This window comes from Choloepus didactylus (assembly GCF_015220235.1).
Source record: "Choloepus didactylus isolate mChoDid1 chromosome 25 unlocalized genomic scaffold, mChoDid1.pri SUPER_25_unloc2, whole genome shotgun sequence".
Lineage (NCBI taxonomy): Eukaryota > Metazoa > Chordata > Mammalia > Pilosa > Megalonychidae > Choloepus > Choloepus didactylus.
Window position 1 is genome coordinate 4,216,593 of NW_023637607.1, and position 136,995 is coordinate 4,353,587.

A 136,995-nucleotide genomic window follows, 5' to 3' on the forward strand; every position below is an offset into this window, starting at 1 on the left:
TGATGCACATGTTGTGCAGTTCATGTTATCAGCCATTTTCCTGAGACCCTGATGAAAATTTTTCATTCTTATTTCCATATGTCCTTTTGTCTGTTCAAATTCAGATGCTCTGTCTTCCAGCTCACTGATCCTTTCTTCTGCCTCTTCAAATCTATTGTTGTTTGTCTCTAGTGTATTTGTTTTTATTTTTTTCTCAATTAAATTCAGTTTTACTGAGATATATTTACATACCATACAATCATCCATGGTGTAAAATCAACTGTTCACATTACCATCATATAGTTATGAATTCATCACCGCAATCTATTTTTGAACATTTTCCTTAACCAGAAGGAATCAGAATAAGAATAAAAAATAAAAATAAAAAGGACACCCAAATCATCCCCCCACCCCACCCTATTTTTCATTTGTTTTTTCTCCTCATTTTTTTCTCATCCATCCATACACTGGATAAAGGGATTGCAATCCACAAGATTTTCACAATCACACTGGCACCCCTTGTAAGCTACATTGTTATACAATCATCTTTGAGTCCAGGCTACTGGGTTGGAGTTTGATAGTTTCAGGTATTTACTTCTAGCTATTCCAATACATTAAAACCTAAAAAGTTTTATCTATGTAATGCACAAGAATGTCCACCAGAGTGACCTCTCAACTCCGTTTGAAATCTCTCAGCCACTGAAACTTTGTTTCATTTCATTTCACATACCCCTTTTGGTCAAGAAGATGTCCTCAATCCCCTGATTTCAGGTCCAGATTCATCCCTGGGAGTCATATCCTGCATTGCCAGGGAGATTTACACATCTGGGAGTCTGGTCCCATGTAGGGGGGAAGGTAGTGGGTTCACCTGCTGAGGTGGCTTAGCTAGAGAGAGAGGGCCACTCAGGAGGAGACTCTTAGGCACAATTACAAGCAGGTTTAGTCTCTCCTTTGCAGTAATGAGCTTCATAAGGACAAGTCCCATGATAGAGGGCTCAGCACATCAAGCTGCCAGAACTCAATGTTTCTGAGAACATCAGTAACAATCTAGGTGAGGAAGTCCAACACTTCTGCATTTTCCCCCAGATCCTCAGAGGGGCCTTGCATATGTATTTTTATTCTCTGCCCAAATCACTTTGGGATGTGTCACCATTTGACTCTAACCTATACAAACCTACCATATCTCACTTCCTATTCAGAGTTCCATGTAATTGTGGTATTTGAACAAACTGACAATAGAAGTTACACTGTTTAGAAAATATAGATCCTGCATCAAATGAACATCTCTTCCCTTGGTCTTATATGGAAGTTGAACTGTCAACACACAGTCAGTTTCAATCTTTACCATTTGGCCTGATTTGCCCTAGTCTTAACCAGATCTGCTTCATTCATATCTCTAACTGAAGTCTGGGCTTTTTTTCAGCTTCTTTTTTTCTAATAACAGTTGCTGTATGCACTAATACTGACATTCATATCTGCCAAGCTTTAGCTCTGAGTTTCAGGTGTCACATAGATACCCAATGTTCCAGAGGCAAATCAGTTTATACACAAAGGAATCAGCATCTCAGAGTTTGGAGATAGCCATTACAATTCAGGAATAGCTTTGACTGCTGTAAGAGCTCACAATCTGGGGACCATTACAATAATCATTCCCCTGTTAGGCTGTGCTCTAAGATTCAATTCAGAGTTTACAAATTGTAGTTAGTCCATATCAATGAAGCATTATAGTGTTTGTCTTTGTTTCTGGTGTACTTCAAATGCTGTCTAAAGGATCCATTCACCTCATTGTGTGTCTCACAGCTTCACTCCTTCTCACAGTTGCTCAGTATTCCATTGCATGCATACACCACAGTTCACCAATCTGTTTCTCAGTCAATATACCCTGAGGCCACCTCCACCCATTGCAAATCATGAATACTGCTTCCATAAGCACCAGTGTACAAAGGTCCATTCATGTTTCTGCTCCCAGATCTTCCAAGTACATACCCCATAATGAAGTTGCAGGACTTTATGGCCCCCACATACTTAGCTTCTTGTGGAAACACCACACTGACCTCCAGAAAGGCTACACCATTTTGCCTCCTCATCAAAAGCAGATTGGTACATCCCTCCCTCCATGCTTTCTCCAGCACTTTTGCCCCATTTATATTTTTCCTACAATATTATATATTCACATACCATACATTTATCTACAGTGTACAGTCAGTTATTAATGGTATCATCATAAAGTTGTACATTTATCACCACAAAAATTGACATATTGATTACTATAAAAAAATGTGTTTTTTAGTGAATAATAAAAAAAGATAACATAAAGAAAAATGAAATGTCATAAATACAATATAATAGTAAGGACAGAAAATAACACCACATCCAAGAATACCATATCCCTCCCTTATATCCCCCTCATACACATTTAGCTTTGGTATATTGCCTTTGTTACATTTAGTGGAAGCATGTTATAATGTTACTGTTGAACATAGACTCCAATTTGCTTTAATTGTGTTTTTTTTCCAAATACCATCCCTTTTTCAACACTCTGCATGGTTGACATTAATTTGTTCCCCCACATGTAAAAACATTTTTATATTCGTACATTTAGTAACAGTCATTGGCCACTCCAGTTTTTGCCAAGTTATACAGTCCCAGTCTTTATCATCTATCTTTACTTCTGGTGTCATACATTCCCCATACCACCTTTCAGCTTTATTCACAGACATCTTTGTTCAGTGTACTTACAATATTGTGCTACAATTACACAGTATTATGCTCTTTTTCTGGATCTATACAGCCAATCCTGATGAATATTCTGTAGTCCTTCCACATCAAATGCCTGATCTCTACACTCTTTCTATCTCATGGTAGCCTGTGTTATCAGCTTTTAACTCTCAAAGTTTGTTCATTAATTTTAGTTCATATTAGTAGAACCATACAGTATTTGTCCTTTTGTTTCTGGCTAACTTCACTCAACATAATTTCCTCAAGGTTCATCCATTTTATTATATGTTCCATGTCTTTGTTCTATCTTACAGCTGCATAATATTCCACCATGTTTATATACCACAGTTTGCTTATCCACTCATCCACTGATGGACTTTTGAGCTGTTTCCATCTCTTGGCAATTGTGAATAATGCCATAATAAACATCAGTTTACAAATGTCCATTTGTGTCTTAACTTTCAGTTCCTCTGAGTATATACCTAACAATGGAATAGCTGGGTCATATGGCAAATCTCAACTTAGTTTCCTGTGGTATCTCTACACTGTCTTCCAGAGTGGTAGCATCATTCTACATTCCCAAGAACAATGAATAAGTGTGCTTCTTTCTCCACATCTTCTCCAGAACTTGTAATTTTCTGTTTTTTTTTGGATAATGGCCATTCTGGTAGGTGTGAGATACCTCATTGTGGTTTTGATTTGCATTTCCCTAACAGCCAGTGAAGCTGAGCATTTTTTCATATGTTTTTGAGCCATTTGTATTTCCTCTTCAGAAAAGTGTCTGTCCAGGTCTTTTGCCCATTTTAAAATTGGATTGTTTGTCTTTATGTTGTTGAGTTCTAGGATCCCTTTATATATTTGGGGTATTAAACCCTTATATGTGGTTTCCAAAATCATCTCCCATTACCTACGCTGCCTTTTTACTTTTCTGACAAAATCCTTTCATGTGCAAAGGTGTTTACTTTTGAGGTGATCCCAATTTTCTATTTGTTCTTTCATTGCTCATGCCTTGAGTGTGAGGTCCAGGAAACCACCTCCTAACAAAAGATCCTTAAGATATTTCCCTACATTTTCTCCTAAGAGTCTTATGGTCTTAACACTAATGTTTAGGTCTTTGATCCGTTTCGAGTTAATTTTTGTATAAGGTGTGACATAGGAGTCCTCTTTCATTCTTTTTGAAATGGATATTCTGTTCTCTCAACACCATTTATTGAAGAGGCTGCTCTGTCCCAGTTGTTCAAAGATCAATTGTCCATAGATGCAAGGGTCTATTTCTGAACACTCAATTTGAGTCCATTGGTTGGTATATCTATCCTTATGCCAGTACCATGCTGTTTTGACCACTGTAACTTTGTAATATGTTTCAAAGTCAGGTAGTGTGAGACCTCCCATTTCATTCCTCTTTCTGAAGATATTTTTGGCTATTTGGGGCACCTTGCACTTCCAAATAAATTGGGTTATTGGTTTTTCTGTTTCTGCAAAGTAAGTTGTCAGGATTTTAATTGGTATTGCATTGAATCTATAAATTGATTTATGCAAAATTGCCATCTTAACTATATTTAGTCTTCCAGTCCATGAACATGGTATGCTTTTCCATTTTTTTAGGTCTTGTTTGTTTCTTTTAGCAGTTTCTTGTAGTTTTCTGTGTAAAAGTCTTTCATGTCATTGGTTAAGTTTATTCCTAAATACTTAATTCTTTTGGCTGCTATCATAAATGGATTTTTTTTCTTGATAGCCTCCTCTTGTTGCACATTCCTTGTGTATAGGAACCCTACAGATTTTTGTGCATTGATCTTGTAATCTGCCACTTTGCTGTATTCATTGACTAATTCTAGTAGCTTTGCTGTAGATTTTCCTGAATTTTCTACATATTGAATCGTGTCATCTGCAAACAGTGGAAGTTTTACCTCTTCCTCTCCAGTTTGGATGCCTTTATTTCTTTTTATTGCCTAATTTCTCTAGCTAGCACTTCCAGCACAATGTTGAATAACAGTGGTGACAGTGGGCCTCCCTGTCTTTTTCCTGATCTTGGAGGGAAGGCTTTTAGTCTTTCCCCATTGAATATGATGTTAGTTGTGGGTTTTTCATATATTGCCTTTATCATGTTAAAAAAGTTACCTTCTATTCCTAACCCTTGAAGTGTTTTCATCAAGAAAGATGTTGAATATTGTCAAATGCCTTTTCTGAATTGATTGGGATGATCATGTGGTTCTTCCACTTTGATTTATTAATGTGGTGTATCAAATTAATTGATTTTCTTGTTTTGAACCACCCTTGCATACCTGGAATAAATCCTACCTGGTCGTGGTGTATAATTCTTTAATATGCTGCTGGATTTGATTCATGAGTATTTTGTTGAGGATTTTTGCATTTATATTCATTAAAGAGATTGGTCTATAATTTTTTTGTAGTATCTTTGTCTGATTTTGTTATTAGGGTGAAGTTGGCTTCATAGAATGAGTTGAGTAGCTTTCCCTCTTCTTCAATTTTTTTGAAGAGTTTGAGCAGGATTGGTACTAATTCTTTCTTTATTGCTTGGTAGAATTCACATGTGAAGCCATCTGGTCCTGGGCTTTTCCTTTTTGGGAGCTTTTGGATGATTAACTCAATCTCTTTTTTTATGATTGATTTGTTGAGGTCATCTATGTCTTCTTGAGTCAATGTTGGTTGTTTACTCTTTTCTAGGAAGTTGTCCATTTCATCTAAGTTTTCTAGTTTATTAGCATACAGTTGCTCATAGTATTTTCTCATTATCTCCTTTATTTCTGCAGGGTCAGTAGCTATGTCAACTTTCCCATTTCTGATTTTATTTATTTGCATCCACTCCCTCTTTTTTTTTGTTAGCTTAGCTAGTGGTCCATCAATTTTATTGGTTTTCTCAAAGAACCAACTTCTGGTTTTGTTGATTCTCTCTGTTGCTTTCCTGTCCTCAATTTCATTTATTTCTGCTCTAATAATTGTTATTTATTCCCTTCTGTTTGCTTTGGGGTTAGTTTGCTGTTCTTTCTCTTATTCCTCCAGGTGAACCATTAATTCCTCAATTTTTGCTCTCTCTTCTCTTTTAATATAGGCATTTAGGGCAATAAATTTTCTCCTCGGCACTGCCTTTGCTGCATCCCATAAGTTTTGATATGTTGTGTTTTCATTGTCATTTGCTTCAAGGTATTTACTAATTTCACTTGTAATTTCTTCCTTTACCCACTGGTTTTCTAAGAGGGTGTTGTTTAGCCTCCATATATTTGTGAATTTTACAACTTTCTGCCTGTTATTTATTTCCAACTTCATTCCACTGTGATCCAAGAAAGTGCTTTGTATAATATCAATATTTTAAAATTTGGGGAGAACCCTAAGAGGGTGGCTAGGAGAGACAGGGCAAAATAAAAACCTCTGTGAAAAATACTAGATAAAAACCAGAGAGTGACCCAGAATACCAGTTCCAGTGATACAACAGCTGGACAAGTTCTGCTAAATCCACAGGGACTGTGCACTTGGTGAAACTGGGAGTCTGCATTCTGAAATGAGTGCATGAACCTGCTGAGTGTCTGGAAGCTGCACTGTAGTGTGGGGAAACCATGGGTTGGCATTTGGAGGTAGACTAGATCTTTTATAAAAATATCCAAAATCAGCTGCAGATATGGCAGCAAGATCCACACAGAGAAACATGGTGGGAATGGGCTGTGTGAACACCTCATTATCTGGTGTGGAAGATAGCCTTTCATGGACCCACTGCTAATTGTCTCAGAGCGAGGAAGGCAAAGGCGAGCCAAAAGGAGAAAAAAACCATGCCCCTTGCAGTCATCTTCCCAGTGGGCTGGGAACACTCTTGTCCAGCATCCAAGCCACAGCCCAGAGCCACACCAAAGGACCCAGTGTGATGGGAAGTGTTTCCTGCAACACCAGGCACATGCCACAATATTGGGCATGGACAGTGGCCTTTCATGTGCCCACAGCTGGTTGTTCCAGAGCTGGGAAGGTGGATCTGTGCAAAAAGGGGGAGGTTAACATGCCCCATTCAGCCATCTTTACAGCAGGCTGAGAACACCCCTGCAAAGCCTGGTGGCCCAGGGTTTCCCTTGGGGGATAGTGCACACTTGTGACATAGCATGGCCTTCCCCCAGCTGAGGCCCTGGAAGGGCATTGCTGGGAAAAAGGATCCATTCAGAAATCCCAGTGACCCTATGCCAATACCAAGGACCTGTGGGTCAGTGGCAGAGACAATCTGTGGCAAGACTGAAATGAAGGTTTAGACTCTTGCAACAGCCTTAAATCTCCAGAAACACCTGGGAGGTTTGATTGTTAAAGCTGCCCTGCCTCCCTAAACACTCAGACACATGCCCCACATTCAGGGTGGACAGCACCAACAACACACCCAAACTTTGTGCATCAATTGGACCCCACAAGAACCAGACCCCCACACACCACAAAGACAAAGTTGGAGAGAACTGACTTGAGGGGAATAGGTGACTCGTGGATGCCATCTTCAGGCTAAAGTGTACACTCCAAGCTATAGATATGACAAATTAGAGATTGGGGTTTGAATAATCCATCATATCCTAAAAGAACACTATCAAGTAAAGCAAATGCCAAGAGCCCAAAAACAACAAACCAAATGAAAAAACCAAATGATATGGGTAACCCAAACCAAAACACCCAAATCAGAAGATCAGAGGAGATACAGTACTTGGAGCAATTAATCAAAGAACTAAAGACAAACAATGAGAGCATGGTACAGGATATAAAGGACATGAAGAAGACCCTAGAAGAGCATAAAGAAGAAATTGCAAGAGTAAATAAAAAAAATAGATGATCTTATGGAAATAAAAGAAACTGTTGACCAAATTAAAAAGATTCTAGATACTCATAGTACAAGACTAGAGGAAGCTGTGTTACTGCAAAGGAGAGGCTAAACTTGCATATAATGGTGCCTAAGAGTCTCCCCCTGAGTACCTCTTTGTTGCTCAGATGTGGCCCTCTCTCTCTCTAACTGAGCCACCTCAACAGGTGAACTTGCTGCCCTCCCCTCTATGTGGGACTCGACTCCCAGGGTTGTAAATCTCCCTGGTAATGCAGAATATCACTCCCGGGGATGAATTTGGACCCAGCATCATGGGACTGAGAGTATCTTCTTGACCAAAAGGGGGATGCAAAATGAGATGAAATCGTTTCAGTGGCTGAGAGATTTCAAATGGAGTTGAGAGGTCACTCTGGTGGACATTCTTATGCACTATATAGATAACACCTCTTAGGTTTTAATGTATTGGAATAGCTACAAGTAAATACCTGAAACTACCAAACTCCAACCAAGCAGTCTGGACTCCTGAAGACAATTATATAATAACATAGATTACAAGGGGTGACAGTGTGATTGTGAAGACCTTGTGGATCATACTCCCTTTATCTAGTGTATGGATGAGTAGAAAAATGGGGATAAAAACTAAAGGACAAATGGGGTGGGATGGCAGAATGATTTGGGTGTTCTTTTTTCACTTTTACTTTTTATTCTTGTTCTGGTTCTTTCTGATGTAAGGAAAATATTAAAAGACTAGAGGAAGCTGAACAATGGCTCAGTGACCTTGAGAATCACAGAACAGGAAATAAAAGAACAAAAGAAAGAATGGGGAAAATATTGAAAAAATCAAAATGGATTTCAGGGATATGATAGATAAAATAAAACTCCAAATATAAGGCTCATTGGTGTCCCAGAAGGGGAAGAGAAAGGTAAAGATCTAGAGAGTATTCAAAGAAATTGTTGGGGAAAGCTTCCCAGACCTTCTACACAATATAGATACATAAAACATAAATGCCCAGTGAACTCCAAATAGAATAAATCCAAATAAACACACTCCAAGACATATTCTGATCAGACTGTCAAATAATGAAGAGAAGGGGCAATTTCTGAAAGCAGCAAGAGAAAAGCAATTCACCACATACAAAGGAAACAACATAAGGCTATGTAGTGACTACTCAGTGGCCACCATGGAGTTGAGAAGGCAGGGGCATGACATATTTAAAATTCTGAGGGAGAAAAATTTCCAACCAAGAATACTTTATGCAGCAAAACTCTCCTCCAAATTTGAGGGAGAGCTTAAATTTTTCACAGAGAAACAAATGCTGAGAGATTTTGCTAATAAAAGACCTGCTCTACTTCAGATACTAAAGGGAGCCCTACTGACAGAGAAACAAAGAAAGGAGAGAGAGATATAGAGAAAATTAACAGACATATGTAGAACATTACATCCCAAATCACCAGGATACACGTATTCTTCTGTAGTGTTCATGGAACTTTCTCCAGAATAGACCATAGGCTGGGACATAAAACAAGCCTCAATAATTTTTTTAAAAAACTGAAATTATTCAAAGCACATTCTCTGACTACAATGGAATACAAATAGTAGTCAATAACCATCAGAGACAGAAAATTCACAAACACCTGGAGGTTAAAAATGAGGGGGAGCCCCACTTGGGACCCGACTCCCAGGTTTGTGGATCTCCCTGGCAACGCAGAGTATGACTCCCGGGGATGAGTGTGGACCCAGCATCGTGGGACTGAGAGTATCTTCTTGACCAAAAGGGGGATGCAAAATGAGACGAAATCGTTTCAGTGGCTGAGAGATTCCAAATGGAGTCGAGAGGTCACTCTGGTGGACATTCTTATGCACTATATAGATAACACCTCTTAGGCTTTAATGTATTGGAATAGCTAGAAGTAAATACCTGAAACTACCAAACTCCAACCCAAAAGTCTGGACTCCTGAAGACAATTATATAATAATGTAGATTACAAGGGGTGACAGTGTGATTGTGAAGACCTTGTGGATCACACCCCCTTTATCTAGTGTATGGATGAGTGGAGGAATGGGGATAAAAACTAAAGGACAAATGGAGTGGGATGAGGGGATGATTTGGGTGTTCTTTTTTCACTTTTATTTTTTATTCTTGTTCTGGTTCTTTCTGATGTAAGGAAAATGTTCAGAGATAGACTGTGGTGATGAACGCATAACTATGTTATCATACTGTGGACAGTGGATTGTATATCATGGATGATTGTATGGTGTGTGAATGTATTTCAATAAAACTGAATTTAATAAAAAAAAATGAGGAGGAGATGAAAACATTCCCAGATAATCAAAAGCTGAGGGAATACATCACCAGTAGATCAGTCCTGTAAGAAATGCTAAAGGGAATTGTGCAGGCTTAAAGGAAGGGACACTAAACAAATGACTGAAACAACATGAAGAAATAAAGATTTCCAGTAAAGATCACATGGTAAATATAAATACCAATACTACTGTATTTTTTATTTGTAACTCCACTATTTACTTCCTACAGGATCTAAAATACATAAACTGTAATGATAAGTCAGTGGTTTTGGACTCAATGTAAAAAATGTAATTTTTGACAAGAACTACATAAAGGAGGGGGAGTGGAGGAGTATAGGGACATAGTTTATGTGTCCTATTGGAGTTAAGTTGGTATCAAAGAAAACAAGACTGTTATAGACTTAGGATGTTAAATATAAGTCCTATGGTAAACACAAAGAAAGTATCAGAGAATATGGTCATAGAGATGAAAAGTAGAGTATGGGTTATGAGAAGTGGGGGAAGGGGCAATGGGGAATTAATAAGAAATGAGTGTAGGGTTTCTGATTGGGGTGAAGGGAAATTCCTAGTAATGGATGGTGGGAAGGTGATGGCAATGCAACATCATGAATGTAATTAATCCCACTAAATGGAATGCTTGGGAGGGGTTGGAATGGGAAGATTTATGCTGTAGATATGTTTCCACAATTGAAAAAAAAAAACAGTCTAAATGGATAATGACAATTAAATGCCATAGATGATCGTGGATGAGATGCAAGAATAGAGGAGAAAAGGCTCAAAAGGACCAAATTGGTAAAGAATGTACAACTACGTAATGGTACTGTGAACAATCAAATGTACGATTTGTTTTGTATGACTGTGTGGTATGTGAATATATCTCAATAAAATGAATAATTAAAAAAATTAAAAAAAGATTAAAGAGGAAAGACTACTTTAAATTATTAACCAAATTTCTACATTTTCTTGTTCAAAAATATTTCCTATTTTAAACAGAAACCATCACTTTAATTTTGAAATATTATGTTGAGATATTTAACAATTTAGGACATTAAATTTGTGAATGGAATAATAATAAAAAAAGGACCCAATTGGGATATAAGGAAAAAATGAAATATTGAATGTAAGCTTTATATCAACATTAAATTTCTTGAACTTCTTAACTACACAATGTTATTACATAAATGAATATTCTTGTTCATAGGAAATGTATATGTGAATTATATTATTTGTTCAAGGATGTGTGCGACTTGCTCTCATATGTCCAGAAGACAGAGCATTAGATGATGGATGATAGATAGGGAGAAAGGAAGGGAAGGAAAGAAATGGTAAAGTGACAAAATATTAAAGTTGGTAGTCAGGGTATCAGTGGAAGGGGGTTGGGGTATGCTGGAGTTCCATGTATGGGGTTTGTATTATTTTTGCAACTGTTCCTGGAAGTTTGGTTTTATTTCAAAATAAAAATAAATAAATAAATAATTTAAAAAATTAAAAATAAATATTTTAAAATTTATTGAGACTTGCTTTGTGACCCAACGTGTGGTCTGTCCTAGAGAATGTTCCATGAGCACTTGAGAAAAAAGTGTATCCTGCTGTTGTGGGGTGTAGTGTTCTATAAATGTCTGTAAAGTTTAGTTCATTTATCATACAATTCAATATCTCTATTTCTTTGTCGATCCTCTGTCTAGATGTTCTATCCACTGATGAGAGTGGTGTATTGAAATCTCCAGCTATTATTGTATAGGTATCTTCTTCTCCTTTCGGTGTTCTCAGTGTTTGCCTCATGAATTTTGGGGCACTCTGGCTTGGTGCATAAATATTTATGATTGTTATGTTTTGTTGATGAATTGACCCTTTTATTAATATATAGTGTCCTTCTTTGTCTCTTTTAATTGCTTTACTTCTGAAGTCTAATTTGTCTGATATTAATAGCTACTCCCACTTTTTTCTGGTTGTTGTTTGCGTGAAATATCTTTTTCCAACCTTTCACTTTCAGTTTATTTTTGTCCTTGTGTCTAAAGTGAGTTTCTAGCCAGCTGGCAAGTTCTAAACATAAGTTTTTTGACCATAAAAAAGTAAAATAAAGTGAGTTTCTTGTAGACAGCATATAGATAGGTCCTGTTTTTTAATCCATTCTGCCAGTCTATGTCTTTTTATTGGGGAGTTTAATCCATTAACATTTAGTGTTATTACTGTAAGGGCAGTACTTTCTTGTACCATTTTTTCTTTTGGATTTTAAGTGGCATATCTTATTTTTTCCTCTCTCTCCTTTTACCTTTCCTGATAATCTTCATTTCTGCATTCTTTTCTAACTCTCTCTCCTGTCTTTTCCTATCAGCCTGTAGCACTCCCTTTAGTGTTTCTTGTAGTGCTGCTCTCGTATTCACAAACTCTCTCAGTGTCTTTTTGTCTGAGAATATTTTAATCTCTCCTTCATTTTTGAAGGACAGTTTTGTTAGAGAGAGAATTCTTGGTTGGCAGCTTTTCTCTTTCTGTATCTTAAATATATCATGCCACTGTCTTCTCACCTCCATGGTTTCTGTGGAGAAATCTGTACATAGTCTTATGGAGCTTCCCTTGTATGTGATGGATTACTTTTCTCTTTCTGCTTTCAGAATTCTCTCTTTGTCTTTGACATTGGACAATCTGATTAGTAAGTGTCTTGGAGTAGGTCTATTGGGATCTATTCTGTTTGAAGTACACTGTACTTCTTCAATCTGTAATTTTTTGTCTTTCATAAGAGTCAGGAAATTTTCAGTGAATATTTCTTCTATTATTCTTTCTCTCCCTTTTCCCCTCTCTTCTCTTTCCAGGATACCCATAGCACATATATTCATGTGTTTCATATTGCCACTCAGCTTCCTAAGACCCTCCTTGTATTTTTCCATTTTTTTTCACCATCTGTTCTTTTGTGTATATGAACTCAAATGTCTTGTCTTCCAGTTCACTTATCCTTTCTTCTGCCTGTTCAAATCTACTGTTGTGTCCCTCCATTGTGTTTTCCCTCTCCTCCATTGTGCCCTTCATTCCCATAAGTTCTGCCATTTGTTTTTTCAATTTTACACATTCTTCTTTATGGTCATCCAGTGTCTTCTTTATGTCCTTCATCTATTTTGCCATACCTTCCCTCAGTTCATAGAATGGATTTAGCATTAGTTGCCTCAACTCCTGTGTGTTGGTTGAACTATTAGCTTGTTCCTTTGGCTGATCCATATTTTCATGTTTCCTAGTATGGCTCATTATCTTAAGTTGTCTAGGCATCTGATTTTCTTGATTAGTTTATTCTGGAGCTCATTTTCACTCTTTTACTTAGGGTTTTCTTGGTTGGCTTTGTTCTCTAACCTTTGCTGTTCAGTTCAACTTATTCTACAACTGTGACTTAGATTCTATTTAGTTGATCAGAATTTTTCACCTCTTGAGTTTCTGTTTCTTGCCCTGCCTCTATGTAGATTTTTTGTGAGATGGTCTCCTCAGATATGGTCAACCCCAGTCATGTTTTCCCAGTCTAGAGAGGCCCAGGTCTCATGAGGAGGATATGGAGTTTCCCTGAGTATGAGACCCTCCTGTGAGACCCTCTAGAATCAGTGCTTTTCATATTCTGTCCAGCAGGTAGTGCCTGCCAGCCCGCAGTTCACCCACCCAGTGTAAGGAGGTGAAATCCCTTTAATCTTCTGCAGAGTCTGAGCCTGTCAGGGGTGTGGCTGACTGGAGCTGGAATCTGAATTCCAGCCCCTGGGGTCTGAGTTCCCAGAAGAAGGGCTGCCAATTGAGCTGGACCTCCCTCCACTCTCCCAATCCTAGGAAATCCAGCTGTCTCCTAGGGGCACTATTCCCTTCTCCCCTCTCCTTTTTGGGGCAACTCCAGCTTAATTCCTTAGTCAGCCTAAGTTGCCAATTAAAGACTGGGGTGGATTCCTTCTTCAGAAATGAATCTGAAATTCAAAGAAGTTCTGGGTACTCTGTCTCTCCCTAAAACCAGCCTAGACCTTCAACCTGGGTTGTCTGATAGAAAATAACCATATATGTTGCTTTTAAATTTTTAAAAAAAAAAGAAAAGAGAAGAAAAGAAAAAAAAAAGAAGTCTCTTTTAAAAGTCTTTCCCCAGCCTGGAAGTTTTATCAATGTCAGAATATAGCATTTAAAGATGCACTTTGGGCTAGTGTCTGATAATTACTCTCCAACAGCTTCAAATCCGTCCCTGCCAGGGGCTATTGAAATGCAAAAGGATAAGGAGTCAGTGAGAAAGGAGAAGGGACAAAATGTAGGGGGAAAAAAAGCTTTTATGGAGCCAGAGAATGGGTGCCTTCTTTTGTGTGCCCCCCTTCTTGGAGCCCAGCCCTTCTTTAGCACCCCCAGCTCCAAAAATTAATTAATTTGTTTATTATTTCTGCAGCTGAGCCTGGGTTGAGTCCCCCATGTTGTCTTCAGCATATCATTGTTTATTTTCCTTTCAGGGAGACAGCTACCAGACAGACTGTTGGGTCTGGGTGGGGAGGGGCACCAGAGCCCTGGTCAGGGGAATTTACAAAGTTCATTGCTATCTCAGCTTTTCCTCAGGTTCCAAACTTGTGGATGATGTGTGACTAGTCACTGGAGACCCCAAAAACACTGTTTCATGCATTCCCTGGGTAATTACCAGCTGCCTTAGAGGAGAGACTAAATTCCACACCTCACCACTCCACCATCTTGCCCCACCACTCTAGTGTATTTTTAATTTCATTTCCATAGATCTATTATTTTTCTTCTTTATGCTCACCCATTGTTTTCTTAATATCCTTTATCTCTTTAGCCATCTCCTTGAATTGATTAAGGAGATTTGTTTGAACATCTTTGATTAGTTGTTCCAAAATTTTGTATCTCCTCTGACTTTTTAATTTGTTCCTTTGACTGGGTCATATCTTCCCATGTTTCAGTATGAATTGTGATTGCTGATATCTGGTCATCAGGTTACCTTGATGGGTTTATTCTGAAGGTTTGTTTCTCTCTCTTGTCTATGATTTTGTTGCTTCTTGGGTTTGTATTAAGGCTTTTCTTTGACAGTTGGATCATCCATATTTCAAAGCCAAAACAGGGCCAGGTAACCATGCAAGGGGCATAGATCAGATCCAATGGGCCTGGTAGAGAGACTGGAAATATTCTAAAAAGCTGCCCCTCCCTCTTTTTCCATTTCTCATCACCAGGCTGCACTTTCCGGCCTGCCCAGAAGATGGTACTCTTAGGCTACCTATTCACCTCAGTTCTATGAAGGCAAGTCATTATGGCTTTTTGCCAGATCCATTTCTGAGGCAGTCAAAACAGTAGCACTGTGTGGTATTTGACTATGAGGGGCTGAAACTTAGGTACCCCCTGTTCTCACTTTGCCAGCCAATATGTGACTCAGTGTTGGGCTGTGTCCCCACCTGTATTTGGAGCAGAGGACCACCGCAGCCATCTTAGTCCATAGCCAACTGTCAGACAAGGATCTGACCACCAGGTGCTGCTTCCCTTGAGGGAGTGGGATGGGCTCCAGAAGCCACAAATAGAATTAAGGAATTTTTAATATATTCTGCAACAAGTCCTTTATCATAAATGTATTTTGAAAATATTTTCTACCATTCTGTGGTTTGTATTTGCATTTTCTTAACAATACCTTTCAAAGGGCAAAAGTTTAAATTTTGATGAAGTTCAATTCACCATTTTAAAATGATTCAGGTTTATTTGTGCCCTAGCTAAGAAATATTTGTTTTAACCTAGAACACAGAGATTTTATCTTACATTCTTCTCTAAAGCTTTAGAGATTTTGCTTCTAGCTTTAGGTCTATGACCCACTTTCAGTTAGTTTTTTTTTTTATTTTAATCATATTTTTTCTTGTGGACTATAACATATATACATAGAAATTATAACTTTCCAAGTGCAATTGAACAAGTAGTTAGAAAGCAAATTTCAAAGAATGCTATGGGTTACAGTTCCACAGTTTCAGTTATTTCCCTATTATGAAATATAACATATATGCAAAAATGATAACTTTCAAAGTATGATTTAGCAAGTAGTTATACAGAAAATTTCCAAAAATGTTATGAGTTACAGCACCATAGTTTCAGCTATTTCCTTATTGTGAAATATAACATAGATAAAAAAAGGTGATAACTTTCAAATTACAATTTAACAAGTAGCTTTACAGCAAATTTCAAAGAATGAGTTACAGTTCCACCATTTCAATTCTTTCCTTCTAGCTCTTCTATTACCCTAGCAAGTAAGAAAAAGAAAATTATATAGAGTTTCAGTATTCATAATCCTTTGTTAAATTTCATCTTGTCTTTCTACCCCTTCCTCTAGCTTAATTACTTTCCCAATCTTCAGGGATGTCTAGGCAGTGCCCACTCTAACTTGTTCATATTGAAAAGGGGTGCTGGCATTATGGGGGAAAAGGACACTTCTGATTGATGTTCTTGAAGAGGCTGTTGCCTCTGGGATTTGGGACTTGACTGGCATAGGAATTCTCTGGAGGATTTAAGTTTCTGAAGAATAAACTTATTGAATGATATTTTATAGAAACTCAGATAGGGATCTGGGTATTCTTTAGGGTTTTCAGGATTACTATTGACTTGGGCTTATCGTACTGGGATATCTAGCTGAAGCTTACATAGGAGTAACATCCCTGACAGCCTCTCAACTCTATTTCAATTCTCTTAGCCACTGAAAGCTTATTTGTTTTTGCCTTTCTTTCCCCCTTTTTGTTCAAAAAGGCATTCTCATCCTCTCAATGCCAGGGTCAGGTTCATTCTTGGAATCCATGTCCCATGTCACCAGGGAGGCTCATTTACCTGGGAGGTCCTGTCCACATTGTGGGAAGAAAGATGAATTTATTTGCAGAGTTGGGCTTAGAGAGAGAAAATGCACATTTGAGCAACAAAAGAGGTTCTCTGGAGGTGACTCCTAGGCATAATTATCTGTGGACTTTGCCTCCCATTTACAGCCATAAGTTTTTCAGGAGCAAGCCTCAAGATCAAGGGCTTGAATGACAAAGTAGGGGTTCCTAAATTCACATAGCATATGTTATGTCCATTATAATCCATCCACATCTCACATTATAATCACTTAGTTGTACAATCATCATCATTCTCCATTTTAAACAATTTTCATGACCCAAAACACCCCATAGCTTTTTCAGCCCTTAATTATTTGTCCCTAGTATTTTTGTGATACTAGTAAGATATTCCTATTAATTATAGTCCCTAGTATGAAATAGGTAAATTTTTCCCATATACCATTCTGGTGTCAATTCTCTGTACTAGTGTCATACTTTAGAAATATATCATGCAAACACTTATCTATATTTGTAGTGCTGATCTATGGGATATATGCCTTTAAACAATCCCTTTCAATCCTATTCACCTTCATGAGTTAGTTTTTTATATAGTATGAGGAAAGGTTTGAGGTTCATTTTTTACATAGGGATATAGAATTTTTTTGCATCACTTTTCAAAAAGACTATTTTCTCATTGATGCCTTTATCATAACCAATTGATTGTACATGTGATGGTCTATTTCTGGACTCATTAATCTATTCCATTGATATATATGTCTATCCTTATGCTTGTAATTTTATAGTATGTCTTCAGATTTGGCAGTGTAAATCCTTCAAATTTGTTCTTCTTCAAATTGTCTCGGCTATTCTAGGACCATATAATTTTTTTATTTCCATATAAAATTTGTCAATTTCTACAAAAAAGCCCACTGGGATTTTGACTAGAATTTTATTGAATCTATGGCTCATTTTGGGGGGAATTGACATTAACACTCTTGACTCCTCTAAGCCATGAACATTGTATACCTCTCTTCATTTTGGCTTTCTTTCCAATTGTTCATTAATAGCATGTAGAAATGCAATTCATTTGTATATATTGACTTTGAATCTTGCAACTTTGATAAATTCATTTATTAACTCTAGTACCCTTTTTGTACAGTCCTTAGTATTTTCTATGTAAATTATCACACTTTACTTCTTTTCTTTCTTTTTATCTATGTGGATTATCATTTTAAACCTTTCCCCCCAATCTTTGTCCTTTTATTTCTTTTCTTGTCTTACTGCATTGGTTAGTACCTCAAACACAGTGTTAAATAGAAGGCATAATAGCAGACATCCTTGCTCTCACTCAGGGTAAAATATTCAGTATTTCACTAGTAAGTATGATATGAGCTGTAAGTTTTTCATAGATCCTTTGTATTAGGTGTCTTTGCTTCCTAGCTGCTAAAAAATACCGTAAAATGGGGTGGTTTAACAGCAGAAATTTATTGACTCATGGTTTTAGAAGCTAGAAGACTTACTTCCTCCTAGGGTTGGTGTCTTCTGGCTGGCAGCAGTCCTTGGGGTTCCTTGGCTTTTCTGTCTCATGGTGAGCCACACAGTGGTATCTTCTTTCTTTTCTGGGTTCCATTGACTTTCAGCTTCTGGCTGCTCTGTGACTTCTCCTTCCATGTCCAATTTCCTTTGCTTATCAGGACTTCAGCCATATTGGTTTCAGGTATACCCTCATTCAGTTTTGGCACACCTTAACTATATTGGTTTCAGGTATACCCTCATTCAGTTTTGGCACACCTTAACTAATAACATCTTCAAAGTGCCTATTTACAAATGGGTTCACACCCACAGGACCAGAAGTTGAGACCTGAACATGCCTTTTGTTGGGGACATAATTCAATCCCCAACATTGGGTAAAGGAAATTCCATTCTATTCCTACTGTGCTGAGAGGTTGCTGTTTTTTTTAATATCATGAGTGGGGGTCAATTTTTGTCAAATGTTTTTCTATATCTATTGAGATGAGAATTCTCATCTGGTTTCTATTTTTCTAATACCTTAATGTGGCAAATAACATTGACTGATTTTCAGATGATGAACCATGCTTGCATTCTTGAGACAAACCCACACGATCGTGCATACTGTGTTTTCCTTTTCACATACTGCTAGACTCTGTTTGTTAATATTGTGTCCATGTGTTCATGTGTTCATGAGGGCTGTTATTCTGTAGTTTTCTTTTCTTGTAGTGTTCTTATCTGGTGTTTGTATCAAGAACTTGCTACCCTCAAAATGAATTGGAAAGTGTACCAGACTCTTCTATTTTCTGGAAGAGTTTGTGAGTATTGGCATTATTTCTTTCTTACATTTCTGTGGGATTCACCAATGAAATCATCTGGGCATTTAGTATCTTTTTGGGAAAGTTTTTTTTTTTTTAATTAAATACAGTTTTCATTAAAATATATTCACATACCATACAATCATCCATGGTGTACAATCAATTGTTCACAGCACCATTATATAGTTGTGCATTCATCACCACAATCAAGTTTTGAACATTTTCATTACCATACACAAAAAAGAATAAGAATAAAAGTTAAAGTGAGGGGAATGACAATCTAATAAAAATTGGTAAGATATTGAGGGTAATCTTAATGATATGGGAATGCTCAGGAATGACTATGGCTTGTTAATTTTCTTGGGGTATAGTAGGAACATGTTGAAAGCAATGTTATTTTAGGTTATTTGTTTTTCTTATTCCTTTGTTTTGTTTGAAATGTTTTTTTTTAATTTTTTGATAAAATTTTTAAAAAGTAAATTTATACTTTTTAAAAAGCTAAAAGATTATTTAGAAATTTTCAGAACAGTTCAGTATATCCTTGCTATTTCCCACAAATTATTCCATCTGTCCTGCTCCAAATAATTATGTTACCTCTGATTTAGAATACTTTTCACAAAATGCTTATAAGGCTACAGAGGGATTTCATTCAGGGTGAGTGGTGTGTAGGTAGATTGACAATCCGAGTTCACATTATGTTCTATTTTTTTTACAAGCATGTTCATTTTATTAAAGCAAAACTCAGTTGACCATACAAATAATATAAATTATAAGTTTAGTGTCTAAAATAGATTGTATCCAAAATCTTAGTGCAAAAGACCCACAGATAGATAAAATGCAGTTTTCCTTTCAGCTAAGTTGTTCCCATGCTTAAAATGACTTTTTCATATACAATTGTTACTCTGCTGATTCTAGTATGAACAAATAAAATACTCACAATAATTTGGAAATTAAAAAAATTTGAAGTGAGAAAGATCACCCAAAATATCCCATTCCCCTCATCAATCCCTATTATTCATTTTCTTTTTGACCTTATTTTTCTACTCATCTGTCCACACCCTGAATAAAGAAAATGGGAGCTACAAAGTTTTCACAATCACACAATGTAAGTTATATTGTTATACAATCATCTTCAAGAATCAAGTCTACTGGGTTGCAGTTCAACAGTTTCAGGTATTTCCTTCTCACTATTCCAGTACACTAAAAACTAAAAAGGGATATCTACATAATGCATAAGAATAATCTCCAGAATGACCTCTCAACTCTGTTTGAGATCTCTTGGCCACTGAAACTTGATTTTGTTTCATTTAGCTTCCCCCTTTTGGTCCAAGAAGGCTTTCTCAGTCCCACAATGCCAGGGCCAAGCTCATCCCCACAAGTCATGTCCTATGTTGCCAGGAAGTTCCACACCCCTGGGATTCAAGTCCCACATAGCGGGGAGTCAGCCCAAACTCTTAAAACAGCTGTAAAGATGAAAACATCTCTTGACCTTTAATAAATTATATACATCCTTCAGAATACAGAAAAATGCCACCTCATTATAGAATTTCTACAATGTAAATTTTTGTAAGAACAATTATTTTAGTAACATATATACAACCTAAAATTTCCCCCTTTAACCTCATTCTGATATAAAATTCAGTGGTGTTTATTACATTCATAATGCTGCACTACCATCACCATCATTTTGGGAGGGTTTTAAATCACAAATTACATTTATTTAATAGACATGTGGCTATTTGGGTTAGCTATTTTTTCTCAAGTAAGCTTTGGGAGTTTTGCATTTCAAGAAATTTGTCATTTAGATTGTCAAATTTATTGACATAAAGTTGTTCATGAGATTCCCTCATTATCCTTCTAATATCTGTAGGATCTGTAGTAGTAGTCCCTCTTTTATTCCAGTGTGCAGTGCTTTTCAAGACTCTGCTTCTGTCACATCTGCTCTTGTCCCATTGACCAAAAAAAGTCACATGCCTGAATCAGTGTGGGAGGGCACTCCCCAGGGTGTAGCTACAGGCAGATGTGAACAAATTGGGAGCCATTATTTCTATAATCTACCACATGCAGTCCCTCCCTGTGGTAAGTTTCTGCCCCTAAGGGGCAAATTTTACATTAGTTGCTTAATGACTTATCTAGTTAATATCATTAACTCATGTTTTTAAATTTCTATTTTTAAAACACGGTTTTATTCACACATTCCATCCAAAGTTGACAACCAGTTGTTCTCTGTATAATCACAGAGTTGTGCATTCATTACCACAATCAATTTGAAAACATTTTCAGTGCTTCAGAAAGAAAAATCCCATACCTCTTTATACCCTCCTATTATTGACACTTAGCTTCGGTATAGTTAATTCATGTTTTGTGTGAACAGTTTATTTACATAAGTGTAACAAGGGTAGTGAACAGACATTAAGACCTCCCCATTGTATCATCTACTTGTCTAAACTTCACCTTCATCTCTTTCTCATGGAGCATGGTGGTTTGAAGCTATGTACCCCAGAAAAACATGTTCTGAAATTTAATCCATTCCCGTGGGTGTGAACACATTGTAAGTAGGACCTTTTGATGAGGTTGCTTCAGTTAGAATATGGCCTAACCCAATTAGGATGGGTCTTAATCCTATTACTGGAGTCTCTTATAAGCAGAATGAAATTCAGACAGAGAGAAAAGCATGAAAGCAAGAAGCTGAAGGTCAGTGGAACCTGGAAGAGAAGGCAAAGGCCTGGAGAGACCGCCATATGCATTGCTGGCAGCCAGCCCCCAAATGCCAGTCTTTGGGAAGAAAACATTGCCTTGATGATGTCTTGATTTGGACTTTTTCCTAGCCTCAAAACCATGAGCTAATCAGTTTCCATTGTTTAAGCCAACACATTGCATGGTATTTGCTTGAGCAGCCAAGGAAATGAAAACAAAACAGTCACCTCAATTGTAATTAAATTGCAATTCATAGTGCCTTTAGCTCTTCACTGTCTGTCTTCCCACTAGGACTTAAGCTCCATGAGGATAGAGACTGTTTGTCTTTGTCCAGGCTTTATCCCCAGCTCCTAACACGTACATGCTCTATTAACATGTGCTAAATTAAAACCTGTGTTTTCATAAGTCACTCCACACCTTGACAGGTATGCTCATGTCTAGGATACATAATTTGATAGAGAAGTTGAGAAATAAGGAGGGGAGTGGGGGGACATAAAACCACCAGGAGAGTAGGGAAACAGATTCCATCAACATGAATTAAGCGCCTACTATATGCATGACTGTGCTAAAGGAAGGACTTTGTGAACACCAGAGGTGGGAGGGCACTTCTCCTCTCAATAGTGAGCCCCCCACTCATAGAGAGAATCAAGGCTGGATGACAGGAGGCAGAGATGCTGTGGAGGGGGGTGGTTTGAGCTCTAAGTGAAGGGTTGAGCTAGCTGATGTTTAAAGTTCCTTTTCTCTCTAAAATTCTACAATTCTGCAGCAGGGATTGAGTTTGGAATGATAATGGGAGGTGGAAAAGGAACCAAAAAAGGGCCCCAGGATGTGGAAAGAGGAGATTGGAGGAGAGGACAGCTTCCAAGAGAAGTAGAGGAAAGCAGTGGAGGTGGCTGAAGGCACAGAGAGGTTTCACAGATTTTAGGTGAAATTTCCACTCCCTCCCATCTAGCTCCTTCGTGTCATCCGACACATATTCCACTGAAACTGCTTCCCCCAAGGTTACTTCTAAACTCTGTTTCCCTGTATCTAACGTGACAGCTAACTCCTTATCTTATGGACCCTCCAGCCCAGCCCTGAGCACTGGTGACCACTCCAGCCTTCTCGAAACCCTTGCTCCTCTGGTTTTACCTCCTCCCTCCTTGTAAGTCCAGATTCTCCCCTTTTACCTTGGTTCCTCTTTCAGGTCCTTAATGGCTTTGTCCTCACCTGTGTCTCACTGTTCATGGGACTTAAATTTCTTAGTCTCTCCCACATGAATCCTCAGCCCTGACCATGACTCTCAGCTCCAGTCCAGGGGCTTCCAAGCCATGGCTTCCTGACAGACTGGGGCATCGTGAGGCATTTTTTATATCTAGAAAACCCCCAAAGTTTGCATGTGATTCATTCTTTCCTGTGTGTCCTCCAACTGTGTCCACGGGGTTGGCAAGGGTCAATGGGTACAACAATAACCCCAGCAGGAATCAGTGATGAACAGAGAATGGTGCAAAACATACATTTGTGTCCCTCTTGGTTTTCACAGGGTTTACCAATGTCTAATGAGCTGACAGAGCCTTTTACTCTCTGCACTGCAGACTTCTCTTCTCTCAATCATCTTAGTCTTCAGTTTTGTCCCTCTACCAAGTCACTGCCTTGCTTCTGTCTGCCCAAAGACCTCCTCCCACTAGATAGAGGGAAGGGAAGAAAGGGATGAAGTAGAAACTCCCTTCCCAGCTGGGACATGTAAGTGACAGAGAGTAAATCGGAGATAAACTCTCTCCGTCAATATGGAAACGTGTGAGAACGCATTTGTGAATGTGTGTGTGTGTGTGCATGTGTGGATATTTGTTGTCATAGTATGATTGTGTGAATATTATGGGGTATATTGGTAAATAACCAAGCACTTATTTGTGGATATTAATTTAGCATTTGTTTGTGTGTCCATGTGTGTTCCTTAAAATTTTTTAAACTTTTTATTTTGAAATAATTTCCAACTTTCAGGTCAATTACGAAAATAATACAAATCCCATACAGAGAACTCCAGCATCCTCCCCAGCCCCCCAGATTCCCAGATCCACCAATTTTAACAGTTTGTCACCCATTCTGTTTTTTGTGTGAGAGAGGGAAAGGGGCCAAGATGTCCCTTTGGGAATTTTGTACATTGGTGAGGGAACATGGTGTCACTCTTTGTGACACATAAAAGATCATGAACTTTGGCCTCCTTGATGTTCTGCAAGAACCTGAAACTCAGCCAGTCCAAAATGAAACTCATCAGTCTTCCCTCCCTCACCCAGCCCAGCCCCTCGTCTTGTGTTCCCATTTCTGGTAATATCACCAGCATCTACCCGATTGTGAAAGGCAGCATCTTCCAATGCTCCTCCCTCCCTCTCTTTGCCTCCTCTCCCCAATCATTTGGCAGGACCTATCAATTCTAGCTCCTAAACATATTCTGAATCCCTGCAATTCTCTCTAGCTCCAAAACCAGTGTTCTAGGAAATAATTCCTCATTGGGGCCCCCACAGTCCACCTGGCACCTGTCAAATTGTCTTGGAGAGACCAGGTTCCCCAAGGCAGGGTCTTTCTGGACCAGGTTTTCAGGCCTGACTTTGTGCCCTGTAGAAGGGCAGTGGTCCTCAACCAAAGGGTGATTTCTTTCACCCCCACCACTGCCAGGGGGACATCTGCAGATGGCCAGAAATGTTTTTGGTTGTCACAACTGATCTGGAGGGGTGCGACTGGAATCTAGTGGGTAGAGGTCAAGGATGCTGTTAAAAATCCTACAAAGCACAGAACAGCCTCCTACAACCAAGAATGATCCAATCCCAATGTCAATAGTCCCAAGTGTGGGAAACTCTGCACTAATACTACTCAAAGTGTGATCCACAGAATTGGTGCTGATTGCAAGCTACTGATTATCCAACCAGATGAGAGAGTCCAGGTAATAATAAGCACTTAGAAACTTTACAGTAATTTGACAGAGTAATTATATGACAATTGGCTTGCATTTTGCTTGTCTTTTTCATCAATTTTTTGTTATAGGCCATTTTACAGAACAGTTTTAAATTTACAGAAACATTGAACAGATAATAGAGTTTTCATATCCACCCCCCCCCAAAGCACACACACACAATTTACCCTATTACTTTTTAAACTTTTTATTGTAGTAACATATACAACTGGAAATTTTCCATTTGAACCACTTTCGAGTGTACAATTCAGTGATATTAATTACATTCATATTATTGTGCTACCATTGCCAGCAGCCATTACCCCAACTTCTTCTTCATCTCAAACAGAAACTCTGTACCCATTATGCAATGTTTCCCCTATTATTAACATCTTACATTATATGATACGTTGGTTATAAACAAGGAATCAATATTGATACATTATTATCAACTAAAGTTCATAGTTGATTCAGAGTTCTTCGGTTTTTCCCTGAGATCCTTTTCCGTCTCGGGACTCTGTCCAGGATTCCACATGACATTTAGTCATCATTCTTCCTTAGGCTTCTCTCAACTGTGATGATTTCTAAGACTTTCTTTGTTTTTGATGCCCTTGACCATCTGGAGGAGAAAGGCCAGGTATGTTGTAGGATGCCCCCATATTGGAATTTGATGTTTTTCTCATAATTAGACTGGAATTAGGGATTCTTGGGAGGAAGACCAGAGATCAGGTGCCCTTCTCATCACCTCATATCCAGGGTCTCTGCTGTCAACATGACTTACGACCACTGATGTTGACCTTGACCTCCTGGCTGAGGTTGTGCTTGTCAGATTTCTCCACTGTAAATTTACCGTCTTCCCCTCCCCATTCCACTCTGCCCGCTGGAAGAAAGTCGCTTAAGGGGTGGGGATCTCTTCTCCCCATCTTTGAGGGTGGAGTATCTACATAAATTTGGAATTCTTCAGCACAGGAAGTTTGTCTGTTCTCCCCTATTTGTTAATTGATTCAATCATTGATGCCAGTATGGTCTCTAGGATATTTATTTCATACCTTGGGTTATATCCCAATCCTACTTTTTGTTTTGTTTCTCATATTCAGCTTTGACCATGGGAGCTCTTTCACTTGGCTCCTGTGCCCCTTTCAGACACCCCTATCAATATGGTAGTTTGTTTTTAGCACTTCCTTACTCTCTCTCACTAGGCACGTCTGTTTACATTTCCTTTTTCTAGACATTCATTTTTATTTAAATTTCATTTTTCACCTGAGAGGGTTTGAGAGGCACTGTTCCAAGGCCCTCCACCATCTTCCACCTTTGCCCTTGCTGATCCCTCTGCCTAGAATGCCCTTCCCCCAATTGCTCCTTACCCTTATTCCAGTCTCAGCCCACCTCTCCCTTCTAGAGAAGCTTCCCCTGACGGCTACGGCTGAAGCAGCCCCCATCCTGGCCATTTTATTATCACCCCGGCATCTTATCGCTAGCTGAAATGATCTCAACGACATATTTGTTCATTCATTCATTGCCTCAAAATGCCAACTGTCGCTTGAACAGGGACAGCACTTGGCATGCCCAATATTATTCTTAAAAATTATTTTGATGTTCTAAAATTGATCATGGTGATTGATGAAGGCACAACCATGTGATGATAGTGTGAGCCATTGAATGTACATTTGGAATGGACTGTGTGCTGTGTGAATACATCTCAATAAAATTACATTAAAAATTACTTTGAAACTCTTCAGAGGTCCCTGGGTGGGGCTGATAAACTCCCTCCCATAAGGCCAAATTTCGGAGGGGCCACTGTGGGACAATGGGTAGGTTAGGAGGGCAAGGCAGTGGCCCTGTCCGAATCCCACCACTAGGTCTTGTTTGTTCTGGAGGAATGGAGACATCACCCCCAACTACAGTCCTCATCCAACCCCATTTGAGGGTCATGGATGTTTAGAGAAGTTAAAACCAGCCTCAAAATGGCACAGCAGCCTTGTGGTTAAGAAGGCAGATCCTGGATCCAGGCAGCTTAGGCTCAAAGTCCTCTTCTGCTCTCCTTGCTGTGTGACTTTGGGGCTCTCAGCCTCGATTTTTCCATCTGTAAAATGGGGATATTACCTCTTATTCTAGGATTCTTGTGAGGATTGAATGAGATTGTGCTGGCACACAGTACAGTAAAAATAATAATAATAACCTCTTAATATGATTCCAGAAGTGCACACACAGAGAAATTCTGCAGATGATTTCTGGAGGTTCATTAACTCCCCCAAACCCAGCCCTGAACCCCTGACCTACAAACCCTCTAAGTCATCTCCACCCCCAGTCTAATAAGTAGGGCCTGTCCAATGAGTTAGGAGGCGTGAGAGCCGCTGAGGGCGCCAGGTGAGGGAGGCGGTAGGAGCCAGGGATTTGGGGAGGGCTGGAGGGGGTTGGTGGGGAGGGGGCCACCTGGTGCGCACAGGGGAGCCAGTGTGTCTGGAGCTGCCTGGGCCCCGGAACAGGCCCCGGGGTGCAGGTGGGACCTCGATTCCAGGGGCCTGTGGGTGGGTGGGGCGGGCCAGCCCAGCCAGGCATTCCAGTCGGCCCGGTGTGGGGGCTGGGCCCGAGGAGGCCCCGGCGCCCCGAGCAGAGGCACCGTGCCCAACTCTGGTTCCAACACCTCCGGGCGCCCCCCAGCTCCTCCTGGGGCCGGAAGCGTGAGCATGGGTGCCCACCACGCATCCCCCAAAGCATTGGTGAGCGGCAGGCGCTGCCTTCACTTGTGCTTGTCCTTGGGGTTCAAAAAGGTCACGGGAACCTTCCCAGGAAGAGCAAAAAGCATGAGAGATGCAAGACATGCCACGCTCACAGGAGGGGCGGAGCACGGCAGGCGCGCCCTTTGCTGCCAGGGATTCCTCCCGGTGCAGGGATCCCACATCCCCCAACCACACCGCAGATGGGGAAACCGAGGCCGAGTGGGAGTTTGAGAAGGAGCTGGGTCCCTCGAGGACTCTGAGAAAGGAGCTGGGGCTCACGCGGCATGTACATCCACACGTGCGCGCAAACACACGCACACTGGCCCCTTTGTGCGCCCACACCTATTCCTGCACGGACACATCCAGACACGAGGGCCCACGCCCCAGCTCCCCTCCCTCGGGCTCTCCCACTGCCTGCCCGGTGACACGCTCTGGACCATGAGACCGACGCCCCAAACACACGTGTGCAATTAATGCTTGAGGGTCCCCCCCCCCCGGGGGGGTTTCGACCAAGGGTGGGCTCAGGGAGTACCTTGCTGCGGCCCCCCTTCTGTCTTATAGTGCTTTACACACATCTCAGGGAAACACTGGTCGTTGGCTGCGTGTGTGTGTGTGTGTGTGTGTGTGTGTGTGTGTGTGTGTGTGTGTAGAGAGAGAGACTGGAACCCACCCCCCCTTGTGGTTGTAAATATACAAATCACACATATATTCCCTTGGACAGACATTCACTCACCCAGTCTCACTCATATATGACAAATGCACCTAGATGCACCCAAGTACTCACTCTTACACCCTCACAAAGTCATTCAAAGCATAAATACTCACACATGACCTACACATTCAGCCACACCCATATGCTTTCACCCATACCCCCACAAAGGCCCTCATACAAAAAGAGAAATACTTACACTCAATTTACATTCAGAGAAGTGATACATACATGCCCCTGCACCTTGTCACACTCACACTCACATACAGATTCATGCAAATATCCACAAATACAAATAAATATGCCACCTTCACACACAATTCACTCAGAAACAGATACATGTCAACACTCATAGAAGCAGGTAACACACAAACCCACACTCATACAGACACTTATACACACACAAATACAACCAGATATACACACCCAGACATACAGGCCCACAAAAACCTAACACTCACATAAACACTGACAAACCCTGTTGGTTCACAATAACATGCGGCTAAGAGGTACATAGCCAATATCTTGATACAAAAATACAATGAGGCACATAAATACTAAACAAACATCTACAAATAGGTACTCTGATATTTACAAATAAACCCAGTAACACCCACACAATTGCACTCATGTTACACAAACACCTGCACTCAAACATGCACAAATGCATTCATACACACACACCCATGGTGACACACACACTCAGAGTCATGTGCTACACAAAGATACAGTTACAGAAATACGTACCCACACTCTCACAAGTGCATCAGACATGTTTAGACCCACTTTCATGGTTTACACACCCTGTCATACTCAGGCTCATAATATAAATTTGCACACAGACTCCCACAAATACACCCATATATAAACTCACATTTATGCACAAAAATAAATTTTAAAAATTCTTACCTACATACACACATCCATGTATGCACAATCATGCTCATATACTCACAAATGCACTTAGACACAAATACACCCACACCCACACAAAATCAGGACCTCCCAAATACTGCAGATACCAAAATTAAACACAAGGAGATTGTAAATGTACCCAGGAACACACAGCCACACTCCTCTACACATGTAGCCACAGTCTTGTGTAAATACACTCACACCCTTTCTCTCAAATACTCCATCATTGACATATACATCAATCACATTCTTATACAATACACAAGTACTTTCAGATGTACACAAATATGCACACTCACACATCCACTGACAAAACTCAGACCCTTGTGCACACACATTACTTACATACACTCTTTCTCTTTCTCACCACTCCTACCCTCAGGATGCAGACACTTACATAATACAGTCCCTGTACTCTCAACACACATTTAAAACACAGACACACACACTTATACATACAAGCCTTGTCACACTCACATCCGAAACGCACACGCATTCTCACACTCATTCACCACCCAAAAATACATTCAGAGACACACAGATGCGACTAGAGACACACATACTGGATTGTCCCCAACGCAATCAGAAACAGGTGCACCCATCCACATTCTCCTACTAGTCAGAAATCCCAATCCCGCAGTACAATGTTAATCCCGAATTACAGTCCCACACTTAAGGACACACAGTTGGGCCCGTAGCCACATCCAGAAACACGGCTCACTCCTCTCCAGGGCCCCAGACAGACAGACAGAACGCGCGCGCGCGCCGCCCCCTCCCTCATCATCACTGCATCACCGCGGGGACCCCCGGCCAGGGGCGCGGCACGGGGGCTGGAGGGAGGCGGGAGCGGCGGCGGGAGGCGGGGCCGGGGCCGGGGGCGGGGCGCACCTGGGCTCCACCCCGGGGCGGGGCGACGCAGCGTCCCTAGCGCGCGGCGGCCGCACCTGGCTCAGCGGCGGCGGCGGCCCGGCCAGGGGTACGAGCGCGGCGCCGCGCAGCCCAGCCCAGCGCAGCCCAGCCCAGCGCAGCCCAGCCCAGCGCAGCCCCGCCGCGCGCCGGCCCCGAGCGCCGCAGCCCCGGCGCCGCCATGGTGGAGGCGGCGCCCCCCGGGCCCGGGCCGTTGCGGAGGACCTTCCTGGTGCCCGAGATCAAGTCGCTGGACCAGTACGACTTCTCGAGGGCCAAGGCGGCGGCGAGCCTGGCGTGGGTGCTGCGGGCCGCATTCGGCGGCGCAGGTACCGGGGCCGGACGGGGGGGACCGGGCGCGGCAGGTGCGGGAGGCGGGGCGCGGGCCGGGGCCGTGGGAACAATAGCGCAGGCGGCCGGGGGACCCGGGCCCGTCCTCGGCGCGCCGGGCCTTGGGCTTCCTGCTTGCCCTGGCTGTGGACTTTGCTCGCCCCGCAGCAAGGAGCGCGGTGGGGGTGGGGCGGGCGGCCCAGGTCGGTGCCGGGACCCCGGCGTCCGGGGCCCCAGGTGAGCGGGGCGGGGTCTGCGGGCCGGGTGCTATTTCCCCGGCCGCCCCGCGGGCCTCCGGCTCCCGCCATCCTACACCCCCAGGGCCTTCTCTTGCACGCCACCCCCCCCACACACACACACCTCCGCTTTACACACACATCACGCGCCTACAAGGATCCCCCTCCCCCGTCCTTGCCGCGGGACCCCGAAGCGCTCTGGTCCATGGCACCTCTCTCCCCACCACCACCCCCAGCCCGGACGCACACCTCGCCGCGGGCGGCGGCTGGAGCTCTCGCGGAACCCCCTTTTCCTTTCCATGTCCCCGGCCGGCCGCTGGCAGGTGTGACTGACTGCCCCATTTTACCGAGCAGGCGAGAGAGCCAGGTAGAAGGGAAATGGCTCGTCCAGGATCGTCTGGGAATGGGGGCTCTCAGCTCAGGGCCTTCTCCCCGTTTGGGTAGGTCTGGAGAGGATGCGGGCGGTTCCACCAGATTACAGGCCTTGGGCTGGCTCAGTCTGGACCTAGGGGAGGGCCCCAGGCCAGAGCTGGGAGCCAGGGCCTGGCTGCTGGAGGGAGGGCTTAATTAATTGAGGTCTGGACCCTCTGGAGTGTGTGTGTTGGGGGACGCCCTGCCCTCCTACTCGCCCTGCCCGCTGGTCCTGGCACCAGCTGGGCACAGCCCATCCCCCCCATCAGTGGCCTTCCCAGATCAACCTGTTCTGGGTGTGGGTCTTGGTGATAGCTGTCCGGCGCCCAGTTCCACCCGAGCCTGTTTCTTCATCTTTTTTCCCAGTCTTTCTCCCTACACCCTTCCGCACTGGACCCACTCTGGGGTCTACCCTCCCCCCCCTCCAGGGATTGGCTTGAGGAAGAAAAGAGGTTCTGGTGGTCCCCAGGATTGCCCAGCCCCCCACATCCCCGGTTATGAGGGCTTGACTTTGGGAAGCAGAGTTGGGTTGAGTCTGGTGGACGAATGACCCGGATTCGCAGAGCTTCTGATTCCCCACCTGTAAAAGAGGGCACGTGTTCACTTATTTATCCCCTCTGCAAATGTCTGTGGGGCTCCTGCTATGTGCTAGGGTGTGCTCAGGAGATCCTAATACTTCTTTGCAAGGTTGCTGGAAGGAGTAAAACAAAAACTGATTAGAGAATTCTGAGCACGGCACCTGGCACAGGGTGCACCCTAACAACCGCTGCAATTGTGGGTAAATTTTTATTAATAATATTAATATTAGTCATCAGACCCTAGCCAGGGAACAGAGCAGAAATTACTATCCCATTTTGCAGGAAGGAAAATGAAGTCCCCTGAGGGGGGTATTGATAAGATCGCAGGTGCCCTGACTGCCCCAATTCTGTTCTTACTGACTTGCCTGTGTGACACCTCCAGTGGCTGCCCCTATCCCAAGGTCAAGTTCAAACTGTCCCCTACCACCTTCCCTAAACAGAGGGCTGAGGGTGTGAGACATCAGGCCCTGGGAGGAAAGTGGGGACTGGCACTGTTCAGGACTCACGAACTCTGGGATCCTTTGACGATGGCCGGGCACTCAGGACATTGAGAAGAGGATGGGGAGCAGGGACCCAGAACCACATCACCTGCTTAGAGTGATAAGGTCCCTGGCATGGAGACATGCAGCAGGGCCCAGGAGAGGAAATTTTCCTGGGGGAGAGGGAGAAGGGAAGGTCCCGAGGAGGAATGGTTTGAGCCTTGAAGGTTGCGTAGGAGTTTGCCAGGGGGAGAAAAAGCACGTGCAGAGACATAGGGTGCGGACCAACAAAGAGTTCTCAGAGAACATGCAGGTCCTACGTGGTGGCGGGGAGGAGAGGGACAGGAGTTGAGGAAAGCCGGTAAGCCTCGCAGGCCCTGGTGCGTGCGTGGGAATCTGAGAGCATGGGAGCCACCGAAGGTGTTTCGGGACTGATGGGATCAGATAGGCAGTTACCCTGTGGGAGTGACGGCTCCGGGGCAGGGATGGTTCTGGATGGTTTTGGTGGCCCCCAGGCACAAGTGGGAGGAGGTGGTGCAGGAATGAGGGCTGGTGGGCTCAGCAGAACCCTTGCTCAGATAAGATAAGCGAGGGTTCCAAAGGTTCTTCATTAAATAAGTGTGGGAAACGCTGCATGCAGTTTCTGAACAGGGTTCACATCAGCTCTGCTCTTTGCCAGCAACGCGATCTCGGGCAGGTTAGCTCTCTGGAGCTTGGTTTTCTCATCTATAGAAGGATCAAATGAGCAAGTGCATGCCAGGTCCTGGTCTAAGTAAATGCTAGTTATGCTGGGGAGCAGTGCTGTCCGATAGGGCCTAGAGCCACTTGTGGCCAGTGAACACTTGAAACGTGACTGCTCCAAATTGAGATATGCCGTGAACGTAAAACACACAACGGATTCAGAAGACTTTGTGCCAAAAACAAAAAAAACCAAAAAACAACGTAAAATATCTCAAGTATGTTTTTATATTGACTACAAGTTGAAATGATATTTTGGAGCTATTGGGTCAAATAAAATATATTACTAGATTAATTTGACTTGTTTCTTTTTCTGGTTTTAATATGACTATTAGAAAATTATATTTATTGGACAGCACTGCTCTATAGTAAGTGCTTGATAAACCTTCTATAATATAGAGCACTGGTTTTAAACCAGGGACAGTTTTACCCCTTAGGGGACAACTGGGGGTGGGGGTGGGGGGCTGTGCTACTGGCATCTAGAGAGAGGCCAGGGATGCTGCTCAACATCCTGCAATCCACAAGACCCTATGTTCCCTGCAAAGAATTAGCTTAAATGTCAATAGTGCTGACATGGAGAAACTCCTGTGTAGAGTTGAGTGCTTGATAAACATTTGTTCTCTAGTGAAGGTTTGCATCTTGGAAGCCCTGAGAAGTTCCGCAGCAAAGAAACTTGTTTGATTGTGCCGGTGGGAGCAGGAAATGACCAGGGCCTGTTCTCAGCAGGGGCTGGTGAGGACAGGGAGGGGGAGGCTTTGCATTTGGAAGATAACACTGGGAGCGTGAAGCCAGAGGACTGATTGAAGAGGCAGTGGGAAGGAGTGAAGGGAGGGTGGGGGGACGGTGATTTCCCACTGGGAGGGGGCTGGGAGGAGGGTTAGGGTTGGAGCGAGATGCAGAGGGGCGTGGGAGAGGCCCTAGGGCCATGAGGCACAGAGACTGGGTGGCAGCAGGTGGCAGCCCTTGGATGGTCATTGAAGCCTCCATGCAGCAGTGGGGGGTGGGACATGTCCAGTTACAAGGCCACTGGGACGGAGCTGTCAGGAGCCCCACATTGAAAGGGCAAGTGGAAACCTCCGTGAGGGAGGCTTGGCCAGGAGACGCCAGGCGAGGAAGGTTTCTGGAAGGAGGTGCCCGGCAGAGAGCCCAAGCAAGATACGGGCTCACAAATGTGTTGGATCTGGACAGCCACTGTTGACCTTGGGAAAGCTGGCAGTAATTCGGGCAGGAGTCAGTTCCAGAAGGTTGGGGTAGTTGGGGCGGAAGGAAACGAAGCCTGGAGAACCCTTCTCTTTCAAGGAGCTGAGCTGGGAAGGGGCAGGGAGAGGGCATGAATCTATGCACGCGTCTTGGGTGTTAGGTGGAGTGGTTGTCAAGTATGACTCTGGGGGTGGGAAGGAGCTGGGGCAGGGGTAGGGGGAAGGCAGCGTCTCTAGGAATGACAGCCGAGCTGTAAAAAGGATCATCTGGGGAAGGTCTGGGGAGTCAAGTTCAAATAATTTTTAAGCAGTAGAGCCCCCCCCCCCACCTTCTTTCAAACATATCCAGAACCCCAATATACCAAACCACTGCTCTGACTGAAACAAGAATAGGGGCCCTGGTGAGGGCAGCTGTTGGCTTCAGTCACCACTTCCCAGCAGCTCCTTCTGCCCTTTCTTCTCTCCATCTTTGGGTCCTACTTGGGCCATTGCCCACCTGCCTCTCCCTCCACGTGGAGCTTCCTCAAGCCTCTTTCCACCCTGCCTGTGTCATCCAGGCTTTCCGGCTGCCTCTGCCATGACCTCAGCTCTCCTAAGCCTTGTGTCCTTGGCCTCAGGGGTGTCCCAAGTCCCCGCATACTCAGCTTCTCCCCCCTCACCTGCTGTCCCCCTGTCCCCCTCTCATCCCAGCCACCAACCCTCAGATCCAATGGGGCCTCCCTCCCCTTCTCCCGCCTTGGCGGTCATCAAGTTCAGACCCCTTCCCCCCTTAGCATGTCTGCCATCTGTCCACTTCCCCCATTCCCAGCCTCCCACTCCTCACCGGTCATCCCACCTGCAGCCTCCAACCTCAGACAGTGCAGAGTCAGCTTAAGGCCTCATCTGAATCCCAGACCTGGCCTTGACTAGCTGTGTGCCCTTGGGCAAGTTACTTTCCTTCTCTGTGCCTGGAGCTCCCCCTCTGTAAAGTGGAGTTAACAATTGTGTCCTGGCTACTTCCCTGGAACCCCGAAAGCCTTAACTGAATCTACACTCTGAGTGCACAAGGACAAGCATGTTGTCACTGTCCTCCCCTGACCCTGACCAGGCATCTGGGGAGGCCTGTCTAGGGGACCAATCTGATCAGGTCCCCTCCACCCTTGGAAACCCGCCCAGCGCCGCCCACACCACCGGGCAGGATCCAGCATCCGTCCCAGCTCCGGCTGGCTGAGCTCTTTCTGCGTCCTGAGGTGCTGGGCTCTCCCCGCTCCCGGGGCGCCATCACCGCTTCCTCTGGGGAACTCCTCCTCGACCCCTACGGGACTCAGCCCGCAGGCCCCCACTCTCCCACCCCCAGGCCAGACACCCTGGTTCAGGGCTTCCCTTAATTGGAGCCGCGTGTGATCGCGCGCGCCTGCGGGGGTCTTCGGCGTGGGGTTGGCCCTGACCCACCGCGCATCCCGACAGAGCACGTGCCCCCGGAGCTGTGGGAGCCCTTCTACACCGACCAGTACGCGCAGGAGCACGTGAAGCCCCCCGTGACGCGGCTGCTGCTCTCGGCCGAGCTCTACTGCCGGGCCTGGCGCCAGATTCTGCCGCAGCTCGAGGCGCCCCCCAGCCCTTCGGCGCTGCTGGCCCTGCTGGCGCGGAAGGGGACGGTGCCCTCGCTGCCCGAGCGTCCGGTGCGCGAGGTGGACCTGAGGCACCAGCCCATCCTCATGGTAGGCCCCGCCCCTGCCCCTGGGAAGCCCCGCCCCCACCAGGCCTGGCTCCTCCCCAAAAGAGACCCTTGAGGAATCTTTCACAAGGCCCACCTGACCTTCAGACCTAGGATCCGACCTCAGTGCCCCACCAGCCAGGCTTGGCTATTCCAGGATCCCTTCTCTGACTCGGGGTCCCTCCCCGCTATCTACCTCAAGCCCCTCCCACTTCTAGGTCCACCTTCTTCCTTCTCCCTTGGGGGCCTCCAGGAGCCTCCAGCCTGGACTCCAGTCTCACCCTCAGGCCCTTGCCCTACAGGGAGCCCACCTAGCTGTCATTGATGCCCTCATGGTTGCCTTTGCCTTTGAGTGGACAAAGATACCGCCTGGTCCTTTGGCTCTGGCCAGCTTGGAGCACAAGCTCCTCTTCTGGGTGGACACGGTAGGTGGGGTTGGGCTGGAATGGGCTGGGGGCCAGGAACTCCAGCGGCCGAGCACTCACCTCTCCCTGACCCCTAGACTGTCCGGCGGCTGCAGGAAAAGACGGAGCAGGACGCGGCCCAGCGAGCAGCTCCCCCAGCGCCCCCTGACGGGGCAGCCCCAGCGCAGCCCTCGGTGAGGCTAGATGGATGGATGGATGGACAGATGGATGATTGGAGGGCTGGGTGGGCAGGGCGGGGCCCCGCCTCACGGCCATTCCTGAGGTGGGTGGGCTGGAGGTGACTCCCCCTCTCTTTCCCTCTGTCTTTCTGCCCTCTCCCTGCGCCCACCTCCGCTGCTCTCCTCTCTGCCCCTCCGGCGTCAGTGCCCCACACGCTGGTACTGGAAGCTGGTTCCTGTAAGTGGGGCCATCTCTCTGCCCCGTCTGCCTGCCCTGCTTGTTCTGTCTGTCTGTCTGTTGCTGCCTGCCTGTCTGCACTCTCTCCTGCCTCCTTCCAGCTGTGAGCACAGGAGGCAGGACCCCAGCCCTGGGGCGGGGTGGAAGAACTCCCTGTTAATGAAGAAATGGTGGAATCACCCCCACCTCATCGTGAGTCAGGACGGGGGCCCCTCCCTCCACAGTTAACTGGATGGGAAGGGGGGTAAACCTCCCTCCCATTAGCCAAGAGGACAAACTCCTCTTTAACTTGGAGAGCAGAACCCCCATAGTTTGTACCCCCCTGAGCCAAGATGGGGAGACCTCCAGACTTTCCCTCATGGATATTGACTCCACGTGGGGAGGAACCCCTCTGGCCAAGAGGGAGACCCTCAAACCTGAGTCTGGAAGAATCTTCCTAAGCGAGGCCCTCCCTAGCTTCCCTGAGGGAAAATCTCCAGCTTTGGGGGCCGCAGTCCAGGGAGGATCACCCTCCAGCTCGGAGGGGCTCAGCCTTGGGCTGGGCGGGGTCTCTGCCTTTGCTCACGCCTGGGCCTCCTTTCCCCCTTCCTGGGCCTGGGTCGGGGGGGTTCCTTATCTGCCTCCCTGCTTCCTCTGCATCCTTTCCCTGTGCTGCGGGCCTGGGCATTTGTTGGGGGTAGGGGGTGTTCCCTGCATGGGGGGCTGCTCTGAGGGGTCCCGCGGAGCTGGGCGGAGCTGGGGTCCCCAAAGCTGGCCAAAGCACAGTTAGGGAGCTGGACAGCCAGGGCTCAGCATGGAGGTCAGGACTAGTGCCCCCCTCTCCAGAGGTGGGCTTGGGGGCCCAGTAAGTCAGCATCCCCTCCCGCCCCGCTGACGGCTGCTCCTCTCCCCCCCCAGCACGCAATTGCCTTCTGTTTGAAGGAGTCGGGGAGCAAACCCCCCATGGTAATGTATCCCCCGCCCCGGGGTCCCAGGAGTCCCCGCCCCCAGCCCCCACAGCTGGCCTGGCTGCGCTCAGACACTTCCTCAGCCTCTCGCTGCTGCCCCTCCCCAGCTCCAGGCTGCCCCCTCCCCACAGTCTGGCTCTGGGACCCACAGCTTCACGCCCCATCATGGCGAGAACCCCAGGCCTCCCCACCCAGGCTGCATGACCTCCAACCTAGGGTCTAGCCTGACCTCTGACTTCACCTGGCTCCCATCCACAGATCCGGTACCGCAAGGACCGTGCTGTGGCTCGACGTGCCCCCTGCTTTCCCACTGTGACTGGCCTCCAGGACCTGGCAAGTGGGGCTGCACTGGCCGCCACCATCCACTGCTTTTGTCCCCAGCTGCTGCGGCTCGAGGGTGAGTGGTGGGGTCTGGGTCAGACTCTGTCTCAGGAAGCCCCCAGGCCCCTGTCCCCAGGTCCACACAGCTGCACATTGGAGGCGATATGGCGGAGTGGTTACAAGTGCAGCTTCCGGGATCCACAAACCTGGGTTTGAATCTCTCTTCCCCTAATTAGCTGTGTGACCTTGCACAAGTGTCTCAACTTCTCTGAGCTTCATGTAATTCATTGAGTGTGTACTATGTGCCATACCCTGTTTGGGGCACTGGGGGGTCTGGTGAGAACAGGAAAAACTCCTTACGTCAGGTAGCTCATGTCCTGTTTAGGGGAGAAAGATGATAAGCTCACAGATAAGTACATTTAAATGTTCCAAACAGCTGGGGGTGGTCAGGAAACGCTTTCCAGAGGAGGCCACTCGAATTGAAACCTAGAAAAGCTGGCTCTGGGTGGCTCCTGGGGGACTTGCATTCCAGGCAGTGGGAATGGCCGGAGGCAGAGTCTCTGAGGACTAGTCCCCACCACCTTGCAACGGGCGTCATAGGAGGCCTTCCATGTGGATTTTGCTGCCAGGCCCTTGCTTCCCTGGGGCCCCATCCTGCTCTTTGTGGAGTTGGGGACCCAGATGTGCTGTCCCCACAGAGGTGTGTCTCAAGGACCCCATGTCCGTGGCGGACAGCTTATACAACCTCCAGCTGGTGCAGGATTTCTGCGCCTCCCACCTTCCCCGTGGCTGCCCGCTGTCCCTGGAGGACTTGCTTTATGTCCCGCCACCACTCAAGGTAAGGCCACCTCGGGGCTGAGGCAGGCCCAGGTGGGTGACCTGGGTTGGGGGCCCAGTTGCTGACCTGCCCTTCCCCCATCCCCATCTCCAGATGAACCTGCTGGTGCTGCTGGCCGAGATGTTCGTGTGCTTTGAGGTGCTGAAACCTGACTTCGTGCAGCCCAAGGACCTGCCCGATGGTCACGGTGAGGCCCAGCCCCAGGGGCCAGGTGGGGGCAGGGAGGCCAAGCCACACCTGACCCCTCTTTCCCTGTTCTGCAGCTGCCTCCCCCCGGGGCACCGAGGAGTCCCCGCCTCAGAACAGGAGTGGTAGCAGGTACAGTTCCCCCGTTGAGTGCTTAGCACCGGGCCGGGGCTGAGGGAGGCTGGGGTCTCCGCCCCAGGGAGAGGCGGAGGGTGGATGAGGGATCCGGGGGCTGACGTCTGTCTTTCGGCAGTTCTCCCGTCTTCAATTTCCGCCACCCACTTCTGTCACCTGGAGGCCCCCAATCCCCACTCCGTGGCTCCACAGGTGAGGAATTAGGGGGCAGGGAGGGGGGAGGCTGCTCTCACTGAAGTCCCCACCCCATCAGACTACCCCAGCTGACCTCATGTTGTCATGACCCCATGGTGACACTCGGTGACCCCCACAATGGGCTTCAGAGTGACCCCCGCCCGCATGGCCCCCAGTTGCCCATTTCTGGGAACCTCTGGTCAGCCTAGAGCAAATAATGACTCATCAGTGACACCCCGTGATGCTCCTCTCTCCCCAGGCTCCCTGAAGTCCTCACCATCAGTGTCCCACCTGGAGGCTCTCAGCAAGGCCTGGAACCGTCAGCTCAGGTGAGCGCCTCCCAAGGGCCCCAAGTGGTGGAGCCGGTGGGGTGGGGCCCAGCTGAGGCTTGTCCCAGGGGCTGACCCCTACCTCCGGCCGCCCAGCCGTCCCCTCTCCCAGGCTGTGTCGTTCAGCACCCCCTTTGGCCTGGACAGCGACGTGGATGTCGTCATGGGAGACCCTGTCCTGCTCCGCTCTGTCAGCTCGGACAGCCTGGGCCCCCCACGCCCTGTGCCAGCCAGGCCGTCTGCCCCGCCACCCCCGGAGCCTGGTGACCTGCCCACCATCGAAGAGGCCCTGCAGATCATCCACAGTGCCGAGCCCCGGCTGCTCCCTGACGGGGCCGCCGACGGCAGCTTCTACCTCCACTCCCCCGAGGGGCCCTTGAAACCCCCGCTGGCCTCCCCCTACCTGCCCGAGGGGGCCTCGAAGCCACTGCCCGATGGGCCCACCAAAGCGCCTGCCTCCTCTGCCCCCCCAGAGGGCCCCTCGAAACCATCTCCCCACCTGGCTGGGGAGGTAGCGAAACCCCTGGCCCCATCTGAGGGGTCCCCAAAGGCAGCAGCTTCGTCCCCAGTGGCCACCAACTCAGAAGTGAGGATGACCAGCTTTGCTGAGCGCAAGAAGCAGCTGGTGAAGGCTGAGGCGGAGGCTGGAGGGGTGTCTCCCGTGGCTACCCCAGCAGCCCCTGAGGCCCTAAGCTCAGAGATGAGTGAGCTGAGCGCCCGGCTGGAGGAGAAGCGCCGGGCCATAGAAGCTCAGAAGCGCCGGATTGAGGCCATCTTTGCCAAGCACCGCCAGCGGCTGGGCAAGAGTGCGTTCCTACAGGTGCAGCCACGGGAGGCCGGAGGGGAGACTGAGGCAGAGACTGAGCCGAGCCCGGTCCCTAGTGGGGAGCGGCCGGCAGGTGAGGGCCAGGGCGAGCCGTCTCCCCGGCCCAAGGCAGTGACCTTCTCACCGGAGCTAGGGCCTGTGCCCCCTGAGGGCCTGGGGGACTACAACCGGGCGGTCAGCAAGCTGAGCGCTGCCCTGAGCTCGCTGCAGCGGGACATGCAGAGGCTCACGGACCAGCAGCAGCGGCTCCTGGCCCCACCTGAGGCCCCCGGGTCTGCCCCACCCCCTGCTGCATGGGTCATCCCTGGCCCAACTGCGGGCCCCAAAGCCTCCTCGCCCAGCCCTGCCCGTCGTGCCCCGGCTGCCCGACGCAGCCCCGGGCCCGGCCCCAGCCCCACACCCCGCAGCCCAAAGCACGCCCGGCCAGCAGAGCTGCGGCTGGCTCCCCTGACCAGGGTGCTCACGCCACCCCACGATGTGGACAGCCTCCCCCACCTGCGCAAGTTCTCACCGAGCCAGGTGCCCGTGCAGACACGCTCCTCTCTCCTCCTGGCCGGGAGGCCATCACCCGAGGAGCCCGCAGCCCGGCCTGGCCTCGTGGAGATCCCACTGGGCAGCCTGGAAGAACCTGCGGCTGAGGATGAGGGAGATGGGAGCCCCCCTGGGGCTGAGGATTCCCTGGAGGAAGAGGCATCTTCGGAGGGAGAGCATCGGGCTGGGCTCGGGTTCTTCTATAAGGTGAGAGAGTGCCTGAGCAAGGGTCAGGGAGGGCCAGGATAATGGATGGAAGATCAGGAAGTGGGGGTGTTGATGGGCAGGTGGGTGAACAGTTGTGTGGATGGACAGATGGTTGCATGCCCAGGGCTCTACTAGTGGGCAGGATGGATGGACAAATAGCTAGGTGAGTGCATGGTCAGAGGTAGGTGAATGGATGGGCAGAGGGCACACAGATGGGGTGGGTCAGAAAGCGCATGGATGGATGAGCTGTTGGATAGGTGGATGAGAATGGACAGATTGTCATGTAGATGGAGTAGGTAGATGAATAGAAGGTGGCTGGGTGGATGGGTGGATAGACATATGGACAGACAGATTGAGTGGGTCAGAAGGATGAATGGGTGGATTGTCACATAGATGGAGTAGGTAGACAGACAGATGGTGGGTGGTGGGTGGAGATGGACAGATGGACAGACAGTGGGCAGATGGATTGACATGGATAGACAGATGCTGTAGGTCAGACGGTACATAGATGGGTGGATGGTAGGTTGGGTGGATTATCGGATATATGGACAGACAGACTGAGTGGGTCAGAAAGTGGATGGATGTATGGGTAGGTAGATGGGTGGATGGATAGGTGGATGGGCAGATGGATAGGTAGATGAGAATGGACAGATTATCACATAGATGGGGTAGCTAGATGGACAGAGAACATGGGTAGATGGATGGTTGGATGGCATATGGATGGGTGGATGGAAACAGATCAACAAAATGTAGGTGGCCAGATGGACAAATAGATAAGGGTGGGTTGATGCAGAAGGAGAATAGATGGATAGGCAGATGAATGGGCATGGGGACTTGGATAGATGGGTATGGGTGACGGACAAATGGACACACAGGGGTAGGGTCTTCCCTGGCATCTCCTCCTTCATCCCCCTGCCCCACCCCCATCTTGGTCCTACCAGTTCCCCTTCCTGAGCCTCTCATGTCATCACCCCCTTCATCCTCATGGCATCCCCAGCCTGGGCCCCCATCCTCTTTTCTGGACATGTGTCCTCACCTCCTGGCTGATCTCCGCCTCTGTGCCTCATTTCCCCACCCCCAGTCCCTGGCCATTTTCCACTGAGCAGCCAGAGGGATTTATTTTTTTAATGAACATTGGACCGTGTCACTCTGCTCTTGAAAATCCTTTTATAGCTCTGCCTTGCTCTTCAAATGGAAGTGAAAGTCTTCCCCACAGCCTGGGGTTCTGCCTGGATGGACCTTGTCCTGTGCCACTGGCCTCCAGTTCTGCATCCCAGCCCCGATGGCCTCCTTGCCCCTCCTGAGCTTGTTCTGACCCCAGGGCCTTTGCACGGGCTTCTCCCTCTCCTTGGGATGTTTTCTCCTCCTCCAGCCTCCTCCAGTTCAGTCCCACTCATCATCTTCCAGGGTGGCTTCCTCCAGGAAGTCTCACTGGGTGTCTCCAGATGAGAATAGTTCCTCCCCCAGTGGAGTAGGGCTGTGCCATGTGCCTCTCCCAGGATTCCCTGCCATCTGTGTGCTAGTCGATTGTCATCCGCAGTGGGTTAAGTGCTTCGTGTGAGCAGCAGCATGTGGGTCTGCCCCGGTCCCGGTTGTGTTCCAGTACCCAGCATGGGGCTGTACCTGAAGTAGGCACCGACTGAATGCCTTTGGAACAATTACAAATGTGCAGGGCAGATGGGTGACTGGTGGGCTGGATGGCAGATCGGATTCCAGCCGTGCACAGGGAGGGACAGCTAGCTGGACTCAGTGTCTCTCCCCAGGACGAAGACAAACCCGAGGATGAGATGGCCCAAAAGCGGGCCAGCCTGCTGGAGCGGCAGCAGCGGCGGGCGGAGGAGGCGCGGCGGCGGAAACAGTGGCAGGAGGCAGAAAAGGAGCAGCGGAGGGAGGAGGCTGCACGGTGAGGCCCAGGGACCCCCTCTTCCTGGGCCTTCTGGCTGCCATGAGCCCCCCGACCTGTTCTGACCGCTCGATTCCCCTTGACCTACTTGCAGGCTGGCCCAGGAGGAGGCGGCCCCCGTGGCCCCTACAGCTCCTGCAACCCCTTCCCGGGCTCCAGCTGAGGAGGAGGTGGGTCCCCGGCGGGGGGACTTCACACGACTCGAATATGAACGCCGGGCCCAGCTGAAGCTGATGGATGACCTCGATAAGGTGCTGCGGCCCCGGGCAGCAGGGGCCGGGGGGCCGGGTCGGGGCGGGCGGAGGGCCCCCCGGCCACGCTCTGGCTGCTGTGATGACTCGGCCCTGGCTCGGAGCCCAGCCCGCGGCCTGCTGGGTGAGGAGCCAATGGGGGGGGGTGGGGGGAGTGCTTCTCATGGGGGGGGGTGGGGAACTCCTCAATGCCACCTTCTGGGGCTTGCTGGGGGAGGCCCCCGTGGGTACGTAACGGGTGGGGAGGTAAAGCAGGGTTGCAGGGTGGGGGCAGGTATTTGTGGGTGATGGGGTCTCAGGCTTGTTGGGGGAAAGCTTCCACCAGGATATGGGGACAGGGCTGCAGTGGGGTGAAGGACCTGGGGCCAGGCTGGCCCAGCATTCCCTCCACAGCCTGCTGGGCAAAGCCCACTCGGGTGTCTGTGGAGGTCAGAGGGTCTCGGGTGGGGGCTGACCCAGTGTCCTGTGCCTCAGGCTCCCGGCTCAGCAAGGTCTACTCCCAATCCACTCTGTCACTGTCCACCGTGGCCAACGAGGCCCCCAATAACCTTGGGGTAAAGAGGCCTACGTCTCGGTGAGTTTGCCTGGGCAGGCAGGGGTCACATGGCTGGGCAGCTTTCCAGTCCGGGTATGTGCATGGGTGCTTGTGCGTGAGTCTGTGCCACTGAAGGGGTGAAGGGATGCTTACTGAAAGCGTGCAAGGGGGGTGTGCGTGGCTGACAGCATGTCTCGATGCACCTGAGTGAATGTGAAGTATACCCAGGGCAGGGAGCGTCTAAAAGGAACACCTGCATGGATTTGGGAGTTTATACAATATACGTCTGTGTACGTCTGTGCACGGCTTGCCCCTCTGCAGAATGTTCAGGGCTGGCCCCTTCCCTGGTCCCTCTGCATATCTGGAGGTTCCCCACCCACCCCTTCCCCCCACAGGGCTCCCTCCCCGTCTGGCCTCATGTCCCCCAGCCGTCTGCCTGGCAGCCGTGAGCGCGACTGGGAGAACGGCAGCAACGCCTCATCTCCAGCATCTGTGCCTGAGTACACAGGTGAGTGGGGCACCCGGGGGTGCCCCACGGGCCCTCCCCACCCCCGGCCGTCCTCGCTGACTGCCTGCCCCCTAGGTCCGCGTCTGTATAAGGAACCCAGCGCCAAGTCCAACAAGTTCATCATCCACAATGCCTTGTCACACTGCTGCCTGGCGGGCAAGGTGAACGAGCCACAAAAGAACCGCATCCTGGAGGTGAGCTGGGGCTGGAGCAGGGATCAGGGGGTGTCGGCCCAGCTGGCCGGCTGACACCCTCTGATCCACCAGGAGATCGAGAAGAGCAAGGCCAACCACTTCCTCATCCTCTTCCGCGATTCGAGCTGCCAGTTCCGGGCTCTGTACACGCTGTCGGGGGAGACGGAGGAGCTGTCACGGCTGGCGGGCTACGGCCCCCGCACTGTCACGCCTGCCATGGTTGAGGGCATCTACAAGTACAACTCGGACCGCAAGCGCTTCACCCAGATCCCCGCCAAGACCATGTCCATGAGCGTGGACGCCTTCACCATCCAGGGACACCTCTGGCAGAGCAAGAAACCTACCACCCCCAAGAAGGGTGGCAGCACCCCCAAATAGCCCCGCCCCAGGCGGTCCGCAGGCTGGCCCCCGCACGCCCCAGCCGCTGCTCTCGCGGGAGACCATCGGAACCCCTGGGTCCTGTCTGCATTTCCAGCCTTGTCTGGGTGGGGCTGGGGTCGCCATCCCCGGAAGTCATGTCCTGTCCTGCTGTGGGGGGTGCTGAGCTGGGAGGTTCAGGGACTCAGTGCTCAGTTCAGTTCCCTCCGCTGTCTGTCTCCCCACCTCCTTGAATAAAATAATTTAAAGAGAGGTGGAGCCTCGTAGTCTCCCTGAGGCTGGCTGGGGACTTCCCATTGCCTCCTCTTGGCCTCTGGAAGGGTGTTGTTTTTTTCCTACGCTCATCTGCTGTTTCCCATCTCCTGTTCTCTTGTGAACCTGCTTGAGTTTCTTCTGCCTCCCCACCCTTGATAGCCCTGACGCAGCTTGTGCCCACATCCATCCATCAAGATCTCCCTTCAGGGTGTCCCAGCTGCCTCTTAGCTGACCGTTCTGACCACTCGAGCCCTCCTCTCACACTTGCTGGATCTCCTCTGCTGTGTGGCTGTCACAGGAGCTTCGTGTTTGGTGTAGGGCCAATGTCAAACTCAAACTTCTCTCCCCTCCCCTGGCCGACCTGCCTGCACTTCTGGGCTGAGTTCCCTCTGCTGGGCCAGGGATTCCTGTGTGGCTCTCTCCTCTGAGCCCCAAGTCTGGGGATCCGGTTGCTTCCTTGGCACTGCTACCCGGACATTGCAGACCAGGTGCCTACTCCACAGGTTCAAGCAGGGCTGAGCTCTGGCTGCCCTGTTACCACCTGATGCTAAATGTTTTACCTTCTAAGCCCCTCTTAGTCTCGCCCACCTGTCTCCATCCTCACAGCTAGCTCCAGCTCCCTGTGCCAGCCTGGGCCTCCCCACATCCCCAGCCTCCTGCCCAAAGCCAGTCTCCACAGGGCAGCCCATGTGACCTTTTCAACACGTAAATCTGATTATATCCCTTGATGCTTAAAATGCTTTAATAGCTTAGAGTCCTCTAATGGCTTCCCAGAGCTTAGATAAAGACCACACCCTGGCCTGGTGGATGCAGGAGCTCTGGGGGCTCCTTGCCCTTCTCCTGCCTTGACCCCACCCCCCTTCAGGGAAGAGAAGCCCCTGGCTGAGTTCACAGAGCAGGACCTGGGCCTGCCTGATGCCAGTGCTCTCCCTACCTGCCTTTTCCAGAGGGGACTTGGTGCCCCTCACCTAGGGAGACATGGGATATTGCTGCCTGGGAGTCAGGTAGGATGGGCCACGGGAGAGCACGAGCTGCTGAGACCCAGGCAGTGGGGGTGGCGAGGCCCCAGGCCTAGGGTTCAAGGAAGCTTGCGGGAAGGACTGACTGGGGCCTCAGGCGACAGAGGGACTGGCCGCTGTCAGAACTGGCTCTGCAGGGTGAAGGGGGGGGGATGTCCTGGACTGGGGCCCAGCTGCCCCACCCCCTGGCACCAGCCAATCCTGGGGGTGGGGGGAGAGCTGGGCCCAGTGCCAGGGCACTACTGAGCTGGCAACCCCCACGGGCACCTGGACAGCAGGAAGGAGGCGCAGGCTGTGGTGACAAACAGAGGCTTTATTTGGGGGTGGGTGGGGGTGGGGTACAGGGGGAGGGGTGTCAGTCGTCCTTCAGGCTCCCAAACACAGCGGCAGGCACACTCTGCTGCTCCAGCCGCACCTCTGTGGGAGGGAGGAGGGATGGGGGAAACGGTTACCCCACGGGACAGGCCCCCAGACCCAACTCTCCAACCCCACCCCACCTGGCCAGCCCCTCACCGTTGGGCTCCAGGTCCATCTCGTCCTCGTCCTCATCCTCCCCCAGCTCAATCTCCTCAGGGTTGGCCTGCTGCGCCAGCTCCGCCAGCTCCTCGCGGGAGGCGTCACTCCTGGGTGGCAGGGGCAAGAGGAGGGTGCAGGGAAGGGGGTCACAGAGCTTCACGGGGGCCGGCCCTGCTCCTGACATCCTGGGGGGCTGCCTCAGCCCTTGCAGGGCCTGAACCCGGCTCCTCCCCCAGCCCCTGCTTGGGGCCTGGCTCTCACCTCACAAACAGGATCTTGCTCTGGGCCCGCAGGGGCTGGTCCCGCTCAGCCTCAGCGGCCAACTGCTCAGCCCGCTGCTCCAGTAGCTTCATGTCATCCATGCCGCTCTGCCCAGGGGCCAGGTCAGACACTGGTGGGAAGGGCGACAGTCAGCTGTGGTGGGCAGGCCCCCCCCCCCCATAGCCACACCAGCCCCAAGGACCCAGCATTCCAGGAGCTCCTGGAATGAGGGGCGGGAGTCAGCCCCAAGAGGGAGAGGGGCCCGCAGGGCTCACCAGTGCCTGTGGCGCTGCCCGACACCTTGAGCATCTGCGAGGCCATGAAGTTGACCTGCGTGTTGTACGTGGCCTGCACGCTGCGCCGGATCCGCAGCATCTCCCGGATGGTGTCCTCGTTGCCGTGCCTGACCTCAAAGTCTTTCCACGTCTGCCAGAAAGTCCCCGTCATCTACAGGGGTGGAGTGGGGTGTGTGAGCCAGGGGCCTGGCTGAAATGGACCCACCCCACCCTGCTCCTGCCGTACCCGGGGGTCGCAGATCTGGGAGCAGAAGCTGTAGATAGCACGGGCACGGTCGATCTCTCCAAGCTTGCACTCCATGTCTGCGAAGCGCAGGCACATCTCCCGGGCGTGCTCATCCGACAGCACCTGGGCATGGGGGTGGTGACAGGATGGCATGAGGCAGGGAGGGGGCCGCCCTGCTCCCCAGTGGTCCCAACCCCACCCCCCACAGCAGGCACCTCAATGGCCTTCTGGTAGATGCCGCGAGTGTGGGTGACGCCGTAGATCTCGGCTGCCCGCTTGATGTAGATGTTGAACATGTCGTACTGCTGGGCAGGCTCCACAGCCCGGGTGGCGCGCTCGTACACGGCCATGGCATGCCGGGCCAGGCCCCACTCCTCCTCCAGCTGGGCGTACAGCAGGTATAGCGCTACCCAAGGACCCGGGTGCATCAGTGGTCAGGGGCCGAGCCCGTGCCGCCACCCCACCCCTACCATCGGCCCCCACCGCCCAGCCAAGCCCCTCCTCACTCTTGGCGTATTTGGGAGGGCAGCCATCCAGTGCCTGCTCAAAGAGGTCCCGTGCCCGCTCCAGCTTGCGGCCCCCGTAGCGGGCGATGAATTTGGTCAGGTAGGTGCTCCAGATATCGGACACATTGGGCCACTTGAACAGCGAGATGCCGCGCTCGTATGCCTGCCCCAAGGGGGAGAGGGAGGCCCTGAGTGTGAGTGTGCGTGTGTGCATGTAGGTGTGTGAGAGAGTTTGCAAGGCAGGACTCCTGGCACCCAGGATGTCCCCCGGAAGCATCTGCCAGGAGAAAGCCCATGCCTCCCTCGAAGCACAGCAAGCGTGTCCCTTCCTTGTCCCCCTCACTGCCCCCCCCCCCATTATGGGTGGTACGCTGCTGTCTCCCACAACAACTGCAAGGATCTGGAGGGCAAGGGTGAACGGAATCTCACTAGACATCAGATCTGGCACCCAGCAGGTGACCTTATGGGAAAAAATGGGGACAGGGTCCTCAGCACTGTGGCTACAGAGGGCCAGTGCTCTGGGAGAGGAGTCACACTCCCAGGCAAAGGGGCAGGGCCCCGTTACTCAGGGGGTGGGGACAAGCTGGTGCCCATGTACACAGGCTACCTCCCCACACACTTACGTGTGAGTCCTCTCCACACATGTGCAAACACACACCGCTCAGCAGGGGATGGGACTCACCACACACACCACTGTGAAGTGAGGAGCAGAGCAGGGGTGGCCACACCCCCCACCCCAACACACACACAGAGGCAGGACGCAGTGTCCCTGGCATCCGGGCAGGGGCCACGGCCCCATGGGATCTGCAGACCTGGCCTGGCCCCCTCACCTTGAAGCTCTCCTCGAAGTACTTGTGCTCCTCCAGGAACACGGCGTAGTTGATGACGATCTGGGGGGTGGCGATGCGCAGGTCCAGGATGCGGTCATACACGGCCTTGGTGGACTGCGGGGCAAGGGCTGTCAGGGCACAGCTGGGGAAACTGGGCACCCTGCTACCCCCACCACGGCAGGTGGGTGTGCTGGCAGCTCACCTGGAAGGTGCCGAGACTCTCCTCCAGGTCGGCGAGCATGGACCACACCTTCAGTGACTTGTACACGCGGTTCTGCACAGGCTCCGAGCCATCGAAGTACTCGGCCCGGCGAGCAGGCAGGGCTGTCGCCTTCTGCAGAGTGGGGGGCGCTCAGTGGGGTGGGGGTGGGGGTGGACTCGGGCCCTGGCTGCACACCCTGCAGCCCCTCCCCAGAGCTCGGGCCCGCCCTCACCCGCAGCAGCCGCAGGGCCTGGTCATAGTTCTCGTGCCGCAGCTCCAGCTCGCCACACTCGCACCACACACTCGCCAGGTCGTCCACCTGCTTGAAGTTCACCTTGGTGGCCTTCTCCAGGATGATGCGGGCCTACCAGGGGTGTGCAAAGGCGGGTCAGACCCCGCCTTCCCTCCCCCACAAGCATGCCTGTGTACGTACGCTCACACACGCACACGTGCACACACTCGCACACAACCACATTTGTGCGCCCTGGGTCTCTGGCCAAGGCCATGTATGCACTGATGCACACACACATTCACACCTCTCCTTAGGACATGGGGTGGCTGGCCACAGGCAGCATCATGCAAGAACACACAGGCACAGGGAGCACGGGGCTCACATCATCTAGCTGTCCGTTGTCCTCGTAAAACTTGGCAAATGCAACCCAGAGGGTGTGGGGCTTGCCAGTAGCCTTAAAGGGGTCCACGGTCTGCACAGCCTCCGTGTATGTGTTGATGATCTGGGGGCAGGAGGGAGTGGGTCAGTGGCCCCACAGGTCCTGGGGTAGGGGGATGGAAGGGGGCAGGGGAGTGCGGCCAGCGCCCACCTCACGGGGGCGGCCCTGGTGCAGGACCACCCGCTTGTGCCACTCGTGCACGTGGTGCGGGTTCTGGCGCAGCAGCACGCTGTTGAGGAGCAGGGGCCGCCGGCTGATGAGCTGCTCGAAGCGGGCCAGGCGCAGCTCCAGGTCCACATCGTCTGGGACACACCCAGGGGAGGGGTCGGGAGCAGGGAGGACAGGGGCCTGGGTGAGGGCCGCAGCACATGGCCACCCCCTTCAGCTTTCCCTCCCTCCCTCCCAGCCTCAGCCAAGTTCCCTGGGCCTTAGAGGTTCCCCTGCTGTCCACCCTGGCCTCCTCCCTGCTGGCCAGGCCTGAGCTCTCCCCAGGCCACCCTGACCCAAGGCACGCCTGGCTTAGCTCCTCTGGACACCCCCACCCCTGCTGCTCCCCCAGCCCTCCTTCTCTTCCAACCTCCAGTCCAAGCCCTGCCCCAACTCATCTGTGGAGCCTGAGCTGTCCCTCCACCTCTGCTGTCCACCAGCCCTCTCTCCCTCCCAGTCTCTAGAACCTACCACTGGCTACTCCAGGACCCCTACCATCCACCCCAGCTTCCCTCCCTGCTGGCCCCACCCCACCCCAGCCACCTGGGATGCCCCCAACCCTGAAATCTGGCCCAGCCCTCTCCCACCAGCCCAGGCAGCCCCAGTGGCTCACCCTCCTCCTCACGCCCCAGCTCTGAGGCAGTTTCCATCTTTGCTGCGATCATGCTCTCCTCGAACTGGGCATAGCTGTCGAACACCTGGGTGAAGTCCCGCACGGTCATCACAGTCCGGATGGCTTCCTCATACACGTCCCGGGCCTGCAGGAGTGAGGGGAGCCTTAGTGGAGACACTAACACGCGGACACAACACCCCAGCAGCACTTTTCTCTGCACTGGTCTCAGACCAGGAGCCCAACACAGCCTTCCCGGGCCTCTCCCCGGTCCTCCCCTCAGGGCCGGCTCAGCACCCTCAGGTGGTACCACTCGGCAATTAAGCCCAGAGCTGTGGGCTGGAGCCCTGCCTCCCCTGCCCTGGTCGAGAGAGCTCGAGCTAGGGAACTGTTGCAGATTGAATTACACACCCTAGGAAAAACAAGTGCTTAGTTTTCACCCGCACCCCTGTGCTGGGAACCCACTGTAAACCAAACCTCATGAAGAGGTTTTTATAAGTGAAAGTGTGACTCAAATGAATCCAGCTGGGTCTTCATCTGGATTACCAGAGGCTTTCTAAAGAGGACTCAGAAGTCAAAGAAGCCAGGAAGGAAAGGACATCACCACACAACAGGAGGCAGAAACACGAGCCAAGGAACCCCAAAGACGGCCCACAGTCCACACTGGACTGGAAAGACTAGGAGAAAACGGGTCTTGCCAACATCTTGATTTTGGACTTTCTCTAGCCACAAAACCATGAGCCAGATGAACTCCTGTTGTTTAAGGCCAGAGCAGCTTGTGGCATTTATTATAGCACCCCAGGAAAATCAAAACATGACTTCACCTCAGGGAGCCCTGGTCTCTCCAAAACAGCCCGTGAGGCAGTCTCCTTGAGGAATGAGTAAGGGATGTGGGCAAAGCACGTGGCACCCAGGAAGGACTCAGTGAGACATCAACCTCCCCCCAGACCCCACAGCCCACCTGGCAGGAACCTTGTCCTCAGCGTGGCCTTGGAGGCTCAGCCTTTGCTGTGCAGCACCCCTCATGCCACCCCACCCTCTTCTCTAACCGACATTCTCCCAGGAGCACCCAGTCCGCCCAGTTCGGGCCCTACCCTTCTGCCTCCACCCGGCCAGGTCCCACCCTGGCACCCTTGCCTGGCTCTGGCTGCAGCAGCCTCCTGCTGCTCTCCTGCCCCAGCCTGGAAGCGGTGGCCTGAAGGGTCTCGGGCATACACCCCCTGGTGGCTCCTCTTCCTGCCTACAAGGACTGTCCTGACTGGCTCCCAATCAACCTCCCTTCCCCACCACCACCCCCTCTAGACCGACTGCTGCTCCCCAAACCCACACTCCTCTCAGGCCCAGGCCCCTCTGCTCCCACCTTGCTTCAGGCCCAATGCCTGCAGCCAGCCCCTCCAAGACCTCACAGAGCCCAGCCCCCTTCCCCATTCCCAGACTCACCATTCCACTGCCTGGTAACAACCCCAACCACTGTGAGAGATGCTTCCCTGGGCACAGGCTTGGGGTTCTCATGGCATGGCCTTCCCAATGCCTCACAAGAGAAGGAACTACTGTACCCCATTTTGCAAATGAGGATGCCAAGGCTCAGAAAGGCAGAGACATATTCAAGACCACCCAGCCCGGGAGGAGCGGAGCCCGGACTTGAACCTGGGTCTGGCTTTTCACCATGAGGCTGTTCTGCCTTTCCCCACCTCAGGAAAGTGAGTATGAGCATTGGGCATGCCTGCACTAGTTTTCTGCTCACACATGGGCCCACGGGTGTGTCCTTGAGGGTGTCCCCAGAGAGCCATGGGGAAGGGGGACCCCACCCTGCACTGCACACCTTCTCAAAGTGGCCGCTGCGGATGTAGTAGTCAGCCAGCGAGCACCAGAGCTTGCCCAGCTGGTCGGTGAAGCGGGTGAGGCCCCCGCGGATGATGGCGTCCACGTTGAGGGACTGCACCTTGTCCGGGTTCTGGGAGATGAGGTCGCACAGCTCATGCCACAGCTGCAAGGTGCAGGGGTAGCATCAGCTTTGTTCCCAGGGGGTGCCAAAGCCCTCCCGCCTGGACCCCACCTCCCTGCAGGCCCACCTGGTAGTTGGACTTGCCGGCCTTGGACACAAAGCGCTCGTCATTCACCACGGTGGCCAGGCGCTGTGCAGCCTCATCCAGCCGGTCGCTCGACTTGAGGTACTCAATGTACTCCTCAGCGCTCTCGGGACTCAGCTGGGGACCGCCACCCACCGCCTGGAGTCAGCGGGGCCGCAGGGCCACAGCGCCATGCTGCCTCCCGACTTGGTGACTCCAGAGTTTCCTGCCACCCACCCACCACTGCCTCAGCTAGGAGCCAGGCCTACTGACCGAGCTTCAGCCATATCTGTTCAGACTCGACCCCACTGGTCCAGCCTCAGTCCCACTTGTCCCACCCCAGTCCTGACAGGTCTGGCTTAGACTACAACGGTCCAGACCGCACAGACCAGACCTTGCTACCATCATGAGCCCCCTGGCCCCTACCCTGGAGCACTGTGGTGAGGGTTTCACAACACATAACAGACATACATTTGAGAACCTGTACCTCACCCCACCCTCATCTGTACCTCAACTCTCAACCCTGCCCCTTTACATCCCATAGCTCTGTTCCTCTCCCGCCCCTTGTCTTTACCATTGTTACAGTGTTACGCTGGTTTTACATGGTCTACCCAGTTAGACCGAAAGTCCACGAGGGCAGGAACTGTCTGATTCACGCTGTGTCCCCAGCACCTGTCTCAAGGCCTGGGGTAGAATCGGTGCTGGCCAATTTTTCGAAAATAAACAAACTCAGACAAAAACCTGTTTGTCTCAAGGAGTCCTCCTTTCCCTACGGCCAGATGTCAGATAACATCCCACATGGGGCTGGTCTCCAGGGAGCCAGTTTGTGGAAACTCTAATCTGAGAACTGAGCCGCCTGCCTGAGCCAGGCCCCCCCTCACTGCCTCGATGGGCTTACCTTGAGGAAGCGCCGGTAGCCTCGCACAGCTGTCTCAGGCAGTGGGTGTGAGCGCAGGAAGCGCAGGTACAGGGGCCAAATACGAGAGTGCTGCGTGATGGGCAGTGCCCGGAGAGCACGGTCAAAGGTGCGGCGGGTATGGGTGACGCGTCCCTGGTCCATCAGGAATTGGCAATAATCCAGCCACAGACGTGGCATCTGGAAGCAGGCCCAAGGGAAGCAGGCAGGTCTAAGCCGCAGGCCCCATGGCCTGGCCAAAACACTAGATGTCTGACGGCCATGGGGTTTTTGGGGTCTCTACATAAATGCAGCAGGACCCAGAGCCCCCATCCCTCCAGAAGCAAGCAGCCCAATCTCTCGGGCACAGAGGCAGTGGGACTACAAGCCCCTGTCCCTACAATGCTGAGTCCAGCTCCCCTGCTTTGTCTACCTCCATGGACTCTGAGCCCTGTCGCCCCACTCATCCCCTGGCTCTGTCCCCCCCATCCAGTCCCAGGCTGTGTTCACAGAGGCCCAGCCCCCCACCTTATGCATGAACACAAAGGCCCTCTCATGGCAGTTGTTGACATCCTCATAGGCAGGGTCAGTCACACAGCGATGCTTCACCTGTGCCCTGCGTGCCTTCAGGTAACGGTACCAGAGTTTGTAGCTGAGGGATGGTGCAAACAGATACTGACTGGTCAGCTTTATAGACCCCCCCAGAAACTTCACCCTATCCCAGGAAGCTAATGCTGGACAGAGGAGCCTGGGGAGGGATGACAAGTCTGTGTTGACACATCAGGAGATGTACACCCAGTGCCCAACACATGGCAATCACTAAGGATCCACTTGCCAGTTGTGTTGTGACTGGACAGGGTAGGGCCAGGGGTGGGGTGGGTAGGGCAGCCAGATCCGTTCCCACCTGCAGGGCAGCAACTTCAGTGCCCGCTCATACAGCTGATTGAGCCTGGGCTTCGGGGCACCCTGTTTGAACTCGATGTAGCGGAGCCAGCATTTCACAGAAAACTGGTTCCGCATGATTTCCTCCTCGTAGGGGAGGTCCTCTTCCTCCTGCCAGGGCCAGGGAATGGGAGAAGAGAGACCTGCCCTCAGAGCCTGAACACAGTACAACATGGGGGCTCGTGTCCAAACCCCAGACCTTTACCCAGATACCAAATCCCATCAGGTCACCAGAAGCCCAGACACCAAGACTCTGGGCAGTCCTTAACCCCTCAGAATTCTACTGCCCACAGTCTGATCAAGATCATCAAACTTCTCAGTCATTAGGGTACCAGGCCAGACATGAGAACATCATCTGGCCTCTGACCCAGCTCACCAGCCTCCTTAGACACCAGGGCCCTGGTCCAGACTCCAGGCCTCTGTTCTGGACACCAGTCTTTATCTCTTCACACACACCTTTTCCCAGACACCAGGACTTTGACATGTAAGGATCCCACTGCCACCACCCGCCCCAGCAGAGTTTTTGGGTCCACACACCCAGCTGTTATTCCCTCAGGATCCCCTAATCACGGTCTAGTTCTTGAAAGCCAGGCCTTTATCTCAGGAGAGCTACAGGCTGAACACCAAACCTTTAACGCCAGACACCAAGAAACTTCTACCCCAGCACAAAGTCTTTGATTCTTCAGAATCCCACTGGCCGACACCTGACCCAACTCCAACCCGATGCCCATCACCAAGTCTTCATTTAAGTATCCAGGGTTCTCCTATCCCAGACAACAAGCCTTCGGCCCACAGGCCAACGCTCAGGACGGAACTTAGGTGGCTATCCAGGACACCAAGCCTTTATCACAGAAACCAGTGCCCTGGCATGGATGCCCTGCCTTTACTTCAGACACCACCAGGCCTTTGCCTCTGAAGATTCAGCTATCCGAATCTCCCTCCCCTTCCACCCGCGCGCGCCCCCATTTCTGCCCTAGGCCCGAGACTCCAGCCCCTTAACTTCGGCAGCGGCATTTTGCTCAGGCCACCAGGTCTCCGGCCCGACACCACACCTTTATTCTGGACATCATGACCCGCCTCAGTCCCATTAGGGTCCCGCAGCCCTCGGGCCGACAGAGCTCTGGCCTAGATCCCCCGGGTGGCCAGGCTCTGGTCCCCCGCGACATCCAGGCCCAGATCCCCCCACAAGAGCAACCGGGTCCCACCCCTTACTCACGAAGACGAGGTCCGGCCGCTCGGGCCGCGCAAAGCGCGCCATCACCACCATTTTCCTGGCACTCCAGGTTGGGGGCGAGAGTCGCGCGCTGATGACGTTTCTGGATGAGGTCCCGCCCCCAGAGCCAGACACTGCTTCCTATTGGCTGAACCCTGCCTGACCTCAAGGCCCGCCTTGTTGATTTGAGCTGAAGGTATTCCAGTGACAGGAAGCAGGGGACTAGCACCCGAAGATGACATCACGCTAGAGCGCGCCGGCCAAACAGCTTCAGTGTTGGGGCCCTTGAAATACCAATAGGGTGCTGTATTGTTGCAGTGTCGGCTATTGGCGGAAGAGACTTTGGAGACCGAGAGAAACAAGATGGGGGTGAAGCTGGAGGTGTTTCGGGTTAGTGAGCGCTGGGTGGGATGCTGGGCTGGGGTTGGGGGGTGGATCTCTCTGGATCTGAGGAGGAGGCTTTGAAAAGGGGAGGGGGTTCCAAAGTGGGGGCGCTCCGGGGAGAAAGCCACTGAGATTTGAAAGGTACCTTAACGGTTGGAAACTCAGAGGGAGCGCTAGGTTGGGGGGAGTTCCTAATGGGTCTTCTAGGTTAGGGCCCACTAAGGAAGGGATTTTTGAGAGGGGTGACTGGAAGACGGTCTCTAAGAAGGAAAGCTTCAGATCCTGGGAGGAGCTCTGAGAGGCCTCCTCGATTTGGGGGACCTTCCCGGGCTCTGATGGGAGAAGGTGTCTCTGAGATATGAGGGCTCCAAGCCTTTGATTGTAGTAAGGGGCAAACAGTTTCTTTAATGCTCTCTCTCTGAAGAATGAATCTGATCCTTTTTAGTAACTGGTTGTAATTGTCATGGGCTTCTTTATGTCTTTGAAAGAGAGAAACTCCCCAACTCAGGAGGGGGCTCTCAGGAATGAGGTCTCCTGGGTTATGGGGTGAGGCTTTGAGGTGTGAGGCATCTGCACCTTTGGCGGCAGTTCTGGGGTTCTTGCGGAGGCCCTGAGAAGGAAGCCTTCCTGGCTCTGCTGGAGGATGGAGCCTACAGGCTCTGAGGGACCTTTGCATGCATGGGAGAGGGAGGAGGGACAGATGTAGTCCCTAGCTCTGTTTACCTGCTGCCTGCCCTTCCAGATGACACTCTACCTCACCTTCCCTGTGGCTATGTTCTGGATTGCCAATCAGGCCGAGTGGTTTGAGGACTATGTCATACAGCGCAAGGTGGGCTACGGGAAAGTGTTCATGGTTCATTCCAGAGGGTTGGGGGAAGGTATGGGGCACCCAATTGCTGCCCTGGATGTGGAGTTCTGGAGGCTCCTAGCTTGCGCCTCCAGCTGTGACTTTGTCCCCACAGAGGGAGCTGTGGCCACCTGAGAAGGAGGGCCAGGTAAGTGACACATTCTTCGTCCCATCAGAGGGACGGAGGGGGCTGGGTCCCTTTGGCTTTGGTGGATTTGAATGAAAATATTACCTTCAGCCAAGGGCAGGGAACTGAGAGCAGAGGGGCAAATAGTTTCTTTAATGCTCTCTCTGTGAAGAATGAATCTGATCCTTTTCAGTACCTGGTTGTAATTGTCATGGGCTTCTAATGTAGACACTGAACTCTGAAGCCATGGCCTCGGGAAATAGGGGGACCAAGGTAGTGGGAGAGGGGTCCAGGCCCTGAGGTGTGTGCTCCTTTCCTTCCTCCCCATTCCACCCCCAGCGTCAAGAGCTAGAAGAATTCAAAGAGAGGATACGGAAGCAGCGGGAGGAAAAGCTCCTTCGAGCTGCCCAGCAAGGCCCCTGAGGCCTCCATGTTCTTGAGTTCTAGTCCCTCCAGCCACCAAATAACACACATAGTCATTCCTTTGTTGCTTGTGGAGTGTTTTATTCTCTGCTTTCAGGGATTCAGGGGGGCCTAGGATGGCTCAGGCCCTCAGGGGGCTTGTGTCTGGGGCTGGGGGCTGCTGTTCCGACGGAAGCTGAGAGTGGCTGGGTCCTGAGGAGTGAGGAGTGGTTGGGGGCTGAGAGTCCCAGCTCGTTTCTGTGCTTTGTCCTACAGATGGAGAGGGGGTCAGCCAGATGGAGGATGAAGGGCAGAGCAGACTGGAGATGACATAAACACTAAAGGGAGGGTTCAGGTGGGAACCCCAACATCCTGCCTCCTGGCATGTGGTTCTCCCCCTACCCCTGGCTTTTTTCTGGGTTCACCTTCATTACGTACCATTTAGTGGGTAGCTTTGGGTGTGGGAGTCTCACTGTGGTCTTAGTCAGAACCCAAGCTGTGCATGAGTAGGTGTGGTATAGATGTACATGAGCATATGGATGTGTGTGTCCCGGGTGTGAGCTCATGTGCCCTCCTTTCTGGTGGGGAGGGCGTCTTTCCAGGAAGGGGGCCTACTCTCCCGTTGGCCTCCATAAAGCCCCCAGTCATGGAAGCAGGAGCTGTGAATGTCAGGCCTGGCTCTCAAATTAACAGGCTCCAGTCTTCCCGTCTGAAGTTGGGTATTGGATCAGCCCAGGTCCTGTGATGAGTGGAGACACAGCATGGGCACTCCCTGCCTGCTCCAGATACCCACCCATCCCCTAATGGCAGATGATGGACAGTGTGGGGAGGGGGGCAGGGTTAAGGGGTGCAGTCTGGATGGTCTCTCTTCAGCCCTGGCAAAACCTCACGCACCTTGGGGCCCACGGGCTGGAAGCCAGGCAGGGCACTGACCGTCACCCGCTGGTCATCCATGCGGCGGCCCTGGGTGTTGGCCACCATGTCCATCAAGCTGTCCATCTCAGGGGGAGGGCTACTCTCTGCATGGAGCAAAGGTACATGGGCACAGACCCAGACCTGGAAGGACCCCACCCACCTTGCACCCCCATTCATAGGATACATGCTGATCTCTCCCCTACCTCTTGTCCCCAGATGCTTCCTTGCTTGCAACTAGCATGCGCCTGTGTCCCCAGATGCCTGCTTATCCCCCCAGGCAGACCCTTGCCCATAGCTCTTACCCGCCAAGAGAGACACACCCTGTACCCCTGCAAGCCTGCCCTATTCATGCCCCCAACCCACTTTCAACGCCTCCATCCCCCTGCCCGCCATGCCCACTCTCACGGCTCTCAGCAGCCAGGTCCGGCCCTGCCTGCAGCAAGCAGCGCTGCTCCTCCATCCGGTCACCCTGCACGTGGCTCAGCAGGTTGAAGAAGCCCTCCTGGTCTGGGGAGCCTTCCTGGGGACAGACACACAGTCCAGCCAGGCCCTCAGCACCTCCCTCTCCCCTGTGGCTCCCACCCTGAGCCTAGGGCCTGCCCTCCCTCCCTCCTGGGCTCTCACCATGGTCTCCGCTGGCTGGCTGCTCTGCAGAGCTGCTCCGAGTGAGATGGGAGTCTCCTCCCCAGTCCCAGCCCCCGCCCCAGGAGCTGCACAGGCAGTGCCACTTCACGTGGTACTGCCTCAAGGGAGAGGCCGCGGGTGTACCATCCCGCTGTCCTACATTGAGGTCTGACTGGAGGGGAGCCTGGGGGCTGAGGCACGTGCCAGGGAAACAGCCCAGGACCCTCTCCAAATCCCAGTACCCCACCACCACCACCACCTCACCAGGGGTCCACACTGAGATCCCTGCCCTCTATCCTCACTGGGGCTGGGGACTCAGACCTTCATGCCCACCAGCACCTCCGTTGGATGGTAACTGGATCAGGAATCCCAGGGGACCAACTCACTAATTAGGTGCCCTACAAGTTAATTAATTAGCCCTGTCAGTCAGCAGCTCTGAGACCTTGAGAGTTGGAGGTAGAAGGGAGATGGGGCCTGCTTACCTGGACACAGAGTGATGAACCCCCATACTCTGCCTTCTCTTCCTGGTCCATTATCATCCCTGCACCCCTCCCCTGGGCTCTGTCCACTTTTGTGCTGGCCTCTACCCCAGCCATGAGCCAGAGAAGGCCTTTTAAAAGGCCGGGCTTGGGGGTAGTGGATACCCTTTCCAGCCCCAAATCCCCAGCTCATGCCCCATCTGCTCCCACGCAAGCTTAAGCTCCATAAAGATGATCCTGATAACTGTTTTCCCAGAACAAAGCTGGGCCTGGTGTGGGGGTAGGAGACAGGCCGATAAGGGTTTGGATCTTTCTGGACCCAGCAATATCACCTGGCCCCAAAGACTCTGGTGGGGTATAGCCAAAGGCCAGAGCAGTGTCCCCAAGGTTAGGAGCGGAGGACTGGCTTGGCCTCACTGGGAGAGGACAGGCAGACATGGCAGAGGGGTGACCAGCTCAGGCGGGACCTGCAGTTCACAGTGTCACCCACCCCGGCCACCCAGCTCTCCCACCCCCACTGGTAGTCGGCTCTTCCTGCTGGGTGTAAGAGAAGGAGAAGCTCTTCCCTCCCCCACTGCACCCTCCATCTCCTTTGCAGCAATTCTAAGGAGTCTCCTGGCCACCCTTCCTGAAACAACCCCTGGGGTCTGGGGTATGCAGTTCAGGGCCCAGCCCCAGGGTTGAGGCCAAGACAAGGAAGTCTGGAATCTTCCATCTTCCACCCACCTAAATAGATGGTGGCAGCAGAGGCCACAGACTCTCACCCACAGGGTTCAGGCTGAGAAGCTGGAAGTGCTTCTGACTCCTCAGAGTCTCCCAGCTCCCCCTTTTGCCCCTGCAACCCATCCTTTTCCCCCAAGAACTGGAGGGCTCCCCTCCTTTCCCTGGCCCCAAACTCTCCCTGTGCTCCCATTGTTCTCAAGGTAAAACCCAATGCCTTGGGGTAATGGAAGCGTTTTACAATTGATCGTGGTGATGGATACACAGCTACAGAATATACTAAAAGCCGTCCAATTGTACACTTAACTGGGTGGATTATATGGTATGTGAATTGTATTTCAACAAGCTGTTAGGAAACAAACAAACAAACGAAAAAAACCCAAACAAACAAAAAAAATCCATCTACCTAGGGTGGCCAGCCGTTCTGGTTTGCCTGTCCTACCTACCCTTCCCTGCAGAGGTCTGGTCCCTGCTGCCCCACTGCCCTCACTTCCTTTCCCTGTGCCCCTCCTCCGTCCTCACCTCCTTACTGTGCCTCCAAACTCCTTCCCCACACTCCTCTGCCTGGTCCTTGCATGGGATGTCATTCAAGGCTATCCCTTCAGAGAGGCCATCTGGGACAGCCACCAATGAAGCAGCCTCCACCTGGCACTTGCTTTCACATCTCCCGACAACTCCTTTAGGGAAGAATTGTTCATTTCCTACCTTTCCCATTCACCGTTAGCTGCCATGTGGATGGGGGCCTTCTCAGTCTTCTTCCCATTGTGTGGTCCTTATCTGTCCCATGTAAGTGGCAGAGGGCCTGGCATCCGTGGACACAATGAAAAACGACCACATGAAGGTACCAGCTCAGACAAGAACGACTGTGTTCACACACACGTGAGTGTGCAAGAGAAGGCCCTGACTTTTCAAGTGCAATAGGAATTGAGGTGTTTGTGCACGCGTGCAAGCTTCAAAGCCTGCCACTAAATCCATAAGTGTCTCAGGATATGAATGCGGCTGTGAGTACCCCCAGGGCGGGTGTAAGGCATGACAAGCATTCCTCCTGGGACCTTCCTCCTGGCTGGAATCCCCTTAGGCCCATTCATCACGCGACACTGGACGAGGGGGGATCCCGCCGAGCCTCGATTTCCCCATCTGAACCGCACGACTGGCAGGGGCCTCCTGGAGGAGTACGTGCTGCGTTAGCTCCAACCCACCCTCCCGGCTTCCTCCAGAGGTTGTCAAATTTTGTCCCAGCCAGCGACTGCTGTTAAACTCGGGGATGCAGAAGGTAAGAGGGTCACGGTTCCAGGCACCTGCGGCCCCGGGCGGGCCTGAGGAAGACTGACGGATTGTTCCTTGCATGGCCATCCCACTCCTCGCTGCGCACAAGCGGAGGAAGTGTGTGTCCGCGCTCACATCTGCGCCAGGAGCAGTGAGCACGTCGTCGGGGTGTGCCCTCCCAGCGACTTGGCGCGCGTGGGCGTGGGCACTCTTACTCTCGGCTCCGCGAGGGACGGAACTTCCCGGGGCGTGTCCCAGAACCCGTGGGGGCGGGGTCAGGTGCGCGGGGGGCGGGGCCCACGTGGGTGACGCCCGGGCCCGCCCCCACCTTGGCACAGACCCGGAAGCGGCGGCTGCGCCCCTGGGGGAAAGATGGCGCCCTCGGGGCTGAAGGCGGTGGTGGGGGAAAGTGAGTGCCCGCCCGGGGCTGGGCTCTTGGGTCCCCTGGGGGGCAGGGGCGCGCGGACCCCTGGGGCCCCGGCGGCGGGGAGTTGGGGACCAGGCTGGACGACCGAACACCTAGACCGTTGAAGGGGCGGGCGGAAGCTTGGTCCTAGCTGGCTCCCGGTACCGGAGCGGAACAAAGTTGGGAGAGTGGACTCCGGGCACTCAAAGGCTGCGGGTGGGGTGTGGCGTGGGCCTTCAGGCCTCCCAACGGCAAACGCTGGGACCCACGCTTTGGGGTGCCGGCGGGGGGCGGGGGGAGGACACAGCTGGGGCTGGGACTCCCGTCTGAGTCGGGCAAAGTTCCGGAGGCTGGGTTCTTCCGGCCCCGCGGCGCGGATCGGGGCTGACTAGGTGTCTGGTCACGATTCCAGGTGGTGTGAGCGCCCTGGGGTTCCTGGGGATGTGTCCAGGAACCACGAGGGGGGCGAGGGGATGCCTTCCTCCATGTCCTGTTCCCCAGAACCCCTTGCAGAGAGGACCCAGGAATCCAGGCTCCCAGGCCTAGCTTCTTGGGGGAGGGTGTGGAAGCTACTCCCCCTCCCACACCCCGTGTAGTTCCGGCCTCAGCTGCTCCTTCCGCCCTGTGGGTCCTGATAACAGTGGACATGACCCTTGCAGGGCATGGCCACTCCCTCCCTTCTACTCTCTCTCCGCTGGGCAGGACAGAGTGTGGCTCAAGCCCCCAGAACCACAACTAGAAAAGGAACGAGGGCTTAATGGGGAGACCAGAAAACCAGTGATTGCATTTCACAGATGAAGAAATTGAGTCTGGACAGGACTCAGGCAATACGATGACCAGTCTTAGAGTAGGTGCCAGGGGTCCTGCAATCTAGTCTGGCCAAACTGACGGAGTTGGAGTGGTGAACCCGTCAACACTCCCACAGCAGGAGATCCTGGGGTAGCAGAGGGGAGGCCAAGAACCCAGCTCAGGAGGCAACTAGAACTACATAGCCCTGGCTTTTCATTTATTTGTTCCTCAGAAACGTATGTGCAAGTGGCTACACATGCCCCAGGCAATCTGCCACTTAGGTGCTCTCTGAACCTCAGTTTTCCTGTCTGTAAACTGAGGGTAATGCTGGCAGCTACCTTACAGGATTGTGGGGAGAAATACAGGGGAGTTAAGGTGAGGGGCCCAGCCCAGAAGGACCCAGCATCCTGAGTCCCCACCCCCCCTTCCCTGCAGAAATTCTGAGTGGAGTTATTCGGAGTGTCAAGAAGGATGGGGAGTGGAAGGTAGGCATGAGGCTGAAAACCTAGGTACCTGGAGCCAGTCCCTTGTCCAAATCCATGGGGGCGGGGACCCTGAATGTGGGACCCTGAGAACTCCCTAAGGAGGCTGCTGCTCCACAGGGCAGAGTCAGGTGGGCAGATCTGGGATAGGGATGGGTTCTGGGTCCTTCTGCCCCAGCCATCCCTTGAAGCTGACAGCCCTCTTCTGCCTACTTGTCTGTCCATCTGTCCATTTGTCCATCCACCTGGTCAGGTGCTCATCATGGACCACCCCAGCATGCGTATCTTGTCATCCTGCTGCAAAATGTCAGACATCCTGGCTGAGGGCATCACCAGTGAGTGGATGCCCCATCCCCATGCCCCCAAAGGGGATCTCCTGAATGCACAGCTCCCTGAATGTGGGAAACCTCGCCAGGGTGCAGCCAATGTCCTGACTCTCAAGTATGTGGCTCCCTGGGTAGAGAGCCCCAAGCGAGTTATCCTACAAGTATGTTCCTCCAGCGTGCCACCTGAATGTACAGCCTTGCCGTGTGGACCCTGAGCATGTCACCCCAGGTTGTGCATCCTTCTGTGGGAAATCCCAAAATGTGCAGAACCCTGCCTGTGTAGCCCTTAGCTGTGCAACCTGCTTAGGATCCTCAGGGAGTGCCACCCCCTCCAGCATCCCCCCTCTTCCCCATGTGTTCAACTCGCCAAGTCTGAGACTCCCCAGAGCCCCTCACCCATGCTCCTTTCCCTCTTCCTACTAGTCGTTGAAGATATCAACAAACGGCGAGAACCCATTCCCAGCCTGGAAGCCATTTATCTACTGAGCCCGACAGAGAAGGTGCCTGTGTGAGCCTGGGGCATCTGTGAGGGTGTGTGTGTGTGTACATGCCTCTGCGTGTATGCATGTGCATGTGCGTGTGCATTAGGCAGTGGCTGGGAGGTCAGGCAGAGGCCAGGTCTGGGAGGACGGGTCCAGGCCTGGAGAGTGGTCGCATCCCTCAGTCTGTACAGGCCCTGATCGCGGACTTCCGGGGGACCCCAACTTTCACCTACAAAGCCGCACATGTCTTCTTCACCGACAGTGAGTGGGGAGAGCCTGGGGCGGGGGAGGCTGGGGTGCAGCAGGTCTGTGGGAACTGCTCTGGCCTGACACCCCCTCATTCTTTCTCCAGCCTGCCCAGAGCCCCTGTTCAGTGAGCTGGGCCGCTCTCGCCTGGCAAAGGCAGTGAAGACGCTGAAAGAAATCCACCTTGCCTTCCTACCCTATGAGGCCCAGGTATGGCTAAACATCCACAGGTTCCCCCTTGGGGACAAGGACTTGAGCGCACATAAAGGGAACACCAGTGGGAGAAGAACAGGAAGGGGTATTTATCCAACAGCTCCACCAGGCATCGGCTGGGGGCTGCTGCCGGCCTCTCCTGTAGAAGGCCAAGTGGGCTCCAGAGACCGGAGAAAGGCTCTGGAGAGACAGGGGCTGCCAGCTGACAGGGGGGCAGTTGTACCCTGACAGCGGCAGCCCTGGCACCTCTGCCTTCCCAGGTGTTCTCCCTGGATGCCCCCCATAGCACCTACAACCTATACTGCCCGTTCCGGGCTGGGGAGCGGGCGCGGCAGCTCGAGGCACTGGCCCAGCAGATCGCCACACTGTGCGCCACGCTACAGGAGTACCCAGCCATCCGCTATCGCAAGTGGGGAGCCACCCTAGCCCCCTTCCTGCTGCTGCTTCCCCTCTCCAATCTTGACCCCATCCTGCCCCCAACCTTTACCCTCTCTTCTGACCCTAGCACCGTCCCCTGACTCTCATCTTCCACCGCCTCCTTGACCCCCAATCGGTAGCTGGCCCTTGCAAACCCCAGCACCCTGATGCCCACCCCCGTCTGACCACCCCATTCCCCAGGGGCCCAGAGGACACGGCCCAGCTGGCCCACGCCATTCTGGCCAAGCTGAATGCCTTCAAGGCAGACACACCCAGCCTGGGAGAGGTGAGTGGAAGTGCTGAGAGGGGTGGGGCGAGGCCCCAGCCAGGGGCAGGGCCAGTGTCCTCAGCCCCATGTCCCCTCCCCCTCCACCACCCCAGGGCCCTGAGAAAATGCGCTCACAGCTGCTGATTGTGGACCGGGCTGCAGACCCGGTGTCTCCACTGCTGCACGAGCTCACGTTCCAGGCCATGGCCTATGACCTGCTGGACATCGAGCAGGACACGTACAGGTGGGTGGACCCTAGAACCCATGGGGCACTCCGCCTCTCGCTGTGCATCTGGCCCTGACACTCCGCCTTTCCTCCAGGTACGAGACCACGGGGCTGAGCGAGGCACGCGAGAAGGCGGTAATGCTGGACGAGGACGATGATTTGTGGGTGGAGCTGCGACATATGCACATCGCAGACGTGTCCAAGTGCGTGCGCTGGAGGAGCTCGGCCCCTGTGCATGTGCTCCCTGCCAGCCTCTGCCCTCTACCCCCAGCTCCACCCCTCCATTGCTGTGTGCTGCTGCTAGGTCCTGCGAAGACTGGAGCTGCCTAATCGATGAGCGCCCTCCCCACACCAGGCCCCGCCCATTTCGCCCCGCCCCGCCCCCTAGCTGGACCCTTGATTAGCCTCCAACCTCACCCTGCCTCCCATGTGCCCCCAGCATGGGCTTGCACATGGCCTGGCACATGAACCCCTGTCCCCTGGCTTCCATCCCCCGCCTATGCAACCCCATACTTTCCCCAAGCTGCAATTTTGGCACCAACCCCCACCTTGCCCCTGTGCCCCCTCACTGCCAGGAAGGTCACAGAGCTTCTGAAGACATTCTGCGAGAGCAAGAGGTTGACTACAGACAAGGTGGGGGGCCAACCTGGGTCAGGGTGGGCAGCTTAGGGCAGAACCAGGGCCTGGGGCCTCAGACTGTCAGCCTCCAAGGGTAGGGCCTGGCCCAATGCCCACCTCCTGCTTGCTCCTACTTGTGCCCCCAGGCCAACATCAAAGACCTGTCCCACATCCTGAAAAAGATGCCGCAGTACCAGAAGGAGCTGAACAAGGTGAGTGCGGGTGGGTCTGGGAGGCGGGAACATCTGCCCCAACTGCACTTCCTGGACCCTTGAAACCGTGCCCTGTGCGCTTGTCTGCCTTGGCTCAGCCTCTTGAGCCCCCTAACTCTCACCCCTCACCTTGCAGTATTCTACGCACCTGCATTTAGCCGACGACTGCATGAAGCGCTTCAAGGGTTGCGTGGAGAAGCTGTGCAGTGTGGAGCAGGTGGGGGCAGGGTCAACTGGGGGGGCAGGGCCTGGGGAGACTGTCCTGCGCCCAGGGCGAGGTCTGTGGGAAGAGCTGAGCTGTGGGGAGACTGTTGCGGGGGACAGGGTGTGGCTTGTGGACACCTGATACTAGGATAAGGTGGGGCTTGTGGAGAGTTGGGGGCCCACAAGGATTCCCCAGCCACCTGAGGTTTCCCTGGCATACCCCACTCTTGCGGTGACTGACAGGGCAGCCCACCTGCCTGCCCCACAGGACCTGGCCATGGGCTCCGATGCAGAGGGTGAGAAGATCAAGGATGCCATGAAGCTTATCGTGCCGGTGCTGCTGGACGCAGCGGTGCCCGCCTATGACAAGATTCGTGTCCTGCTGCTCTACATCCTGCTTCGGAATGGTGGGTGGGCAGACAATATGGAGGACCCTGGACCTGGGCATCCCGAGTCATGGGGGTGTCCAGTGACCCTGGGAATTCCCCCAAGAAACCTCCTGACCTAAGGACAGCCTCACTTACCAGGACCCCCAGTCCCACAGATATTCCTCTGGACCCTGGAACTGCCCTGCCCTACCACCTTAACCTGGGGGATTTCATTGGCATGAGGGATCCCCAAATCCATGACTTCTCCCAACCTGGGGTGCCTTCGACAAATTGCAGAAGATCAGATCTATACCCTCAGCTCCCCATCCAGAAGTCTCCTGACCCCCACCCCGCCTTGCAGGCACTCTGAGAGCTCCCTCAGTCCTAAGGGTCACCCATCCCAATCCTGGCACCTCCATCCCACCCAGGAACCTACCTGACCACCTCCCTATCCCCCCTCCCTGAACGCCACCCCCCTTCAGCCTCCCTCCCACTTAAGCCCACCCACTGCCATCCTCCAGGTGTGAGCGAGGAGAACCTGGCCAAGCTGATCCAGCATGCCAATGTGCAGGCCCACAGCAGCCTCATCCGGAACCTGGAGCAGCTGGGGGGTACCGTCACCAACCCCGGGGTATGCTGGGAGTGGGCCGCAGGGTCAGAGACTGGGCAGAAGGGGGTCTGGGCCCTGGGGTATGGGGGTGTGAGGGTCCTGGGGGAGGGGGCATTGGAGCCAGAGCCTGGGTCCCTGGGGTAGGGGGGACCGTCTGGGGACCAGAGGGCTCCATCCCAACCCTGGGCCACATGATGAAGGGGGGGTGAGGTGTGGTCTGAGGCCTGGTCCTGGTGACAAGTGCCATGCACTGTCAGATCAGGGTCACCAGCCTTGGAGGGTAGGGCACAGATTCAGCTCTGGGGCTCCTGGAGGTCTCAGAGGACCCCACCCCCACCCCTCAATGCTCAGCAGCTTCCTGTAGTCAGCTCTCAGCTCAGCCTCTCTGCCCTCTAGTCCACACCCCCTGGCCCCGCTTCCGCTGCTGGTCTGCGGCTCTCCATGCCCCTGTCCCCGTCCCCCACAGCTTCTCCCCAGCTCCCGTCTGCCGGCCTCTCACCTCTCTGTAACTGTCTTTCTCTCTGTTCCCTTTTCTCCCTTTGTCCCACTGTCTTTCTCTGTGTCCTCCCCACTCTGGGCCTCATCACCTTCTCCATTTCCCCCTTCTGTCCCCATCTCTTTCTCTGCCCTGTCTCTCTCTTTGCCCCTATCTCTTTCTTTTTACCTTTGTCTTGCCCTATATTTGTTCCTCCATCTCCCTCTCTTTCTTTCTCTTCCCCTCCCTCTCTCCCTCACTTCCTCACTCCCCCACCCTTCTCCCTCTCTCTCCCTCCCTCCTTCCCTGGTCCAGTTCTCTGTCTTTGTCTGCAAAGCAGCCCCCCAAGCCCCATCCATGACCTGCCTCCTCCTCCCCCACCCCCCACCTGGCCCTCCTGGACTCTGTAGGGCTCTGGGACCTCCAGCCGGCTGGAACGGAGGGAGCGCCTGGAACCCACCTATCAGCTGTCCCGCTGGACTCCCGTCATCAAGGATGTGATGGAGGTACTGCCAGTGGGGGGTGGGCAGGCAGGGGCTGGGGGGTGCTAGGTGTCTGACCCCCTCCCCCCTGGCCTGCCCTGCTCTAGTCAGTGGCTCAGCCTCTCTCACGGCCATGCCGCTAAGCCTTCAGGCTTAATAGAAAATCCCTTATTACAGACATTCCCCTGGCATCTGATCTGCCCTGCTGGGGGATGGGGGGATAGCCCAAGCCCACATCCAAGGAACTGGAGTGTTGCAGGGCCTCTCACTGGGGAGCTTCCTTCCTGTCTACCCACCAGCCCCCTCCTCTGGGTCCCCCCCTGCCCTCCGCTGTCTCTCCCTGACTCCTAGTCTTCCCTTCAGCCTTCCCCAGCCCCTGCCCATCCTTGGAGCCCAAAGCAGCCATGTCCAAAAGTAGCAGCCAGGCGCCCAGTATCCTGACTCTGTGGCTGCCATCCTGTGGGCTCCCGGGACCTCCCACTTGGGGCTTAAGCACCGACCTTTGGCCCTCTCATCCCCATGGGGTTTGGGTGAATGGACTCTTGGGTCCCCAAGGGGCTGGGGCAGGAGAATTCCTGAGCCCTAAAGGGGCTGGAGTTTGGGTTCCTGGGTCCCTAAGAGGTTGGGGGCCCAGACTTCTAAGACCCCAAGGGGCTGGAGCACAATACAGATGGCACCTCCTGTCTGCCAGGACCTTGGCCCCCCAGTGGGGGCCCCAAACCCTGCCTGCCCCACCCCCTCTGCCCCCAGCCTGGGGCTTCCCTCCTAAACCCCCCTCTCCGGCTGCCCCAGGATGCCATTGAGGACAGGCTGGACCGAAAGCTGTGGCCTTTTGTGACTGACCCCACCCCCACGTGCAGCTCCCAGGCTGCTGTCAGGTGAGGGCACGGGGACACTGTGGGTGGGGGGACCCTGGGGAGTCCACATGCAAGGAATGACCCCAACCCCCCACCCCACAGCGCCCGTTTTGGCCACTGGCATAAGAACAAGGCGGGTGTGGAGGCACGGGCGGGGCCCCGGCTCATCGTGTATGTCATGGGCGGTGTGGCGATGTCAGAGATGAGGGCAGCCTACGAGGTGACGAGGGCCACTGAAGGCAAGTGGGAGGTGCTGATTGGTGAGTAGCAGGACTGTGGCAGGCCAACACTGGGGTCCCAGGGGCAGGGCAGGCTGGGGACTGGGCTCCCCCATTCCTGGGTCCCTGCGGGGTGGGGCTATACTCTTCAGTTCTTTAGAAGGGTGGGGGCTGACAGCCAGATCCCTGAAGGGCTGGAGCCTGGAGTCCCGGGTGGGTGAGTGGGGTGCGAAGTCCCTGGGGAGGGAATGGGAGCTGGGGGCTGGACTCCTGGGTCCTGAGGGGCAGGGACACACAGTAGGGACCCTGGTGGGGTGCTGGGGACCGAGGCAGCGACCACACCTCCCCAGCCTTCCCTCCTGCCCAGGTTCCTCGCACATTCTCACCCCCACCCGCTTCCTGGACGACCTCAAGACGCTGGACCAGAAGCTGGAGGACGTTTCCCTGCCTTGACCCTCCCACCTACAACCCTGCCCTTTCCTCTCCAGAGAAATAAACTGCTCCTTTCTCTCTGCCAGCCTGTGGCCACCTCACCTTCTTTCTGCAGGAGCCCCCTGGGAGCTGGACCTGTCCCTCAGGCCCCGCCACACCCTATCTTCTTGCCAGAGCCCTTCCTGGTCCCCATGGGGATCTTGATCTCTTATGGAGGTTAAAAAATTGGGCTCTGGTTTGACTATTGGCTCCAAGACATCCTAGCCATGAGACCTTGGTCAACTTGCTTATTCCCCCATTCGAAAAACGGGGGCTAATCATGAAAGCCACTCGCAGAGGGAATGACAGATGCGAGTACAGCTGAAGTTACTGGAAAGGTGGCAGCTGTTGTTACTTCACTGGCACTGGAACTATTTCGGCTGCTCTGAAGGAACTGTCAGTATTATTATTTACAGGTAGAAGGTGTTGGGTATCCTGCCCCTCACCCCACCCCCAGCAGCCCCAGGAACTATCCTGGTGGGGCCTGCAGCCACACAAGGCCCAGAGTTGTTGCCAGCTCCTGGGGGTTAGAGCCCATGCGTGTGTGTGGGGGGGGGTGGGGGGTGGGTGCATGACAAACACACCCGGGTGCCATTCCAACAAATTCAGACTCTCCTTGTCGATAGGAGCACCACTTGCAGGACTTCTCAGAGCCTTTACAGGGCTGAAATTAGGTGTGGCTCACAGCATAAGACAGACAAGGAACCTCCTCTCTGGGGGCACAGACACAAACCAGGCAGAAACTCCATGACGAAGGGGGCTGCAGAAGCCCAGAGATGCCTGATCCACCCAGACTGGGGATAGTCAGGGAGGGCTTCTTGGAGGTGAAGTTTGGGTTGTGAATGAAGATGGAGTCAGTCAGGGGAAGTGAGGATATAGCAGAGATGAGGCAAGAGAGAGTGGAGGGGAGGCCCGCCTGCGGGGAGCTGGAAGGAAGGGTATTGAGCCATGCAGGCTGTGGTGAGGATTTTGGCTCCCCATTGGGCAACTGGGAACGAGAGCAGGGGCAGGTAGGAGTGCTAGTCCAATGACAGCGAGAAGGCTCTGCTGGCCCAGGGGTCTGGGGAGGGACTGAAGGTGGGTGAGGGGCTGGGCACAGTGCCCCCAGGTGAAGCATTACTTATTTCCATTGTGTCCCCTCTTTGGGGACAGAATAGGGAGGGGCTCTGTGCCCTCTTTCCACACCCACTGAGGGCTTGAAATTTGGGTCACACCTCTCCTCGAGAATTCAGGAAAATCTAAGGGCACTCTTCTCAGGGAAAAACACACACACAGGTTTTCAGGTGACAGCCTTAGAAAAGCTCAAACCCTTGGACCCAGCAGCTCCCCTTCTAGGATTTATCCACAAGCCCCCCAGGGCAGAAAGATGGATGTGCAAGGTTGCTACGTGAATGGGGGTAGTAGGGCCTGGGCGGGAGGACGTAGGCCTTGGCGGGGCAGCATCTTAACTGGCGGGAAACGGAGGGAGTGGGAAGCAGATGGTTTTCACGTTTAAAATGTTAACTCACCTCCTGCAAAGCAGCTGTTTCTCCGTGGGACCCACCTTGATAGCTGACTGCTGTGCACGCCAGGGGGCACTGTGGCTCAATTTTTTTTCTCCCGGTTTCTTTGTGTGTTTTTTTGGCATCTGTAACTGGAGCTCAGATGACCCTGATTAGAAGCAGGGAAGTAGGTCAGGGATTTTTCAGTAGTTCTCAGCGGTCCCTTATTTTATAGCCACGTGATTTAATGTCTCCACACTAAAGACATTTTGTTGGTTCTACAAATACTCACGAACCCCCGTGGAGAGACAGAAGCTGGCATCATCAGGTCCCAAAGGGGTACCAGGCATGGCTCACACATTCCAGAGAATCTGCAAAACCCATGAGAATGAAACCCAAACTCCCCTCCCTGCATCCTGGAAGGTCCCTCCCTAACTGCATCTCCCACCATTCCCTCCCTCACTGGACTCCTGGCTGTTCCTCAGACACATCACACTTTTTGTGCCTCAGGACCTTTGCATGTGCCATTCTCTCTGCCTGCAATGCTGTCCCCCCAGATCACTTCACTTCTCTCTCCTTTCTTAGCTCAAATGTCGCTCCCTTAAAGAAGCTGCTACTTATCTCCTCACGGTATTTATAAGTACTTGGTGTGGTTTCTTTTTTCTTTTTTATTAGAGAAGTTGTAGGTTTACAGAAAAATCATGCATAAGATACCAAGTTCCCATAAACCACCCTATTATTGACACCTTGCATTAGTGTGGTAGGTTTGCTACAATTGATGGAAAAGCATTTTTATAATTGTACTATTAACTATAGTCCATGGTTTACATTAGGGTTCACTGTGTTGTCCTATGTTGTTTGCTTTTTTATTTTTAATTTATACTCTAGTAACATATATGCAACCTAAAATTTCCCCCTTTGAGCCACATTCAAAAATGAAATTCAGTCATGTTAATTACATCCACAATGTTGGGCTACCATCACCATCCATTCCCAAATCCATTTTCCAGTATGGTTGCTTTTGGGTTCTCTTTCTGTCCTGTGGAATGGGCCCCATTCTGGATTTGACTGGTTGCTTCGTGACTTCATGATAACGTGTTCCGTAACCCCCCACCCCACCCTGCCCTGCTTTCTCTGTAAACAGGTCGGTAGAGCTACAGGTTTGATTAGAGTCAGGTTTGATGGTAAGCAAGACTATTTGACCTGTGAGGCTGGGGGCTTCCTGTTGTGTGGCATCAGCTGGTCAGTAAAGTCTGCTTGGCCCTGGTTTCATGTCACTGTGATTGATCTGTGGGTCTGGGAGGTGTCCCCCTGGGCCCTGCAAATCTCCCTCTTGAGCTGTCGGCAGCCCTCAGTTCTCAGTGCTTCCATCCCTTGCTTCCTGAAGGTCCTTTTCCAACTCTTACCGTTCTTTCTGCTGGAATTAGCTGGAGTTTTCCAATGACAAACTTCCCCTCAGCAACTGGTTGCTTTGGACAGAAGGTAGCAACCTATTAAATTTTCTTAACGTATGATTTTTGGGATGCCCAGGAGGCACCTGGACATGTGAGGTCCGGGATGGGGACAGGTCTCAGGGTCACCAGTGGTCATGTTGTCAGCATATAAGAAGCATCCAGCAATCACTAGCTGCCACCGTTACTATTATGGTTGTTGTTATTATTAACTCAGCACTCTAACAGGGCCCACTCTGGGCTGGGTGGTGATTCCCAGAGTGTGCTGAGAAGGAGGGACCCAGTCACTGAGGAACAAGATTCCTTGGGCTGACATCAGTGCTTTGCAAAGTTCGATGGCACACCCAGGATGAAGTGAGCGTCTGCATTTAATTATCCCCATTACAGGGTGGGAGTTCTCTGCCCCATGATATAGGGGAGCCTCTTGTGGAACTCCTAAAAACCTATGAAGGCCCCAGACAAAGTGGACCAGCTGGCTAGACTGGAAGGGGTGGTGGGATGGTAGCATCGGGCAGAGGAAGGGAGCAAAGTACGAAGTTCTGGAAGCCTCCACAGGGGTCTCAGTGGCCCCAGGCAGGAAAAGGAAGTGACTGTGATGCAACAGAGAACTTTTGAGAGCCCAAGACCAAGGATGACCAGGTCTGGACAAGGAGATCTTTGGTTCTGAGGATGTGAACATGTTGGCCAAGGAATGTTCATGGAAGTGACAAAAGCAAAGAAAGGATAAAGCCAGAGTCCTGGGGGAATTGAGGAAGCAAGCGGGGGGGGGGGGGGCTCACCCTACCCACCCCTTTTTTGTAAAGTTGCTCAAATTCTTAAAACACAAGTTAACCAACAGCTGCTGACAAGAACATTGTGAAAAGGCATCTGGGTGAGGAAATTGCCCTGTAAGTGGGAAGGTTCTGTCCCAGAGGGGCCAAGATGGGGTCCCCAGGGCCAGGACAGGAAAGGGAAGCCCTGGCTAAGGGCCCCTCCACTTGGGTGTCCATAGTTCCCCTTTGAGATGGCTTGGGGTCTATCTCTATTGGTGGCTAGGGAAGTTGCAGGAAAATCATGATACTGAGAGGTGACGTTTATGAAGCATTTACTGGTTGCTGTGCCCAGCTCCATATGCATGCAAAGTCCTTCCTTAATCCTTGCCTCGGCTCTGAGTGTTAAGTCAATAATAACCCTCGCATTTCAAAGATGGGGAAACTGAGGCCCAGCAATGCTAAGCCACCCGCTCCCAGTCACACAGCTGGTGTAAAGTGGCCAAGCTAAGACTTGATCCTGAGAAGGGGGCTTCCAGCCCCCCTTGTGTGTAACTAACACACTTTCCTTGAATCTCCTCCAGCTCAGTGTTTGTTGCTTCGGCGCCCTGGGCAGGGCTGGGACAGCGGGTAAGGCAGGGCCTCAAGAGGTGGGCTGGGTGGACAGGAGAGGGAGGGAGAGGCAAGAAAGTGGTTCCTGCCCCTCTAGACTTTGCCCTCCATGCATATCCACCCAGCCCTGGGGTGCTGTCAACCCCAGGGTGTGGGTAGAGGAAAGCAATGGTTAAGAGTAAACTGTGGCACAAGACTGAATCAGGATCTGAAGGATCTGGCAGTGTGACTTTGCAAAAGTGGCTCAACCTCACCAACCTTCACTTTCCCCCATCTGTAAAATGGGGCTAAGGACGCGGGGCTGCTGGGACAAGTCAGGGAGGTGATGCACATAGAGGCTGAGAAGTCAGGGCGGCACTTGATTTTATTCCAGGAAGCTGTGGCCAGAGCCCCCTACCCGACCCCATTCTCTTGCGTTGACAGTTCCTCAAACGGGAGTGGTGTGGGTTACTTCATAAACTTCCGTCCGCAGCACTCCCCTTGCCCCCAATTTCTTGGTTATTCCTGGGGACTAGGAATGAGGGGGGACCTTTCATTTTACATACTTCTGTATTTGATTTTTTTTTAAATTTTACTTCTGTATTTAATTTTTTTGAGGAATTGTTTTTCTTTGTCATTTCTTTAAAAGACTCTAAAGGAAAAAAAATAAATGTTGAAGGAATATTCTCCAAAGAATATTGCTTTTTTTTTTTTTTTTTTTTTTTTAAAGCTGGACCAGTGACTGGGACAATCCAGGGAGATGCCTCCCCCTTCCCCTTTGAGTGCTGAAATGTGCAGGTCCTGAAGGATGACAGCCTGGGTTCAAATCCAAGCTCCTCCATGGTGTGGCTGCGTGACCTCAGATGAGTCACTTGGCCTCCGTGCCTCAGTTTCCCCTTTTCTGAAGCAGAAGTGATAGTGCTACCTACCTCCCTGGGCAGTTGTGGCAATGAAATGAGGTCATGCATGTGACTTGCTCAACATAAGGTTAAGCATTCAACAAATAGATGTGATCGTTCCAAGGCCCCCTGAAGTGACGAATATGCCAGATTCCAGCAGGGGCAGAGCCTTTAAGGCTCCAAGGACTCCCTACCCCTGGCAGGAACACTGAGCACTGAGGGCAGGTCTCTGTTGAGGAATGTCTGGGGTGAGCTTGACACCTCCATGATTTTCACCATCAGCCTCAAGGCTTTTGCTGTCCTTCTTACCCCAGGCACAGTCTGGCCCCAGCCAGTGCCCACAGAGGGTCGAGGAAAGAAACACTGGTTTCCACCTTCCAGAGAGGGCTCCCACCACACGGAGGATGGCAACCCAGGTTTGCAGGTGTCAGGGTCGCCAACGAAAGCTCGACTCACCCTGGCACTAGAAGGAACACAGCTTTACCCACACAGAGAAGAGACCGAGCAAGGCCAGCTTCACTTGTGGGCACCAGTCGCCTATGGCCAGCGTCTTTACCCAAAACCAATGCAGAAAAATGATACACATGCACCCCTGATGTGCTGCTCCCTCCACGCAGGAAGCAGAGATAGCAGCAGGCTTGGCCCCGTGATCACGTGCCAAATGCTCAGGGCAAAAGGGAGAAGTATGTGCTGCAGACCCCTCTGGAGGTCAGCCCCCCATTCATCATCCGTCTCAGGCGCCAGAGTTCATCCATGGGTCACAGGGAAAGGTGGCAGGTTGCGCTCAGATTCCACACAGAGCCAGCTGCAGCCTGTCTTCCCCCAACCTTTCCTCCTGGCAGATTCCAGCCTCCCATTCTGCAAGGTGGTTCCTCCATAAACTGTTTATGTAAACAAAGCCCGATTCTCCACCCTTTTGCTAAAGAACTCTGGCAGCTTCCAAGGCTTTTTAATCTATTCTCCCTCGTGCACAGAGGAGCGGAAGCTAGTGTCAATGATTCTTTTCTGATTTGGCGGAGCACCTGTCACCACGACACTGTCAGCAGACATCTTATGAAGGCGACCAATCGGAGGCTCAGGTTTCCTCTGAAGGTCACTTTCATGGAACATGGCAACAGTTTCTAGTCTTCAGAGTTCTACAAATGCCCTTTGTTCAAATAACACTTCAAGGACAGATGTATATTAACAGAGCAGAGAACAAGCTGGTTAACAGCAATGAATAATTCACAAAGTCTCCACTGCACAAGAAACCAGTTGTGTGGGGGCAGAAAGATTCTTTCTGTGGCTTCAGGGGAGAAGGAGGCCATTTCCGACATGTCTTTCAGAAACTTTTTACAAATTATAATTTAAATTATAAGTATTTGGTGGTGATGGTTACAGAACTGCCTGCATTTGTTGACATCCATAGAACTCACTAAAAAGGGTGAATTTTACACCTTTTTTGTATGTAAATTACACCTTAATAAACCTGGTTAAAAAAAATACTTGAGAAAACAAAACATTCATGCAGCCTACAGGTATACACATTCTTCAAAATGCACCAAGCTGAACACTTAAGAAAGCTGCATTTTATTGTATCTAAATTATACCTCAGTAAAGTTGATTTTAAAATTATAAGTATGTGATTGTTCTATTGCATTTTTAAAAGGCTTGGCTCTGGAATTTCATTAGAGTGCATTAAGAGTAAAATTAAGACCACTAGAACTCAGTTTCATTGGTAGAAATCAGGGGATTAAAAGGATTTTGTTTTTTGAGAGAGAATTAAGAAATTTTTGTGCATTAGAGGATACTGTCAAGATAGTGAAAAGACAACCCACAGAATGGGAGAAAATATTTGCAAGTCATATATAAGAGTCTAGTATCCAGAATATATAAAGAACTTCTCTAACTCAATAACAATAAAGCAAGCAATCCAATTTTAAAATGGGCAAAGAATTCTCATGCATTGCTGGTGAGAGTGTAAAATGGCGCAGCTGCCGTGGAAAAGTCTGGCATTTCATCAAAAAGTTAAACATAGAACTATCATAGGATCCTACAATTTCATTGCTTTAGTAATAGAGGGTCTTAACCATTTTAAAATGTACAAATCAGAGGCACTAATCACTTCTGCAATGTTGTGCCACCATCACCACCATCCATTACCAAAATGTTTTCATCATCCCAAACAGAAACTCTGTGCCATTTAAGCAATAACTCCCCATTCCCCTCCCTCCCTCAGCTACTGGTAACCTCGAATCTACTTTCTGTCTCCGTGTATTTACTTAGTCTAGGTCTTTCCTGTCCAGTGGAATCATACAATATTTGTCTTTATATGCCTGGCTTATTTCACTCAGCATAATGTTTTCTAGGTTCATCCATGTTGTAGCATGAATCAGCGCTTCATTCCCTTTTATGGTTGAATCATTCCATTGTATGGATACAGCACATTTTGTTTATCCATTCGTCTGTTGATGGACACTTGGGCTGTTTCCACCTTTTGGCTATCGTGAATAATGCTGCTGTGAATGTTGCTGTATATGTATTTTTTGAGTCCCTGCTTTCAATTCTTTGATACCTAGGAGTGAGATTGTCGGACCACATGGGATTCCAGGAGAAATCAAATATCTTGGCAATGTGACCACAATGAATTAAAAATACCTCTGGAGGAACATGCACTCTCACAGACTCAGGAAGTAGAGTACAGGCTACCAAAGGTGGGGGGTGGCAGGAGCAATGGGGAGTGAATGCTAAATTAGTGTAGGGTTTCTGTTTGGGGTGAAGGGAAATTTATAGTAATGGATGATGGTGAGGGTACTACAACATTGTGAATATGACTAGTCCAACAGAATGGTATGCTTGGGAGGGGTTGGGATAGGAAGATTTATGTTGTATATATGTTTCTGCAATTAAAAAAAAAAGAAAGTAAAGAGACAATGACAGGGCCTTGTCCTGTGAAATACCAAAAAAAAAAAAAAAAAAAAAAATACCTCTGGAGGCTTGTCTTCTGCAGCTTTCAGGGATTGTTCTCCAGTTTTACTTAAGTCCCAGACATTCGGTCCACAGGAAGCCAAAATAGTTGCAATGTGAGGTGACCACTGAACCTGGAATACCTCATCCTTTTGTGATTCAAAGGAATGCAACTGGAGTTTCCAATTTCTCAGATCCCACAAGGCAAGTCTGTCAGCTGAACTCACCGTAAGGATTGAAAGAGAGGCAGTTCATTTCAGCAGTGTGAGAACCAAGTGAGTGCCTCAGTTTGGAAGTATTGTTTGAACAAGTACCCAGGATCATAAGTTTCTGATCATCAGCAACTGACCCAAACAGGGACTCATGGAGGAGAGGTGGGGAAATATCTACTACCACTGCCATGTGCCCTGTTAAGATGGTCTTTGCATCCAACACTTTTCCTTCCTCTGCAATGGCACTGATGTCCCATAAGCAGATGGTATGGTCATCAGAAGCCCTAAGTAAGTGCCTTCTTCATGTTTGATCTTGATTTCTATTTCAATGCTTCCACTAACTGAGCCAAAACCTCCCAATTCTCTTTTCTCACAGTTTTGGTGTGATTCATCAAACTGAGCATTATCATTAGGAAGTGCAAACTGGCAGGTGGTTTTGTTTACCTGATGTGCGTGTGTCCCCAGGACAACTTGATGAATGCTGAAATCTTTCTCTTTGGATCTGGTTACATCTGGAAGCCACTGTACCATTAGATGGGTCCACTCATGGGTCATCACCAAATCATAAAGAAAAGGAGTGTTCTTCTTTCATATTTTGTACTTGTTGATCAAACATTCTTCCTCTGCACCATCAATGGCTGCTTCCTGGTTGGCCATGGCGGGCAGGTGAGCTGGAGGGGATCCAGGGGTTGAGCATTACCGACGGGCAGGGAAGCTGCTGGCACATGCTGTGTACGCACACAACCTATATCGTCTCCTGCTGCCCCTTCATATGCTTTTCACATGTCATTAAATAGCATTATTATTTCTTTTTCCCCACCAGTCTAGCTTATGGGCCATACAATAACAGACAGTGGGCTGCACTTGGCTCACAGGCCATAGTTTGCCAAACCCTGCTGTAAAGTGTTCAGTTGATGGAATAAACCACAATTTTATTTATCCTTGGCATTTGAGTATAACCACAGGAAGATTATTCTAGTCATGTTTGCTCCCCCCACCCCTGCACCCAAATCTCATTTCTTCACCTCTCCCTTAGACCATGGCTCCTGGTATTAACCAACCTCTCTCCACCCCACGGGAACTTCCTCCTAGACTAGTCCCAGCCCAGATATGGGAAAAGAGAGAACTCTTAAAGGGCACACGGCAGGGTACACCTTCCCCCACCCTGAAGCAGACCATTGGCCCCGGATGTGGGAAGGGAGGGCCAGGGACCAAGAGATTTGTTAACCAAGACAGGAAACCCCACAACCCAGAGACCTTAAAAGGGGAGGCTGTGGCAGGGGCTCCATAATCCCTGTCCCAGATTTGGCCTGCTAAGTCCACGGAGAGACGGTAAGTGGTAGCTGCTTTGCCCCCTGTCTGGGGCAAAGCTGAGCCTTCAGCCCTGAATCCCCACAGGGTCCTGGAGGTCCAGATTTGACACCTGCATGGGCACGGCCCTCCCCAGGATGGGAAGAGGCTGACCCAGCTCTGGGTCTCTGACAGCACCTGCACGATGAAGGCTCTCTCCCTTCTCCTCCTCCTCCCTGTCCTGGGGCTGCTGGTGTCCGGCAAGTCATTGTGTCCTGTGGACGAAGCCATCAATCAGAAGATCCAGGAGGGCATCAGCTCCCAAAGTGAGGACCCCCAAGCCCACCCTTGTCGATGGCCTCAGAGGCCCCTGTGGTCCCTGATGAAGATTGGCCTCAATCCAGCCCTCCACCTGCAGCCCAACCCCATTCCCAACCTCAAACCAACTCCACTCCCAAACTCAAACCCAACCCCAACCCAGCCCCAACCAAAACATCAACCTGAAATTCAGCCCAACTACAACCTCATCCCCAGCTCCACTCCCAATCCAAAACCAATCCAGCCCCACCTTTAACCATAGCTCCAAACCGAACCCCAATGTTAACCCCAAACCCTCCTTTACTCTCAAACCAGTGTGAGGACAGAGGACCCTGAAAGGTTGTGAGCTCCCCATCATGTGGGCTCTCTGCCAGGGCCTGGACCATCTGGGTCTTCCCCAGGAGAGTTTTCTTAACCCTCTGCCTGTCTCCAAACCACCAAGGCCTGAGGATGGGGGGGGGGGGGCGGACAAATCCATCTTACAGCCCCTCCCTTCCTCCCTCCCTCCTGCAGTTCTTGGTGCAGTTAAGGACCTTCATCTGAACTGCCAAAGCGTCAGCGCCAGGGGGGACTTGGTCACCTGTCCTGCAGGTGAGTGCACAATTCTGGTGTCCAGGTCCCTTGCTCTGTTCCAATTTCCCCGGGAAGCACCCCTACATCCCAATGCACCCCTACATCCCAATGCCCAATCTCTCTCTTGAGGACCCCGAAGTCCAGGCCTCCACTTCCCTAGGGTCCTGGTATCCGGGGCCCAGCCCTGGGACCCCATTTCTACAGGACCCACCCGCCCCACCTGTGCAGCGCCTACGCCCCAGCGTCCGAGGCTCCCCTCCCCCAGCCTCCCAGCTCCAGGTCCTCCGCTCCCTCCCGCAGGATTCTCGGTCACCGGCTGCACGTGTGGCTCAGCCTGTGGCTCGTGGGACGTACGCGCCGAGACCACATGCCACTGCCAGTGCGCAAACATAGACTGGACCGGCGCGCGCTGCTGTCGCCCACAGATTGCCTGAGGACGCGCATGCGCAGCGCAGGCCGGGGTTGGGGGGTGGGGCAGGCGTCGGAGGGGCGGGGCTGGAAATAAACCTCACGCTGTTGGAGGGGATTCGAGCCCTGCGCGGTTTCTTTTGTGGGGTGTAGGGGAGTATCTGGCGTCTCCAGGAAGAGTCGGGCGCGTAGGTGCTGGGCTGGGGGCCCCCTTCCTCCCGCGTTGCCCCCCCACACCTACCTCCGAGAATGGGGCCCCAGCTTCCTCTCATGACACCCTACGCCAGGCCCATGGCCGCCTTCGGGAGGGGAAGTGCGTCTTGCCTTTGAGGCCCCTTTGACGGTCACCCTTGGGTCTCAGGCCTCCCAAGAAATTGCGGAGTCATTCTCGGCACTCGGAGACTCCATCTATCGTCTGGGTCAGTCCTGGTGATCCACCCAACTAGGACGCCTCGGACCCTCGGGGGCCCCAAGCTCCCAGCAGACACCCCCAACCCCACCCCCGGTCAAGGACGCATTTGCAAAGCAATTACTACCAGTGGTACACAGGAGGTGTATACACCCTCATGAACACCAAGCTGTGAAAATATTACCTGACCAAGACGGTGGATACTTTTGCCCGATGCGCTCAAATGACCAATTCCTGAGACACCAGGGTTTCAAAGACAGAAAGTTTTATTGCTAGGCACTAAGCTGGAGAACAGATGGCCTATGGGTCCAGAATCTGTCTCCCCGAAGTGCAGTAATTCTGATAGTTTTATAACATTAAAAGATGGGCAGATTTTAGGATAAAAGAGTACAATGTCTCCAGATGATGTAATTAAAAGTGATCTAATTATTGAGCATGCTCAGACTGATTACATGCTTAGTCACAGAATGTATGTAAGAAAATGGCAGCCTTAATATGATGATGGGTGTGATTTTTAGTATTATAACGAGGTATAGATGACTTGTAGGTTAAAGTCTAAGCTACTACACATGTCAGGAAGGCCCATTTTTGTCAGATCCAGCTTCGGTTATCAAGATAACTTTGGACTTGGGGTGGGTTAGTTCTGGGCTGACCCAAGACCCTTCATTAATAAACATTAGGGGCTATCTTCAGTGATCATAAAATTTAAAGTTGAAAAACTGGATAAATGGGTACAAGTGAAGGTTAGTCACAAGGTTATTACAATCACAAGGGTGCAAGATAAAGGCTATACAATCATTATCAGAGATCAAGGCAGCTAGATTACAGTTCAGATTTCAGATATTTCCCTCCACCTACTCTAATATACCATGAAGTGAAAAGGAATATCTATATAATGATTCAGTAATCATCATCAGTCCTTAAATCTAACTACTCAGTTATAAAAGCACAGTGTTTTGCTACTGGTTGTATCCCTGGCAATTGGAACAGCATGGCACATAGTAGGTGCTCAGTAAATGTTTGTAGAATAAATATGTTGGAAATTAAGTGGTACCTGTAAGGGAATAAATGCTTACTTGGTTCTGGAGGAGAAAAGAATTTATTTACAATCTTGCAAGAATGGGCACACAGCCAGAAAGGTGGTAGGCAGGCATGCCAAAAAAAGAACATGGAGATAGTTATATCCTACACCTAATATGTAGGTCCCTCCCCTGTTTCCCCATTGGCTGGGTACTCCAGAGGTTACAGCCTATCCGAGAGAGCTAACTAGCCCATCTTTGAGATTTTTGAATTGTCCAGCCTATCCGAGAGAGCTCATCCAGTTTAAATTTCCCACTGAGAGTTCCTGCCTTTGACCATACTCCCACATTCTTTTATATTCCAGTAACCCTGGTTATCTTTCCCATATAAGGAACTGGCGCTGATTCTAGACTAATGTCACAGCACTCTCTCTCTTTTTCCTTCCCCTCATTACGGGGCTAGTTTAAGCCAGCTCTTCCACCCAATCTCCATTTTCTCTATTCCATGTGGCCTTTATGTGAAAGCTAAACTTAACTCTTTCTTACAAATAACCACATGTACACTCAGACACACCACCCAGGAGCATGTGCTATGTGTACACACACAGTTACACAGCCTGGTTACCGTGATCACACAGGGATGGGTTCACAGACATGTATCCACAGACACACACTGAAAAAAGTGATACCAGACAGAAGCATGGGTTTTCTGCCCAATGCGCATAACAGCCAATCCATGATCCCAGATATTCAAAGAGAGAGTCAGTGCTAGGCATGAAGCAGGAGATCAGATGTCTTATTGGCCTAAAAATCTGTCTCCCTGAGTCTAAGGAGTTCACGGTTTTTATGGATTCAAACAAGGGGAGATGGAGTTGTTAGCATTTCAATAACAAGTATAAGCAGAAATGATTTACAAATGTGAAGGAGTGGAGCTTTGCTACAACTAAGCTAACCATTATAAGAGCAAGTCAGTGGTTAGTTCTGAGCTGACTAAAGTTCCTTCATTAACTTTCTGGGGTTGCTTTTGTGATTATAAGACTCTGGAGATGAAAACAACAACAACAACAGATAAATGGGGTACAAGTGGAAAGTTTCACAAGTTCACAAGATAAAGACTGTATAGTTATACAGTCATTATCAAAGATCAAGGCAACTGGATTACAATTCAACAATTTTGGGTATTTCCTTCTCACTATTCTAATACACTAGAAGGTAAAAACAAATATCTGTATATCAATTTGGTAATCATAATCATTTCTTAAATCCCAACTTCTTGGTTACAAACCCACCACACGTGTGCCCACAGACATAGGAAGGCCCTTGGAATGTGGACACACCCACAAAACTATAGACAGATCCATGAATGGGGCAGGCACAGGGACATGCAGGCCCATACGTGCCCCAGGGGCTTCCCACATCAAGGCCCCATCCCCGCCTGGACCAGCACCCAATGCCCTAGAAGGCAAACCCCCAGAATCCCTGCTCCGGCTCCCTGGGGATGCAAATCCAGATGATTCAGGTCCAGATCCCTGGGAATCCTGGTCCGGGAGTCTTAAAATCCAGCCCCTTCAAGATGCAGATAACAGACTTCAGAATCCCTAGTGCCCAATCTTGAAAGGGACTCCCAGATTCAAATGTCATGGTCTCCAGGAGCACACTCCAGGGGCTGGAGAATGGGTGATATAAGGTGGGGTCCTGGATCCTCATTTCACTGACACTACCACCTAAGATGATCCTTGGAGCCCACCCAGATCCCCAACCCAGGAATTCCCTTTCCAGTTCCTCCCTGTTGACCCTAATGAGGGGCCATGGGAGTTGGGCAGGATCACTGAAACTGGGGCCAGATAAGGTGGGTTCAGGTGCTCACAGCCTCTCTTCCCCTCACTGATATGAGATGGTGCTCTTTTGCCCCCAGACCCTAAACTCTAAACTTTAGAGAAAACTCCCTATATACTTTGTCCCCTTTATATTCCCAACTTTCAAAGTCAGATAAACACAAAGAAAGCTTTAAGACATTGTGATGGTTAATTTAAGACATTGTGATGTGTCAGCTTGAGTAGGTTATGTTATCCAGTTGTCTGGTCAAGCAAGTACTGGTCTGATTGTTATTGTGTGGGTATTTCATAAAAGGATTGGCATCTATAGTCAGTTGATTGCATCTACAACTAACAAAGGAGATTTCCTTCAGCAATGAGGGGAGTCTCTTCATCTAATCAGTGGAAGCCTTAAAGCAGGAACTGAGGATACCAGAAGTCAGAAAGAAGAATTTTTGCCTCTTCTTTGGTCAGCCAGCTTCTTCTAGGGAATACACCTTCACCTTCATCAGAATTTCCCGCTTGTGGCATACCCTACAGAGTTGGGATGTGCCAGATTTCAGAATCACCTTTCTTGAAGTTTCCAGCTTGCAGCCTGCCCTATGGAATTCAGAATTGCCAATCCCCATGGTCACCTGAATCAATTTCCATAATGAATCTTCTAGACAGACTATTGGTGCTTAAGTGCATAAATATGTATATTCTCTGTGTTAGCATGTGTACAAGTATGCAAATGAGTACATGATGTGCATCAGTGAGCAAAAGTGTGAATGAGGCTATTCAGCAGTGTGTGTGTACAAGTGAGGGAGTGCGTGTGAGTCTGAGTATGTGAGCAGATGTGTGGATGACAGTCTGTGCACAATCTGGCGGGGGTGGGAGGGCTGTTTAGGAATGTGCCTGGGTCTGTGGTCCCTGGGGTGGGGGAGAACCTGTGCCTCCAGGCTCCTTCAAAGCAGGGGGTGGGCGAATGGTTTTAGCCTCTGCCCCAGCGATGGGTGTGGAGTTCCAGTGGTTAGCTCCATTGCCTCACATCCGTTACCTTCCTCCACCGGGCCTCAGAGAAGGAGAACTTCTTGGGGTGGGACTGGGTGCGGGAGGTCTGGGGACCCAGGATTCTTGCTTCCAAGCCCAGCTGCCCTAGTAGAAAGGTGGGGCTCTGAGATCCCACAGCTTCCCTCCTGAGAAAGAAACACGCACACACGTGCATGCGTACCCACATACACTCGCATGCACACACACACACACACACACACACACACACACACACACACACACACACACACACACACACAGCTTCCCACTAAGTTCCTCACCATTTTAGTCCATCTCTGAGGCTAGGGGATTCCTTTCTTGGCCCTCCTCAAGACCTCTGGTTTCCTGAGATTGTCTTGATCTAGGGGGTGACGATGGGAGAGTCCTTGGTGCCTGAAGAGAGTTGATTGCCCCCTTTTCCTCCCCCTTCCACCCAATATTTCCTCATCTGTCCCTGACGTCTTCCGGTGGGTGGGGATGTGTGTGGACAGATCGGCAGGTCGGGGACCATGGAGGCTGAGGAAACTTCATGAACTAGGAGGTGAAGATGCAGACGGCAGAATTCAACAAGAAACAAAAGGGCCCAGCCAAAAACAAAGGTTAGGAAACTTGGGGTAGGGAGGAGAGGAGAGAAACCAAGAAGGAAAGGTTCAGATGGGAGAGGTAAGGCGAGCCCAGAGGCTGGCTCCTTCCCTTGCCTAAGATGTGTCTACGTGTGTGTGTGTGTGTGTGTGTGTGTGTGTGTGTGTGTGTGTGTGTGTCCCTCAAACACCCTCTGCTTAACCAAGATTTTAGTTCCTCTGACCTTATCTTTTACCACCAGATATTTATGTGCAGGAGAATACACCTTCATCGGAGTATCCTGCTTGTGGCATACCCTATAGAATTCGGATGTGCCAGATTTCAGAATCTCTGAGCCCTCCCCTGCTAAAGCCTGGGCAGGTTTCTACAACCCCTCCCACTGACTCACCCTACAGGTGCAGATGACCCTGACTATGAGAATGTCATCTTGACCTTCAGAAACCAGGGCCAGCCAAGGGGCTGTCATTCATCACCCAAGAGTCAGGGTAAGCCCATGCCTCAACCTTGGGAAGCAGTAGGTGGGAGGTCCTTGCAGGCAGTGGTGGGTGCAGCTTGGGGTCAGTGGTGTGGGGTGTGGGGTGTGGTGGCATCTGTTGTGACGGTGACAGAGCTGGGGATAGCTTTGCAGGGGGTGTTGGTGGTAGTTATCTGAACAGTTAGTGATGGTGCTGGAGACCTGGTGATGGTGTCAAGTGGAGGTTTGGGTGATGATGCTGGGGACAGTGAATGTAGGAGACAATGTGGTCGATCAGGAAGGCATAGGTGATAGGGCTGGTGATGGTGCTTGTGAGAAGCTTGCTTATGGGGACAGTGTTGGTGAGGGTGAAGATGAGAGGGCTGCTGGTGGTGTCAATGTTGGCTGTGACAGTGAGGCTGCGGTTGGTGGGGACAGCTTCTGGTGGTATTGGGAAGAGTGAATGTAGGTGACAGAGGTTTTAATGGTTTGAGGGAGGTGTTGGATGCTGGAGGTCACCTGGCCTGCCTCTCTGCCCCAGTCCCCACCCAGTCCACACCATCTTCAGACCTTGCCAAGATCCCACACTGGTTTCACAGAGCCATCACAAGCCTGTACATTCTTCTTGCTGTGATTTTTATCTTCTGCATCATTCTCTCAGCCTTGGTCCTGGTGAAGAGTGAGTTGTGTTTTTTGGGGGGTGGCCTGGGGCAGTAGAGAGGAATCCTCAGGAGCTGCGGTGGCCCAGTATTTCCCAGCTTCATGGGTCCTCCTGTCCCTTCCTGACAGATTCCGAGATGTCCCAGGAGCTGCTGGCCTTGAAACAGGAGCTGTGGAACAGTAAGGGGGGGACCTGAGAGAGCCCAGGAGGTTGGGGAGGGAGTAGGGGCTCCTGGGTGAGTAGGGTTGAGACAGACACCCCTGCTTCCATGCCCTCAGACTCCAACTTGGTGCGGGAATGTCAGGAGGAGCAGAAGACGGGCAGCGGACTTCTCCGGGAGGACATCCAGGAGACCAAGAACTTCATCAAGTCCAATTTCCGGGAAGGGAACGGGAAACTGGAGAAGCTTCAAGCAGGTGCCCTTGCAGATCTTGCCTCCAGTTGGCAAATCTGTATCCAAGCCTAATACAGGGCTGGGTGCTGGGGAATCAGTGGTGGCATGTTGGGGTCCCTGCTTCCCCAGGGTTTGCAGGGTGATGGATGTTGCCCTTAGACTCACCCAGGAGGTACTTAAATGCTCTGGGGACTCTGCGGCAGCCCAGGTTGGGGGTCAGATGGGGAGGGGCTTTCCAATGATAGTGGGGCCTTGTCAGAGGCTCTTTCCCATCTTCCTCCTGCCCCTTCCTACCCCAGAAGTGACTCAAATCAAGAATAGCATAGAGAAAATCCCTGAGACACTGGAGAAGAAGATGAATAAGCGTAAGCTGGGGCAGGGGGAGGTGGGCGAGGGTACAGCACCAGACACGGCTCCAGCTACTGTCTGACGTTGGGTCTCTTGCCCCTCCAGAGCCCATGCCTCAATAAATGAGGAGACATTACAGCAACAGTCTGCAGCTTGGAGAAGGGGCTGCACCTCCCAGTGAAGACAGGAAATGGAGGTCCCAGCCCAATCTGAACCTGCCTCACCCACCCCGCCCACCCCCCCATTCCCACATATAGAAATTCATGTGACATGGTGAATGAGTGTTGTGGAGTTGTGTAAGCATTTCTTGGAGAGTGGGCGTTTCAGCACAGCCCCCAGGAATGTGTTGCTCTGAGCCTGGATGGCACAGTGAGTGTAGTATGCATGCGTGGTTCACTGTACTTGTGATGTGCCTGTGTGCACTGCTGCATGTTGTGAGTGTAACCATGTCATGGTGGGTGGCTGTCAGTGAGTACCACAAAAATGTGTCCCTGTGAACGTGGGTGCTGGCGACATGTTGTTGTGTGCTTGCTTCACAAGCCTAAATATGTGTGTGTGTTGCAGTATGTTGCATGTGCAAGCATGGCGCAGTGGGGGTGTGTGGTATGCACCATGAAACGTGTCACTACGAACGTGTACCCCTGTGCTATTGTGAATGGGTGCATGTCAATGCGAATGCAGCCTGTTGATGTGATTACATCACCATGTGTGTTCAGAGCATATATGCGTGTGTCCATTTGTTTCTGCACTTGTGTTTTGTGACTCATGAAGATAAAATCCAAGGGAAAATCACGTGGCTTTCGGAGTTGTTGTTGGGGATTTGGTGGTGGTGGTGGGGGCATTGGAACCAGATGGGGAGAGTCTGTAAATGCTCAAACCTGGGGGCTGGGGCCAGTCACACATGGTGTGGACAAGAAACCAAGGGCTGGGAAATTGAGAATGGAGGCCCTGCGTATGTCCTTGTGTGGCCATGAATTGAGTTGCTGTGCCTCCAATCTTGTGCCCACAAGCACATGGTGTGTCCCCCCCCCAAGTGTGTATCTTCTCATAGATGTACATGTGCCCCTGTGCTCCCGAGTATACGTGTGCCCCCAAGTGTGCATAGCCTGAGAGGTACGATGTCTCCTAAGCCTATATGGACCCATGGACATACACGAGCCCCTAAGCAGATACCCACGGGTGTAAATGCACCCGCGAGTGTGTGCCCACGAGGTATATGTGCTCCTGAGTGTGTATCCATGAGGGTATGTGCCCCTAAATGTGCTATGCCCACGGATCAAGGATGTAAATGAACCCCTAAGAGAACGTGAGCCCAAGGCATACGTGTGCCCTTGAGCAGGTGTCCACGCGGGCAACTTTCCACCCGAGCATGAGCCCATCGAGGCCACCCCCATCCCGCTCCCGGCCGCGGGGAGCACAGCGATGGGAGCCGCGCCCCTAAGGCCTGCCCCACGGACACCAGCGACCCCACGTGCCCGCCCTTCGGAATCACCGCGCGCGCGCTCCGGTCCCACCGCGGCGCCTGCGCAAGCCGGGCCTTTTACGGCGCCGTAAAGCAGCTCGGCCGAGCCGGCGGCCGCAGTTTTTGGTGAGACCCTCCCCATCTGCCCGCGACCCCTGCCCTCGCCCGGCCTCGTCCGCACTCTACCCCTCCCCGCGGTCTGTGGGTCCTGTGCCAGGGTCTCGGGGTCCGCGGCCCCCGCTCGGCTCGGTTCAGCCTATCCAGGAGGGCCTCGAGGAGGGTCGGCTCCTTCTTGGATCGCGGCCCCGCTCCCCACCTTCCCGAAGGGACCTCGGCGGCCCTGGCTCAGCTCACCCACTCCCATCGCAGCCCAATGGGAGGGTCCCAAGACACCCCTCCCATCTAGCGCGCTCTGAGCCCTCCCCTCGGAGGCCGTGCCCGCCCGGGCGACGGCGTCCCGCAGTCCCCAGGGCACCTGCCTCCGGAGGCAGACCTGGATGGGGTGGTCTCGGCACCCCCAGGCCCCTCCCGCCCGGTGTCAGCATGGTGGGGGCAGGGTTCTCAGCTACCACTCCCGATTTCACCCCGGATGGCGGCTTCACCTCCGAGTGGGCGGGGGGGGGGGGTTGGCTATCACGGAACCCCTAAGATCCTCCAATCCGCTGCTCCACCCCACCCCTGTCCCTCCGCAGAGGCCCAAAGGGGAGGTTTCGGCGCCCCCTAGGGATCCTCACCAACAGCCCCTTCCCCATCTTCCCCTCCGACAGCAGTGGCCTCTGGCGCTGGGATGGGAGGATCGCAGCGCCTCCTCCTGGCTTTCCCAAAACCCCAGGTCTGACAGCCCGCCCCATCCCTCTAGCTTCTCACCATCCATGGGGATAGGGGGACTCCCATCGCCTTCTCCGGGCCCCCCACCCAGTCTTTCCTTCGAACGCAGGCCCCATCACGTTGCAGAGGAGGCGCGCTTCTTGTGTAACAAATTGGCATTGCTCAAGGGTACGGGATTCCTCAAACCCCCATCCCTCCCGGCCGCTCGTCTTGACACAGCCCTCCTTCCCGAGCCCGGTTCCTCTGGCTTTCCGCCGAGGGTGATAGGGGGTTCACTTCACCTGCCGGAAGTCAGCACTGCAGCTGCTCGGGCGCACGGTGGGGGGCGAACGATTGTCCGTGGGGTGGAGTTTCTTATCCTTGTCCCCTCCCTTGCCTTTGGTCTCCCCATGCACTGGTTCTCTAGTTAACATCACTGGTGGCCAAGAGGGCATGAAGGCGCTTTTCACGCACTGGAAATTGCCCAGGGCGCAAGGGACAGGTAGTTTCCAGCCTTTCCTTCTGGTCCCCCTCTCCTCCCACCTCATCCAAACCCTTACTCCTCCAAGTGTAGAAGTCCTTATCCCCCATTTATCCTTTGGTAGCTAGGCGCAACTGGAGGAGTTCCTTAGGCGCAGGCCCGTGTCCCCTTGCCTTCCATCCATCTCTTGCCTTGTGGGAAGTCAGCGCAGAAGGGCGCGATGGTGGGGGACCAGTTCCCAGCGCTCTCCCTTAGTTCCTGTCCACCCAGCCAGGCCTCTTCCCCATCGCCCTTGACCCGCCTGCTTTTGCCTCTCCCTGCAGGGGTGGCAGCGGCATGGAGGCACGTTTTACGCGCGGGAAGTCTGCGCTGCTGGAGCGCGCTCTGGCGCGGCCGCGCACTGAGGTGAGCCTGAGCGCCTTCGCGTTGCTGTTCTCCGAGCTGGTGCAGCACTGCCAGAGCCGTGTCTTCTCGGTGGCCGAGCTGCAGGCGCGTCTAGCCGCGCTGGGCCGCCAGGTGGGTGCACGCGTGCTGGATGCCCTGGTGGCGCGTGAGAAGGGTGCCCGGCGCGAGACCAAGGTGCTGGGTGCGCTGCTCTTCGTCAAGGGCGCGGTGTGGAAGGCCCTCTTCGGCAAGGAGGCCGACAAGCTGGAGCAGGCCAACGATGATGCGCGCACCTTCTATATCATTGAGCGGGAGCCACTTATCAACACCTACATCTCTGTGCCCAAGGAGAACAGCACACTCAACTGCGCCAGCTTCACGGCGGGCATTGTGGAGGCGGTGCTCACACACAGCGGCTTCCCTGCCAAGGTCACAGCACACTGGCACAAGGGCACCACGCTCATGATCAAGTTCGAGGAGGCGGTCATTGCCCGAGACCGGGCCCTGGAGGGCCGCTGAGCATTCCCCCTCCCCACACCCCGGAGATAAAGGATGCAGAGAGTCCTCTTCCCAGATGTGTCTTGTGTCTTGTGTGGGGGCTTCAGGAAGTCTTTTAACACCTTGACCCAGATCCTTGCCCCAGGTTGGTGAGGGATGCGGAGGCCCAAATGTGTTGACAGTGTTGAGGGGAGGTGGGGATGGGGTGGGGTCTGGCCCAGCTGGGGCTTTCAGATAGCCAGGTGCAGTGGGGAGGCAAACCGGGCAGAAAGATGTACTGGTGTGGCTGGGGTGGGGCAAAGCTGGCACATTCTGGAATCACAATTGAAAGCCCATCTGCAGGCTGGAGAGGTGGGGGTGGGGTGATAAGGCTGAGAGAATCCTTAGACCAGAGGTTGGCATCCTTTCTGTAAATGACCAGATAGTAAATAGTTCAGGCCAGAGGGTCTGGGTCTGACTCCTCCAGCAAAGCAGCTGTAGACTGTACATAAAGGAGCCATGTGGCTCCTTCCAGTGCAACAGGAGCCAGGTGGTGGTTTGCTGACTCCTGCTTTAGACTCTTGTGTTGGAAAGAAGCATTATACCTAAAAACGCTCTCCTGGTTGTGGAGAAAAAAGAATTTATTCACGATCTTGCAAGAAGGATGCACAGCCAGAAACCTGGCAGGCAGGCGGAACAATAGAACATAGCAACATTTTATATCCTAAGTCTAAACATAGGAACATTTTATATGCTAAGTCTAAGACTCAAGTCCCTCCCCTGTTTCTCCATTGGCTGGATACTCCAGAGGGTACAACCTATCTGAGAGAGCTAACTAGTCTGCCTTTGGGATTTTAAATTGTACAGCCTATCCGAGAGAGCTCATCCAGCTTAAATTTCCCGCCGAGAGTTCCTGCCTTTGATTATAGCTAGCATCAACTCTGGGCTTATGTCAGGACCTCTCTCCTTCCCTTTAGCGGTGGAGCCCATCTGAGCCAGTCGTGTTTCCATTTTCGCTACTCCACATTGCCTTTATGTGAAAGCTAAACTTAACCCTTTCTTACAGATTCCCCCCTCTTTCTTTTTAAACTTTTTAGTTTTCACATTCTAGTTTCTCAAATTTGCTAGCAGCTTTTTCACATTCCTCATCATAGGGATCTTTCTCCTTAAAGGGTGTATAGATTGTTCTGCTGATATTCTTGGTTAGGGCATTTTTGATGAATCTCTGAACTAACCCCTGGGTGCACGGAATAATGTAACACCCAACCGCTGTGAACACTCATGCTGAAATGATAAGGGAAGTTAAAACAGACGTTGCAATTCCTTTCCATTTCCGGAACCAATTTTCCAACCACCCTGTGAGTGGGTTGTTAATGTCAGAATTTTTTACTAGTTCCTGAGATAAGGCTGTTAAGCCTTGTAAAGTCTTGGTAACAGTTCCATTAGGTGCCGTATTATTGGGGATGGACATGCAACAACTTCCCCCCATCATAACACAGACACCTCCCTTTTCAGCTGACATCATGTCCAGGGTCATTCTGTTTTCCCATGCCATTCGGCTAGTGGCATCTAACTATTCTGCTATTCCCTTAATGGCATCCCTGGTATGGTTGATAAATCTTTGCTGATTATAATAGATATAATTGATCCAATCCACATTTTTATTGATGGTGACCCACCAGAATAAGAACGATTCAAATCCTGCAGCCACTTGACTTCTAGCTTTAAATTCGTTTGGAACTCCCCAGGGAACCCCTATATATCTAAATAAATTCTTTCATCAAAGGAACCAGGTACATTTCTATTATCTCTTTTGCCTTGGGTTGGTACTTTTTCTTTACTTTCAAATGCCAGGGTGAATGGGATAGCCAGTTGAACCAGAGTGCAAGTTCCTCCCCACTTTTCAGGTAGTGTTGGCCAGAGGATGCCCTTCCTGTAGTACCACCAGAGGTCTGCTCGGGGTATAGTTAGGCTGGAGAAGTTGCCAGGAATATCCTTACTCATGTTCTGCACTCGTGTACACAAGGCCATGGTTTCAAGATCCTGCAGCCCTTCTTCCCATCTGGAGAGACAGGGAGAGTGGTTTCTGGGACCAAGGTGAGAAGCTGGTATGGCCTTGACAATTCCCTTCTGGACTGGAGGGAAAAGGGAGGACAAGGTACTATAACTTTCACCCGGAGTAGCGTTTTGAAAGAGGAGTATTATACACTTAAACTCCTTTTCATGCTTTTCCATACCCAAGGGGAAAGGCACAATCTGTGCAGTGGGTCGGCCTTGTGCTATGCACAAGCATAACAGTTGCTTGTGTTTAGACTCTGGATGGTGTACTTGACCCATTCTACCCAGGCATTTGTATCTCTGTAACCTGCCTCTTTTTCTATGGTCTGCTTTAAGTTTCTGGCCTCAAGTACTCTAATGACCTTGGGATCATTTTGAACTGGAGAGTTGGAGTCCAGCCAAGTTTCCCTTAATGGTTTTCCCTCCAACATGGGTGAGACCCATCCCTTATACTGTGTTGTCCACCAAACAGCATTCCAAGAGTAACATGGGTCAGGTGACTCATGTTATACTCCCAAATGTTCACCCCCGCCCCCAACAATCTTGCTCTCTACCTGGACAGTTTGCACACATAAATACTTAATGTTCCTCCCTCAATTGTTGCTGATGTTTTAAATTCCCACCATTAATTACCTGACAGGCATCGAGCTGCATGTTTTGGGATTCTAAGCCCTCAATTACATTTACAATCAATTTGATGGAACTTTTTACACTTTGAACATGGAACATTACAACCAATATAAGTAATTTCATATTTAGGCTGAACGTAAGGTATTATGCAAGCACAAGATTTGATCCACCCCCCTCTTCCCTCCCAATACTCCATGCTACAAATCCCCCTTCTTTCTTTTCAACTGGCCCTGACCACTTCTCTGTCTCGCCTCTGTTTCCTCCCTACCTTGTAGACCCTCTTAATAACTCCTCCAATGGCTTATCCAGCCATTTGTCCATTTTCTGGATCTTTTCTGAATATTAGGCCAAAATCCCTTTATATGCTGACCTTTAGCATTCCCCGGGCCACAGGATCATTAGGATCCATTCCTGAGTGTTTTCTCAGCTGATCTCTTAACCTTTGCAGGTAAACTGAAAGGAAAACAGGGTTTAAGGGACAAAACAATTCCTAAAACCCGCAGGGCAAACTCCATTAGGTTTCGAAGTCTGAGAGTCAATTAGTAGAACAATGTTGTGTCCTTGAGGATTGAGAGAGCTGGAGTCCAACCCTTTCCAAAGGCTTTCATGGCAGCCCTTTTCTCTCCAAATGCTGGGGTGAGTACTCCAACATATCCACATGTTGGGGAGACCACCTTTTCGGCCTCACCCTCCTCAAACATCGGGGTGCCACCCACAGTCTGCCTCTACCCTCTCTGAACAGTGGGGTGGTGGCCAGGTTCTCCCCAATTCCCTGGGAATATGCTCCATCCTCTTTGGGGCTTGGGGTGGCAAAACTCTTCCAGAGCACTGAGGTGGAAGGCACACCCTCAACCTCCCGGGCAGACTTGCCCTTTCCATGCATGTGGGCCACTCCCCTCTCCCAGCCTCAGACCTCTTGCCTCCAGACCTCAACCTCCACGGCTTTGCTGGGGATTTGGGTACGGCCAGTTTTATTCCGGGTGGATGCTGCCTCTCCCTTTCTCTCTTAGCCAACCTCTTTGTTGTTCCCCTTTCTTCTACCATAAAGGGGATATTTAGTACAGATGTAAGTTCAGACCAGGTATATAAACTGGGGCCTAAGAATTGATTTCATTGTTTGGCTAGCCCCGCTGGGTCTTCCATTAATGATTCTTACCCTCCTTTTCTTAGGAGCCTCCGGAAATGGAAACTTTTGGATATCCCTCTTACACTGTTTTAGTTCTTTTCTTAACTGGTCGTGGGTTGTAACCAGTGGAGCAGCTGGCACTGACCAGCTCTCTGATTGCCCCGGGGGCATGGACTAGTCCCACCAAATCCCCAGGCTTCAACGGTTCCTGCTCCAGTGGGGGAGTGGAAACATAAGGTGGGTGAATGCTTATCCCAGGTTTTAATTCCAGAAGATTCTGGGGTTTTAACTTTTATGGGATAAAAACTGGTCCCCTTTCCCTGCAGTCAGCACATGTCATAGATTCCTCCTTGGAGAAAGGTTTCTTTTCATTAACATAAGGCATGAGATCGGCGCAGAGCCAACCCTTATCTGCCCTGTATTTTGGGCAGAATACATCGGGTGGCAAAATGCTTTCTTTTGTCTAAACATAACAACAATATTTGACCATTTTTCTTTTATTCTTTCCCTTGGTCCGATCACTTTCAGCCCAATGTTTCAACACGTTCCCCAATGGACTATTTAGAGGACTGTTCCTGGGGGATCCTAAAGGTACCCCCTTCCCTTTATTCTTAGGCGGCCAACTGCCTCTATTCCCCATTCTGTGTCTTGTCTGGGCGTCTTTCCCTTAGGATCAGCCTCAGACTCATCAGAATGTCCCACCCACCAAGGCAATACTTAATAGTTTTTTTTTTCTTACCTTGGTCTATGCATAGAGTTACCTGGCTGCTGTGAGGCACATTTTTCCTTCCCCTTTTCTTGTCCATAATCAGCAGACCTAAGCAACTGATCTTGGGTCTCACCAGCAGTCAGAGGCAGGCCCTCAACGACAGAGTCCAAGAACACTCAAACAGCAGGGCGCACCTTCCCTTCTTCCATCCCGGGGGTCCCCTTCGATGCTTCGGATCCCATATGAGCCCTCAAGTTGTTAGAAACAAGCATTATACCTAAAAACGCTCACCCAGTTGTGGAGGAGAAAAGAATTTGTTCACAGTCTTGCAAAAACCGACGCACAGCCAGAAACGTGGCAGGCGAGCCAAACAATAGACCATAGCAACATTTTATATCCTAAGTCTAAGACGCAAGTCCCTTCCCTGTTTCTCCAGGCTGGATACTCCAGAGCGTACAGCCTATCTGAGAGCTAACTAGTCCGCCTTTGGGATTTTAAATTGTATAACCTATCTGAGAGAGCTCATGCAATTTAAATTTCCCACTGAGAGCTCCCGCCTTTGATTATAGCTGGCACCAACTCTGGGCTTATGTCAGGGACTCTCTCCTTCCCTTTAACCAAGGAGCCCATTTGGGCCAGTCTTGTTTGGTTTCCATTTTCCCTACTCCACGTTGCCTTTATGTGAAAGCTACACTTAACCTTTTCTTACATCTTGCAACCCCAATTGGGGATCCAAGCACAAGCAGTGCCAACATCACCTGGGAGCTTGTCAGAAATGCAGAATCCTGGGCCCACCTAGACCTACCATTGGAGTCTGCATTTTAGCAAGGTCCCCAGATGATCCTGGTATATTTGCATTTGCAAAGCAGTGCTGTTGGGCATTGGTTCCTATACTTGGGTGGCATCACCTGGAGGGCTTGCTCTCTTGGATAGGCTCAGGTGGCTGCCCCCACCCTCAGGGTTTCAGAGTCTGCATATCTGGAATGGGCTTGAGAATCTGCATTTCTAACAAGTTCCCTGGAGTGGCTGGATGATCCAGAGACCATCCTTGCCGACCTGGTTCTCCAAGGGGAAGGAACACATCAGATTCATCTGGAAGCTTTAGATGTTTTAAAATTAATTTTTAAAATGCACAATGGGTACATGAACAATTTGCTTTGTTAAAAAAATTAAAATATTATATATCAGGGAAACTTCCTTTCCCTTTTGCCCCTCTACCCCCTACCCCACCACTGCCCCTCCTCCCCAGGGTAAGTCCTTCTAGGCTTTTCTTGGGAAACTTGTTCAAATCTTCCCTGCTCCCTTTGCCCCTGGGGCCTGAACAAGTAAGTCTCTTTTGCAAAGGAACTGCAGGTACTTTCAGCTGGGTCCCCCTCCCTGCTTAGGAGTAAAAAGGCATTAAGTGTGGAGTGGGTATAACTTTTTGATTTGCTGTTTAGGATGCTCAGTCCACCTGCATGGGGTGGGTGGCATGGACCTGGAGACCAGGGACACATGGGCATGGTCATCCCAGCACAAGGGCTGAACTGGGGTGGGCTTCAGCACACTGAGAAGCTCACCTCAACAGGGCAAATGGAAACATTGAGCCCCCACCAGGTATAGCAGAGGGTGTAGCATAGCTCAGGCCGTAAAGAAGTAGCCAGGGAATAAAAGGCAGGGTTGAGAGAGGGAAGAGGGGAGGGGAGCTGGGAGAGGGGGTGATCAGGGTGACAGACTGAATCTGGGGTGAGGGGCAGTGCGGGAGTCCCTGGCCCCCAAGTGTCTTGAAAACTTCACACAGCAGTTTGCTTGACCTAGGAGAGCTGAGGTTTGACCTATTCTCCTTGTACTATCAGATGCTAAGCTATAATCTATACTGGAAACTACCTCCTCCCTGAGACTCCTTGAGATACTGTTATCTCTATAATCCTCCCCTCCTCCTTGTTGATTACAATCAACCCCTCCCTACATTGCATGTCCCCGCTCCCTGCCTTATGCTCTCATACCTGTTGGAACATTGAGCCCTTATAACCAGCTTATTCAGCCCCCCAAAGTGCAGACTATTTCCACATTGTGCTCTGAACTGACTGCCATTCAGAGCAGCTCCTGAACCCATTCAGAGAAGCTCCTGATTTCAGGGCAACATGGCTTGACTTCCCCACCCTGCAGGTAAGCCCTATAATAAAAGCTCATGTCTCAGAACGTGTCCGGTGCTTTCTTTAGTCCTTAGGCTACAAAAGTCCTCTTGGGCCATGACAGACAGTGACTCGGAGGCCACCAGGTGCACAGGTCTTGGTACTTGGGGGTCTGAAGTTCAGGAGGGAGGTCTGGGGGTCACTGCAGAGCTGGAAACTGGTGGCCTGGAGGAGGTGGCTCAGTGTGAGGGGCTGGACCCCTGGGGAAGGAGGAGGTGGGAGAACCAGAGTGAGTGGTGCCTGGGAAGCCAGGTTTCCACAGGAACTGCAGGAGTCTAGGGCTTAGCTGCCCGAGGTCCTTGGGGACCCTGGTGATAGTAGTTTCCTGGGCTTGATGGGGTAGGGGCCAGATTACGGGCAGAGGAAGGAGGCTAGAATGGCCCAGCCAGCTCTGTTCAGTGGCCTGGCAGTGAGAGGGTGCCAGAAAAATGAGTGAGGGAGGCGAGGACACAGGCTGGTCCTTGAGGGAGGGGATGCAGGAGAACTTATAAGCTGGGAGTAGGGGGCCCAGGGTGGTTTTCCCCTGCGGAGAATGAGGTAGGGGGCTTGTGGGGGGCTTGTGGAACAAGCTGTGGGATTGTGGGATTGGGTCCCAGTTTGGGACAGAGATGGGAGAGGACAGGAAGGAGGCTGTGGTCAGGCAGGTTCCGGTCATACAGCTCTGACTTAGAATGTTTTGGGCTGTGTTCCAACCCAGCTCTTGAAGGGCTTGGGTCAAGGCAGCCCTAAGCCCAAAGAACATGCTAGGCATAGAGTCAGACATGGGTTTATTAGGAGTTATGAATAGTAGAATATTCTTGGTGGCTGTCAGCTGGAAAATGGAAGTCAGTGCTCCACAAGGGTGGTTTATAAGGGTTTAGGACAAAGACATTCCATAGGGTGTGATAACAGAGTTTCAGTAGAATCCCTTGACATGGGTCTGGAGGTTTATCAACAGGGATGAGGGGAAGGGAGTTTCAGTGCTTTGTTTATGATACCATCTATACACGCATTCTTCCCTTCTGATGACCTTTAGCTTCACTCCCAGTCACGCAGGCTGCTACTTGCTGTGGGCCCTTATTCCCCATCAGGAAGGAAGAGCCTGAGCCCTGCGTCCCCACAGGCTGCAAGGCAGGTATCCACGGAAGCTCTTGGTGCATGGATGGGAGGACGGACGAGGCACCAGGCTGGCAGCATCAGCTCATTTCACAGAGCAGAAAGCAGATTGGGAGAGTGGAGGTCATTTGCCCGTCATCCTGCAGACTGATTAATTTAACAATGCTTGAGAGCCTACCATGTGCCAGGGAACACAGCTGAGGACAGAATACACACGCTTTCCGGAAGCACACATTCTAAGTGGGGAAGACAGGCAGCAAGCAAATTGGTAAATGACCTATTAGAAGGAACCTGGAGAGAAAGGAGAGTGGGGTGAGGGGGATTGGGAGTCAGGGGTGTAATTTAAAATGGTGGATGATTTTTTGGGGAGGGGGGGGCACTCAGGATAGGCCTCACCAGGAAGGAGACGGTTGAACAAAGACCTGAAGGAGCGAACCAGAGAGATGGGCTGGGGGACTGGGCGGCAGTGTTCTAGGCAGGAGGAAAAGTGAGTGCAGGAGACCTGGGGAGGGAGCAAGTCTGCAAGTTCAAGGAATAGTGAAGAGGATGGTGGGGGTGGGAGAGAGGGAGGAGATGAAGTTGAGAAGGTAAGACAGGTGGGAGGGACCTACCAGGCTTTGGCTTTTGTTCTGAGCAGGAAACAACCCTTTGGAAGGTTTAGGAGCAGAGGAGTGATGAGAAAGAGAGCTCAGGGTGGAGGTGGCTGAACACTCCAGGTGAGGATAATGGGGGCCTGGAGCAAGGTGCTGGAAGGAGCGGGTGAGGAGTGGGCAGATTCTGAGTGTGTTTTGATGGGAGAGCCCATTTTCTTAGGGATTTGGAAGTGGCGGTGAGAGAGGAGGCAAGGAACAGCCCTGTTGTTGGCCTGAGTAACTGGGGGGATGGAGCTCGAGTGCCCCTACTGGACAGGGAAGGTAGTGCAGGCAGATGCTGGCCTGGAGCCCCAGGAAGAGTCTGGGGGAGAAGTGAATCTGGGAATGAGCAGCTGGAAGAGAGAAGTGACTAGCTCTGACTCGTGCCCCAGCTCTGTCCATGCCCCGCCCTGTCACCTTCCAGCGTCAGCTGCTGCTGGGTCCCTTGGTCTTTCCTCCTCATGGATTCTTCCCTCTTGGGTGGGCCTGTAAGCATGGCTGGCTTCTCCCTTTCCAGGCCTGGAAGAGGGGGTGCAGGCGAGAAGCCCTCCTGCCCCACGTCCCTCCCTCGGCTTCGGATGCAGAGGCTGCCCTTGGCCAAGCCAAGGCACTGACCCTGAGCAGGGGCCACCGATGACCAGGGCATCTTCCCAGATGCTGCTCCACCTCTGGGCAGCCAGCACTTAGTGAGCACCTTCTGTGTACCACCAGGCCCTATCATGTCGGGGCCTTCCCCCGGGCAGCCCTGTGAGCTCAGCATTTGCAGAATGGGGAGCTAAGTTCAGAGCGGGCCACTCCCTTACCCTGTAAAAGTCCCAGGGGGCCCAGGAGTGTGGCCTCTAGCATCTTAGTCTACAGGCTAGTAAATGTTTCTCTGCATGAAGTAGGAAAAAAACATGGGGAGGGTACAAATCCCACTTCCGGTGCCCCTGTACTCAGGACCAAGCTCTGGAATTCCCAGCTCCCATGCTTCAGGCCCCTGAGGAGACCGGACTGTGAGAGCTTGTCAGCATCACCCCATTTTATTGATACAGAAGGGTGGGGGGCCTCACTGCCTGAGCCTGGGGTCTCCGCCTTCTGATGCTGAGGAGCTGCATCTGGGGAGGGAGGAGGTGGGGGGGGGGGCTTAGAGGAAGCATGCTGAGGTCCGAGACATGGTCTGGGGTGAGGGGTGGGTGTCCCCGCTGGCAGGAAGTGGGGTGGGGGCTGCGAGCCTTCAGGGAATTCAGAGCACTTGGAGGCAGGGAGGTGGTGACGAAGGCCGGCTGGGCAGCAAGGGACAAGCCACCTAGGGCATCAGCAGGAGGGGGGGTGCTAGGCTAGCTGCCTTGGTCTTCCCGGGGTACCAGTTTGGGCCAGAGTAAATGTCACCAGGACCCTTCTGTCCTTGTCAGGGGTCCTCTGTGTCCCACTCTGGTCCTGGCTGTTCTCATAGGAAGGGGTGATGGGGGAGCAATGTGGGGGGGGCAGGGGTAGGTGCACTTGGGGATGGCAGGAAGCTGATGGGAACAGGTCCCAGGGCCACGGGGAAGCTGAGGCAGCGGGTTCTCAGCATGTGACCAGCTGATCGCACACCCAGCCGTCCTGCTTGCTGCGGCAGAAGGCATCGTTCCACTTCCCGGAGCCCAGCATCATCACACAGTCCTCGCCCTGGGCTTGGTTGTTGGGTTCCCCCAGCTGCCAGTTGCTGGAGCAAAAGAGTCCAGGTTAGGGGACAGGGGAGGGCAAGGAGACTCCACCGGTCCCATTCCCTGCAGCCTGGGCCCTCCCCACCCATCCTTGTTTTCTGACCCCAACTGCAGCCTAGAGATTCCCCTCTAGGGTCCTTCCCTGTACTCTCAACCCCAAATCTCCACAATTGCATTCCAGAAGTTTCCCTGGAGCCCCTATACCCAAATTACCTCCCCTTCTCTGAGTGCTAGCCTGGCCCTCCTCCTCTGCATCTCCCCCTCCTTACCTATAGTCCACAGGACTCCCGTCCATCCAGATAAACTCCCCTTCCACGTTCAGGTCCCGAAGGCCAATCCAGGAGCCCTTCATGTCGGCGTGTTTGGTCAGGAAGGCCTGGGGGCAGGACAGGGCAGGAGGATGGGGGAGATGCACCCAGGTCCTTCCTTCTCCACCCCCCACAAAGGAGGTTGGAGTGTGGATCCAGCTGTTCCCCAACCCTCACCACGCACCACCTCCTCTGCAGACCCGCAGGCCCACCTGCTCTTCCAAGCTGTGGATGCTGACCAGGCGCCCTTGAAGGTCTTCGCAAGTATACCGGGCCTCGATCCAGGTCTTGGCACCCTCCCCAAAGTAGTAGCACTTCTTCTGAAAGTTGACCCAATTCTCGGGGCACGTGGTGCACTTGGAGCCTGGGGTGGAGGAGAGGCTCAGGGGGGCAGCTGTGGTGGGCACCACAGTGGGCAGAGTGGCCAGAGTGGCCCGAGTGGGTGGCAGCATCTCTCCTGGAGTCTCTCCTGGGGCTCAGGCTGTAAGCAGACTCATCCCACAGCCTAACAGAGGGTCACACAAGCTGCTTCTTCCCTGGTACTCTGAGGCTGACACATGGCACCAGCTCCATGGCCAGTAGCACCTCCACCACCAACACGATCACCATGAACACCTCATGGCCAGCTTCCACCTCCAGCACCATCTCTACACATGCCCACTGCCAACACCACTATCACAAACTTCTCATGGCCAGCAGTGCCTCAACTGACACCATCTGCACAGACACCTCCATGGTAAGGAACACCTCAACTACCAACACCATAACCACAGGCACTCATGGACAGCAGCACCTCCGCTGTCAGCACCGTCTCCACAAACTCCTCACAGCTAGCAGCCCCTCAACAGTCAACACCATTATCAGGAACACATCATGGCCCAGCAGCACCTCAACCATCACCACCACCACATACATCTCATGGCCAGCAGCCCTTCAATTGCCAACACCATCTCCACAGTCATCCCTCACTCAGCAGCACCTCCACCACCAACAGCTTCACCATGAACACCTCATGGCCAGCCTCCACCTCCAACACTGCCTCCACAGACACCTCACTCCAACAACACCTTAACTACCAACACCATCTCCACAGACACCTCACTCCAACAACACCTTAACTACCAACACCATCTCCACAGACACCTCATGGCCAGGAGCATCTCCACTGCCAAGGCCATTATGCTGGTTTGTATCTGTTATATACCCCGTGATAGACCATGTTCTCTTAATCCATTCTTGTGGGGGCAGACCTATTGTGGATGGGACCTTTTGATTAGATTGTTTCCATGGAAATGTGACCTTACCCATTCAAGGTGAGTCTTAATACTCTTGCTGGAGTCCTCTATGAGAAGATAAAAGGCAGAGATATTTTGTAGAGAGCTCAGAGACACTTAGAGAAAAACCACTCAGAGACATTTTGGAGAGAGAGAGAGTCATTCTGAAACCAGAAGCCAGGAGAGAAGGACCAGTAGATATTGGCACCCTCCCCAAAGGAGTAGCACTTCCTCTGAAAGTTGACCCAATTCTCGGGGCACGTGTTGCACTTGGAGCCTGTTCCATGAAACAGAGGAACCCCCCAGATGCTAGCAGCCTTTACTCAGAGAAGGTATTCCCCTCTGGATGCCTTAATTTGGACATTTTCATGGCCTTAGAACTGTAAATTTGTAACCTAATACATTTCCATTGAAAAAGCCAATCCATTTCTGGTATATTGTATTCTGGCAGCTTTAGCATACCTAAACAACCATCTCCACAAATACCTCATAGCCAGCAGCCCTTCAACAGCCAACATCGTTATCAGAAACACCTCATGGCCAGCAGTGCATCAACCGCCAAACGCCATCTCCACAAACACTGCATGACCAGTGGCACCTCAACAACCACCACCACCACAGACACTTCATATCAGCAGTACCTCAACCACCACCACCATCTCCACAGACACCTCATGACAGCAGTACCTCAACTGCCAACTTTATCACCACAAATACCTTGTGGCCAGAAGTTCTTCAACTGCCACACAATCTCCCTAGACACCTCATGGGTAGCAGCACCTCCACTGTCAACACTGTCTCCACAAACACCTCAACAGCTAGCAGCCTTTCACAGGCAACACTTTTATCAGAAACACCTCACAGCCGGCAGCACATCAACCACCAACACCATCTCCACAAACACTGTATGATCAGCAGCACCTCAACCACCACTACCACCACAGATACCTCATGGCCAGCAGCCCTTCAATCACAAACACCATCTCTACAGACACATCCACAGTTAGCACCACCTCAACCACCAACCCACCACAAATACCTCAATCACCAACACAGTCACCATAGACATCATGGCAGGCAACACCTCCACCACCAATACCATCTCCACAAACACTATATGGTGAGCTAGCAAGTACCCCAACCACCAACACTATTGCTACAAACACCTCACATTCAGCAACACCTCAGAACCTAACACCATCACCACAAGTGCCTCTGCACCAAGGAACACCTCAACCACCAAGACCATCATCACAGACACATCCATGGCTAGCAACACCTCAATCACCAAAACAATCATCACCAACACCTCACAACCAGCAACACTTTAACTGCCAATACCATCACTACAGACACCTCATGACTGGCAGCCCCTCAACCACAAACACCATTTCCACAAACATCCATGATCAGCAGTACCTCTGTTGCCAATGCCATCACCACAGACACCTCCATAGCAAGCAGCACCTCAACTGGCAACACCATCACCACAAACATTGCATGGCCAGCAACCATTATCACCATGAATGCCACCATTGGCAGAAACATCTTTATCACCATCATCATCATCACAGGCACCCACTCTTTCCAACAACGCATCCTCATCACCAATACTATACCAACCATGTCTTAACCACCAGAGCCAACAGCAACATAAGACAACAATGTGGCCATGACCACCATGACTTTCCCCATGTACCACCTCCACAGACTGCTCCAGTAAGAGCTCTGGCCATCATCGCTGCCAGTGCCTCAACACCAACACCTCCTGCCACTTTCTGGGAAATTAAGATTATTTTCTTCCAGCTGAAAGGCCAGGGACAAGAGCGATGGAGTCTTGGGTCCCCATGCCTTCTACGTGGTGCCATCTTGGTCTCTTTCTCCCCTTCCACCACATGAAAGAAGCTTTCAGGCACTGTCACCATCACCAACACTACCAGGTGGGAGATTAAATCCACCATTACAGCACTGACTTTCTATTGATTTTAAATAGATTTTTGTATAGTAACATCTGGGGAGGATTCCATAGCTTCTGTTGGATTTCTGGAGTCCACAGCAGTTTGAGAACCTCTCAGGAGAACAGAGCTGGAGGTGATTCTGGCACATGAGACAGTAAACAGTACATGACCCTTGGAGGAGCAACATGAAAATGGGAAGAGAACAACTCTGGCCCCTTAAGGAAAACTTTGGGTATGGTGCTCTGTGTGTGTGTCACATGGTCATGAAGAGAGCCCTAGAGCTGGACCCTCTGGCCACGGGACCAAATTTGAGGGGACCTCAGAGTCTGGGTAGGAAGTGGGAGGTGAATTGTTGGAAGTGAGCCTGATTCAGACCCACCAACTCCCCAGAGTGAATACAACGGGGTTTCTCGCTGGGATTCCCGAGTCTGCACCATGTCCCGTCCCAGGGGACAGGACTCCTTCACACCAAGCAGAGATCCTTCCTCTTCTCTTACCTAATTGGGGAAGTTGGGGCTTCCCAGAGGAGGAAGACCAGAAACCAAGGGGCAGGACTGTGGGACGTGCAAGAAGCCACAGAAAAGCTGTATAACCCAGGTTCCTGCTCCAGGTTAAAGGCACAGTCTTCCCTTTCTTTGTGCAGCCTGCTGGCCCCTGGGTGCACCTGCCTCCACCTTACCACCCCTGGGGAAGATGCCAGCAGTGCCACATCAACCCCTCACTGCAGAGGTCCCCTTCTTCAGCCCCCAGCAGGGTCAGACCATCTTCCAGAGGGCTGTGGCTGAGGGACTACTACTGGTGCCCCTCCAGGAAGCTGCGATGGGCAGAGGACAGGAGAGAAAAGAGAAACCAGCCATGGTCAACGCAGGAATGCTTTTCTCTGGCAGAGGAAAAAGTGTGGGAAACCTCCCAAACCGGTGGAAGGAAGCAGCTGGAATCAGCAAGGGGGCTCCTGTGTGCCCCTTATCTGTCCTGCCACACACATAAACTTACACACACATAAACACATAGTCCACACTGCCACAAGCACTTCAACTGTGCACTCCATGCACACCCAGCTATGCACAAGCCTTGTGTCCTACAATCACACCCACGTCACACAAATTTATCATCAGACTGCCTCACATCACACACATATGTTGTCACACATGTGCATATACCAACACACCCAGAGGTCCACAGACCCATATCCACATACCAACACACAGTGTCGCGCGCGCACACACACACACACACACACACACACACACGCATGCAAGCACGCACCGTTCAACTCCTGTAGCTCTATCCGCAGCTTCGCCACATCCTCCTGGAGTTTCTCCAATAAATCCACAACTGTGCGCTTCTCGTTCAAGCCTTGGGTGAATGAGGTACATGGGTCAGTGCCGAGAGATGGATTTGCAGGGCCCATCCCAGGTCAGTCCCCCCATCCCCTCCCAAGCCTCACTCAGGGACTTGAAGTTGGTCAGATCAGCTCGAAGTCCATCCAGGTTCCAGGAGAGTTCAGAGTCTGGGTGGGTGGGGGACTGGTCTCAGGGATGGTTCACACAAAAGAGCATTCCAGAGCCTGGCCCCCAGCCTCATGGCCTCCATGGTGCCAGGACACGCTGCCGCCCCCGCACTCTGACCCCATGTCAGTCTGACACTCTCCCCCAAACCCCACCACTGCCAGTCTCTCACCCTGGGATTTCATTGTTTCCTGTTCAACTTGGATTTTCTCCATGTTCTGCGCCATCTTGGCAGCTGTTTGCAGGGGAGGGGACTTAACTGCAAGCAAGTCCTGAGAGCCTCCTACCAACTCCCACCCCAGCCCCTCGGCCTCAGACTGGCCTCTGAAAAGGGCTGCCTGATCATTTTGCAGTCCATGGTTGGGGGCAGCAGGTCTAAAGCACCACCCAATTCCCCCCACCTCCCACCCCTTCTCCCCACTCCAGATCCCAACCTGAGGCTGCTCACCCTGGGATTCCTGGCCCAGCTGCTGACTCTTGTGTCTTTCCAAGTTCCTGGAAACTTGAGAGACTGGAGGCAGTGTGAGAGAAGAGGTGTCCTCAGGGACTGGAAAGGCAGGTCCTTGAAGCAACCCCCAACCTCACCCCAGCTCCAAGCACAGGGGCCAGGACCTGCCCTCAGTCCCAATGGCCACAGCTTTTTGTTTGTATTTATAAATGTTTTTTGTCGTGAAAGAAATCACAGAACATTTAGAAACTAGGAGAAATCCTGCTTAACTTGACTCAAGAAACTTAATGCACCACAACGGCCACTGCTTTTTGCTTTTAATTTGGAGGGGGGATGACTTGTAAAACTACAGGTAAGGGTAGAATGACCATGCGTTCCCCCACCCCCACCCCCAGCATTAAAGATAAAAGCACCTGGCATATATGGAGAGCATACTGGGCACCAGGCAGTGTCCTAAGTGCTTCACAAGTCTTGGCTCATTACCATCTCATAGCACTAAAACTTTCCCCGTTTGACAGAGGAGGAAACTGAGGCCTGGAGAGATTACATAAGGCCAGCCAGCTACAGAAATTAACATGCTACTAGGCACTTCTCAGGGCTCTCCCCTCCAAGCCTCTTTGGGTTTTCACCCTGGGGGAGGGTAACACAAGCTGACCCTTAGTTCCTAGGGGGACACTGAGGCCCAGAAAGGGGCAGCCCTTCCCACAGATCCCACAGCAGCCAGTAGCAGGAGCAGTACCAGAGCCCGAGCCTGGTGCTCGGCCCCCGCCCCTGGCCACTTCATACCGTTCCTGGCGGCTGTCTCCTCCAGCTGTTTCAGGTTCTTGGCAGTGTCCCAGTCTGGGGAGGAAGAGGTAGAGAAGGGGAAAGGAGAATTTGACAGGTGCCCCCCCCATGCCAGCTGGGGTGGAGGCCTTGGACCTAACCCACGGGAGGTGCTGAAAGAATGAGAGGCAGGGATGCTGGGCAATGAAGGGGGGGTGGTCTGCTCTAGCAGGTGTCAGGGTCAAGGTGGGAGCCCCGATGGGGAAATGGGGCTTCAAGGGGTGTGTTAGCTCTCCAGAGTCCAAAGGGGAGGGTGATCTGGGAGAGAACAGGAGAGGACCCAGAGGTCTGGGGGGACGTATGGGTCTGGGAGTGTCCTCACGCCACAGGAGAAGCAGGGTTAGCAGCACGGCCCACAGCGCAGCGGTCCCCAGCCCCAACAGCACGAGCTGCGTCCCCTGCCTGCAGCGTTGCTTCCTGGAAAAGTTCGCAACATCTGCAAAGGGGGAGGAGGAGGGGAGATAGCAATGAGGGGCTCAGGCTGAGGCTGGACTCCAGCTCTGTCCCTCTTACCATCACCCAGAGCCTCAGTATCCCGGGGGTTCTCCTGGGGACCCAAGCAGAGGCTCTCAGTGGACCCCCAACCTCCTCTGCATGTGCTATCTCTCAGTGCCCTTGTCTGACTGACCACAGTGTGCCCATCTGTCCCTCTGACTTTTGTCTACGCATCCGTGCATCCCTGACGTTGTCCTTCTGTCAAACTCACTGTCCACTGCTCCCTCTGCCCATACTTGGGTGGGACTTGGGTCCAGGTCACTTCCAGAGACACAGGCCCAAGGCCAGCAGCTGAGACCCTCCTCCTAGAGCCCCCTCCTCAGATGGCTCACCCCCACCCAGCTCTCACTTTTGGCACCTGTGATCATCCTCCCTTTTGTGGGTTCAGTTGACCCCCCCAAATGCTGTACCCCAGCCTCATCTCCAGATGGCTGTCCCCCCCCCCACCTCCGACCTCCACCCTCACCACTACACCCAGACCCTCAGGCTGTATCCTGATGCTTGTCCCTGCCCCAAGCCCCTTCCCCAAACACAGACAGGGGTCTCAGTCCATCCCTCCTATCTGACACCCTTTGATTGTCACCTCCCCCAGGTCTCACACCCAATACCTGGCGCCCCACCAAGGCTCTACCTTGGGGTCCCCTGGGGCCCCTGGCCCCCTCCCCTCACCCTGGCTCTGGGGACCCATCGTGCTGGATTCCATTTGTTCTGAGTCCCTGGTCCCCTTGGCCTCCGATGCCATCGGGCTCCTAGCGCCTCGGCTGGAGCCGTTTTTGGTCTGGAGAGTGTTGAGTCAGAGCGGGGAGGGGCCTGCAGCTTCCCACTCCTGCCTGGCCCCGGGCCAGGACATCCATTCCAGGCTTACCTCCCCCCATCCTGGGCCTTTCCTAGAAATTTACCCTCCTTTCCAGAGAGGGGCTGGGAGCCCCCTCCTCTCCTGGGCACAAGTCAGGGGCTCTGGGCCCTTATTCCTGCCAGTGTCAGCACCAAGGCATCTTCCCACCTGTGTAGGGATTTTCCTCCATGGTGGTCCTGCTTGGACTCTCCAGGTGAAGGGGTGCTCACCACCTGCCAAGATGGTCCACTCGAGGGGCACAGTTATAGCTCCACCTGGAATCTGGGTTCTAATGAGATTAAGGTGAGACAGCATGTTCTATTTACTGACAGAGATCAGCATCTGGGACCCGGGGAGCTCAGTGACCATTTGCTGAATTTTTTTAGCCCACAACTGGTTGCAGCCACCTGGGCGAGGCAGCAGGTGTGGAGGGTCACAGGCCTGAGAACAGAGGTGAGATGCCCCTGGCCCATCACATCCAAAGTATACAGCAGGTGCTCAATAATTGCACGCCTGGGTGACCTTGGCAAATGGCTTAACCTTTCTGAGCCTGCCTAGTGTGGTAGTGATCTTTGCATGACTGTGTAAAGTGCTGTGGATAATACCTGGCATATAGGAAGCCCTGAAATCATTGCCAGCTCTTGTTTCTATGTGCAACCTTAGCCAGGACTCAACCTTTCCAAGCCTTAGCCTCCCCCTTTGTAAAATAGTGAAAATGATGGTACCCAACTCATGGAGCCATGGTGGGGTCAAATGAGATATTAATGCACATAAGGCTTTCAGCACAGAGCTGCACACAGTAGGTTTTCAGATCTGACATTATTACCAGGCATCTCCTCTGTGCCAGGTCCTGCTGGGAAATGCAGAGACTCCATCACCCAGCTCTCAGCCAACACATCCCAGGCAACCTTGAAGTCCTTTTAGGAATGAGTGCATGCAGCACCTGTGTGCCAAAGTGCATGAGCATCAGGGTCAGATGTGCCTCAGAGTGAGGCTGTGTGACTGTGGGCAAACTGTTCCCTGTCCTGAGCCTTGGTGCCGTGGGGCTGGGGACGGCCAGGCTCTGATGAACAGCAGCTCAAGCTGGGACTTTTGCTTGCTTGGGAGGAAGTCAGAGGTGTCACAGTCCTGCAACCATGACAGGGAAAGGGCAGCCAGCTGGACATGCCGGAGCCTGAGCCGGCTAGACCTGGGTCTGAATCCTGACTTCTTCCTGGACTAGTGACACTGGGGACGAGTGACAGCATCGACCCTGCTGGATGAAGTCTGGCAGGCAGAAGGTGATCCCTAAACCCTTGCTGGGATAGGGTGCCAGAGGAGCAAGGAGGCTCAACCCCGAGGCCTCTCTCGATGGGACTGAGGAACCCAGAGGGTAAGTAATTTTTCTATGTCCCACATTGGAGGAACTGGGACTCAAACCCAGGCGGTTTGACCATGAAGCCTGCCTGCACAACCACCTCCCGACATGCCTCCCCCCACCCTGGTTGGTGGGTGTATTAGCCAGGGTTCTATAGGGAAACAACCAACAGGCGATATCCTTAAATAATAAGAGATTTTAAAAAAAGTGTCTCACTCAACTGTGGGGATGCACAAGTCCAAATTCCATAGGGCAGGCTGCAAGCTGGCACTCTGATGAAGATCTTTGATGAATTCCCGAGGAGAGGCTGGTGGCTGAAGTAGACATGAAAGTTCTCTCTTTTGACTGATGAACTCATCACCTCCCCCTTAAAAGTCTTCCAATGATTAGATTAAATGTCTCTCACTGCGGAAGACTCTCCCCTTAGCCGACTGCAGATGTAATCTACATAGATGCAGTCAATGTACTGATGATTTAAGTCCATGAAATGTCCTCGCAGCAACAGATAGGACAGTGTTTGCTTGACCAGACAAGTGGCACCATCACCTGGCCAAGATGACACATGAACCTAACCATCACAGTGGGTGACCTAGGCAAAATGCCAGCATGCAGGTTGCCAGTGGCCATGCCGACTTTCTAAACCTGGGAAGTCTCATCCCTGTTTGTGGCCTCCACTATCGACCCCCAGCGCCAAACTTATCTTCTCTGCTGGGTCACATGAGCTGGCCGGCTTTCACTCCCCCTAACCAGGACTCCTTCTGTCCACACTGAGACCCTTGCTGCCTCCCTTCTCTGACTGTAGTCCTCCTCCTGTGCATTTCTCCAGGCTCAGCTGAGTCCTGTGTCTTCCAAGAAGCCTTTGATGTCCACTCCCCACCCCAACATACAATCACTCTTGTACAAACATTCACACGCAGACATACGGCCAAACATGCACACAACCACACACAGTTATACACTTGTGCATGCATACCAACACAGAGACACAGTCACATGCACATGCAGTCATGCACAACCACACATGCCTGTGTACCACCCACCCAGGTCGCACGTGTGCATACATGTGCACACACATGCATGCCTGCATGCTTATGTGCACACACCTGCAGTCCCACTGCACACATTCACACCCCTGCACACACTCACAGATACCCTCACACAAGACATATATGCATGTGCACACACAGTAACACACAGACATATCAGGCATGTTCACACAGCCATCACACAGGCGGACACACAATCATACATGCTCACAGTCACACATACAGGTGTGCATGCTCACATATTCACATTCAGATAGAATGATATATATGTGCATACATTCACACACTCACACCCACACATGGTGCAACACTCACTTGCACACTCTCACACACCCATTTGCGGATATACATGTGTACACATTACCATGTATACTCAACAAGAAAACCACACATGTGCACATGCATTCACACAAACACACTCAGATATAGCCACAAACAAGCACACACATGTGCAAACACATTCACACTCATCTAAGACAAATCACACATGTGCCCAACTCACTGTCAGACACAGCCACACACACTCACAAGTGTGCACACATACTCAGATAGTTACACACATGTGCACATATCCACAAGTCACTGTGTGCACACACACATACATTCACACAGAGGCATAGTCATACACACACAGGTGCCTGTACACTTACATGCATATTCACACAGTCACACACATGGGCAACACATTCACAAACACCTACACTCACATGAGTTTTGAGTTTGTCTCTGTCCTGATTAGCCGTGGCTGATTGGAGAGGTGCAGATCGTGGTTGGGGAGAGTCTAAATAGGAGAGACACTTTCTTCTGAAAGTCGACTCTTTGACAGCTTTTATTTTCACAGATCTAATTAGGGACTTGCCACCCAGATAATTGCACTCCACGCATCATCACCTTTGACCCCCCCCCAACAACCCTGTAAAGTCCACACTATTCTTATCTTATTTCTCAGGTGAGCAAACAGAGGGTGAGGGATGCCAAGCCACAGTCTGAAAGCACTGAAGATGGTAAATGCTAGAGTTCAGATTGCAAGCAAGGTGACTGGGCATTAAATCATGTTACTGGGGCAAGGAAAGGGGGAGGTTGGACAGAGAGAGAGCAAGAGAGAGAGAGAAAGGGTGAGAGAGAGATACTACATAAGATAACTTTAGGTAAAACACTGACAATTTCAAAGTAACAATTTAACAGCAAAATGTGCTGGAAATGGTTCTTAGTGTCTCATATGCGCTCACACATTTAATTTTCACAACCCCCTTATGCAGTAGATGCTTTTGTTATCAATATGGATCTGAAGCACAGAGAGGTTAAGGAACTTGCCCAAGGCCACAGAGCTCACACATAGCAGAGCCCACCCAAATATTCCTCCTTAAAATGTGTCCCCAGATCCTTAGCCTCCTCCCCACTCTCACAAGTCCCCACTCCTGTATGGGCAGCATCTCCACCCCAGGCTTGCTGCTCCACTTCTCCCTCTGGCAGACGCCATCCCTGAACTCCCCCATTCCATCCCCCAGTCAGGACTGGGCTGGGCCGTCTACTGGGGCTGGATGCCTGCCCCCACCGTGGCTGGGAGGGGCTTGGCTGGAGTGGCCCTGGAATGTGAACTGCCTCACTTGTCACACGCATTCCTAAACTGGGGGTGAGACGGCCTCAGCGGATGTCTGCTGAACAAATGATTCTGGAGGTGTGAGACTGCTCATTTTTGGCCTCCAAACAGCCCTCTCAACTTGACCTTAGCTAACTGTGGAGTCTTGAGCCCATCACAGGGTTGCCCAATGGCAGAGGATGAACATTATAAGAAAAGGAGAGAGTTGTCTGGTGAGCATCAGAGAGAAGCCCCTGGGGGCTTCTGGGTGGACAAGCAACAGTGGGAGGCCTGGTGGGGGTGTCATGGGGACAAGGCAGGTAGGGGGAGCCCTAAGAGGGGGCACCTGGTCCAGAGGACAAAGGTGGTGCCCTAGGGCAGTGCCTGTGGAGATGGAGAGAAGCAGGTTGGCATGACATGGGTAGAAGAGAGGGGGTTGGTGATGGATGAGACATGGGGGTAGGGGGTCTGGAGTTGCCTTGGACAATGCCTGGGTCTCAGCCTGGGCACCTGGGGGGACAGTGGGGCTGAGCCAGTGATGGAGACTCCGGAAGGAGGAGGAAGAAGCTTGGGAATAAGTCCTGTTGGGCCATGTTGAAGGCAGGAGAATGCAAGAGTGGGGTAGAGATTGGGGCCGAGATGGGGTGTGTGTTTCAGAGCATTTGGGAGATCTATGGACCCAGGTTCCTGCCCCGTGCCCATCCCATGCCCACTGGCCATACCGTGTCCTGCAGGCTCATCAGCCTGGTCCCTGCTGGGATAAGTGGGATGCTTTGGGGACAAACCCTCAACCCAGGACTCTGGGGACAAAGGGAACCCAGTCACGCGATCGCCCCAACCCCCTTCCCCTCTGCAGTGTCAACTGCGTTTCTCTCTGCTAGGTTTGGGGGGAAAACAGGAAACCATGCGGATGTGGGCCACACATCTGAAGGCGCCAGTTCTTCTTTCAGATTTGGGTTCCTCTACCCTGGGACTGGGCCGCGCCCACAGCCCATCCTGGATCCAGATGTAGCCGGAACAAGTCGGTGGTCCAGCATGGTCTGGGACCCTCCACCATCCCCAGGCGGGATCCCACGCCAGCCCTAACCCTGACTGCACCTTCAGCTCAACCCCAACACTTCTCCAATCCCCAACCCTCACCTCCGTGCTCTGTGCGGGAGGAACCACACCCACTGTGACATCGCAAAATCTCAGCACCTGGGACAGGGCCTGGTGTTGGCAAAGAGCTCAGTACCTACGTGGTAAGGGAGTCATCGGATCTGACCCCAATCCCATCCCCAACACAACCCCGGGCTCACCCCACCTGGTGCCAACCTCTCTTGGTGTTAGGAGTGAGAGAAGCGAAGAGTGGCGGCGGGGAGGGGGCAGTAGGTGTGTCAAACCCAGGAGGGCTTCCAAGAGGCAATGCCTTCAAAATGGGTTTCTCCCCTTTGGCCCTGTTTGGGAGCCAGATAATTCTTTGTTGGGGGGGGGGGCTGTCCTGTGCATTGTCAGATGTTTAGCGGCATCCCTCAGTTCCAGCAAGAATCGCCACCCCCCCACCCCCCATCGACTCCACCCAGTTGTGATAACCAAAAACATCTCTGGACATTGCCAAATGTCCCCTGGGGGAAGAATCACTCTTCATCTTGAAAGCATGACTTACAGACAAGGAGAAAGTATTGGCTTCAGGCCCCTGAATCTCTCATCTTCATCCGTCTCTTCCTCTCTGTCTGCTGTTGACGTCACCTCTTTCCTATTTCATTCACTCAACAAACCATTATTGTGCACCTACTGTGTGCCAGGCTCAGGGAACAAGACAAAGTCCCAGCTCTCACAGGGGAGAAAAGTAAAGACTTAAAGCCATAAATACAGAGGACAGTTTTAGGTGGTGGAAACCAGGATTGGGGATGGTTTGGGGAGGGGTTGCTTTGGTCTGGATGGTCTAGAAGCCTGGGGGGTGTGAGGTGACCCTGATCATACCCCTCAAAGAGGAGCAGAGGCCGCTGCTGGGTTTTCACTCTCCTGTCTGACTCAGATATTTCTTGCTGCCTGGTGTTGTCCTCTGGGGCTTTGCAACCTTGCAGCTTGGCGGTGTGCCTTTCCCCACCCCAGCCGGGAAATCCCCACCATCTCTGCACACCCGGAGACACTCCCAGTAGCCCAGGTCCTGGGAGGGGGCCCATGGCCCCTCAGCCTCCCATTGCCCTGGCCGTGTGACTTGAGCAGTCTGTCCCTCTTGGGGCCTCAGTTTCCCCCACAGAGCAGGGCACTGAACTTAGGCCTCTGGCTGCCCTGGGGTTCCCATCAGCTGGTCCTGGGCAGGCCAGAAGTCTCACTACCCCTTCCAGGGACCAGGCGCTTCTGGGAAGTGGGAATTCTGAAGAACTGGGTTCAGGCCCAAGAGAGGGCTGATGTGAGTCAGCAGGGTGGGTGTGGGGGCCCCCAACACACAGGCGCCTGTGAAGTGACGCAATACCATAACCCACAGAGTCACAGAAACACACAGAAAGACAGTCAGGAACAACACAACAAAACCACATGTAGAGGCGGGGCAAGATGGCAGACTGGTGAGCTGTATGTTTTAGTTACACCTCCAGGAAAGTAGGTAAAAAGCCAGGAACTGCGTGGACTGGACACCACAGAGCAATCTGTCTTTGGGCATACTTCATACAACACTCATGAAAACGTGGAACTGCTGAGATCACCGAAATCTGTAAGTTTTTGCGGCCAGGGGACCCGCGCCCCTCCCTGCCAGGCTCAGTCCCGGGGGAGGAGGGGCTGTCAGCTCCAGGAAGGAGAAGGGAGAATTGCAGTGGCTGCTCTCATCGGAAACTCATTCTACTGATTCAAACTCCAACCATAGATAGACTGAGGCCAGACACCAGAGACTCTGAGAGCAGCCAGCCCAGCAGAGAGGAGACGGGCATAGAAGGAAAACAACACGAGAAGCTCCAAAGTAAAAGCAGAGGATTTTTGGAGTTCTGGTGAACACAGAAAGGGGAAGGGCGGAGATCAGGCCTTGAGGCGCATATGCAAATCCCGAAGCAAGGCTGATCTCTCTGCCCAGGGCACCTTTCCTTAATGGCCCTGGTTGCTTTGTCTATTAGCATTTCAATAACCCATTAGATCTCTGAGGAGGGCCGTTTTTTTGTTTTTTTTTTTTTTTTTTTTTTTTTTTTTTTTAAATCCTTTTTGCTTTTTCTAAAACAATTACTCTAAGAAGCTCAATACAGAAAGCTTCAAAGAATTGAAATTTGGGCACGTCAAGTCAAGAGCAGAAATAAGAGAGCTCTGAGACAAAAGGCAATAATCCAGTGGCTGAGAAAATTCACTAAACAACACAACTTCCCAAGAAAAGGGGGGTGTCCGCTCACAGCCACCATCCTGGTGGACAGGAAACACTCCTGCCCATCGCCAGCCCCATAGCCCAGAGCTGCCCCAGACAACCCAGTGTGACGGAAGTGCTTCAAATAACAGGCACACACCAAAAAACTGGGCGTGGACATTAGCCTTCCCTGCAACCTCAGCTGAATGTCCCAGAGCTGGGAAGGGGGAGCAGTGTGAATTAACAGAGCCCCATTCAGCCATCATTTGAGCAGACTGGGAGCCTCCCAACACAGCCCAGCAGCCCAGAACTGCCCTGGGGGGACAGCACTCACCTGTGACATAGCACAGTCATCCCTCAACAGAGGACCCGGGGTGCACAGCCTGGAAGAGGGGCCCACTTGCAAGTCTCAGGAGCCATACGCCAATACCAAAGACTTGTGGGTCAGTGGCAGAGACAAACTGTGGCAGGACTGAACTGAAGGATTAGACTATTGCAGTAGCTTTAAAACTCTAGGATCATCAGGGAGATTTGATTGTTAGGGCCACCCCCCCTCCCCGACTGCCCAGAAACACGCCCCACATACAGGGCAGGCAACACCAACTACACACGCAAGCTTGGGACACCAATTGGGCCCCACAAGACTCACTCCCCCACTCACCAAAAAGGCTAAGCAGGGGAGATCTGGCTTGTGGAGAACAGGTGGCTCGTGGACGCCACCTGCTGGTTAGTTAGAGAAAGTGTACTCCACGAAGCTGTAGATCTGATAAATTAGAGATAAGGACTTCAACTGGTCTACAAACCCTAAAAGAACCCTATCAAGGACAGCAAATGCCACGAGGCCAAAAACAACAGAAAATTATAAAGCATATGAAAAAACCAGACGATATGGATAACCCAAGCCCAAGCACCCAAATCAAAAGACCAGAAGAGACACACCTAGAGCAGCTACTCAAAGAACTAAAGATGAACAATGAGACCCTAGTACGGGATATGAAGGAAATCAAGAAGACCCTAGAAGAGCATAAAGAAGACATTGCAAGACTAAATAAAAAAATGGATGATCTTATGGAAATTAAAGAAACTGTTGACCAAATTAAAAAGATTCTGGACACTCATAGTACAAGACTAGAGGAAGTTGAACAACGAATCAGTGACCTGGAAGATGACAGAATGGAAAATGAAAGCATAAAGAAAGAATGGGGAAAAAAATTGAAAAACTCGAAATGGACCTCAGGGATATGATAGATAATATGAAGCGTCCGAATATAAGACTCATTGGTGTCCCAGAAGGGGAAGAAAAGGGTAAAGGTCTAGGAAGAGTATTCAAAGAAATTGTTGGGGAAAACTTCCCAAATCTTCTAAACAACATAAATACACAAATCATAAATGCTCAGCGAACTCCAAATAGAATAAATCCAAAAAAACCCACTCCGAGACATATACTGATCACACTGTCAAACATAGAAGAGAAGGAGCAAGTTCTGAAAGCAGCAAGAGAAAAGCAATTCACCACATACAAAGGAAACAGCATAAGACTAAGTAGTGACTACTCAGCAGCCACCATGGAGGCGAGAAGGCAATGGCACGATATATTTAAAATTCTGAGAGAGAGGAATTTCCAGCCAAGAATACTTTATCCAGCAAAGCTCTCCTTCAAATTTGAGGGAGAGCTTAAATTTTTCACAGACAAAGAAATGCTGAGAGAATTTGCTAACAAGAGACCTGCCCTACTGGAGATACTAAAGGGAGCCCTACAGACAGAGAAACAAAGACAGGACAGAGAGACTTGGAGAAAGGTTCAGTACTAAAGAGATTCGGTATGGGTACAATAAAGGATATTAATAGAGAGAGGGAAAAATATGGCAAACATAATCCAAAGGATAAGATGGCCGATTCAAGAAATGCCTTCACGGTTTTAACGTTGAATGTAAATGGATTAAACTCCCCAATTAAAAGATATAGATTCGCAGAATGGATCAAAAAAAATGAACCATCAATATGTTGCATACAAGAGACTCATCTTAGACACAGGGACACAAAGAAATTGAAAGTGAAAGGATGGAAAAAAATATTTCATGCAAGCTACAGCCAAAAGAAAGCAGGTGTAGCAATATTAATCTCAGATAAAATAGACTTCAAATGCAGGGATGTTTTGAGAGACAAAGAAGGCCACTACATACTAATAAAAGGGGCAATTCAGCAAGAAGAAATAACAATCGTAAATGTCTATGCACCCAATCAAGGTGCCACAAAATACATGAGAGAAACATTGGCAAAACTAAAGGAAGCAATTGATGTTTCCACAATAATTGTGGGAGACTTCAACACATCACTCTCTCCTATAGATAGATCAACCAGACAGAAGACCAATAAGGAAATTGAAAACCTAAACAATCTGATAAATGAATTAGATTTAACAGACATCTACAGGACATTACATCCCAAATCACCAGGATACACATACTTTTCTAGTGCTCACGGAACTTTCTCCAGAATAGATCATATGCTGGGACATAAAACAAGCCTCAATAAATTTAAAAAGATTGAAATCATTCAAAGCACATTCTCTGACCACAATGGAATACAATTAGAAGTCAATAACCATCAGAGACTTAGAAAATTCACAAATACCTGGAGGTTAAACAACACACTCCTAAACAATCAGTGGGTTAAAGAAGAAATAGCAAGAGAAATTGCTAAATATATAGAGACGAATGAAAATGAGAACACAACATACCAAAACCTATGGGATGCAGCAAAAGCAGTGCTAAGGGGGAAATTTATAGCACTAAACGCATATATTAAAAAGGAAGAAAGAGCCAAAATCAAAGAACTAATGGATCAACTGAAGAAGCTAGAAAATGAACAGCAAACCAATCCTAAACCAAGTAGAAGAAAAGAAATAACAAGGATTAAAGCAGAAATAAATGACATAGAGAACAAAAAAACAATAGAAAGGATAAATATCACCAAAAGTTGGTTCTTTGAGAAGATCAACAAGATTGACAAGCCCCTAGCTAGACTGACAAAATCAAAAAGAGAGAAGACCCATATAAACAAAATAATGAATGAAAAAGGTGACATAACTGCAGATCCTGAAGAAATTAAAAAAATTATAAGAGGATATTATGAACAACTGTATGGCAACAAACTGGATAATGTAGAAGAAATGGACAATTTCCTGGAAACATATGAACAACCTAGACTGACCAGAGAAGAAATAGAAGACCTCAACCAACCCATCACAAGCAAAGAGATCCAATCAGTCATCAAAAATCTTCCCACAAATAAATGCCCAGGGCCAGATGGCTTCACAGGGGAATTCTACCAAACTTTCCAGAAAGAACTGACACCAATCTTACTCAAACTCTTTCAAAACATTGGAAAAAAATGGAACACTACCTAACTCATTTTATGAAGCTAACATCAATCTAATACCAAAACCAGGCAAAGATGCTACAAAAAAGGAAAACTACCGGCCAATCTCCCTAATGAATATAGATGCAAAAATCCTCAACAAAATACTTGCAAATCGAATCCAAAGACACATTAAAAAAATCATACACCATGACCAAGTGGGGTTCATTCCAGGCATGCAAGGATGGTTCAACATCAGAAAAACAATCAATGTATTACAACACATTAAAAACTCGAAAGGGAAAAATCAATTGATCATCTCAATAGATGCTGAAAAAGCATTTGACAAAATCCAACATCCCTTTTTGATAAAAACACTTCAAAAGGTAGGAATTGAAGGAAACTTCCTCAACATGATAAAGAGCATATATGAAAAACCCACAGCCAGCATAGTACTCAATGGTGAGAGACTGAAAGCCTTCCCTCTAAGATCAGGAACAAGACAAGGATGCCCGCTGTCACCACTGTTATTCAACATTGTGCTGGAAGTGCTAGCCAGGGCAATCCGGCAAGACAAAGAAATAAAAGGCATCCAAATTGGAAAAGAAGAAGTAAAACTGTCATTGTTTGCAGATGATATGATCTTATATCTAGAAAACCCTGAGAAATCAACGATACACCTACTAGAGCTAATAAACAAATTTAGCAAAGTAGCGGGATACAAGATTAATGCACATAAGTCAGTAATGTTTCTATATGCTAGAAATGAACAAACTGAAGAGACACTCAAGAAAAAGATACCATTTTCAATAGCAACTAAAAAAATCAAGTACCTAGGAATCAACTTAACCAAAGATGTAAAAGACCTATACAAAGAAAACTACATAACTCTACTAAAAGAAATAGAAGGGGACCTTAAAAGATGGAAAAATATTCCATGTACATGGATAGGAAGGCTAAATGTCATTAAGATGTCAATTCTACCCAAACTCATCTACAGATTCAATGCAATCCCAATCAAAATTCCAACAACCTACTTTGCAGACTTGGAAAAGCTAGTTATCAAATTTATTTGGAAAGGGAAGATGCCTCGAATTGCTAAAGACACTCTAAAAAAGAAAAACGAAGTGGGAGGACTTACACTCCCTGACTTTGAAGCTTATTATAAAGCCACAGTTGCCAAGACAGCATGGTACTGGCACAAAGATAGACATATAGATCAATGGAATCGAATTGAGAATTCAGAGATAGACCCTCAGATCTATGGCCGACTGATCTTTGATAAGGCCCCCAAAGTCACCGAACTGAGCCATAATGGTCTTTTCAACAAATGGGGCTGGGAGAGTTGGATATCCATATCCAAAAGAATGAAAGAGGACCCCTACCTCACCCCCTACACAAAAATTAACTCAAAATGGACCAAAGATCTCAATATAAAGAAAGTACCATAAAACTCCTAGAAGATAATGTAGGAAAACATCTTCAAGACCTTGTATTAGGAGGCCACTTCCTAGACTTTACACCCAAAGCACAAGCAACAAAAGAGAAAATAGATAAATGGGAACTCCTCAAGCTTAGAAGTTTCTGCACCTCAAAGGAATTTCTCAAAAAGGTAAAGAGGCAGCCAACTCAATGGGAAAAAATTTTTGGAAACCATGTATCTGACAAAAGACCTGATATCTTGCATATACAAAGAAATCCTACAACTCAATGACAATAGTACAGACAGCCCAATTATAAAATGGGCAAAAGATATGAAAAGACAGTTCTCTGAAGAGGAAATACAAATGACCAAGAAACACATGAAAAAATGTTCAGCTTCACTAGCTATTAGAGAGATGCAAATTAAGACCACAATGAGATACCATCTAACACCGGTTAGAATGGCTGCCATTAAACAAACAGGAAACTACAAATGCTGGAGGGGATGTGGAGAAATTGGAACTCTTATTCATTGTTGGTGGGACTGTATAATGGTTCAGCCACTCTGGAAGTCAGTCTGGCAGTTCCTTAGAAAACTAGATATAGAGCTACCATTCGATCCAGCGATTGCACTCCTCGGTATATACCCGGAAGATCGGAAAGCAGTGACACGAACAGATATCTGCACGCCAATGTTCATAGCAGCATTATTCACAATTGCCAAGAGATGGAAACAACCCAAATGTCCTTCAACAGATGAGTGGATAAATAAAATGTGGTATATACACACGATGGAATACTACGCGGCAGTAAGAAGGAACGATCTGGTGAAACATATGACAACATGGATGAACCTTGAAGACATAATGCTGAGCGAAATAAGCCAGGCACAAAAAGAGAAATATTATATGCTACCACTAATGTGAACTTTGAAAAATGTAAAACAAATGGTTTATAATGTAGAATGTAGGGGAACTAGCAGTAGAGAGCAATTAAGGAAGGGGGAACAATAATCCAGGAAGAACAGATAAGCTATTTAACATTTCTGGGCATCCCCAGAAATGACTATGGTCTGTTAATTTCTGATGGTTGTAGTAGGAACAAGTTCACTGAAATGTTGCTATATTATGTAACTTTCTTGGGGTAAAGTAGGAACATGTTGGAAGTTAAGCAGTTATCTTAGGTTAGTTGTCTTTTTCTTACTCCCTTGCTATGGTCTCTTTGAAATGCTCTTTTATTGTATGTTTGTTTTCTTTTTAACTTTTTTTTTCATACAGGTGATTTGAAAAAAGAAGGGAAAGTTAAAAAAAAAAAAAAAAAAAAAAAAAAAAGAAAAAAGACAAACAAGGGGAAAAAAAAAAAAAAAAAGATGTAGTGCCCCCTTGAGGAGCCTGTGGAGAATGCAGGGGTATTCGCCTACCCCACCTCCATGGTTGCTAACATGACCACAGACATAGGGGACTGGTGGTTTGATGGGTTGAGCCCTCTACCATAAGTTTTACCCTTGGGAAGACGGTTGCTGCAAAGGAGAGGCTAGGCCTCCCTGTATTTGTGCCTAAGAGTCTCCTCCTGAATGCCTCTTTGTTGCTCAGATGTGGCCCTCTCTCTCTGGCTAAGCCAACTTGAAAGGTGAAATCACTGCCCTCCCCCCTACGTGGGATCAGACACCCAGGGAAGTGAATCTCCCTGGCAACGTGGAATATGACTCCCAGGGAGGAATGTAGACCTGGCACCGTGGGACGGAGAACATCTTCTTGACCAAAAGGGGGATGTGAAAGGAAATGAAATAAGCTTCAGTGGCAGAGAGATTCCAAAAGGAGCCGAGAGGTCACTCTGGTGGGCACTCTTATGCACACTTTAGACAACCCTTTTTAGGTTCTAAAGAATTGGGGTAGCTGGTGGTGGATACCTGAAACTATCAAACTACAACCCAGAACCCATGAATCTCGAAGACAGTTGTATAAAAATGTAGCTTATGAGGGGTGACAATGGGATTGGGAAAGCCATAAGGACCAAACACCACTTTGTCTAGTTTATGGATGGATGTGTAGAAAAGTAGGGGAGGGAAACAGACAGACAAAGGTACCCAGTGTTCTTTTTTACTTCAATTGCTCTTTTTCACTCTAATTATTATTCTTGTTATTTTTGTGTGTGTGCTAATGAAGGTGTCAGGGATTTATTTAGGTGATGAATGTACAACTATGTAATGGTACTGTAAACAATCGAAAGTACAATTTGTTTTGTATGACTGCGTGGTATGTGAATATATCTCAATAAAATGATGATTTAAAAAAAAAAAAAAAAAAAAAAAAAAAAAAAAAAAAAACCACATGTACACACACAGATGCACACAGACGTCCATGCAACACACACACAAAGATACAGACACACAGACCAACACAAGACAATCAAACCACAGACACACAGACACAGCAGAATAAAACCACAGACCCACGTACAACACAGACACATGCACAAGACAATAACACACAGGCAGCTACACAACACATACACAAAGATACAGGCACACAGAAAACCACAAGGTAATCAGACCACAGACACATATACACACACAGACACAGCATAATAACCACAGACACACACACAGACACACAATACATGGACACAAATACAGAGAAACACAGATATGACACAACCAAACCACAGAAACACACAACATATGCACACAGATACAGCACAATAACACAAGACATCTACACAATGTTTGCACAAAGATACAGATCACACAACACAACCAGACTACACACTCACATATACACACATACACAGACATATATACACACAGAGAAATACATAGAAACACAGACACAGTACAACCAAATCACACACATAACACATATACACAGATACATACACAGACACAAATACATAGAAACACTACATACAGTCATATGCAAAACATAGATATGCAGAAACACACAACACACAGGCAATACATCCAAACACTCACACAGCATAAATACAGAGATATAGACACCACACAATCAAACTACAGGTACTGGATATACCTATTGTACACAGAGATACAGACATACCCACAATGCAATTATATGCACAAAGATGTAGAACACACACAGATATGCAAACACACACAAATGCGCAAAAACATACGCACAAACAAAATGCACAGACATACACATGATACATATATTCAGCACCTCCACACACACAAAGAGGGATATAGACACACAAACATGTATGCACACCTTCTGCTGGTCTTCCACAGAGCTCTTTCGAAGGAGCAGTTGACAGGTTGAGGACAAAAGCAGTGTCCCACCCCCATCAGTGGAGCCCCACCCCTCTTGCTGAGCTTGGCTGTCCTCCCCCCACTTCAAGCCTCAGTTTCCCCTCAGGACCTCTCTGTCTGCTTCCCCGTCATCCCTTGGTTTCAATCACCCCCAATTCTTGCAGACTTCCCAATTCTCTATCTTCGGTCCAGCCCCATGTCCTGAACATCATGTATTCAGGCATTCATTCATTCACTCACTCATTCACTCATTCACTCATTCATTCATTCACTGAGCCCCTGCTCTGCACTGGGCCCTGTAAAGGACACTCAGGGCTACAGCAGTGAGTGAGCCAGTCAATCCCTGCCCTTGAACCTTTCATTCTACTGGGGAGACAGACAAATGTCTGGTGGTGTTTAGTGTCACAAAGAGACAGGGAGCAGGTGAGAGGAGAGGTGACGAGGGTACTGGTTAAATAGGGTGGGCAGGGAAGGCTTTCTGAGTGGAATGAAGGAGCCAACCTGCAGAGATCCGGGGGAAAGAGTGCTACAGGCAGAGGGAGCTGCACATGCAAAGGCCCTGGGGCTGGATCGTGCATGATGTGTTAGAGGAACAGCAAGGAAGCCAGTGTGGCTGGAGCGGCATGAGCGAGGGGTGGGAAGGGTAATGTCCCCGGAGGCCGCCCCTGCCCTGATTTGAGCAAAGCATTGCTCACCACCATGGGTCCAAGGGCAAGAACCCAGGCACCTGCCCTCTCTCCCCACAGGCCCTCACCCTCCACATGACTCATCCTGGATCCTCTCCTTTCCTCCTCTCGAATCTTTCCTGTCTCTCCCCAGCCATGACCCCAACTCTGGCCACTGTCCCTGGTCTTCCTGCAGCCCCTCCTCAGTCCTTTCCTTGCCCAGCAGTCACCTGACCATGTTGTCCCCCTGCTTACAACCTTCCATGGCTCTCTAAGGCCCTCAGCCCTAAGTTCCACCTCCCTTGTCCGGAATTCAAGGGCACTGCTCTCTAGCCACACCTCCCCCCCACTTCCTACAAAGCTCCTGAGTGCCTGAATTTCTCACCCCTTTGGGTGAAATTTCTCACACCTGGCTTCCTTTGCAGCCCCCCATGCTTGGTTTGTGGATGTGGCCAGGAGCGTCAGTTTGCACAGAAGCCTCCCTGACTGCAGAGGCTGGGCCAGGGACTCCCTCTGAGTCCCCATAGTCTTCTGTACCCCTGTTTACACCTGAGCTCCCACACTAGGTGAGCCTCTCCCAAGGTGGGGACCCTCCAAGGGCAGGATTCTGGGGGCCCTTTCTGGAGGGCATCAGAAGGGTTGGCGTGAGCTCTCGCATACCCCCACCCATTTGCTTCCCTCCATACGCCCTTCCCAACCCTCACCCACACAAAAAGATCAACAGGAAGGAGCACGGGGTTTGTGGAAGTGGGAAGAGGCTGGTTCTGCATTTTCGCCTTCCTGGAGCCTCGGGGTCTGGATCCCGGGCTGTTTTTGTTTTGTAGTGTGTGTGTTTTGGGGTGGGTGGGAGATGTTGGAGGGGGGCCACCGGTTTGTTTGGCTGGGATGAGGGTGACAAAGAGGTCAGTCTGTACATACCTTCCCTCTGGAGGGCTTCCCCCAGAACTCCAGGGGGAGAGCCCCAGGCCCACTACTCACCCCCATCCAAGGACACCCCCAGGATCAAAGGCGCTGAGTCAGCCCAACCCAGGAATCCTGAGAGCAGCCCAAGCCTGGACTGGGAGATTCAGGGATTTTTCTCCAGTTCTCTGAGAGATGGGGTGTTGCATAGGGACCAGGCTAGTAGGTGGCCCCAGCCCCTCAGAGACCCAAGAATCCAGGATCCCAGTTCCTATCCTCAGAGACCCAGGCCCCCAGCCCCTTTAACCGGGGTCACGTCTCTTAGAGGGCGGAGCCCTGAAAGATGCAGAAGAGATGGCTGCTTCATCATCAGTGATCCCTCATGGATGCCCGCCACCACCCCTCAGGGACTTGGGTCTAAGACTGTGTGTTTTTTCCCTACTCCATCCTGGCTTTTGTTGGTTCCGTGTTAGCCAGGATGGTAAGGGTGCTGCCCACTGTTGGACACACCTGCTTACTGTCCCCACACTGGGTAAGTCTGTCTGTGGGTGAGTCCAAGCTGTCCCCAGCGGCCAGTGGCCCAGCTCCCCTCTCTAGCTGCAGTGTGACTTTATCCTTTTTGGGCCTCAGTTTCCTCATCTGTAAAGTGGGCATGGCCGTGATGGGTGCAGAGAAGCACTCAGTAAATGGGACTGTTATTAGCGTTATTTCCGGAACCACGTCTCAGTCATATCTTCCTGATAATCAAAACCCACCAAACTTCCCATAGCCAGCGAGGCCCTGCGTGGCCGGCACCTTGCCCCCTCCATTGTCAGCCTCTTTGCTGTGCACAGCCACACCGGCCTGCTTTTCTTGTTTATCAGCCCAACATGCTCACTCCCTCTGTCCAGGGGTCCCTCTGTCACCTCTTTTACGGTCTCTATGACACCTCCCCCACTGCTTGGTGTGCAAACATATCTGGTTTGCTTGTTTATTGTCTGTTCCCCACTAGAATATGAGCTCCATGGAGCCCTAGGAGGGCAGGGATGGTGTCTGTTGTCACCACCAAGTCCCCATCATGGCACATGGCTGGTGCTTCACAGGCATCATACCTGTATGTGTTTCCCACTGTGGTCATACGTGTAGTGGCTTAAAATGACACACCTGTATTATCCTACAGTCTGGAGGTCAGAAATCCAAAGTCAGCCTCACTGAGCTAAAGTCAAGGTGTTGGCAGGACTGCATTCCCTCTGGAGACTTGAGGGAGAATCCATTTCCTTGCCTTTTCCAGCTTCTAGAGTCTTCCCATGTTCTTTGGCTCATGGCCCCTTCCTCCTACGTGAAAGCCAGCAGTGGAGCATCTTCGAATCTCTCCATCTCTGAGCCTCCTGCCTCCCTCTTGTAAAGACTCCTGAGATGACACTGGGCCCACCTGGATAATCCAGGAGAATCTCCCCATCTCAAGATCCTTAAGTTAATCACATCTGCAAAGTCCCTTTTGTCATGCAAGGTCACGTATTCCCAGCACCCAGGGATTAGGATGTGGACATCTTTGGGGCGGGAGTGGGGGTCACTACTCTGCCTAGTACTCTAACCCTGGGAAGTGGACAGTGTTGTTAGTATTCCCACTTGATAGATGCAAGAACAGGCTCAAAGAGACCAAGTCACATGCCCAGGCTCATCCCAGGAGTGTGCGGCAAGCACAGATTTGGGGGATATATCTAGAAGTGGGATTGTTGGGTCTTAATGTAATTCACGGTAATTCTATACTTAACTTTCTGAGGAACTGTTAAACTTTCCACATGAACAGTTTGGTGGTTCACCAGAAAGTTAAACATAGAGTTACCACATGACCCGGAAATCCCACTTCTAGGTCTATACCCCAAAGAACTGAAAGCAGGGACAGAAGCCTGCACACCAATGCTCATCACAGCATTATTCACAGTAGCCAAAGGTGGAAGCAACCCAAATGTCCATCAATGGATGAATGGATAAACAAAATGTAGTGTATCCATACGATGGAATATTATTCAGCCATAGAAAGGAATGAAGTTCTGACACATGCCACAATGTGGATGAACCTTGAAAACATTATGCTGAGTGAAATAAGCCAGACACAAAAGGACAAACATCATATGCTCTTGCTTAAATGAAATAACTAGAATATGCAACTTCATAGAGTCAGAAAGTAGATTACAGGGTACCAAGGGCAAGAGTGGGGTGAGGAATAGGGAGTTAATGTTTAATTGAAACATACTTTCTACTTGGGGTGATGGAAAAGTTTTTATAAAGGATGTTGGTGATGGTAGCACAACATTGTGAATTAAAACCATTGAATTGTATGCTTGAAAGGGGTTAAAATGGGAAATGTTATGTTGTATATACGTTACAAAAAATTAAAGAATGAAAAAAAGGAAAAAAAATCCTGTTTTCCACAGCAGCTGCGCCATTGTACATTTCGACCAACAGTTCTCTACATTCTGATAGAGACGGTTCCAATGTCTCTACATTCTTAACATTTGTTTTTCTGTTTTTTAAATTAGAGCCATTCTAGTTGGTGTAAGGTGGTAATTCATTGTGGTTTTGATTTGCATTTCCTTAATGGCTAATTATGTTCAATATCTTTTCATGTGCTCATTGGCCATTTGTATATCTTTGAAGAAATGTCTATTCAAGTCCTTTGCTCATTTTTAAATTGGGGTGTTTGTCTTTGTTGAGTTGCGGGAGTTTATTTTAATGTATTCTGGATATTAAATCCTTATCAGATACATGGTTTCCAAATATTTTCTCCCATTCTGTTAGTTGTCTTTTTACTTTCTTGATAATGTCCTTTGATACACAAAAGTTTTAAATTTTGATGAAGTCCATTTTTTTTTTTTTTTTTTTTTTTTCTTTTATATTTTTTTTTGTTTTTTTTTTTTTTTTTTTTATTTTATTTTTCCATTTTATCTAATTTTTTTGTTGTTGCACAAGCTTTTGATGTAACATCTAACAATCCATCGCCTAACACAAGGTCCTAAAGATATTTCCCTAAGATTTTTCTTCTAAAAGTTTTATGGTTTTAGTTCATAGATAGGTCATTGATCTACTTTGAGTTAATTTTTGTATATGGCATGATGTTGGGGTCCACTTTTATTCTTTTGCATGTGGGTACCCAGTTTTCCTAGCATCATTTGTTGAAGAGGCTCTCCTTTCCCTGCTGGGTGGACCTGGCAGCTTTGTCAAAAACCATTTGGACATAGATGTGAAGCACAGGTTTTAAACTCTGGGCTTTCTGATGACAAATCCATCCATACAAGTCATTCTGAGTCCAGCTCTGTGCAGGAGACTGGTGACACAGGAGAGGTGAGAACCCAGGCCCTCATGGTCAGGGGAAAGGGGTGTCAAGCATGATGGGGAAGGGACTGCCAGAGAGTGAAGGAGAGTGTGGCCTGTCCCCCATTGAAAGAGACCCTTGCCTCCTGAATGCCTCTTTGTTGCTCAGATGTGGCCCTCTCTCTCTAGCTAACCCAACTTGGCAGGTGAAATCATTGCCCTCCCCTCCTAACGTGGGATCTGACACCCAAGGGTGTAAATACCCCTGGCAATGTGGAATGTGACTCCTGAGCAGGAATCTGGACCCAGGATCATGGGATGGAGAACGTCTTCTTGACCAAAAGGGGGATGTGAAATGAAATGAACTAAGTTTCAGTGGCTGAGAGATTCCAAAAGGAGCCGAGAGGTCACTATGGTGGGCACTCTTACACATAATATAGACAACCCTTTTTAGGTTCTAATGAATTGGAATAGCTAGCAGTAAATACCTGAAACTATCAAACTACAACCCAGAACTCTTGAATCTTGAAGACGATTGTATAAAAATGTAGCTTATGAGGGGTGACAATGTGATTGGGAAAGCCATATGGACCACACTCCCCTTTGTCCAGTGTATGGATGGATGAGTAGAAAAATGGGGGCAAAAAAAAAAAAAAAAAAAAACCACAAACAAACAAACAAACAAAACACACCCAGTGTTCTTTTTTTACTTTAATTGTTCTTTTTCACTTTAATTTTTATTCTTATTACTTTTGTGTGTGTGGTAATGAAAATGTTCAAAAATAAATTTTGGTGATGGATGCACAACTATATGGTGGTACTGTGAACAATTGATTGTACACTTTGTATGACTGTATGGTATGTGAATATATCTCAATAAAATTGAATTATTTAAAAAAAAATAAAGATACCCTTGGGTGCTTCCCCAGACTCCTTGGCTCCCCTGGTATGAGACCTCTGTAGGTCATGCTGGGATCCAAGGGAGTTTCCTGGGATTGGGCTGTGGGAATCATAGGGAAGAAAGGGACTGGAAAAAGCAGGCTACTCTGTCTCAAGGCCTTTCCTTGGCAAACAAGGTGGTAGGTGGAGTCAGTCCATCCAGGAAGCCCTGGTTGGGCTCCAAGTTCACCCTGACTTGCAGCCTCAGCCCCGGAGAGGGAAATCATATGATCACCCATGGCAATTTTGGAGATTGTCCCTCCCTGCCTCTATTCCATTCCCTAGCACATGCCCACTTGGATCCTCTAAAGCAGACCCTCTCCCCCCCACCCCCCACATACCCTCAGGCTAGGAGGGTGGCTGAAGATACTCCCCACCCCGTCAGTCTCGTTGTCCCATTTTCCACCTCCACCCTCACCATGCACCACCTTCAAATGGTCCTCTTCATCTCCTTTCCCCACCAGACTGTGAACCCCTGGAGGGCAGCAACCAAGACCCCAAATCCAAATTTTATTATGACAATTTTCAAGCACACCGAAAAGGTGAATTTTAGGATGACCAACCCATCCCTAAATTCTTCAAGTCAGATTTTTTATACTTTCTTTATCAGAAATCTGTCTGTCCATATATCACCCTGTACACACATCAATCCACCTTATTTTTCATAAATGATTTTAAAAGTAAGTTGTAGTCATCTGTCCACTTCTCCCTAAATACTACAGCTTGTAGAATATTAACTAGAGTCCAATATTCTCCTTGCCTTTTTTTTTTAAGTAAAATTACATACAGTGTAATGCTCAAATCTCAAGAGCATTTCTTTGAGTTTTGACCAATGCATTCACCCATGGAATCCAAACCCCTATCAAGATATAAAACATTACTAAGTATCCTGGAAAATTCTCTCATGGCCTTTCCTGGGCAATCCCTTCCTCCACTCCCAGGCAACCATGTTTCTCATTTTTTTTCCCACCATGGATTAGTTTTGCCTGTTCTAGAATTTCACATGAATAGGCTAAAACAGTGTGGACTCTTTTGTGGAAGGCTTTTGCTGCTCAGCATAAGATTTTTCAGATTCCTTCAAGTTCACAGTCTCTGACTGCTTGTTCTCTGTTGGAATTCCCGTGCCTGGCATATAAGAGGGGCTCAAAAGTGTTTTTGGTTTAGAAAATGATTGCATGAATGAAATTGCCCCTTGTTCACTGGAAAGTTGCTCCCCCACCTCCAGCTCCCACTCTTCACCCTTCCCAAGAGGCGATGGCCCCCCTTCTCTCCAGCCCTTCCCAGCCAACCTCCTCTTTTGTTGAAGCTCCAGCCCTCCTCATCTGTTTCACCTCCAGGAGACCTGTCCTCTTGGTGAAACTGCCAATCCTTCTCCTTGTCTTGGTTTGGGAGTGCCTACTCCATTCTCCAAGGCTGTAATTCCAGTCAGCAGAGACCCTCCAGTCCCTGCTTCCCACGTCCCCCTCCCCACCCCTGTCAGTCTTGTCATCCCATGAAAACACATGCTATCAGGCAGAACATCACCTGCTTCCCCCCGTCCCTATTATCTGCTCCAATTTCCTGCCTTACATCCGCCTCTCCTGTTCTTATCTAAAATAAGCGCCTCTGTTGCCCTCTAGAACTGCTGAAGTCTCCCCTTCCTTGAACAACCAGGACCCCCCATGCATTTTTAGGGGGGTGGGAGTGTAAAATGGCACAAACACTTTGGAAATCCATCTAACAGTTTGTTATAAAGTTAAAGACACACCTTCTCATACAAACTCCATAATCCCACTCCCAGGTATTTATCCAAGAGAAGCTAAAACTTAAATCCATGCAAAGATTTGTACAGGGTGTTCATAGCAGCTTTAATCATAATAACCTCTGCTGGAATCAACCCAAATGTCCATCAGCAGGTGTATGGTTAAACAAATTGTGGTCCAGCCATGCAATGAAATATGACCCAGCAATAATATGTGTGATGCACAAAACTTGAGTGAATCTCAAAAACATTATGCTGAGAGAGAGAAGCTGGACACACAATTCTGCTTACTGTGTGATTCTATTTATATGAAGCTCTAGAAGAGACAAGTACAATCGATAGTGAAAGAAAGCTGATCAGTGTTGGTCTGGGACGGGGATGGGGTGGGGGTTAATTGGGAAGGGGCACGAGAGAATTTTCTGGGGTGATGAACATGGTCTATATATTGAATGTAGTCAAGCCTCATTGAATTGTACACTTGAAATGGGTGCATTTTATTGTATGTGAATTATATCTCAATAAAGCTGACTTTAAAAAAAGACGTTTAAAAGAAGCAGAATTACATCTGGGACAGCAAGTGCAAACCAGGGTTGTGAGAGGAAAACAGACATCAAAGGTCACCCTAGTTAAGATGAGTCACATCTGTATATTGTCAGGCAATGAGGGAGTTACAGTTATATCTCAAACAGTGCTGGTGATGGTTAGGTTCGTGTGTCAACTTGGCCAGGTGATGGTGCCCAGATGTCTGGACAAGCAAGCACCGACCTATCTGTTGCTGTGAGGACATTTCGTGGACTTAAATCATCAGTATATTGATTGCATCTATGAAATTACATCTGCAGTCAGCTAAGGGGAGAGTCTTCCACAATGAGAGATATTTAATCTAATCATTGGAAGCTTTTAAAGGGAAGATGATGAGTTCATCAGTCAGAAGAGAGAACTTTCATCTCTACTTCAGCCACCAGCCTCTTCTGGGGAATTCATCAAAGACCTTCACTGGAGTGCCAGCTCACAGCCTGCCCTATGGAATTTGGACACGTGCATCCCCAGAGTTGCATGAGACACTTTTAAAAAATCTCTTACTATTTACAGATATCTCCTGTTGTTTCTGTTTCCCTAGAGAACCCTGAGTAATATAGCACCTGTGGTGGTTTGGAGCTTTATGTACCCCAGAAATATATGTTCTGAAACCCAATCCATTCTTGTGGGTGAACTCATTGTAATTAGGACTTTTTCATGAGGTTATTTCAGTTAAGAGATGGTCCAGCTCAGATAGGATGGATCTTAATCCTATTACTGGAGTCCTTTATAAGCAAAATGAAACTCAGAGAGAAAGCCACAGAGGGAGCAGCCAGAAGCTGAACATCAATGGAACCCAGAAGGGGAGAGACCAGGAGATGCCGCCATGTGCCCTGTCATATGACAAGCTAAGGACCAAGGATCGCTGGCAGCCAGTCCCTGAATGCCATTCTTTGTAGGGAAAGCATCACCTTGACGACACATTGATCTGGACTTTTCTTTTAGCCTAAAACCATGAGCTATAAATTCCCTTCGTTTTATATGGTATTTTCTTGAGCAGCCAAGGAAACTGAAACAGTGACTTACAGATGTTTCCAGTGCTCTTTATTGTGTAACAGGTGCTCATTACCATGGGGGTGGACAGGTGCTTACCAATGTATTAAGGTGTGTTACAGGATTGTCACAGGTGTTTACTGCCATGTTATGGGGGGTTGTTGTTGAGTTATGGGGGAACTACAGGTGAGGTCTTCTATAAGCCTCCGGTTGCTGCCATAACAAATTACCTCAAACTTAGTGGCTTAAAATAATGCAAATTTATTATTTTACAGTTCCCTAGGTCAGAAGTCTGACCCAGGTCTCACTGGGCAAAAATCAAGGTGTCGGCAGGACTGTGTTCCCTTCCGCAAACTCTAGAAAAGAAGTCCTTTTGTTGCCTTTTCCACGTTCTAGAAGCAGACCATGGCTCATGGACTCTTCTCCGTCTTCAAAGCCAGAAGTGATGGTTTGGATCCTTCCCACACTACCTCTCTCTGATCCTTCTTCTGAAGTCACGTCTTCTTTCCCTGATTCTCTTCCTCTGTGTCTCTCTTCTGACTTCAAGGACCTTTCTGGTTGCATTGGTCCCATGGGGATAATCCAGAATAGTGTCTAATTTTCAAAGTCTCTTTTGCCATGTAAGGTAACATACACACAGGTTTGGGGGGATTAGGACACGGCAAATTTGGTGGAACCATTATTCTACCTACTCAGGTCTATTACGGCATACTCGGTGATTGCTGTTGTCACTGGGTTTTAGGGCTCTCTGCCTCCAGGGTCTCTAGGAAATGGTATCTGGTTTGAGGCTTCTTACCTGGCTTAGTGGGTACCAGGCTGTCTTTCCCACCAGGCTCTGGAGAGAACATCACAAGGTTTCTCTGTATCTTGGGCCTTTGCTGCACCACCTGGCAAGATGGACAGCCCAAGAAAACAAAAGCAACCGAAGGTCATGGTCTCATCCAGGATAGGGATAATAGATTTAGGCCCCAGAGTTTCCTTTCTTCCCAGAGAAGTTGAGTCTTGCAGGGGTGAGGTGGTGCTAAGGAGGTGCTGAGAGGCTAGAGAGGGGAAACTGACCTTGACCATCTCATTTGGGGTTGTTGGACACCCTCAGCTCCCCTCAAAATTGCTGGTGGGTTAGCCAGTTGGCCAGGAGGCAGTGCATGCAAGCTGACCAGGGGTGCACATGGCCAATGGGGGAGGGGAGAGGGGGGAGGGGAGAGGGGGGAGGGGGTGGGTGGGAGTGGAACAGGGTGCTGGACACCTGTCCTGGAGGTCTCTCTCTGGACTCCTGTGCAGGGACTCCCTCAGACACTACAGCTCCAGCATCTAACCCAGAAAGCTTGCTGAGGCCAGGGTCAGGTCTTTGGAAGTTCCCAGACCAGCTACAGCTTAACTCTGGGGTCTCTGCATTTTGCCTTAGTCCCAGCCCCAAGCTCACTGTGCTCCATCCAGAGGAGTGACGCCAGGGCTTCCTGTGCCCACCTGTGCTGTGTTTCAGCGTGTCACTACAACCTGTCCGGAGCTACCCAGGTGCAAAATCTGTTGTAAAACTGTCAGGCAGAAAGTTGGTCTGCCTGTCTTTTGTTGCTCTTCAGGCAGCCAGGCTGTCAGAAGATCAGGCTCTCCAACTGATTCGTCAGTATGTCTGGTCAGAGGCTGTCTGTAAGTCCTCCAGATCTGGGTTACCCTAGGTTGTCAGGCACTTAGGCCACCAGGCGGAGAGTCTGAGTGGTGTTTTGCCTGTGAGTCTGTTTGTCAGCCAAGTTCCTCCTTGGGGTGAACTGAATAGTCCCTCCTCTCCCCACCCCTCCAAGATACCAAGCCCTAATCCCTGGCACTTGTGAAGGTGAACTTATCTAGCAAAAGAGACTTTGAAGCTGTGATCAAATAAAGGATCCTGAGATGGGAAGATTGTCTTGGATTATCCAGGTGCACTCCAAATAAATCACAACCATCCTTGTACGAGGAAGGTCAAGGGAGATTTGAAATCAAAGATGATGGCAATGCAGCCACTGAAGCAAGATGCTGTACTGCTGACTTTGAAGTAAGAGGAAGGGGCCCTAGGTGAAGGAGTTAAAGACATGCAGCTCTAGAAGCTGGAAAAGGCATAAAAGTGGATTCTGCCCCAGGACCTCCAAACGGAGGGATCATGGCCTTGCCAGAACCTTGCTTTTGAGCCAGTGAAACAGATTTTGGACTTCTGACCTGCAGAACTTTAAGAGAATAAATGTGCGTTGTTTCAATTTGTGGCAGTTTGTTATAACAGCCATAGGAAACTAATACACTCCTCTAAGCTGGTGATCTGGAAATGCCAGCAGGAGAATGCAAGGCATCTGTCCAGAAGTCAGATGGCTCCTGGGTTTGTTTGGTGTCTTGCTGAGGGCTTCAGTTGCAGAGGGTCCACAGAAATGTTGGGGGGCTGCCTAGCTACAGCACAGCAAGGCTTCTGGACAGGGAATTTGGATGACATTCCCTCCTCTTCCTGCCCAGTGGATGCTCCTAGCAGCATTTAGTTCTTGACTCACTCCTTTTAGTGGGACCTGTCTTGACTGGAATTCTTGGAGAAGCCCTGAGATCTCAGGATGGTAGCAGGGAATTTTGGGAGAGCAGGGTGATTCAGATCAAAATCCCCAAATTGATAAAGACAGGCTCTGTACAAATCTCACCCCCTACCTCCCATGAGTTCGGCCATCTGCCAAACCTTCCAACCTCCCAGCCTTTACTCTTTGCTGGGTTGTCTGCCTGGAAAGCACCATCCTTCCCATAGCCACCTGCAGAAATCCCACTGTTCCTTAAAGTCCACTGTGGTGGTTTGGCGCTATGTACCCCAGAATAACATGTTCTTAAACTTCATTCTTATGGGTGTGAACCCATTGTAAGTAGGTCTTTTGATGAGGTTACTTCAGTTCAGGTGTGGTCCAACTCAGTCAGGAGGGGTCTTAAACTATTACTGGAGTCCTTTATAAGCAGAATGAATTAGACAAGAGAGAGAAGACCACAGTGGGAGCAGCCAGAAGCTGAACATCAACAGAACCCAGAAGAGAATGGAGAGGCCAGGAGAGGCTGCCACACACATTGCCATGTGACAGAAGAGCCCAGGACCAAGGATCACTAGCAGTCAGCCCCAGAATGCCCATCTTCAGGAAGCATCACCTTGATGATGACTTGATTTAGACTTCTCCTAGCCTCAGAACTGTACGCCAATAAGTTCCCATTGTTTAACCAACCCATTGCATTGATATTTGCTTTAGCATCCAGTAAAACGGAAATATTCATCTTCTCTGGGATGCATTTCTTGATCGCCCCACCCAGTGGTCCCAGGACCTAGATGCCTGAGGCAGAGGGGACCTGCTCACAGATCCCACTTCCCTGGGGTAGCCCTTCCCCAACCTGCCTCAGGGTCAGGTCTCAGGCTGCCTGTATTCTTCACAATAGGGCCCCCATCTCCTGAAGGAAGGGGGACACTTGTGCACAATAGTCCTCCCCAGGATAAAGGATACTCCTCCAAAGGCCCCAGATGCACTCTACCGTGCATTCCTCTATTGAATCTCAGGTCACAGTGTCTCTGCCCAGCTAGGCCAGAATGAGGAGATTCCAGGGGTAACGCCTGTGTCTGACACATCCCTGTATTCCCATCACCCGGCACTGCAAGCTGCGGGCCAGGTGTGGAGGAAGTAACAGAGCTGAGCAGAAAGCCCTCCCACCTTCAAGTCCCCCAGACCCAGTACAGGATATTCACTGAAATTGGGGCATCATTGGGCCATGAAGTCACGTCAAGTAGTCGGGGGTCACGAACAGAGATATGCCAGGGATAAAGCTTAGAATAACTGGCCTGGACCAGGAGCCAAGATTCATTTCTCAAATATTTATTCATGCGCCCTCAGGCGGCCAAGACAGCTCACGAAACCCCAGTCCTAGAGGGTTCCCAGTCTGGGGAAAACAGCAGTTAAAACCTACTATTCTACCCTATATTCCCCAGCCCACGGCTACGGAGGGAAGCAGTGGAGTCAGAACATCAGGCTCCTGAAACCGGGAGGAGAGCCAGGCGAGAGTATTTAGAGCCACACTGGGCTTAGCCATGGTGGGGAGGGGGGAATGCGGCGGGTGGAGCCGGGCTGTGGGCTTCTCCTCACGAAACTAGGAGCAGGCGGCAGGCGGGGCTCCCAGGCA

At 50.5% G+C, this 136,995-nt stretch overlaps 10 protein-coding genes and 1 pseudogene across 27 annotated transcripts in view; 6 read left to right on the forward strand and 5 right to left on the reverse strand.

The window, feature by feature from the left end:
* The first annotated feature begins 29,893 nt into the window (after positions 1 to 29,893).
* CAMSAP3 (calmodulin regulated spectrin associated protein family member 3) lies at positions 29,894 to 44,785 on the forward strand. Of its 7 annotated transcripts, XM_037824455.1 has the most exons (20): positions 29,897 to 30,111; positions 35,200 to 35,453; positions 35,752 to 35,874; positions 35,952 to 36,047; positions 36,238 to 36,270; positions 37,168 to 37,215; positions 37,476 to 37,614; positions 38,237 to 38,376; positions 38,470 to 38,563; positions 38,640 to 38,694; positions 38,816 to 38,889; positions 39,131 to 39,200; positions 39,297 to 40,764; positions 42,528 to 42,667; positions 42,762 to 42,927; positions 42,976 to 43,042; positions 43,393 to 43,492; positions 43,849 to 43,961; positions 44,037 to 44,155; positions 44,228 to 44,785. In XM_037824455.1, exons 1-20 carry the CDS (start codon positions 29,964 to 29,966, stop codon positions 44,531 to 44,533), a joined length of 3,753 nt encoding a protein of 1,250 aa, XP_037680383.1. In that variant the 5' UTR covers positions 29,897 to 29,963; the 3' UTR covers positions 44,534 to 44,785. The 7 variants fall into 7 exon arrangements, 6 of the variants coding, with proteins under 6 accessions (XP_037680383.1, XP_037680380.1, XP_037680384.1 ...); XM_037824452.1 differs by having other exon boundaries at positions 42,762 to 43,042; XM_037824456.1 differs by having other exon boundaries at positions 39,348 to 40,764; positions 42,762 to 43,042.
* A 1,316-nt stretch (positions 44,786 to 46,101) lies between these two features.
* On the reverse strand, positions 46,102 to 55,305 carry XAB2 (XPA binding protein 2). 2 transcript variants are annotated; one of them, XM_037824361.1, is made up of 19 exons: positions 55,255 to 55,305; positions 54,001 to 54,149; positions 53,625 to 53,748; positions 53,100 to 53,297; positions 52,205 to 52,339; positions 51,955 to 52,119; positions 50,136 to 50,280; positions 49,466 to 49,617; positions 49,259 to 49,378; positions 48,877 to 49,008; positions 48,645 to 48,776; positions 48,443 to 48,556; positions 47,613 to 47,775; positions 47,322 to 47,512; positions 47,107 to 47,229; positions 46,860 to 47,031; positions 46,585 to 46,714; positions 46,321 to 46,430; positions 46,102 to 46,224 (listed from the first exon to the last, which is right to left on the reverse strand). In XM_037824361.1, the coding sequence occupies exons 1-19, from the start codon at positions 55,303 to 55,305 to the stop codon at positions 46,163 to 46,165; spliced, it is 2,568 nt and encodes an 855-aa protein (XP_037680289.1). In that variant the 3' UTR covers positions 46,102 to 46,162. The 2 variants fall into 2 exon arrangements, with proteins under 2 accessions (XP_037680289.1, XP_037680290.1); XM_037824362.1 differs by having other exon boundaries at positions 46,163 to 46,224; positions 55,251 to 55,297.
* A 182-nt stretch (positions 55,306 to 55,487) lies between these two features.
* On the forward strand, positions 55,488 to 57,098 carry LOC119525593 (protein PET100 homolog, mitochondrial). The gene is made up of 4 exons (XM_037824374.1): positions 55,488 to 55,641; positions 56,378 to 56,464; positions 56,598 to 56,630; positions 56,949 to 57,098. The coding sequence occupies exons 1-4, from the start codon at positions 55,615 to 55,617 to the stop codon at positions 57,030 to 57,032; spliced, it is 231 nt and encodes a 76-aa protein (XP_037680302.1). The 5' UTR covers positions 55,488 to 55,614; the 3' UTR covers positions 57,033 to 57,098.
* Positions 57,097 to 61,447, reverse strand: PCP2 (Purkinje cell protein 2). 5 transcript variants are annotated; one of them, XM_037824371.1, is made up of 4 exons: positions 60,455 to 61,447; positions 58,332 to 58,446; positions 57,945 to 58,030; positions 57,097 to 57,281 (listed from the first exon to the last, which is right to left on the reverse strand). In XM_037824371.1, the coding sequence occupies exons 1-4, from the start codon at positions 60,461 to 60,463 to the stop codon at positions 57,162 to 57,164; spliced, it is 330 nt and encodes a 109-aa protein (XP_037680299.1). In that variant the 5' UTR covers positions 60,464 to 61,447; the 3' UTR covers positions 57,097 to 57,161. The 5 variants fall into 5 exon arrangements, with proteins under 5 accessions (XP_037680299.1, XP_037680297.1, XP_037680301.1 ...); XM_037824369.1 differs by having other exon boundaries at positions 57,906 to 58,030; XM_037824373.1 differs by lacking the exon at positions 60,455 to 61,447 and adding an exon at positions 59,033 to 59,083 and having other exon boundaries at positions 57,906 to 58,030.
* On the forward strand, positions 60,151 to 69,431 carry STXBP2 (syntaxin binding protein 2). Of its 3 annotated transcripts, none has more exons than XM_037824368.1 (19): positions 60,151 to 61,022; positions 62,646 to 62,695; positions 62,946 to 63,027; positions 63,442 to 63,518; positions 63,683 to 63,761; positions 63,853 to 63,956; positions 64,220 to 64,368; positions 64,578 to 64,662; positions 64,758 to 64,888; positions 64,966 to 65,073; positions 65,446 to 65,503; positions 65,635 to 65,700; positions 65,837 to 65,917; positions 66,173 to 66,311; positions 66,794 to 66,903; positions 67,768 to 67,863; positions 68,632 to 68,717; positions 68,799 to 68,956; positions 69,282 to 69,431. In XM_037824368.1, the coding sequence occupies exons 3-19, from the start codon at positions 62,955 to 62,957 to the stop codon at positions 69,365 to 69,367; spliced, it is 1,686 nt and encodes a 561-aa protein (XP_037680296.1). In that variant the 5' UTR covers positions 60,151 to 61,022; positions 62,646 to 62,695; positions 62,946 to 62,954; the 3' UTR covers positions 69,368 to 69,431. The 3 variants fall into 3 exon arrangements, 2 of the variants coding, with proteins under 2 accessions (XP_037680296.1, XP_037680295.1); XM_037824367.1 differs by lacking the exon at positions 60,151 to 61,022 and adding an exon at positions 61,330 to 61,424; XR_005214981.1 differs by lacking the exons at positions 60,151 to 61,022; positions 69,282 to 69,431 and adding an exon at positions 61,328 to 61,424 and having other exon boundaries at positions 67,673 to 67,863; positions 68,799 to 68,850.
* Positions 69,432 to 70,612: 1,181 nt separating this feature from the next.
* On the reverse strand, positions 70,613 to 78,371 carry LOC119525548 (annotated as a pseudogene).
* A 516-nt stretch (positions 78,372 to 78,887) lies between these two features.
* On the forward strand, positions 78,888 to 80,421 carry RETN (resistin). 3 transcript variants are annotated; one of them, XM_037824408.1, is made up of 4 exons: positions 78,888 to 79,046; positions 79,200 to 79,330; positions 79,836 to 79,913; positions 80,196 to 80,421. In XM_037824408.1, the coding sequence occupies exons 2-4, from the start codon at positions 79,210 to 79,212 to the stop codon at positions 80,327 to 80,329; spliced, it is 333 nt and encodes a 110-aa protein (XP_037680336.1). In that variant the 5' UTR covers positions 78,888 to 79,046; positions 79,200 to 79,209; the 3' UTR covers positions 80,330 to 80,421. The 3 variants fall into 3 exon arrangements, with proteins under 3 accessions (XP_037680336.1, XP_037680337.1, XP_037680338.1); XM_037824409.1 differs by having other exon boundaries at positions 78,919 to 79,046; positions 79,113 to 79,330; XM_037824410.1 differs by having other exon boundaries at positions 78,955 to 79,046; positions 79,162 to 79,330.
* Positions 80,422 to 84,936: 4,515 nt separating this feature from the next.
* On the forward strand, positions 84,937 to 87,808 carry MCEMP1 (mast cell expressed membrane protein 1). Of its 2 annotated transcripts, none has more exons than XM_037824427.1 (7): positions 84,937 to 85,176; positions 85,555 to 85,644; positions 86,155 to 86,292; positions 86,403 to 86,453; positions 86,553 to 86,690; positions 86,928 to 87,033; positions 87,122 to 87,808. In XM_037824427.1, exons 1-6 carry the CDS (start codon positions 85,125 to 85,127, stop codon positions 86,987 to 86,989), a joined length of 531 nt encoding a protein of 176 aa, XP_037680355.1. In that variant the 5' UTR covers positions 84,937 to 85,124; the 3' UTR covers positions 86,990 to 87,033; positions 87,122 to 87,808. The 2 variants fall into 2 exon arrangements, with proteins under 2 accessions (XP_037680355.1, XP_037680354.1); XM_037824426.1 differs by having other exon boundaries at positions 84,953 to 85,176; positions 86,968 to 87,033.
* Positions 87,809 to 88,456: 648 nt separating this feature from the next.
* On the forward strand, positions 88,457 to 90,721 carry TRAPPC5 (trafficking protein particle complex 5). The gene is made up of 2 exons (XM_037824417.1): positions 88,457 to 88,604; positions 90,090 to 90,721. The coding sequence occupies exon 2, from the start codon at positions 90,103 to 90,105 to the stop codon at positions 90,667 to 90,669; it is 567 nt and encodes a 188-aa protein (XP_037680345.1). The 5' UTR covers positions 88,457 to 88,604; positions 90,090 to 90,102; the 3' UTR covers positions 90,670 to 90,721.
* A 9,336-nt stretch (positions 90,722 to 100,057) lies between these two features.
* FCER2 (Fc fragment of IgE receptor II) lies at positions 100,058 to 111,621 on the reverse strand. Its single transcript, XM_037824496.1, has 12 exons — positions 111,501 to 111,621; positions 109,969 to 110,061; positions 108,559 to 109,333; positions 107,383 to 107,496; positions 107,022 to 107,075; positions 106,236 to 106,298; positions 105,960 to 106,022; positions 105,727 to 105,789; positions 105,546 to 105,635; positions 101,260 to 101,411; positions 101,009 to 101,115; positions 100,058 to 100,738 (listed from the first exon to the last, which is right to left on the reverse strand). Exons 3-12 carry the CDS (start codon positions 108,578 to 108,580, stop codon positions 100,600 to 100,602), a joined length of 867 nt encoding a protein of 288 aa, XP_037680424.1. The 5' UTR covers positions 108,581 to 109,333; positions 109,969 to 110,061; positions 111,501 to 111,621; the 3' UTR covers positions 100,058 to 100,599.
* Positions 111,622 to 136,670: 25,049 nt separating this feature from the next.
* The window catches only part of CLEC4G (C-type lectin domain family 4 member G), a 3,294-nt gene continuing 2,969 nt past the window's right edge, over positions 136,671 to 136,995 (reverse strand). For both annotated transcript variants that reach the window (XM_037824466.1, XM_037824467.1), the window contains one exon: positions 136,671 to 136,995. This exon is cut by the window's right edge and continues 148 nt beyond it. The gene's annotated coding sequence lies outside the window, so the exon portion shown is untranslated.

What these genes read in the sequence shown, in the direction of transcription:
- CAMSAP3 (XM_037824452.1), top strand. Translation starts at nt 29,964, where the DNA reads ATGGTGGAGGCGGCGCCCCCCGGGCCCGGGCCGTTGCGGAGGACCTTC. An exon ending in CAGCCCCAGCGCAGCCCTCG is followed by an intron (nt 36,048 to 36,237) that starts GTGAGGCTAGAT and finishes CTCCGGCGTCAG; the next exon opens with TGCCCCACACGCTGGTACTG. An exon ending in CGGGGAGCAAACCCCCCATG is followed by an intron (nt 37,216 to 37,475) that starts GTAATGTATCCC and finishes TCCCATCCACAG; the next exon opens with ATCCGGTACCGCAAGGACCG.
- XAB2 (XM_037824361.1), bottom strand. Translation starts at nt 55,305, where the DNA reads ATGGTGGTGATGGCGCGCTTTGCGCGGCCCGAGCGGCCGGACCTCGTC. An exon ending in AGCGGCCGGACCTCGTCTTC is followed by an intron (nt 54,150 to 55,254) that starts GTGAGTAAGGGG and finishes TGGCCCTGGCAG; the next exon opens with GAGGAAGAGGACCTCCCCTA. An exon ending in GATGGACCTGGAGCCCAACG is followed by an intron (nt 46,225 to 46,320) that starts GTGAGGGGCTGG and finishes TCCCTCCCACAG; the next exon opens with AGGTGCGGCTGGAGCAGCAG.
- LOC119525593 (XM_037824374.1), top strand. Translation starts at nt 55,615, where the DNA reads ATGGGGGTGAAGCTGGAGGTGTTTCGG. An exon ending in TGAAGCTGGAGGTGTTTCGG is followed by an intron (nt 55,642 to 56,377) that starts GTTAGTGAGCGC and finishes CTGCCCTTCCAG; the next exon opens with ATGACACTCTACCTCACCTT. An exon ending in CACCTGAGAAGGAGGGCCAG is followed by an intron (nt 56,631 to 56,948) that starts GTAAGTGACACA and finishes TTCCACCCCCAG; the next exon opens with CGTCAAGAGCTAGAAGAATT.
- PCP2 (XM_037824373.1), bottom strand. Translation starts at nt 59,083, where the DNA reads ATGGACCAGGAAGAGAAGGCAGAGTATGGGGGTTCATCACTCTGTGTC. An exon ending in GGACCTGGCTGCTGAGAGCC is followed by an intron (nt 58,031 to 58,331) that starts GTGAGAGTGGGC and finishes TGCTCCATGCAG; the next exon opens with AGAGTAGCCCTCCCCCTGAG. An exon ending in TCCAGCCCGTGGGCCCCAAG is followed by an intron (nt 57,282 to 57,905) that starts GTGCGTGAGGTT and finishes CTCCATCTGTAG; the next exon opens with GACAAAGCACAGAAACGAGC.
- STXBP2 (XM_037824367.1), top strand. Translation starts at nt 61,388, where the DNA reads ATGGCGCCCTCGGGGCTGAAGGCGGTGGTGGGGGAAA. An exon ending in ATCGAGCAGGACACGTACAG is followed by an intron (nt 64,889 to 64,965) that starts GTGGGTGGACCC and finishes CCTTTCCTCCAG; the next exon opens with GTACGAGACCACGGGGCTGA. An exon ending in AGAGGTTGACTACAGACAAG is followed by an intron (nt 65,504 to 65,634) that starts GTGGGGGGCCAA and finishes TTGTGCCCCCAG; the next exon opens with GCCAACATCAAAGACCTGTC.
- RETN (XM_037824408.1), top strand. Translation starts at nt 79,210, where the DNA reads ATGAAGGCTCTCTCCCTTCTCCTCCTCCTCCCTGTCCTGGGGCTGCTG. An exon ending in GGAGGGCATCAGCTCCCAAA is followed by an intron (nt 79,331 to 79,835) that starts GTGAGGACCCCC and finishes TCCCTCCTGCAG; the next exon opens with TTCTTGGTGCAGTTAAGGAC. An exon ending in CTTGGTCACCTGTCCTGCAG is followed by an intron (nt 79,914 to 80,195) that starts GTGAGTGCACAA and finishes TCCCTCCCGCAG; the next exon opens with GATTCTCGGTCACCGGCTGC.
- MCEMP1 (XM_037824426.1), top strand. Translation starts at nt 85,125, where the DNA reads ATGCAGACGGCAGAATTCAACAAGAAACAAAAGGGCCCAGCCAAAAAC. An exon ending in TTCATCACCCAAGAGTCAGG is followed by an intron (nt 85,645 to 86,154) that starts GTAAGCCCATGC and finishes TCTCTGCCCCAG; the next exon opens with TCCCCACCCAGTCCACACCA. An exon ending in GAAACAGGAGCTGTGGAACA is followed by an intron (nt 86,454 to 86,552) that starts GTAAGGGGGGGA and finishes CCATGCCCTCAG; the next exon opens with ACTCCAACTTGGTGCGGGAA.
- TRAPPC5 (XM_037824417.1), top strand. Translation starts at nt 90,103, where the DNA reads ATGGAGGCACGTTTTACGCGCGGGAAGTCTGCGCTGCTGGAGCGCGCT.
- FCER2 (XM_037824496.1), bottom strand. Translation starts at nt 108,580, where the DNA reads ATGGAGGAAAATCCCTACACAG. An exon ending in GGAGGAAAATCCCTACACAG is followed by an intron (nt 107,497 to 108,558) that starts GTGGGAAGATGC and finishes CCCCCTTTGCAG; the next exon opens with ATGTTGCGAACTTTTCCAGG. An exon ending in TCCACAGCTTGGAAGAGCAG is followed by an intron (nt 101,116 to 101,259) that starts GTGGGCCTGCGG and finishes TCCTGCCCCCAG; the next exon opens with GCCTTCCTGACCAAACACGC.